The sequence below is a fragment of the Arachis duranensis genome, chromosome 10, assembly GCF_000817695.3.
Source record: "Arachis duranensis cultivar V14167 chromosome 10, aradu.V14167.gnm2.J7QH, whole genome shotgun sequence".
NCBI classification, from domain to species: Eukaryota; Viridiplantae; Streptophyta; class Magnoliopsida; order Fabales; family Fabaceae; genus Arachis; species Arachis duranensis.
Window position 1 is genome coordinate 81,142,327 of NC_029781.3, and position 112,540 is coordinate 81,254,866.

At 35.9% G+C, this 112,540-nt stretch overlaps 9 protein-coding genes, 1 non-coding gene and 1 pseudogene across 16 annotated transcripts in view; 4 read left to right on the forward strand and 7 right to left on the reverse strand.

The window, feature by feature from the left end:
* Positions 1 to 4,306: 4,306 nt before the first annotated feature.
* LOC107470487 (uncharacterized) lies at positions 4,307 to 4,947 on the reverse strand (annotated as a pseudogene).
* A 2,685-nt stretch (positions 4,948 to 7,632) lies between these two features.
* On the forward strand, positions 7,633 to 12,573 carry LOC107470486 (uncharacterized). 3 transcript variants are annotated; one of them, XM_052255630.1, is made up of 8 exons: positions 7,633 to 7,954; positions 9,517 to 9,635; positions 9,724 to 10,068; positions 10,300 to 10,346; positions 10,430 to 10,453; positions 10,723 to 10,785; positions 10,912 to 11,044; positions 12,154 to 12,573. In XM_052255630.1, exons 2-8 carry the CDS (start codon positions 9,557 to 9,559, stop codon positions 12,168 to 12,170), a joined length of 708 nt encoding a protein of 235 aa, XP_052111590.1. In that variant the 5' UTR covers positions 7,633 to 7,954; positions 9,517 to 9,556; the 3' UTR covers positions 12,171 to 12,573. The 3 variants fall into 3 exon arrangements, with proteins under 3 accessions (XP_052111590.1, XP_052111591.1, XP_015945368.1); XM_052255631.1 differs by having other exon boundaries at positions 9,527 to 9,635; XM_016089882.3 differs by lacking the exon at positions 10,430 to 10,453 and having other exon boundaries at positions 7,635 to 7,954.
* Positions 12,574 to 24,529: 11,956 nt separating this feature from the next.
* On the reverse strand, positions 24,530 to 30,816 carry LOC107470492 (mediator of RNA polymerase II transcription subunit 21). The gene is made up of 5 exons (XM_052255039.1): positions 30,648 to 30,816; positions 25,732 to 26,148; positions 25,550 to 25,627; positions 25,351 to 25,402; positions 24,530 to 24,940 (listed from the first exon to the last, which is right to left on the reverse strand). The coding sequence occupies exons 2-5, from the start codon at positions 25,936 to 25,938 to the stop codon at positions 24,864 to 24,866; spliced, it is 414 nt and encodes a 137-aa protein (XP_052110999.1). The 5' UTR covers positions 25,939 to 26,148; positions 30,648 to 30,816; the 3' UTR covers positions 24,530 to 24,863.
* A 582-nt stretch (positions 30,817 to 31,398) lies between these two features.
* LOC107470503 (uncharacterized) lies at positions 31,399 to 33,624 on the forward strand. 2 transcript variants are annotated; one of them, XM_016089905.3, is made up of 6 exons: positions 31,399 to 31,801; positions 31,972 to 32,142; positions 32,259 to 32,493; positions 32,636 to 32,858; positions 33,019 to 33,163; positions 33,340 to 33,624. In XM_016089905.3, the coding sequence occupies exons 1-5, from the start codon at positions 31,433 to 31,435 to the stop codon at positions 33,125 to 33,127; spliced, it is 1,107 nt and encodes a 368-aa protein (XP_015945391.1). In that variant the 5' UTR covers positions 31,399 to 31,432; the 3' UTR covers positions 33,128 to 33,163; positions 33,340 to 33,624. The 2 variants fall into 2 exon arrangements, with proteins under 2 accessions (XP_015945391.1, XP_020988895.1); XM_021133236.2 differs by lacking the exons at positions 33,019 to 33,163; positions 33,340 to 33,624 and adding an exon at positions 33,164 to 33,302.
* Positions 33,625 to 34,145: 521 nt separating this feature from the next.
* LOC107470500 (FHA domain-containing protein PS1-like) lies at positions 34,146 to 37,219 on the reverse strand. The gene is made up of 5 exons (XM_021133235.2): positions 36,938 to 37,219; positions 35,139 to 36,752; positions 34,910 to 35,042; positions 34,460 to 34,812; positions 34,146 to 34,370 (listed from the first exon to the last, which is right to left on the reverse strand). The coding sequence occupies exons 1-5, from the start codon at positions 37,094 to 37,096 to the stop codon at positions 34,146 to 34,148; spliced, it is 2,484 nt and encodes an 827-aa protein (XP_020988894.1). The 5' UTR covers positions 37,097 to 37,219.
* Positions 37,220 to 38,252: 1,033 nt separating this feature from the next.
* On the reverse strand, positions 38,253 to 60,227 carry LOC107470509 (uncharacterized). Of its 3 annotated transcripts, XM_052255195.1 has the most exons (5): positions 59,733 to 60,227; positions 39,889 to 40,067; positions 39,381 to 39,486; positions 38,695 to 38,843; positions 38,253 to 38,603 (listed from the first exon to the last, which is right to left on the reverse strand). In XM_052255195.1, exons 2-5 carry the CDS (start codon positions 40,027 to 40,029, stop codon positions 38,508 to 38,510), a joined length of 492 nt encoding a protein of 163 aa, XP_052111155.1. In that variant the 5' UTR covers positions 40,030 to 40,067; positions 59,733 to 60,227; the 3' UTR covers positions 38,253 to 38,507. The 3 variants fall into 3 exon arrangements, with proteins under 3 accessions (XP_052111155.1, XP_015945399.1, XP_015945398.1); XM_016089913.3 differs by lacking the exon at positions 59,733 to 60,227 and having other exon boundaries at positions 38,253 to 38,565; positions 39,889 to 40,204; XM_016089912.3 differs by lacking the exon at positions 59,733 to 60,227 and having other exon boundaries at positions 39,889 to 40,198.
* A 2,560-nt stretch (positions 60,228 to 62,787) lies between these two features.
* Positions 62,788 to 64,581, forward strand: LOC107470445 (uncharacterized). Its single transcript, XM_016089845.1, has 3 exons — positions 62,788 to 62,921; positions 63,144 to 63,719; positions 63,768 to 64,581. The coding sequence occupies exons 1-3, from the start codon at positions 62,788 to 62,790 to the stop codon at positions 64,579 to 64,581; spliced, it is 1,524 nt and encodes a 507-aa protein (XP_015945331.1).
* A 26,316-nt stretch (positions 64,582 to 90,897) lies between these two features.
* On the forward strand, positions 90,898 to 93,816 carry LOC107470479 (NAC domain-containing protein 82). 2 transcript variants are annotated; one of them, XM_016089876.3, is made up of 5 exons: positions 90,898 to 91,052; positions 91,208 to 91,734; positions 91,814 to 92,091; positions 92,627 to 93,007; positions 93,309 to 93,816. In XM_016089876.3, exons 2-5 carry the CDS (start codon positions 91,578 to 91,580, stop codon positions 93,594 to 93,596), a joined length of 1,104 nt encoding a protein of 367 aa, XP_015945362.1. In that variant the 5' UTR covers positions 90,898 to 91,052; positions 91,208 to 91,577; the 3' UTR covers positions 93,597 to 93,816. The 2 variants fall into 2 exon arrangements, with proteins under 2 accessions (XP_015945362.1, XP_020989295.1); XM_021133636.2 differs by having other exon boundaries at positions 90,971 to 91,734.
* Positions 93,817 to 98,629: 4,813 nt separating this feature from the next.
* LOC107470491 (BTB/POZ domain-containing protein At2g13690) lies at positions 98,630 to 101,205 on the reverse strand. The gene is made up of 2 exons (XM_016089888.3): positions 100,197 to 101,205; positions 98,630 to 99,912 (listed from the first exon to the last, which is right to left on the reverse strand). The coding sequence occupies exons 1-2, from the start codon at positions 100,839 to 100,841 to the stop codon at positions 98,971 to 98,973; spliced, it is 1,587 nt and encodes a 528-aa protein (XP_015945374.1). The 5' UTR covers positions 100,842 to 101,205; the 3' UTR covers positions 98,630 to 98,970.
* An 811-nt stretch (positions 101,206 to 102,016) lies between these two features.
* Positions 102,017 to 112,540, reverse strand: part of LOC107470444 (callose synthase 5-like) — an 11,799-nt gene continuing 1,275 nt past the window's right edge. Inside the window, 35 exon segments of the mRNA XM_052254932.1 lie at positions 102,017 to 102,688; positions 102,907 to 103,092; positions 103,182 to 103,232; positions 103,360 to 104,154; positions 104,242 to 104,471; positions 104,577 to 104,689; positions 104,809 to 104,892; positions 104,985 to 105,100; positions 105,173 to 105,292; positions 105,376 to 105,487; positions 105,589 to 105,778; positions 106,133 to 106,201; positions 106,295 to 106,420; positions 106,507 to 106,616; positions 106,723 to 106,874; positions 106,989 to 107,106; positions 107,214 to 107,308; positions 107,433 to 107,556; positions 107,830 to 107,990; positions 108,091 to 108,348; positions 108,431 to 108,553; positions 108,797 to 108,963; positions 109,142 to 109,223; positions 109,354 to 109,414; positions 109,500 to 109,552; positions 109,720 to 110,063; positions 110,259 to 110,373; positions 110,466 to 110,591; positions 110,700 to 110,775; positions 110,890 to 111,104; positions 111,232 to 111,361; positions 111,465 to 111,556; positions 111,689 to 111,910; positions 111,992 to 112,199; positions 112,300 to 112,421. Coding sequence (XP_052110892.1) covers positions 102,458 to 102,688; positions 102,907 to 103,092; positions 103,182 to 103,232; positions 103,360 to 104,154; positions 104,242 to 104,471; positions 104,577 to 104,689; positions 104,809 to 104,892; positions 104,985 to 105,100; positions 105,173 to 105,292; positions 105,376 to 105,487; positions 105,589 to 105,778; positions 106,133 to 106,201; positions 106,295 to 106,420; positions 106,507 to 106,616; positions 106,723 to 106,874; positions 106,989 to 107,106; positions 107,214 to 107,308; positions 107,433 to 107,556; positions 107,830 to 107,990; positions 108,091 to 108,348; positions 108,431 to 108,553; positions 108,797 to 108,963; positions 109,142 to 109,223; positions 109,354 to 109,414; positions 109,500 to 109,552; positions 109,720 to 110,063; positions 110,259 to 110,373; positions 110,466 to 110,591; positions 110,700 to 110,775; positions 110,890 to 111,104; positions 111,232 to 111,361; positions 111,465 to 111,556; positions 111,689 to 111,910; positions 111,992 to 112,199; positions 112,300 to 112,421 — 5,577 coding nt within the window. The 3' untranslated portion in view covers positions 102,017 to 102,457.
* Positions 106,124 to 106,204, reverse strand: LOC127739617 (small nucleolar RNA J33). Its single transcript, XR_008005115.1, has one exon. It is a non-coding gene; the product is annotated as a small nucleolar RNA J33 (small nucleolar RNA).

Below are 112,540 nucleotides of genomic sequence, written 5' to 3' on the forward strand. Positions count from 1 at the left end.
TTTATATATTTCAAATAGTATTATAAAATTATATCAATATCTTCTAATAAAAAAAATACTGTTAGTCGAAAATATTATATTTTGAAGAAATATCTGAATTTAAGATTTAGTAAGTTTGTATCTTAAAAAGTAAAAGTCTATTAAAAAAATCTATGGCTGAGAATATGAAGTAGGAGCTAATCCGTGGATTTAGTCAAGGATACTGACTGATATGTTCGAATCCAAGAGTTCAAGTGTCAAAGATTATTTTCAGCAGTTATTTATACTAGGCAAAAAGAGCGAAAACAGTTGTTTAAAGATTAAAAGGAATATGAAAGTTACATCTCAATCTAATTGATTGGAAATACTTATAAATATGAGAAGATTCGGAGGAATGAGAGTTAAAATCTTTTCAACAAACACTCAAGCACATTCACATTTTAGAGACTTTTTGAGTCTACCTCGAATTACTTTTTTATAGGGTTCCTTCCATTCTTTTTACTCTCTATATTTTCTGTCATCTTTAATTCTTTTACAAATTTACTTTTTAAAGTAACATTTAATTTTTTTTGGTAAATTTAGTGTTTCAATACTTTATTTTTAATTTCAAAAGTCCTTTAATTTGATCGAAAGCATTTTACTACTTTCATTTAAATTTAATGTAATTAATTTCAGTCAATTTATTTTTGAAATTGCTTAGGTTGTCTTTTAGATTTTTTTTTATTTTGCTCAATCGAAAGGTCCTTTGATGCACTTTTAAAAAATTAGTATTCACACAAAAAAGTAGGTTTCACTCTCAAACCATTAAATATCAAATTACTCTTAATTTATTAAAAATTGATAAAACAAATACATTCTAAAATTTTAAATTAAATTAAGTAAAGACAATACATTAAACAAGACCTGTGACTAGCCCAGCCATAATTTTTGTTACTCATAATTATCTATTAAATTACATTATTAATAACATTTTATAACTTGAAATTGTTATAGGTATATAAAAAGTTTAGTAACAAAAAATTTTTAGTTATAATTAGTCAAAAATTTTTATAATTTATTTTATTTATATAACTTAATAATATTTTAATTTTCTATTTCACTTTCTTATCACTCTACTTATTATATTCTTATTAGCCCCACTTATTAATGATATTAATTATAATATCATATCTCTAACTATTTAGACATTTTTGTAATCACTATTTAATATTTCCTTTTATAATTTGAATGTTATAATGTCATATGATTCTCTCTCTCATACGTAATAAATAGACACCAATAGAATGACATATTTGGAGAGAAGTTCAAATCTTAGATTTAAGAATACAATAATCACTAATAATAATTAAAACGGTAATAATATTAATTAAATTATTTTAATTGTAATTGATTTTTATTTTTTTAATTTATTTATTATTATGGCAAATGTTGACAAATGTGAAAGCTTTGTTTAATAGGTTTTTCATTGTTAATTTGGATCATGAAGGTTGTTTGTTCCCTCCAACTAAAAATGACAACTTTATTTCAATTACAAGCACAATTGGAATAGGACAAGGAAATTTACAAGAAAGAGTCGAAGAATAATTTGAATAACAGACAAACTCACCCGATGAGATTATTGTCCATCAATCAATTTTCGAGAATATGAAAGACTACACTAACTTTGATGAGGTATGGTAATAAACTGATTTAATTTTTTGTTTATGTGCATCTATAATTATATTGTCCTAACTAAATTCATACACATAGCATTCATAAGCTCATATACATAACATCCATAATTACATACAACTAACATCTAAATTTTAAATTCATGTTTATTAGATATTACATTCATACACATATTATTTTTTAGTTATTGCATAAGTAACTATCAAATTAACACAGATGTTTTTAAATTTTTTCATCGTTGAATTTGAAAAAATGTCAAATTCTTAAATTAATTTATTCAATTGATAAATACACTCATAACATCCATAAATTCATACGCATAACATCGATATTTCATATTAATAACATCCATAATTTTGTACTCATAATATTCATATTTTCATACATATGATGTATGTCTATAATTAACAAATTTTTATAATTAATATTACCAAATTTTAAACTATGTATCTTATTGTATTTTTCAAATTATCTCATATGTGCATTAATAGGTCATGATTTTACTTATTTTAATATTCATATGTTTGCTTATTTATTGATTTTAATATGACGAGTTAATAATTATTTTTAAAAATTTATTTTTTAATTTTTTTATATCTTATCTTTTGTTTTTTATTTTCTAATAGTTTATATGTAAAATATGAGTTATACAGTAGAAGTTGTTAAAATTTTTAAATTTAACCTCCATAATTTTTGCAGGAAAATTGCATTTTAATGAGTAATAATGTGAGTGAGGAATTTTAGGGATTTAATTTGGAAGAAACTGAAATTGATTTTGGAAAGAACATTAATGACTCCAAGCACGAAAAAAAATGATAGGTGATAAAGAGAGTAAGTGATAAAAAGATGTATATCACTTGCTTATCAAGAAAATGAAAATTTTTATATTGTAATTAATTTTTGGCTACCTAGCATTCCTCATTTAAAAAAAGTTTTTACAAATTTAAACACCTACAAAATTAGATGATTTGACAAACTTTGTATTAATACCTTTGCTAATAGGTTTAACTTAAAATGTGATATAGAATTATTTTTTTTTGGTGACTATGTGATATAAAATTATAGATAATAAATTTTGGAAGTTATATAAATTTTCAAATAATATTGATTTTATCATTTATTACAAAAATACAAATTCGTTTTGCTTGTGGTATTTTCATAATTAAGTTCAATGCTTCATAATATAAAAAAATTACAATATAATACAAATTCTAAATTTTAGTCGCTCATCATCTTCATATAATCATATTAATAAAAAAAATTATACTATACATAAGAAAAAAATTAAGTTGTGCATTGTTCAAAATTCATTAATTATATATCAAATTATATCAACAAAAAAATTAAAAAATAAAACGAGTAAAACTGGTGCAATAGTCAATTAAGTAAAAGCTATAAAAACCAATATTTAACTGTCTTTTTTTGTCTTTAGCTCTCTAACTAAAGGGATATTTTTGTCATTAAGAGATAAGACAAAATCATATCCACTACCTGATCGTACATGGAAATTTCATGTTCCATAAAAGTAAAGGGAACAAGTGATAATTTTCCAAACTTTTGATATTCAGAAACTTGTTTGTTAAAACAGAAACCTAACCCTGTTGCTTTAATTCGAGTCATTGAGTGGCAAAAGAACCAGTACTTCGTTCAAGAGAAAAATAGATAAGAGTTAACTAATTTGTTTTTAAATTTTATTAGAAACAAACCTGTTGGAAACCAAAATCATTGGGTACTAATTTGGATATTATTACAATCATATCTCTATAATTAAAAAAGAAAAGAAAAAAACAACTATAGTGAGAGGTTAACATGTAAAGACAACAAAAGCAGACAAGCAAATTGAGTAAGAAAAAGAAAATACAAAATAATTACATTTCTTCAGGCTATAACAATGTCTCATTCCTTCTATTTCCATGCACCGTACAAATATAAGAAGGAAAAGTTGAGGGGGCTGCAACTTTGTTAAATTCTGACTAGCATGTAACTAGCAAAGAAAAGTGAGCCATTAGATGAAATTCCACACTAATCTCATACCATTAAAATCATCATTAATGGTTATTTGATGGCTACAAATCACAAAAGTTGCTGACCCCTAGCATTTCTCATATAAGAAACCTACACAGATTAAGAACATTGTTTGCTTAATTATACAACTATCTACTTTTAATATAACAACCTTTCTCTGTCCATGCATCCAATTAAAGTGAAAACCAACTATGTAAAAGCACTTAATATAAATCCTCAACTGTGGGTGGAAATTGGCATTAGTTGATACGATTTTGGAGGTAAAGTGTTTAAATTTGATGCATATAGTATACAAAATAGGATTAAAACAAAATGTAGAGCCCATGGACAAGCCTTGGTCCAATAAGCAGGTAAAGTGTCCTGTTTCCGGCTATCATGTTCATACAATAATGAAAGGAATGATAGGGGGATAGGATTTATCATAATAATAATAAACAAAAAATGAATAATGGAAATTACATTATTGTGCTTATTTTCCTTCCTCTACCAAAACAAGAAGATTATAGTGCCACTTTAAAAGCCTAAAACTTCATCTAATTGGCTTGGCTAAAAGAGATTAGAACAGAACCAATAGGAACATATGTGACGTGAATTCTCTCCATAATTTATATTTACATTGCATTTGGAGAGGCATAGCTCTCTAGTGATAAGGATTAATCCCCTCACCAAAGACTAATAAAAGCCTTTCTAATTTTATACATGAATAAATGATCAATTTTATACCTGATTGACATAAATCACCACAGGAAAAGGATAATTATCTTACTCTCCTTCTTGGTTTCTTTTGATAGTTGTTAACAGAGAAGAGCTTCTTCAAGACCTTCACAATCACTACCATGCTAGGCCTATTGATATTCTTAGTTGCTGGAACTAGTGCATCATTATTATTATTATTGTTATTATTGGCAAATCTTGAGGAAGCTGAGTAGCACATCTGCATTCAACAACTTCTCTTGAAGATGTAGCAGAAGAAACAGTTGTTGAAGAACACATCAACTCCTCATTGAAATCCTTCCACAACAAGTCCATTTTCTCCTCTTCATCATCATCATCCAACAAAGTTCGTTGTTGAATTCTGGTCTCAACTGATGAGAAGCTCTTCCTTTGAACCTTGGATATCAGTTTTGCTCCAAAGAAATCACCATCTTCTTCTCCTTTGTTTCTTTGGTATGGATTAGGAGATGGTGCCGATGACAGATTCCACAAAAGAGGTGAAATGGCATGTGCATGAGTGTCACTGATTCTAGGGAAATTGAATTCATCTGTATCCATGGCTTGGATAATCAGAATTCTAAAAGATTGAAAAGAAATTACGGTGGTTTTTGGTTAGGTTTGTGAAGGTGGGCCTTGAAGTTGTTTAGGGAGGGGTTTTAGTTCAACTGGTGCAAAAACCAAAGCAAGAATGATAAGTGTGCTTTCTCTCTCTATGATCTTGTTTAGTAACTCTCTCATTACACAAGTCTTTCAAGCAAGTTTATGGCCATTCATAAGTAGGTCAGGGCCATAGATGTCTAAACATAACAAGAGGCAACCACTCATTTCCTTTGGTTAAATTTGTTGAAAAAATAATTGATACACACTATATCTATAAAGAAAGTGAAGTAAGAATGAATAAAAGATGTATTTTCCCATATTTATGTCTAATTCAAAGAGAATTTGAGTAAATTCACCAAATACTAGATGTGCACAGGACCTTGAAAGTGCATTCAACTCATGCATGTACCTTAACTTGCTTTGTTTGTTGGTTGGTTGGTTGGCAGAGTATGCATACACAATGAGAGTAACAGTGGCAGGGAATGTATATAGCTTTGGGGCCATCCTGCTTGACCTGTTGACTGGAAAGGTGACAGAAGGAACCGAATTGGTGAAGTGGGTTTTGCATAATTTGGTGAACAAAGACTACATTCTTGATTCCAATGTTAGCAAAACATCTCAAGCTGTGAGAAACCAGATGCTAGCAATTCTGCAGATTGCTCTTGTTTGTGTTAGTACATCTTCAGAAGCAAGACCAAAGACGAAGAGTGTGCTAAGAATGCTTCTGAATGCTAGATAGATGAAGCCATCATATTATTTGTTCTGCAAGGTTGCAATGAAATAAATCTCCTTAGGGAACTTTTCTTTTCCAGTATAGAATTTAAAGATGAAAGATAGAATACCTGATAGCACAGATTTTGCTTAGTATGCCATTTTTGTACAGTGAAATCATATTAGATCATACATACCAGTATTGATATCATTTCGTTCAAGGTGTTGGATTCTAGATCCTCCAATTTCATAGAAAAATTTTAAGAAGGATCTAAACTTTATCATGGATTTTATATACCTAACAATACTATAATAGCAATGTTATTTTTTATTAGTGTTTTGCTCAAGCTCCAAATTATTCGATGTTATATTGGGTTTTCTTGCCTGCCTTGAATTTTTCAAAGGAAAATAAAAATGGTCCTTAAATCTATATATATTAATATAGTATACTAATTTGGTATAATTACATAACACTTCACAGAAAATGACATAATCTTAAGATTTTTGATAGAAAAATGATAAACAATTAGAAATATTTTCCTATGATAATAAATGTTGATTGGCACTTAGTTTTCTTTTTCTTTTTCTCCCTTAAAAAAAAACAAGTATTAATGTGTGTTTGGTAAAATTTATTCATAAGGTGTTTGTATTTAATTTTCAATTAAGAAAAATGTGGAACAACTCTATACTACGTTTTTGTTAGGCAAAACTTTTTATATGTCTCATATTAATAGAAGTAAGCAATTCCATAAGTCTGATTGTTAGAGAGAATTATTGCCTTTCAATCTTGATTAGTCAGTTAATGTAACTATTTTACCAACTTATTTAAAGGTTTTAATAACTGGTACAGAAAGAAGACGATTGAGAGGAGAGAGAGGGAAGATCGGTATAATTTTGTAACACGTCTCATAACAAGTTTCTATAATAATATTAACATTACCAACTTCTAACACAGCATAGTTAAATGTCAATTTGATAGAGTGGCTACAACACCCTCGTCGACATGAAGAATCTAATAACTTAACAAAAGCTTCTAAAAAGTTAGACTGCAGGACTATGATTCATGTCAAACTAGAGATAAAGTTATGGCTACCAAAGTGCCAATCTCCCCTGTCAATAGAATCATTCCAGTTTCTTCATTTAGATTTTTTCAAATTCAAACAGTTATGATGTTCGTTTAAACAAATCTTGAACTTGATTTAATTCCTTCTCTGAAATCAAGAAGCAGGCAAGAATGTTAGCTAACAACCTTGATCAAATTATAGAGCTATGCAAGTTTACCGAATAAATAAAAGAACAAGGAGAAAAAAATGCTAAAGTAGCTTGAAACCAGTTCATTATTCAAAATCGTTGCACTTGGAGAATCTTATGTTATATAAATTGCACACATGGCTAACCATTCAAAACATCTTATTAGATAATAGATACTTCAATTCAAGATTAAACAGTTTTTCTAAATATGAGTATGACCAAAATGTTGCTGTTCAATAAGGCCTCTAGTTAACAACTTTACTAGCTAGAGATCTCTCCTAATCATATCTTAGTAATCAACATTAATTTACATTTTAGTACGATCTGAATAGAAAATAAGCAGAAAACTCGGATGAAAAGATTGAAATTGGAGATAACCTGCAGCTTCGAGTTCCTTCTGTAGTTCTTGGCATCATTCTCGGCCTGTAATGTGACGCACAAAAAACACCGTTTGAAGTTATACGGCGCCGTTTTGATTTTTTTTTAAGAAAGAAAAAAAAACCTGGCGTTGCCTTTACTCCCTCACGGCCTCACGGCCTCACCCCGGAAAAAGATGCTCTCCAATTTTTTTAACAATTGATAGAATCCAGTGTGATCTATCACTTTTGATTTTATGAGTGGAACCAAAAATAAATAAAAAAGAGCGCAATAAATAATTAGATTGAACACTTGATACCATCCAATTTTTTTTTCATTGGAGAGGATCCACTCCTGCCTCACCCCCTTCCCCCAACACCCCCTACCAATTCGTGAATCACTCTGAAGTCTGAAGTGAACTCTGAAGCAAAGTTAAATCCCCAAATCAAAACCCTAGGTTCTCCCTACAACGTTTCTGCCGCAGTGCTGCCGCCGTCCGTGCTGTCAGCGCCGTCCGTGGCCAAGCCCTCTCTTGTAGCTCGGCGTCTTCCTTCCCCCTGTCCTCCGTCCGTCCTCCGTTCTCTGTTTTAGGGGTTTGGAGCAGCTCGCCGTGCGCCGCTCGTCGTCGTCCGTGTCTCCGTCGAAGGTTAGTGTCACTGCTTTCACTTCTTCAGTTCTTGTTCGTGTCTCCTTCTTCTCTCCCCAGAGCCTGCCTCTGTTTACTGATTTTTAAAGGGAAATTGTGAAATTGCTAATTTTTGCTGATTTTATGCTGCTGCTCTTTCTTTACTTCCTGAAATTTTTGTTGAAAATTTCTTGCTGCTGCTAAGAATGAAAATCAAATCATTATTAAAATTTTTGTTTAGGGATTACTTGTTGCTGTTTTGTAATGTTTGTTAAAATTTCAGGTTTAGTGTGATTAGGGATTACTTGCTGCTGTTGAAAGTTCAGTATGATTAGGGATTACTTGTTGCTGTACTTGCTGTGCTGTTGAAATTTCAGGTTCAGTGCGACTAGGAATTACTTGTTGCTGTTTTGTAATGTTTGTTGAAATTTCAGGTTTAGTGTGATTAGGGATTACTTGCTGCTGTTGAAATTTAAGGTTTAGTGTGATTAGGGATTACTTGTTGCTGCATTGTAATGTAATAATGTTTGTTGCTGAATGATAATTTGTACTGCTGCTGTTTTTAATTTTGTTTATGATTTGTTAATTTCAGTTATGAATGATAGTATTAATCAAAAAGTAATTGCTGATAATAATGCATCTGTGAATAATAACTTACCTACCAATCCTCCTATTTTGGTTTTGTTACTTTCAAATTCGCTCCAATCCATTTACAGGTTCATAAACACGGATGAAGTTGCTTTTGTTAATAACTTCTATGTTTTTTTTGCTTTTCTGGATTTAATTGATATATAGCTTTAATTCGGTCACTATTTTTCTTGCTGATCTTCTAATAGTTTGGTATTGCTTTTACAATTGCTGCTTTTACACTTGCTGTTGCTGCATAGTTCCTAGTTCCTGTGCATATGTTCTTTCTGCTATTATTATTATTATTATTGCTTACCGTATCTGTTTAGTAGTACCTTTTATGTTTTTCTCGTTTTCAATTTGTTATAAATTTCTTTTGTACTCCATAATGTAATATATACCAAGGGAGTCTTCATGTCGGCTTAATATTTAGGTATTTTTTTTTATTATTTAACTTTTGAGTTTGTATTTTGATAAGATCATGTGAATTTGGTTGATGATATTTTATGTAGTGTTTTAAATTTTGAATATATTTTAAGATTTATATTAGACTATAATTATATTTTAGGATGTTTATTTATAATTTATTTATTATTCTATTCATAAATGATTTTCCCGGTTGAATTTCCGGTTGGCCAATAAACCAGTGAACCAGTAACTAGAACGGTTTGATGACCGGTCCGGTTCTCAGAACCTTGCATGAAATAAAACAGCGCCGTTTGGGAAATTTTTGAAAACCGGCTGAGTCCTTGTTTGGTTCGACTGACCAGCTCCCGGTCGGTTTGGCGGTTCATCGGCGGTTTTCAAATTTGGCGGTTATAGTTTTTAACCGAGCCGCAAACCTCGTTGGTTCACAGTTCGACCGGACAGTTCGAACCGGTTTTCAGAACCTTGGTTTTTTGGCTTTTTCAAGTTTGTAGATTTGTAGCCCTTTTTTCTTACTATATTATTTTTAGTATATTAAAGGCAAAATTTCCAAGGCGTAGAGCGAAGAAAATGGTCAAACAATCAACTCAATTGAAGGAACTTAAAACCCAAACGCAGCAACCTCAATTCAAGGAGCTTGAAATCGAAGGTACAGCAAAATCAAATAACAAATTTCTTGATCAGCATAAAGTTTTCACTATTTATTTTCATTAAAACTCTACCTGTGTTTGTGGCAGTGGAGCGTCAAATCAGTGCAATTAGGGTGGTTCGTGATGTTGAGATCGAGAGATTGTTGATGGAACTTCGTTTGGTTCGGTCGTGTTTCAGTGAGGAACAGCTCCGGAAGCCAATGCTGCAGGTCTTCGAAGAAACCTTACCGAATCTCTCAATTGTGAAAGATGGTGGGAATGGGAAATTCGATGTGAAGTGGAAAGAGAGAGGGAGCAGAATGTCCACGACCTGTGGTGGTGTAGGAAGAGATTTGCACGCTTCTCTGTTCCAGATGCTTTCAATTGCTTTTCCTTCGGAATGTCCTTCTTCGGTTCCTCAGTTTGGTGGTTTTGAATACTCTAGCAATACTGGTAGTGTTTAGTTTTCTCTTTCGATTTAACTCATTTCATATCTGAATTAAAGTTTCTTAAATTGAATTAAAAAAAATGGAAATGTGTGTTACGAAACATACTATTGTTCTATGCCCCTTAAATTGTTTGAGTTCCTTCAATTTTGAATGATTTTACTATAGATATTATAGTTCTTATACATTTTGGCATAGATTGTAGTTGATACCTGTTAGTTTACTTCTTTGTTGGCAGGGAGAACAGGATTTGTTGGTGATGAAAATCTTCATTTTAAGGACTTTGTATGTTCTCTATCTTCTCTGTGCACTTTGATTAATTGTATTTTGTAACATCCTTAGCTGGCTTGTTTGGGTCACTTATGCAGGACTTGATGCGACATAAAATTGGGGTAGCTGTGTAGGAGCAGCATTAATATAGCACTTCCATTCTCATTTCCATCATGTGCTGAAGCATCCATGAATTGATTTGAATGAGAAATGTTGCTACTCATTTAGGATCGTTCCATGTACAGATGGAAGAGAACTTACCTCGATTACTAGTTTCTTTGCATACGCTGCTAAATCTATTATGACTAACTTAAACAGCTTGCAAATAACAACTAATTAGTGATTGCAATGTATTGTGATAATATGAATTGATTGAATGTCTGTTACATAGGTTTTTGAGGAGCCATGTGAAGCTCAGACTCTCACAAGTCAAGAAGGTCTTCAGACTCCCAATGTCCGTATTTTCTCCCTTTATTTTTTACCTTCTGTTTTTTATGGATGACTTTATGAACTCTAGTATTCATTGCTGAGGCTATTTTTTAAACAGCTGTGATTAATTTGGCTTTGTTGCCTTTTGTAGGTGAGTAGTCAGCGCTTGTCTGTTGGGATGACACCCAAAACCCTTAGACTGCCGAAACCTGGCGAGATGCTTCTCTCTGTCCATGGATCACCTCTTGGTGTTTACAAGGAAAATAACATGGAAGCTATATATGGTATGAAGCAAATGTTCTATTTGAAACTATTGCTATATCTTGTTCATTTAGTTTCCTTGTTGCATGAAGAGAAGGCGACAACTCCTTTAGTTTAACATCTGCATACTTTCCCAAAAATAAACTGGAAAGATAACAAATAAGCTCCAAAAGATTTAAAAAGTGAGAAAACTAACCGGATATTAGTTATATTTTTTCATAAAATACTTTAGATATTAGATTTCAATGCGATTTTTTGTAAGCATTATTAGAAAAATGAGACTTTGTCATAGTTAAAATTTGGTGATTTGTCAAGGAATTTTTTCGATGTTTTTTGTGAATGATTGAATTTAAAATAAAATGCACAAGTTGTTTGCTAAATACAAAATTCCTTTATCATTTATGTAAAAACAATATGATATTTTTGTTAATTTTGTCACGTTTTTAAATCTTCTGAGACTTATTTGTCATTCGTAGAAATCTTATTTGGTTATTTTTCATAGCGATATGAGTTTTTTGGTGCAATTTCGGTAGTTTACCTTGTTCCTAATAGCATGTGAGCTATTTTTAGCTCAATTTGTTAGTTACTTTATAAGCTAAGCTCTTGAGCCCGTGAGCTACTGAGCTTGAGCTAAAAATTTGAGCTCATTTATTAAATGAGTCAAACTTAACTTTGCTATATTCCATGAGCAGGGTTATATATTCATTTATCGGTTCACATAGATATGTAGATGCCTGAGACCTTGGCATAATATCACCTATATCATTATATATTATTAATAATAATATATAATATCTCAATTATTTGCATAATGTGTCTTGTAGATTAAATATGTTGAAAATAAGTATGTGCTTATAGCCAACAGCTTAATTAATATCTAAGGGTTAATGTTCAAAATGGTCTTTGAAATTTTACTCGTGCATCAAGATTCCATAATAAGATTAAGCTCAATAATAAATCAGTCAAACCATGAGTTGAGCTAAATATTATCAAGCTGAGTTTGAGCATTGTCAATTTTGAGGTCGACTTTGCGTATTTTCAACCCTTGATTTTGTTTTTGTTCTTTCGCACTGAATGAAAATCCTGGAATCTTCCAGAATACTCTAGTTATGATATCTATTATTATCTGCAGAGTCAGAAGAAGGTTAAATGCCTGCTAAAGCTATTATGCGCACTGACAGTACCATCCTCTTCATCTCCTTAGAGGATGGCCATGTAAATTTGGTGGCCCCTAGTTCATCATTTTTCATTTAATGTTCTACAGTTTTAGATGAATGCCATTGACCATTCTACAAAGTTGCTTATACCATATAGTTTCAAATTCAGTGTTGGTTTATACTTGGGGAAGCATAATTGTTAGATTATTACATATTTACATTGAGGTTCAGTTATTTAGTCAGTAATGAGAATTATTCTCCTAAATATGTATGTTAGGATTGGTTTCATTCTGTTAAGAGTAGTACAAACTACTTAAAATGAGTATGTAAGTGATAGCTATGATTGATTGTATTGGTCAACCTCATTTTAAATTTATGCTTAGATTTTTCTCCCAGCCTACGCAATTTGTCTGAGACTCCGTGCATTTCATTGGTTATTGACATTTGTTAACCCTTCGTGTTATAAATTTTAATAATTTGAATTGTGTATTCTTTTTGCTAATAGATGTTTTATATTGTTATGAAAACCATCATGTAGTATTTAATCTGAAAGTAATAGCAGAAGCAATAGAATAATAGCAAGCGGCATACAATCCCATAAAAAAGAAAAGAAAAAGGTAGACGTAAGTTGATTGTGCAATAAATCTTTCTCCTTTTTCACCCTATCGACGTTTGCCATGTAGCATTTGGATTAAGTCCAAAGTAGCCATGTAGCATTTGGATTAAGTCCAAAGTAGTTTTTGAGATGAAAAAGTTTTTGAGATTTTAATTACATTATAAATATCTTTAAGATTAAAAAAATTGTATTATTATCATTTCAACAAATATTTATCGTCAAAACTAAAATAACGTCGTTTTGTCTAATCCAACAAGTAAAGATATGTGTTAAGTTACTCGACAGAGATATGTGTTAAGTTACTCAAGGTATGATGGGGCGGATGTTACAATACTCTTCTTATGTTTGGAGTTTTGAAACTCTTTTATATTATCAATATTGTAATGTATGTTGGCACAATTTTCTAATAGATATTCTATTAATAGAGCTTTTATTATATATTGAAAACTTCATCAAATAATTAATGTCAACAATAATTATATATTGAAAACTTCATCAAATAATTAATGTCAACAATATTTTTTTTAAAAATTAATATTTAAAAATTAACACTAATTAAAAAAAACGTTGCTTATAAATTATTTTTATAAATTAATAATTTAATCTCCCATCTTTACTTATTAAGCAACATTTTTTAATTATTGTTTTATTAGTGTTAATTTTTTTATTGAAATAAAATAAAAAATTTATTGTTCCATAACAATTTTTTTATTTTTATCTTTTAAAATTTATTTTGTTTTAAAATTTCATAAACTCATTACAGTCATATTAGTATATTTTTATTTTTATTAATTTAATTTTATTCACATAATTTAAAATTTTAAATTATAAAATATTTAAATTAAAATTTAAATAAATATAATTTAATTAGTAACTTAATTTAATTTAATAAAAATAAATGTATTCATATTATTATATTTATATGATTAATTATATTTATTCGATTTAAAAAAATAACTATTTAAAATCGTTAATTATAAATTAAAAAATTAATATATTCGTATTATTTTTAATACGATTATGTTTACAATACTCTCTAATAGTTTGGTAAATCAACCGTGTATAAAGTTTTTAATTATTTAATGAATCAATACTCTATATATTTTTATTTTTAAATTAGTTTTTTGCAGTTAAAATTTCCATTATTTTCTTTATATTTATTTTAATATCTAAATATTAAAATCCTTTATATTTATTTTACCCCATGGCTCTCTTCCTCAAATCTCGCTTCTAACCAAATTTATCACTACCGTTCACTATCGTAATCGGTGTCTCGTTTAACGTTACATCTCCTTCATTATTTTTTATTATTCTATTTATTTAAAATTTTACTTTCTAACTCATTTAGTAATCTAATTCTAAAAGAACATCTTAATATTTAAACTTAATACTAAATAATATATTTGATTCTATTAATTAAATTTAAATTCACATTTTCGTGTTGTTTCTTTTATTTACCAAAGATAAAAAATTCAAATTCAAATTTTTATTTTTTAATTTAATAAAACAACTTTAACTATTTAAAGAGTATTTTTATCATTTAAAATTATATGAAAAGTACATTTTAGTCTTTTAAAATCAAATTTAAATTTTAACATTATAAATTTATTAAAGAGTAAAGTACTATTTTTGTCGCCAACATTTGGGATAAGTCTCAAAGTTATCCCTAATGTTTTTTTTTGTGAGAAAGGGGGGTCAAAGACCCCAAACAGAACAAATAAAAAATAACTAGACCAGTCCTCTAAAGAGGGGAACAGCAGCTATATCAGTGACAAGAATGTGTGCAATCTCAGCAGGGACCGAATCAAAAGTATGCAATCCAAATGGGAGGTGTTGTCCTTTCTTTGCTAAATGATCAGCAGCAAAGTTTGCTTCCCTGGGAACATGACTCCAATACACTTGAAGAATTCGATTAGCATGGATCTTAATCTCTTCAACAAGGGAAGAGCACGGATGGCCCGCAAGACATCCATGAGAGATAAATTTCAGAGCAGCAGCCGAATCAGATTCTACGATAACAATAGACTGAGTAAGATTAGAGGCAATTTTAAGACCATAGATTATACCCCAAAGCTCAGCATGCATAATTGAGCAACTTCCAAGGTTACAAGAGAAGCCTTTCACGAAGCCTCCAAGATGGTTCCTAACAATTCCACCACACGCTGCATTATTTATATGCGCAAAAAGAGAGCCATCAACATTTAGTTTCACAACACCTTCGCTAGGGGGAGTCCAGCATATTAGACGATCATGCTTGGCACTATAGGTGCTTAACTGAGTCGTATTCCTTGTGAATCGGCTGAACTCATCACTTCGGGTTCGAATTTGAGCTAGGACTGAAGGTGCAGGACTGTCTTTACCTTCGAAAATTAGCTTGTTGCGGAAGAACCAGATTGAGGATGTAGCGACACCAAAAATGCATTGCCAGTTGTTGTGTGCGGAAAGGTTAGCTTTAATCCAATCATGCAAGCTTGAATTAAAGAAACCTTGTTTCCACATTGGGGGTAAAAGGGCATTCCAGATGCTAGATGCAAAAGCACAATCTCTTAGTACATGAAGTGTGGTTTCACTGTGACTGCTACATCTTGGACAGAGAGGGGAGTTTGATAAGTGACAACGATGTCTCTCCGCGTTAGTTAGGATTGCATTATTAGCAAATAACCACAGGAAATACCTGATACGTTCGGGTCCTCTCCAACGCCAAACAAGATCGAATATGTCATTGAGAGGAGGCTGATTAGTACAAAGGGCTTGGTATGACAGTTTGAGGTTGAAAGAACCATCCGATGACAGGTTCCATGCCACTTGGTCCGGCATTTTCCAAGGGGAAGGCGGGTAGATGGTCACAATCTTCTTTACAACATCCTCCAGAAGCCAACCATTTAGCTTGTTCACATCCCAGTTTCCTGAAACATCAAGGAAGTCCATAAGAGAACTAGATGTATCAAAAGGAGAGTTATTTACCTGTGTAACATATTGTTCCAGCTTGCCCAAGTTAGGGACCCAATTATGCTTCCAAAAACTGATTTCAGTGCCATCTCCTATCCTCCAAATATGGTTTTGCATGATATCGGGCCATGCCTTACAAACTCCCTTCCAAATGTTAGAGCTCTTTGGTTTTCTATCCACGATAGGAATAATATCGTTCCCGGCTTTATACTTAGAACGAAGCACTCTAGCCCATAAGGAGTTTCTCTTCTCCACCAGGCCTCATCCAGCTTTCATCAGGAATGCATGGTTCATCAAACTTGCATGCCTAATGCCAAGTCCATCCGCTTTTTTAGGAAGGCAGACTCTGTGCCAATCTATAAGATGAATTTTCTTTGATTGTTTTGTATCACCCCAAAGACAGCTCCTGCATTTACGGTCAATGGCATTACAAGTAGACACAGGTAATAGTGCAGTTTGCATAGTATAAAGAGGAATAGAAGAAAGGACAGATTTCACCAGAGTTGTCCTCCCAGCTAACGACAAGGAAGAGGCTTTCCAAGAGTTGAGTCTGGAGTTAAGCTTGTTGATAATATCGTCATAAGTGCGCTTAGATACTTTGGAATGCAAGAGAGGAACTCCTAGGTACTTCCCAAGGTTATCCGTCCTTGCAAACTGGAGGGTTTCACTGATCTCAGTTCTGACTTGGTTACCCACATTCTTGGAAAAATAGACCCGAGTCTTCTCATTATTAACTTTCTGCCCCGAACTATCACAGAACGCCTTGAGACATCTCTTGATGATGTCAACTTGTTGGAGATTGGCTTCAGCAAAAAGAATAAGATCGTCCGCAAAGCACAAATGGGAAAGACTAGGACCATTTCTATTTAGTTTGATAGGTTTCCAGAAGCCATGGTCAACTGCAGCACTGATAAGCTGTGAGAGACGCTCCATGCACAAAACAAAAATGTATGGTGAAATAGGGTCTCCTTGACGGATGCCTCTGGACGGCTTAAATTCATCCAATTCCTCCCCGTTCCACAGGATTCGCATCCTAGCCGTAGAAATGCATGACATGATAAGGTTGGTAACCTGATCAGGGAACCCAATATCTTCAAGAGTCTCTTGCACAAAACTCCACTTCACTCTATCATATGCCTTTTCTAAATCAATTTTAATAGCCATCCAACTTTTCGGTCCTTTCTTAGTTCTCATAGAATGTATGACTTCCTGAGCAATAATAATGTTGTCAGAGCTATGCCTACCCGGGACAAAACTGCATTGCGTAGGCTTCACCAGCTTTCCCATAAGATTTCTAATCCGATTCGCCAAGACTTTGGTAACAACTTTATATGAGACGTTACACAAACTTATCGGTCTCATCTGCTTGAGGCTTATGATAGGTTCCACTTTAGGAATAAGGGTGATAAGAGTCTCGTTAATCTCATGAATTCTCTGAGGTTCTGCGTAGATGCACTGAATAAGGTTGCAAAGATCAGGCCCAACTCTATCCCACTGATTCTGATAGAAAACTGCTTGTAAACCATCTCTTCCAGGAGCTTTGAAGCTCCCCATAGCAAAAACAGCCTCTTTTATCTCCTGAACAGAGATACTTCCCCCTATTATGTTATGGTCAGCCATACTTAAACAGGGAAAAGCATTATTAAGAACAAAGGGAACAGCAGGTAGAGAGTCTGTATAGAGGTCTGAGTAAAAAGAGAGAGCCATACTTTCGAGTACATTTTTATCAGTAACTAGATTACTTCTAGAGTCTTGCAAAGAGTGGATTTTATTTTTTCGTCTCCTCACCATAGTTGAACCATGAAAATACCTGGTATTCCTATCACCAAACTCGACCCATTTGCATCTTGATTTCTGGTACCAAAGAATTTCTTCTTGTGTCAACACTTCCTCGTATTCCTTCCAAAGCTGCACTTGAAGATCCTCAAGGAAAGAGTTGCTGCCCTGCATTAAGCTATTTGTGATTCCCTGAAGTCTCCGCAGGATTCTGCTTTTACGTTTCCAAATGTCACCAAAAACATTATAGTTCCAGTTCTTCAGGGAGTTCTTGAAATTTGCCAGGCCTTCTGACCAAGAACTCTCCATACGCCAAGATTGATGAATCAGATTATTGAAATCAGGATGCGAAAGCCAAGCCGCAAGAAACCTAAACGGCCTTCTTCCTCTATTCAGATTTGGACGCATAGCAAGGTTGAGACATAAAGGGGAGTGATCCGACTTGAGAAGAGGAAGGTGTTTGACATGTGCCTCAGGAAAGGTAAGTTGCCAATTAAGATTACTCAGACCTCTATCTAATCTTTTCACAAGATTGCCTCTCTTCCAAGTGAAAGGCCAGCCAATAAAGCCTAAGTCAATAAGGCCACAATCAGACACACATTCTTGAAAATCACTGCAAGCACCCGAATTCACTCTATTAGATCCTCCTTGCCTTTCGTGATCATGGAGTAAGGCATTGAAGTCTCCCAAGAGGCACCAAGGGAAATGAATGTTCTCAGCTAAGGATCAAATTTTGCTCCACAGCGCTCTCCTATTAACCCGTTGCGGACTCCCATAACAAGCAGAAAGCAACCAAAAATCAGAGTTGTTGCTAGAGACTTTAAGGTGAACTAATTGATTATTATGTTCCAAAACACAAACATTCTAGATACTATCATCCCAAAGACACCATATGCCCCCAGAGTGACCAGTGGCTTCCACAACGAAGGACCCATTCAATCCAATCTTATCTCTGATGTTCTTCCCTTTAATACCGCTCACATGAGTTTCGAGCAAAATAATGAAACTAGCAGAGTATTCTTTAGACATATCTCGAATAAGAGAGTGGAACGACTTACTCCTCGCTCCCCGACAGTTCCAACAGATAATATTCATTAAGGATAAAAATAAAAGAGGAGTCACAGAGGACCAAACTCACAGCTGGGGAGATATCCCCTGCACCCGAATAACATTGCCTAAGGAAGAATTCCCATCTTTAGTCAAAATAGATTCCTTATCAACACTAGCACTCACTGCCATGTTTGAAGATGACGCCACCCCGGTCTCTGGGTCAGGGCTTCAATAAAGGGGTGAAATTTTGGGTTTGAGTAAGAAATCTATTTTTTACCACATGTGCTTCAAGCAAAGATGGACTCCTTCTAGATATCTCAAAAGCCTCTCTCTGTTCATCTTGAAGATGCCTCATGTGTTCTAGCATCACCATCTCCATGGCCGCCATCTCTTGTTTCTTCTCTGCATGAGTCACCGTTTCGGGAAGCCCCTCTTTAGGAAATTCCACAATGTTTCCCTTCTTTGGTTCTTTTGATTTAGGTGGGTCTTGATCCATGGATTTGGACTTCAGTTTGTTTCCTTTCTCAGTGGGCCTAGGCCCAATTGCCACATGATTTTGTTTTCTAATTCCTTGTGGATTTTTGCTAGCTCCCTGTTTAAGAACTTTCTTATATATGGGTTGGGATTTTTCAAAAGAATTTTGGGCCTTAGCTACATGGAGCCCATCTTGTGATAAAGGAGTTTGCCTATCCATAGTTTCTTGAATTTTATGCATGTTTGTGCCACCAGGTTCCTCTTCATAGAGGATATTATAGCGAGAGCCACTCCCCTCCTCATGATTAACATGATCCACACCAATATCATCACCGCCAGATATTCCGCCTTTAACATTTGAATGGACCGTTCCTCCTTTTCCGTACGTGATTGGTGGTTTTTTCTTCCTGATTTGCCGCCGCACCAACATCCAAGGGCCAAAATCTGGTGAGCTTTGATTTGCCCAAGCTTCATGTTGCCTTCCGGATTCCACGGACTTGCCTATTTGGCCACTAGTATCTCCACTTTCCTTATTAGTTCCCTGTTGATCCCCGGTGCACTCCGATCCCCGGTGCTCAGCGGACTCCACCACTGTTTCATTACACTGGTCCATTCTATGCCCATATCGACCGCACGAAAAGCAAATTTGGTAAAGTCCTTCGTATTCAATATTCAATTCACTACCAAGCACCGAGATACGTGGAACAAGTTTCTTAGCAAGATCGATTTCCACACATATCCGAGCAAATCTTCCTCTTGAGTGGATGGAAGTATTACGATCAATTTTAAGCATATGGCCAATAGCCGATCCTACTCGCAATAAAAAACGGTGATTGTAGAGTTCAATTGGCAGATTTGGAATACGAACCCAAACCGCAATCTTCCTAACATGGTGCTCTGACTTCAGGAAGAAAGGTCTCCAGCGTTGCACAATGAGATAGTGTCCGGCAATCATCCAAGGTCCCTCCAAAAGCGCGTGTGAGTAGTTTTCCTCATCTGAAAAATGAACAAGAAAATAGTCACGATCCATATCGATAACATGTATCGTACCTTTCTTTACCCAATCTCTTTTGAGACGTTGCTCTAGGAATGCCAATCCCACACGCTTGCCTAAGACTTTTATGATAAGAGCATTCCGCCACGGTTTACACCAGTCCTTGAACTCTTCCTTCGATACCGGAATGGTGGGGCACGGATCAAAAGGCCTGTCTTCCAGATCGTCCTTATCGGTATCCTTATACCAACGATCTTCCGGATCTGGAGACTCTTCATCAATGTCATCCATATTCATGCTTTCATCTTCAGGAACCATGCCTGGCGATTTAAGAAGAGAATCCTTATAAGTGGCTTTTGGTTTATTCTCGATATCGGCCTGATCTTGCACAACGATATCCATGCAGTCACTGGATTGATTCAAGTCAACTTCTTCACGCGTTTTGACTTTTTTAGTGCTTCGCTCTTTCATATCTTCTTTCTGGGAGAAAACCCTAGCAGAGCCTCCTTTCATATCTTTTTTAGTAGATATACTCCTAAATCCTAAATTTAAAATGGTGTTCCCTAATGTTTAAATCGTCTTATTTAAGTATCTAACATTTTAAAACAAAGTGGGAGACAAAAAATTAAAACAAGAATGAAACTCTAATTTAATTTATACAAAGGATAAAATTGGAATTAATTAATTGAAATGAGGATATTTTAGGTATAAAATGTTATTAAAATTTCAGTCTCCATCTTTAAAAATTTTAGTCCGCTGTGTCCCTACTTTTTGGAGGTACTGAAATACTGAAATTTTAGGGATAGAGACAGAAATTTTAGTACCAGTCTTTGAACCAACAAATATGACTAAGAGACAGAAACTCAGTATCATGTTTGTTAGTTCAGAGACTCAGTATCATGTTTGAAACTCCTTTATATTATCAATATTGTAATGTTTGGAGTTTTGAAACTCCCCTCAGGTATGATGTGTAATTCGATAGAGATATGTGTTAAGTTACTCAAGGTATGATGTGTAATTCGACAGAGAGGGATAGGAAGCACATGGTACAATTTTTTTAATCTTGGAGATTTTTATAGTGCAATTAAAATTTCGGTGATTTTTTTCGGTGCAAGCGGTCAATTTTAATTATCACTTTAGAGTTTAACTGAGTTTATGTCGTAATATTTTCTCTTATGTTGCAAATAGTTGGTGTTTTTTATCTTGAAGCAGTTGGTATTTAATCCATGGCCTGACTATTGGCACACTCTTCGCTCAAAGATAAAGTCTCTATATTATATTTAGTGGGAAGTATATAAGAATGAATTATATGTCAATATCCTATTTAGTTGAAGATAAATATAAAAATTGAAATAAACAAAATTACTAAAATATCTTTACTAATAAAAAAATTAAAATTAGAATAAAATTCCCATTAGGTCATCCCACACATTGGAAACAAAAGAAACAAAGAGACAGTAGAGACTGAACGGAAAGATATGGAAGAAGAGGAAGGAAAGAGAGGAGGAGAGGGAGAGACATGGAAGAAGAGGAAGGAAAGAGAGGAGGAGAGGGAGAGACGAAACCGATGGTAGGGGTGTTCGTGCAGTTTGGACCGGTTTTTCAGTATAGAATTTACAGATGAAAAATAGAATACCTGATAGCACATATTTTGCTTAGTATATCATTTTTGTACAGTGAAATCATATTAGATCATACATACAAGTGTTGATATCATTTAGTTCAAGGTGTTGGATTTTAGATCCTCCAATTTCATAGGAAAATTTTAAGAAGGATCTAAATTTTATCATGGATTTTATATATCTAACAATATTATAATAGCAATCTTATTTTTTATTAGAGCACCTACAATGGTGAGTTCCTCTTTTACTTTTTTCTGACACATAGAAACTCTAACCATTGGAGGAAAGAAGAAATGAGTTCTTGCACGGGTCTCAAGGTGAGGGAGTCCCTCTAAATATGGACTCAAATTAATCAATAATAATTTGCCATTTGACAAGTTATTTTGGCAGCAACATAGACAATTAAAAGAGGACTTAATTGAACACATATGGCAATTTCACAATACTTGTCGTTAACTATAGAGCTTAATTATGTTTTTCTTTGTATTAAGTAATTTTACAAATTAGTATAATCCCGAATTATATATTGTGTATTATTGTTATATATGAATTTATTTAATATTAATATCTTTTAATAGTGAATTATTTTTAAATTTATAAATTTAAATAATATTATTAAAAAAATCAATTACATTAATTTTAAGTATTTTAATTAATTAATTAAGTGGGACCAACTAAAGTTAGTTCCTCCTAATGGAAAAGAAAGAGATGCTTTGAGTTCCTATTTACCGTTTATGATGCAAAAGCTGATATGGAGTTATTTTTTATCACAAGTGGACTATAGATAGGGACTGAGATGAATTCCCTACTGAAGATGGTCTTAGTGTTTTGCTCAAGCTTCAAATTATTAGATGTCATATTGGGTTTTTTGCCTCTCTTGGATTTTTCAAAGGAAAACGAAGATGGTCGTTAAATATATATATACTATCGTATACTAATTTGGTATAACTACATAAGACTTCACAGAAAAGGACTTAATCTTAATATTTTTGATAGAAAAATGATAAACAATTAAAAATATTTTCCTGAATTCCTGTAATAATAAATGTTGATTGGCACATAGTTTTCTTTTTCTGTTTTTTCCTTAAAAAAATCAAGTATTAATGTGTGTTTGGTAAAATTTATTAATAAGGCATTTGTATTTAATTTTTAATTAAGGAAAATATGAAACAATTCCATACTAAATTTTTGTTAAGCAAAACTTTGGGTAAATCACAGATATAAATCGAGTGGAGGCATATATTACATAATTTTATCAAATTCAAAAACGTTACAAAGATCTACAGAAGGATAATTTTATGTAGTTCGAATGATACTCATTCGAATTACACAAACCAAGAGTAATTCAAAAAATCAAATTCGAATTACAAGTGATCAACATAAATAGAATTGGATCCATTCGAATTATGGATGCATGAATTCCAAAGGTAATTCGAATCACCTTGATTCGAACAACATACACGTTTTGTGATATAATTTGTAATATTTTTCTACTTATTCTTTTATTAAAAAATTAATAATTTATTAAAAAAATTTATAATTTAAAAATTAAAAAATTTTATTAAAAAAATTAATAATTTAAAAATTAAAAAATATATTATATTCCATGCATTAAAAAAAGCTAACAAAATATTTAATCATGAGACTTTTCCAAAATATTTGAGTTATCAATTCGAATTCCATAAAATATTCTTCTACCCATTCTTAATAGCTCATGAATATGTTTTAATAAATTTATTTAAATTACACAACAAAAAAATATTTTATTCTATGCAAAATAATTTAAAAAAATGGCTTAAAAGATGCTAGGAGTACTATAAAAGTTTGTAATGTTTTAGTGACTTAGGTAAATACATGCATATATTCAAATTTTAAATAAAATACTCTACATAGTCAATAATAATTTAGAAATTAAAAAAAAATATATTTTTATCATGTATTTACTTAAGTCACTGGAATATTACAAATTTTTATAGTACTCCTAACATCTTTTAAGCAATTTCTTATAAATTATTTTGTATGGAATAAAATATATTTTTTAATTATTTTGCATGGAATAAAATATTTTCTTTAATTTTTAAATTATTATTGACTATATAGAGTATTTTATTCAAAATTTGAGTACATCTATGTATTTACCTAAGTCACTAGAATATTACAAATTTTTATAGTACTCCTAACATCTTTTAAGCAATTTTTTTAAATTATTTTGCATAGAATAAAATATTTTTTCGTGGTATAATTTAAATAAATTTATAAAAAAAGTTTTATTAAAAAATATTCATAAACTATCAAAAATGGACAGAATAGTATTGTATGGAATTCGAATTGATAGCTCATTAATATTTTAAAGAAGTTTCGTAATTAAATATTGTTAGGCTTTTTCTAATGCATGGAATAAAATATTTTTTAATTTTTAAATTATTAATATTTTTTAATAATTTTTTTAAATAAATTATTAATTTTTTAATAAAAAATGGGCAGAAGAGTATTGTAAATTATATCAAAAGATGTGTTTAGTTCAAATCAAGGTGATTCGAATTACCCATGTAATTCATACATACATAATTCGAATTGGTCAAATTCGATTTATATTGATCACTTGTAATTCGAATGTGATGGATTCGAATTACTCTTGGTTTGTGTAATTCGAATGAATCTCATTCAAACTACATGAAATTGTCCTTCTGATGAATTCTTGTAGCGTTTTTGAATTTGGTAGAATTATGTAATATATGCCTCCATTTGGTTTATATCTGTCATTTACTCCAAAACTTTTTATGTGTCTCATATTAATAGAAGTAAGCAACTCCATAGGTCTGATTGTTAGAGAGAATTATTGCCTTTTAATTTTGATTAGTCAGATAATGTAACTATTTTACCAACTTATTTAAGGGTTTTAATAACTAGTAGAGGGAGAGGATGATTGAGAGGAGAGAGAGAGAGGGGAGATCGGTATAATTTTGTAACACGTCTCATAAGAAATCCCTATAATAATATTAACATTACCAACCTCTAACACAGCATAATTAAATGTCAATTTGATAGAGTGGCTACAACAGCCTTGTCGACATGAAGAATCTAATAGCTTAACAAAGGCTTCTAAAAAGTTATACTGCAGACTATGATTCATGTCAAACTGGAGATAAAGTTGTGGCTACCAAAGTGCCAATCTCCCCTGTCAATAGAACCATTCCAGTTTCTTCATTCAGGTTTCTTCAAATTCAAACAGTTATCTGACGCTCGTTTAAACAAATCCTGAACTTGATTTAATTCCTTCTCTAAAATCAAGAAGCAGGCAAGAATGTTAGCTAACAACCTTGATCAAATTATAGAGCAATGTAAGTTTACCGAATAAACAAAAGAACAAGGAAAAAAAATGCTAAAGTAGCTTGAAACCAGTTCATTATTCAAAATCGTTGCACTTGTAGAATCTTATGTTATATAAACAGCACACATGGCTAACCATTCAAAACATCTTATTAGATACTTCTATTCAAGATTAAACAGTTCTTCTAAATATGAGTATGACCAAAATGTTGCTGTTCAATAAGGCCTCTAGTTAACAACTTTACTAGCTAGAGATCTCTCCTAATCATATCTTAGTAATCAACATTAATTTACATTTTAGTACGATCTGAATAGAAAATAAGCAGAAAACTCGGATGAAAAGATTGAAATTGGAGATAACCTGCAGCTTCGAGTTGCTTCTGTAGTTCTTGGCCTATAGCATCATTCTCAGCCTGTAATGTGAAGTACAAATATAAGCAGAATCCCAATGTAAGAACTGATTCCCTCTTCAGATGAGGCTTTACATTATTAAGAACAGCAAAAACCCTAAAATAATAATTAAAAAAAAAGATGAGACTAAAAAGCAGTTAGGTTGACACCTGTAGGTCAGCAATCCTTTTAATCTGCGCTTCTTCACCTCCCTCGGATATTGGAAGTGCCGCAACTAATGCATCAAACTGCAGAAAAGATACCAAAAACGTTTCAAGATTATAAGGAAGATTAGGGCAGCAAAGAAAACAAGAAGTAAGGAACCCTGTGCTTTAGCTAAAATGGTGCATACCTGTTTAGCAGCCTTCACCAAACCAGCACTCATCAGCTTGGGCTGTTCAGAGAAGTTTGAGCCATCCTCCGTAGGATGAGGAGGTGGTTCAGGATAATGTGGTGAGAGCCGATTAGGAGGAGCATCCCTTTGCAAGGTCCCAATGGTATTGAAAGCAAGATGTGCAATCAAATTAACTTGTTCTTGTAATTGAGAAATTATATCCATTAAAACTGAAAATTCCTGGAGCAAAAGTTGAGACCTGGCAGAATCGAGCAGAGACAACCACCCACGCTGCAGTGCAAGCAGCAACAACCACGCACAGCTCGATCACTCACTGGCGGAGGAGGGAGATGAGACGCAAGCACAAGACGCAGAGGATACAGCGAGAGGCACGGCGACGGCGGCGAGCGTGCGGTGGCGGTGAATCGAGGTGAGCTGAGAGTAAGTGAGTGAGAGAGAGAGATGGGAGTGGGGTGGGTAGCTTCAGAACTAGGTTTTTTTTTTGTTAAAAATTAAAAACGTCAAACGACGTCGTTTAGGAGCGGGGATTTAAAAAAATCCGAACCGTTTTTTTGTAAGGTTCTGAGAACCAAACCCGATTATGGAACCGTTTTAACTACTAATTTATTAATTTATTAGTTCAACCCATAGTTGTCAAAATCAAACCGGTAATCAAACCGATCAGATTACTGAATCACTGAGTCACTGGTTCAACCGGCAAATCACTGGTTGAACCGGTGACTCTGTTTTTATATTAAAATAACTATTATTTTTAAATTTCAACAATTTATTAATTAGTTTATATCTATTATATTATTATATACTATAAGTATTTATTAAAAAATAATATTAATAGATAGATTTAATTACTTTGCAGGTCCCTATAGTTTTACCAAATTTTCAATTAAGTCCCTATACTTTTTTTCTTTTCAATTAGGTCCCTATACATCATTTTTTTTTCAATTTAGTCCTTGTTAACGTTAAACGTAAAAAAAATATTAGTAAATTGTGAAATTATCTGTATACCCTTAGGGACCTAATTGAAAAGAAAAAAAGTATAAGGACCTAATTGAAAATTCAATAAAACTATAAATATTCAATGAAAGATATTCCTATAATCCTTATTCAATGATTCTACAACATGAAAGATATTCCTATAATCCCTTTTATTTTGTCATTATCATTTTTTTGCTTATTTATATACAAATTGTACCAAAAATAATTTCTTTTTATTTTTTTGACTTTCAAAATACCTTATCTTAAGAACATACAAAAAAAAGTAATGAATAAAATGAAACAGAAATAGTAGTAAAAAGTATATATAAAATTCAATTTCCATCATTCAAGTATTTATTATGATCATGTAACATTTTACATTTGTGTAGATTCATGAAATATAGTTTATGTCTTTATCATATCATGGTATACTATAGAAAACCACAAGGCTATGTAATTTGAAATCTAAAAATGAAAACCATAAAAAGCATAGTTTCAGTATAATACATAAAATCTGGAAATCAATTCTTGTGTTGCAGCCTCCCACTCTCTGAACCGGCATAAGGATCAACAATAACATTAATAACAACCGGTTCTGAAAGAGTAGACTTGAAGCAATGTCTGAATTGAAACCAATGTCACTATCACAAGGCTTTCTGCAGCAAAACCAGGGAACAGAGAAGCTAAGAACTCCAAAGGGTTCAAATTAGTATCATCCACGATTGCATTCTCAGCAAAGATGTCAGTTAAGAATCCATGTCCTGAGTTGTCATCATAAGTAAGCCCCTCTTGACCACTGCTAACAAGCTTGTTGGCACTCCCAATTGGCCTATCCCAAGGATTCGCTGAAGTGTTCAAAGTGCTTCCTGAAGATGGATCCTTTGGTTTTTTTGTTTAGTAAGCAATCAGTTATCATTATAAACTGCACCAACCATCTTTGACTATAGGATTTTGATTTTATTTTCACCATTTATGAACAAGAACATCAATTTTATATGAATCTGTGTCTTAACTTATAAGAGCTGCAAATTTTCGTTCACATCAAGAACACACCAAAGTAAAAAGAGCACCATGGAAAACTAATAGTTTCCCTTGATGGAGTCTAGCAAATATCATATAAATTTGAACATCTTTTAAGTCTGAACTTCTTGGTGCATGTTTAAATCAATACAGCACCACTTAAAAAGCGAGGAATAGCCTTAAACACCAATTGGTCCAAGCAAGCTAGAAAGTAAAGCAAAAGCAACCCACAAAATCAAACAGAAAGAAGGCAAATTCTTTTGCTTTATTTGGTTTCCACTTACATTTCAACATTAACAAAATATAACAACATTAAACATCCCCCTGCGGGAGAACCCTTTTTTTCAGAGTCACTTAGGATTACTAACAACTCTGCTAATTAGAGTTCAATGAATAGAACCATGAATAAAAACCACATGAGCCTATCCAACTGCAAGTGGATCAGATCACAAAATATTTTCTAGCCCCCAAGGAACATAAAATGAACAATTTTTAATTAATTAAAGGATAATTAAAGCTCATAACAAAATAAAAGGGGGCATTTAAAGCTAATCCAGCTCCATTGTCTAGGATGACGATAGTTAGAATCTAACTTGGGTTTAAGATGGGAAGGATTTGCCATGAAAACGAAGAAATTGTTAATTGGAAAAAAATATGGGATTTTGGCAGATCGACTTCAGGCAGCAAGGCGAGGTACGGCGAGGGAACGCGACAGAAGTGACACACCACCAGTGGGAAGCAGAGTAGAGCAGACGCACGACTAGCGCAGAGCAGTGTAACGCAGACCAAGGACGACAGACGATGACGACGATGGACGCTCACGCCGCCAAGGACGACGACGACGACGCCGCCGCAGATGGAGGACGACACCAACGAATGGATCAGAGGAGAAACGCAGTGACTTCACAGAGAACAAGCGCTGACTAGGGTTCTTTGTTTTTGGATAAAATGACAAGGGTGTTTTTGGTATTTTAAAAAAATAGAAGTGGGTTTAATTAGCTATTATAACTTAATTAGGAGAATATTCGATTTTTGAAAAGAATATTCTGTTATTTTAAACGGTTTTGTCACGGTAGGGACTAAATTGAAAAAAAATTAACATCTAAGGACCCAATTGAAAAGAAAAAAAGTATAAGAACCTAATTGAAAATTTGGTGAAACTATAGGGACCTGCAGAGTAATTAAACTTGATAGATATTATATAATTTATAAAAAAATAAATGAGTTTATAATTATTATTAAATAAAAATATAATTAATTTAAGAATAAATGAATTTATAACTAAATTTAAAATAAATTGGATAGAAATAAATTATTTGATAAAAGATATGTATATATATTATAATTTGCATATATATCAATAAAAACCATCCCAGCCTTGTGGTTGTTAATAGGGTTATTCTTCCAAGAGGGGAGGGGTTCAACCCCTTATGTTACATTTTGTTAAAATTTAATTTCTAACCGGTTCAGTTGGACTGAACTTTACCGGGTTTGACCGGTTTTCACCGGTTCGTACCGGGTTTAACCGGTTCACGGTGGTTCTAAACCTTATACGGTCCAAACAACGGACCGGACCAGTAAAGGATCTAGTTCACCGGTTTTTCAATTGAACCGACCAGTCCGGTTCGGTTCTGCCAACACTGGTTCAACCCATTTGACTGTGATTCAACCAAAAAAATCGTTTTATAATAAAATAATAAATAAAAATATAAATAAACATACTAAAATATAATTATAGTTTAATATAAATTTTAAAATATCATCCAAATTAAAAGTATTACATAAACCATAATGTTATAATCTCATTCAAATACAAACTCAAAAGTCAAATAACAAAAAAACAACCAAACATAAAATGCCAACATCTAAATTTGTCAACAACCAAACATAAACTGCCATATTTTGTAAACATGGAGCAGAACTACCAAACAACCTCCACCATTTATCTACAAGGTACAATCCTATAACGATGCTATTAGTTATCAAATTAAGAAAATGAAAGCATAAAATATGTGTATAGACATGGCTGCAATCACACTCCCCCACCATTCATATATGTTTGTGCATGTTTTCTGACATGATTGTAAATAGATTGAGAGGCAAGCAGTATGCAACTATTTGGGTTCTAAAATGGTATTTTATCTCCAATAAATAAATATTGATGCTGAATTATGTTCAAACTCAGTTCAACTTTTACTTTAGTCCTTAGCTCCTTATTCCTTTAGTTCAATTTTTTAGTACTTCTACCAAATATATAAAAAAGCAAAAGAAAAAAAAGGGAAGAAAGAAGGATGCATAATCATTCATTTTTATTTTTAATAATTGCAAATATTTTAATTTTAAACAAAAATAAGTGTACAGAATAATTTTAGTTTTGGGTGGCAAGTGGTAACCATTGATTTTGGGTTTGAGTTTCAAATCTTCTGGCAAATTATTATGACCTTCACAACTGATAATTGTTCTGAACAACAATGTCCTTTTCAAGTGCTGGTTATTGGCAAACACATGAACTATCAATAGAGAAAAAACTGGGTTTAGTGAAAGTGACATTTCAACCATTTACCAGTGCTTCAAATTATTATGAGTTATGATTTGCCATGTAGAGAGATCCCATCATCCTTCCATCTATTAATTATTATTAATTAATTATTAATAAATAATAATAATAAATACAGTTATTAAAAGTTTTAGCTTCTAGTTCTTTACTCTTCCCTGCATTCCCAAACCATCAATAGCAATAAGCATTTAAGAACCATAAGATAAAAAATATCAGACATAGATAATTTAGACACAGTGATACACAATAAACAAAATCAACAGCAGCAAGGTTGGAATAAAAAATATCAGAATCAAATCACAGATTAACTGATTAACTAACAAACTAAAACCGCAATTACAGTTACAAAAATAAAAAATACCTTCGAGGGAAGAGCTGTGCGATGGAACAGAGCTGACGCTGCTGAAGGACCGGAGCGCGGTGGAACAGAGCTGGCACCGCGGGACAGCAGCTGCGCGATGGAGACACAAGGCGCGGCGGGACAGTGGCTGTGCGATGGAGGCACGAGGCGCGGCTGGGCAGTGGCTGTGCGATGGTAGTGGGGAAAGCCGCTTCCAGAAGTTGCGACGGCGGCGATAACAGGGCGGTGGCTGGACGGAAGTGAAGGAGTGAGGAAGGAGCTCAAGATGAGAGGAAGGAGGAGTGAGTGAGGGGAGTGGATCCTCTCCAGTGAGAAAAAACTGGATGGTATCCAGTGTTCAATCTAACCATTCATTGCACTCTCTCTCTTATTTATTTCTGGTTCCACTCATAGAATCAAAGGTGATAGATCACAATGAATTCTATCGATTGTTAAAAAAACTGGAGAGGATCTTTTTCCGTGAGTGAGTGAGGTCGTGAGGCAGTGAGGGTGGTGCAGTTTAGTTAGGGTTTCTTTGAAGCATGAAACAAAACAGCGCCGTTTGGGGAATTTTTGAAAACCGGGCGGGTGCCTGTTCGGTTCGACTGACCAGCTCCTGGCCGGTTCGGCGGTTCATCATCGGTTTTTAAATTTGACGGTTATAGTTTTTTATCGAATCGCAAACCTCGTCGGTTCATGGTTCGACCGGACGGTTCGAACCGGTTTTAAAAACCTTGGATTTTTGGCTTTTTCAACTATACATCTAACTGTAGAAACATTGGGGACTGGGGAGAGAGTGGGAAGAAATGGTTACTACTACTATGTTGTCTGTCCCGAACATGAGAACACTGGAAACAAGGTTGGGGGCAGGGTCTTACCTTGGTCAACCTTGTTTTTGGTGCAGCTGCAACTTCAATCCCACAGTTTCATTGTCAGTAGTATCATGTAAAATTCAAAAGCCTGCCACAGGACTTACTACCAAGAAAACGAAGCTTAATTCTTCAGACTCATTGAATCAAACAGTTGGTGGGCACAACAAGGAGAAGAAGAAAAGAGTGTTCTTTTTAGATGTTAATCCACTCTGTTACGAAGGAAGCAAACCTAGCTTGCACTCTTTTCTTCGATGGCTCTCTCTTTTCCTCTCCCAAGTCAGCCATACTGACCCTGTCATTGCTGTAAGACTCTGTAACATTCTTTCTGCCTTAAATTTTGGTTCTGCTGTTGCCCCCATGAATTGAATTGATTATGGTTTGTTTCAATATTTGTATATAAGGTTAAAACTACTTGATAAATTTCGTTAATCCAATTGTGATAACCCTTTGAGATTTATCTCATGATTAAGCAGGTTGTTGACGGAGAAAGAGGTAGTGAGCATCGTAGACAATTACTACCTTCTTATAAAGCACAGAGAACAAAGTTCATGAGACACTTATCATCTTCACAGAGACTTTCAAAAGGCTATGTTGGCAAGTCCTATCAAGTTATCAGCGATGTTCTTCGAAAATGCAATGTGCCTGTGAGTTTTTATTCTCATGAAAATATGCTTTGTGTCTATATATGCCTTAATATTTGATTATTTACTTTACTTTGATTCAATCACATTATTCATTAGTGCAAGATGAAAGCATGCAGATTATAAAAGTCGATGGCCATGAAGCCGATGATGTTGTCGCTACACTTGCAGGACAAGTTCTTGATAAAGGATTTCGAGTGGTGATAGCCTCCCCTGATAAGGATTTCAAACAGCTTATCTCTGAAGATGTGCAAATAGTTATGCCATTGCCGGAGTTAAGAAGGTGGTCTTTCTACACCCTGAAGCACTACAAAGATCAGTATAATTGTGACCCCCAATCTGATCTGAGTCTTAGTAAGTACAACATACACCTAGCCATCGTTTGATATGTTTGACGTATATATTCATTGACAATATGTGAAGTTCTTGTAACTGGTGATAAATCTTAATGTCATTATGTCTAGTATTGTTATTAATGTGTGCTCTCGCTTTGTAGGATGTATTGTAGGTGATGAAGTAGATGGTGTTCCTGGTATCCAACATGTGGTCCCTAGTTTTGGTCGAAAGACTGCTGTAAAACTTATTAAGAAGCATGGATCATTGGAAAATTTATTAGGTGCAGCTGCAATAAGGACTGTGGGCAAACCATATGCACAAGATGCCCTTACAAAGTATGCCGATTACTTACGCCGAAACTATCAAGTTCTTGCCTTGAAAAGGTGCCACTGCTGTTTCCTTCTAAATCTTTTGTTCACATCGGAATGTTGCTTTCTTGGTTTGAATGATAAGGATAATTCTTGCAAATGCAACCTCTCCTCCTATCTTCAAACATCCTCACTTTCTTCCTTTTTGACAACTAAAGATCACGTTTTGTGACAGAGATGTAAATGTTCAACTTTTGGAAGAGTGGTTAGTTGACAGAAACACAAACAATGATAAAATTGCACTATCCACCTTTTTGAAATATTTGGAAGGAAGTAAAGAGTGACTCACAATGACTGACTCAACGGTTGAATCCTTACAGGTATGTGCTTCAGAATATCTACCTTCAGATTCATATTTTTCCTTACTCTGGGCCAAAGAATTGGTTTATGGTAGTATTAATATTATTCACTTTTGCACTAGTAGATATAACATAACAAAATTACTGAGACATATAAGGTTTTACTAATAATTGAATGTGACACCTATGTTTTGCAGAAGAATTGGCAGGCCAAAAATTTTATGTTACATAGTTAGAGGGACTCCAATCTATGCAAATGAGATCAAAGCTGTGTAGGCTAGCAAAGGACCAGCTAAACCTGAGTAGAGAAAGATTGAGTCACATTGTCTCGCACAAGATTGATCCACTGTCACCATATCAATGAACAATATTCAAGTAATAGGGAAGAATTTGAGGCTATTATTTAGGCAACACTAAACAATAAAATGATTCATTGAAGAGTCGAGACATTTCAATTTTCAGTGGGTATTCATGTTTCTCAATTTACTTGTGAAATTGCTAACTTTGTATTTGCATTTTGTTGACAAAGATTTTCGCGAAGATCCTTTTATTTGCTATAAAGCATAAAGAATTTCATTAGCAGCAAGATACTTTTCGAAGCAATGACACCAATGTGTTCAAACACTTCACTTACCCTGTGCTTGGAAGATCAATTTTTCTAATGAGAAATTTGGAGGATAAAGAAATGTATCTACCATGAATTGATTTGTGATTAATAACAATAACAATAGATCTGTACCTTAAAAACAAATAACTTGATTGGTGTTTAAAAAAGTAAAATAAAATCACAAGACATTCGACCTGAATCGACTCATTCGAATTTGATTACCAAAACTACATAATTACTATAATATTTGTAATATATAATTAAAAATCATTATTTTATCTTTGTAAAATCCGATCTAAGAAAATTAATATGTCCCCTCATTTGGTAGACAGAGTCAATATATATGACACTAAATTTTATTCTCGAATTAACCCTGTGGCAGGATTTGAATCGTAGTCATTTTCCATACTGAGAATTGTGAAGCAGAATGAGCTTCAATCCACTTGCAGCACCCTTTGATGACTTCCTCACCGGCAGACGACAGTACTTCTCCCTCAAAACATGATCATCCTGACAAGACCAAGTCTGCCCTCGAGGAGAGCTGTTGGTCCATAGGAACCTCTCTGAGAATGGATTCACCAGGCTTGCGCGAAATTCCTGCGCTGGTTCACAGAGCAACCCCTGCAGTAACAATCATAGAGAATTTCATCCAAGACAGTTTGGAAAATGAAGACAACCACGATTGCAAATATGAAAAGTGTCTACTATACCTCTGCCATGCTTTTGATCTTCAAAGTGACATCCTCACTAAGCAGGACAAGTTGTCCATCATTTTTCCTTCTTTTATATGCAAGAGCAAAGTCAAGGATTTGATCTTCCGCTGTCGGTGAAGCTATTTCCAAAATCGCAGCAGGAAAAGTCCAACTCTCTTCATTAAACTGAGTTCGAGGAGAAGCAGGTGGGGTAGGAGCAATCAACCTTTCTTCTTCCATTGAGCTTTGGACATGAATCCACCATCTTGTCTTCACCATACAGTCCTCAATCCATTCTAGTGCCAAGGAAGCCTCTGAGTTTCTTTTAAAAATCGAGTACTGTCTCTTCTTACTGTCCAGCTCCCTTATGACTGAATATTACAGAACGACAACCAGATTTATGAGGATTGAAAAACAGCAAAATTTGAAGCAGTTAGTGAGGCAAAAATCTTGACAAAAATATATTACCTGATCTTGGGACGATTAATTGAGTTCCCTTGAGACCTTGTAAAAGCTGTAGAGTATTCCTTGATTCCTTGTTCATAAGAGTTGCAGTGTCCACAACCATATCCCAGCTCCTCTTTTGGTCCCAGCAAATATCCTGTTCATGCAACAGATGTGTAAGCATTCACTAAAATAATTTTCTTTAATCAATCATAATAAGCATAAATGGATTATTTTCCTTATGTCTACTTACCGAATGGTTGATGTGCATGTCAAACATTCGTCCATCCTTACTAACATCAATGCCTTTTGCAGCAGAAACAGGACGGGTGGTCCCTCCTGCATCTATTAGAAGTTGGAAGGGCACCCTTGCCACTCTGTTATCCAGTGTCATAGTATCTGTTGCCAGCTCAATATGATTGCCAAAAGGTTTTCTTCGTGACTTCGGTTCTTGGGCTAGTTTTGGAGTTGCGTTCTCTTTCTTTGAAGCAGCCATTATCTTTCTATTTGAACTTTTTGAGCACTGTGCCATCTCAAGACTGCCAAAAGGCCTTCTTCGTGATTTGTGCTCTGGGACTACTTTTGGAGCTTCATTCTCTTTGTGTGAAGAGGGAATTATATTTTCATCTGGATAGATGTTGGCACTAAATAGGCTCTCTGAATTTTGTGAACATTGAGCTTTGAAACATTTAGTTTCTTCGAGAATACTCTTCTTTGCCAGATGATGCAGTCTAAGAGTATTTGGGCTGAGATTTTCCTGATCTGGAGCAAATAATTCTTCTTTCACCCCATCCAAAACAGAGAAAAGATCCTTCTGCGACCTTTGAGACTTGGAAGGCTTAACTTCTTCAAGCATGCCCATCTTTTTGGAGCAGAGCAATTGAAGGGTATTTGGACTGAAATTTTCCTTATCTGGAGTGAAGACTTCCTCATCATCGTCTTCTTCCTCATCAGCACTAGCCTTGCTCCTAGATGCACTCTTGCTGGTTTGAATTTGGGGAGCATTGGCAGCTTTACCCCTTCTTGACCAAATATTACTATTTGTTGATTTTTTAGCCATTGCTTCTTTGCAACTTCCAAAGGTTTCCATATTATATTGGAGGGTCTTGTTATTCCTAATACTCAGAACAGTTTCTGAAGCCATTGATGAGGAGCAGATACCAGCAGTGTATTTGTTTCCAATATCTTCACCACATGGATCTTGTTTCTCTCCATCAGGTAGTGAATCCACACCAACTTGTTCAACTTCGATGTGTTTACAATTCTTATAAGGAATTACTTCCTCAACTGACCTGCATGTGTCATCGTAACTGCACACTCCTCCTCCAGCAGATAAAATGTCAGTAACCTTTCCAGTATCTTTGGCTGTACACTCATACTCAGATTCTGTATGTACTATAGCCTCGGCTACATATTCTTCCTCAAAAGATGCAGGATCAGTATTAAAAAGCAAGCAGGACCACTGATTTTCACAGGACGACAATTGAGAAGGAATTTTGCCAGGTGGAGTGTAGAATCCCTGCATCTCAGTTCCCTGGCCAACAACTTTCACAGCTTTGATACATGTACTCTCTGACCAATAATCTGTCCACGTCTCATCACATTTGGCAGCTGATTCCAAATCAGGTGGTGAATGAACCTCGATTATAGAGTCAGAGAGTTTATTTTCAACAGCAGAGCTTGGAAGTCCAATCATTTCATCTCTGCATTGACTCTCCATTTCTTCCAACACGGGGGATGCGGCTAGAATCTCATTTTCTTTGGTAACTCCGAAATTCTCATCAAGGAATAAAGAGGAGATACACTTGAGAATTGAATCCACTGACTGAATTTCTTCCTCTTCAACAGGAATACAATTCTTCAACATCTACAAAAATGCAGCAACATAAACTTCCAACAAGGATAAAAAAGACAAAGCAAGCCTTATTCCATAACACAAAGCAATGTTTACAAGGCTCAAAACAAGAGTGTGACACATGATATAATAAAAATTGCTAACAAAACCATAAAGAAATAAGCATACAGCAAGCAGAATATCACAAATAATTCTACCTGTTTTCTCTCCTCTTCCTCTTGTTGTTCTTCCTCTGGAACCGCCTCAAGCTGGGACAGAAATAGGTTTTCCATATCATAGGCACGGTTAATGGGAATCCAATGTAGACGATAAACCCTGCTGGAAACCCCGATCTTGAGCGTGTCACCTGCCTTCATCTCGACGCTAGCTCCAGCTTCCACCTTCTTCCCAGAAATCCATGTCCCGTGAACTGCAAATAAAACGGAAAAGAGAGACCTGCCATCAAGCTTCTTCCAACGGATAAAAAGAAAAACAAAAAGACGAGATTAAGGAGTACCGGAAGATAAATCTTGAACGAAGAGAGATTGAGAGGAGGGTTTGGAGCGGATTTGGAGGTGGAATCGGCTGATGCTGGGGTGAGTGAGCATGAGGTCGCAATCAGGGTGGCGACCAACCATCAGAACATCTTCGTGAGAGCTTCTTGAGGCTGACGGTGACGGGGGCTTGTTGACAATGAAGATGTTCTTCAGGATCGTGTTGTTCTTCAGCACTGTGAAAACTGGGATCTTTACCTCCTCTTCTTCTTCAGCTTTTGATTTGGAAGCCATTCCTTCTTCTTTGACGGAAAATTTTCTCAGCAAGAGGAAAGGGAAAATGGGAGTAGACAAGAATGGGGAATAGAGGGTTTTTTAATTTGATTTTTTAAATTACTCGACCGTTGAAGCTTCAAACGGCTATTGGCCAAATGCACGCGTTACAAAATGATGATATAGATAGACTGCAATTATTAGGCTATGGGAGATTGCGGATTTTAAAATTGTTCCTATATTTCAATAACAATTTCATTATTCTTTCGAGCATAACCAAATGCAATTATGCACATAAAAGGATTGAGCCGGTTGCTTGTGTATCAGTATTATACTATCGCGAGTTGCTTGACTGTACAATTTAAACATGAAGATTCAAAAGTATCACCTTCTCAACTAGCTATGATCCCATAAGTATTAGGGAACCGCTAATCTTATTTACGTTTTTTCTCAACTAGCTCTTTACACGTTGCATTATCCTGTGCATTTCCTTGCATTGTTTCATGATTTATACAGAACGAATTTTCACTCAAAAAACTAAATAAAAATTCTCATGAATGCTTCGTATGAACACCGTTGCCGTCAAAATGTTCTTATACACCAACACACCGTTACAAATTTACATACAGCATTTGCCCTACTCTTTGATATTCCAAAAATTTTAAGAGCCAACCAATAGTCAAATTCCAGACGAAGTTTACATGGCACCAGTATTGAAGAAAAATAAGTTAACTGCTCTCAACAAGGAAACAAAAAAATAAATAAATAAAGGAAATGGTTCTCATCCTTAATTATCCATGGTTATGATGAACACGAGCTAAAAGGGGTAAAATTATACCCCCACTTCCCCTTTGAATAGTGTAGTAAGTATACATGAAAAGAAGGTATATAACAATGAGCACTAAATAAGAAAAACAACAACAAAAGAACCATCTCTACGACCATGTAATCTGATCTCCTCACTGAGACGAAATTCCTTAAGAGTTTAATCCGGAAGGAAAAAAAAGGATAGTATGAACAACTATTCCTCCTTATTACGAGCAATGCTTGCACGATGTCTTAGTTCAGCTCTTTTCCACCTAACAATCAAGTAACACAAGGAGAAAAGTGTGTTGATCTGCCAGAGACAAGATACTTCAAGTTAATAATGTATTGAATAAGAAGAGAGGACTATCATTTAAATGAGTTACATGATGGAAAATACTAACCAGAATTATCATAGCAATGACAAGAAGGGGCCCCGACCAAAGAACTGAGATAAATAGTCCATTTGGATCAAAATAGTTTTGACTAGAGAAGCTTTTCGAGTTCATCCTCAGAACAGTGTTAAGCCTCTCAGCGAGATATACACCAGCCACTGCATTAGAACATTCTCTCAGTAAGAAAAGATACATAAAGACGAGAAATTCAAGAATATCTTCAAGACTGCCATTCAACCACACAAAGAGATGTGTCAATGAATATAATAGAGATGTTTAAATGGTATTACAAATCGCGGAGAAATTCATTGATATCTTCAAGATTTAGTGACTTCCAATGATTCACCTACTTAACAACTTGTTACAAAATTGTCATACTCCCAAGTCCTAAACACATTGCTGCATTCTAGCTACATTCATTTAGTAAATCAAAAAAATCAAAACGATATTTCATATCAGCATCATTCACCAGTGGTTACTAGTTAAGATCATCCTAAACAAATATATCTAGTTCCGTAGGCCCTCTTCCTTATGTGACAAGTTTAGAAATGTTCACAATGATCAAATCAAATGCGACAAGAGAGAAAAAGGATTCGCACACATGAAATAAAAAATCAAAATCAAAATGAAAACAGGAATCTGAAAATTTCACATAAATATTGCATATTATGAAAAGTAACAGATCATATTCATACATGTGAGAAGAAACAAACACATCTGGAAGTTAGTTTTCCTCCTGGTGATGATAGTCACAAGAAGCAACACTATGTGGAACCCAACCAAACCAATCAACCATGGTTCCTGAAACACAACCAACTAACCGTCTTAACTAACTGAATAGAAATAATAACAGAATTAACAAATCCATATTTCACATTATTACCTGACCCCTTATGTGATTTTAGCTAGAGTATGGCTAGCAATTAATAACATATTGTTAGATGATTATTGGAATGATTAGTTAAGCTATTCTTGTAATGAACTTGTTAGTCATAGCCAATATAAATAGCGAGGCAACTAACAGAATCAGTTTCAGATTGCCAATTTCATTTCATTCCTTTTTTTTCATCTTTCTTACTGTGTTTTCTAAAAACATCTCTCTTCTCTCTTCCTCTTACAATTTCCCACATTCTTAACACACATTATTAATTAATCAACACGCAGATCCACACAGATTTGGAATTCAATTGTGAATTAACTTACCTTCCAATCAATGGCATGGAAGAAGCCGATGAAGTTATCGTAGGCGGGGCGGAGGCCGGCACGAAGCTCGGAAGACAGCTTCTGGACGAGATCCGCCATGAGATCCATGTGCTCCTCCACTGCAGATTTCACCTCCTCCATTCTAACTAACTTCAAAGCTATTTGTGAAATCGATGAATCTGCATTATAATTTGGAACTATAACAATTAGAATCAACGACAGCAACAACCGCAACTGAAGCTAGACTCTTCTCGTGAATCTTCGTCAAACCCCCCAACCTTCTCAGGCTTCTCATTGAGGGCCCGTAGCTGGGCTGGGCCCAATATAAATTTCGGTAACCGAAACAAGACCAAAAGAAAGCATGCTTTATCATGGACTCAAACCAACTTGGGTTAGTCGAGTGGTCAGCTCACTCGTTCGTAAGTAAGTTTTGGAAGTTCGAATATGCCTTATGCATGCAACAATTTATTGACCTGCAACGGATTTTTAAATGAAACTCAAATCCACGACGAATTAGTCATAAACCTGTTGGGGGATACCATTTGAGTAAACAAGAAAAAAAAAAAAGACTCCAAACAAGAGATGTTAATGAAGTCTGTGTCTTACCATGACTTTTTTAACAAAAGATGAATTATATAATATATAATATATAATATAATAACGCTACTTCTAAAATATTTTATTTCACAGTGCATAATACAGTTGTTGTCTTGTTGAGATATGCTTGAAAATTTTCTAATATCATTATTTTCTGTGTTGCACATTTAAAAGTATAACAAGTGGGTTCATGGCTCCAGACAATTTTAAAATTTTTATATATTATATGATGATGTATTTAATTTTAAAATTGAGTTGTTAGTTTAATAACTAATTATAAAAACTTTTTATTTCATGATTTGAGTTTAAATTCCAATTATTATATTTTGAATATTAATAGTGTATTATATTTTTTTGACTAAATATTTTGATCTAATCCATTTTCATTGTGCTTTTATTTTTTATTTTTTTANAAAATATCAAAATAATTTATCTGTATTATTCATATTACATTCTTTATAATAATAAAAGACAAAAATTAAAATTTTAATTATTATGAATAATATTAAATATAAAATTATTATTTTTTAATAAAACTTTCTATTTCAATATAACACTTATTAATAATTTTTTATTAAAAATAATAATAAAAAATAATATCATCAATTATATAATACAATATTTAATTATACAAATATTTAATTTTCGGTCCCCTCTTTAAAAGATTTCTTGATCCACTCTGGTTCCACGAAATTATAGTGATTCAAACCCACTTAATATAGTAACATGTATTTGGTATCGAATGATATCCAATGTCCATTGTACAATACGTATATACACAAGTAGATGAGGTCAATTCTAATTTCTAAAGGTATCTTTGACTCTATTTGGAAGAAAATTCTATTTTAATATTGGCAAACAAAAAGAATTAACTAGCATGTTGCACGATCAAAATAATTAATTTCTGTTGTGAAATAAATAAATAAATAAATAAATAAAATAAAAATAATAAAATAAAATATAAATAAAAAATACTATTATTTATATTTATCAATATTATTATACTATTATAAAGATAATATATTAATATTATATTAGTAGTAAGAGAAAAGTAAATAAGTGCTTAATAACAAGAAAGAAAAAGAGAAAATATTTTAGTTTTTTATTATTGTTGTACGTAACATTCATAGGATTACTTCTCTATATATAGGTATATGAAGTTCTTCATTCAGCATTGAAAACAAAAACCAACCGCCTACACTAATGGGCATTCAATTTAACTTTATCACAACACTCCCCTTGAATGCCCATTTAGAAATATTGCCTCATTAAAATCTTATTAAAGAAAAACCTTGTGGGAAAAACCTTAGTGAAGGAAAAATAGTACAATATCCTTTGTGATGGGAACTGTCTCATTAAAAACCTTGTCAAGAAAAACCCAATGGAAAAAAAAGCTTGACCAAGGGAAAAAGAGTAGTCTCCCCTCTTGCCGACATCATTTAATGTCTCGAAATTGGCGCATCCCAATCTCATGTACCAATCTTTCAAAGGAGGATTTTGGGAGTGACTTTGTAAATAAATCTGCCAGATTGTCACTTGAGCAGATCTGTTGGACATCAATTGTCCCTTGATTTTGAAGATCATGAGTAAAGAAGAATTTGGGAGAAATATGCTTTGTTCTATCACCTTTGATGTATCCACCCTTAAGTTGAGCAATGCATGCTGTATTATCTTCAAACAGGACAGTTGGAGCTATCTTATGATCAATCAGTCCATATGATGACAGAATATATTGAATCAGACTCCTCAGCAAAAAACACTTGCGACTAGCTTCATGAATCGCCAGTATTTCAGCATGATTAGAGGATGTTTGCAGCAATCGTTTGTTTCCTGGACCTCCAAGATATAGCTGTACCACCATATGTGAATATGTATCCTGTTTGAGATCTCCTTTTATGTGAATCAAACAAGTATCCGGCATCTGCATAGCCAACTAGTTGTGACTTGGATCCATAGGGATAAAACAATCCCATATCAACCGTTCCATGAAGATATCGAAAGATTTGCTTGATTCCACTCCAATGTCTTCTGGTTGGAGAGGATCTATACCTTTTTAGTAAATTCACAGCAAATGATATATCGGGTCTTGTATTATTAGCAAGATACATTAGCGCTCTAATGGCACTAAGATATGGTACTTCAGGACCAAGGATATCTTCATTTTCTTCTTTAGGACGGAATTGATCCTTCTCCACATCCAAAAATCTTACGATCATTGGGGTACTCAAGGGATGTGACTTATCCATATAAAATCTCTTCAAGATCTTTTCTGTGTATGTTGTTTGATGAATAAAGATCCATTTTTTATATGCTCGATCTGCAGGTCGAGACAAAATTTAGTCCTTCCAAGATCTTTCATCTCAAACTCTTCTTTTAGAGTTTTTATTATTGTTGGAATCTCTTCAGGAGTCCCAATGATATTTAAATCATCAACGTACACAATAATAATAATGAATCCAGATGTAGTTTTCTTTATGAAAACACATGGACAGATATCATCATTCTTGAATCCATTTTTGGCCAGATACTCAGTAAGACGATTATACCACATTCGTCCAGATTGCTTCAGACCATATAAAGATCTTTGCAATTTGACTAAGTATAACCCTTGCGAATATTCATTGGATGGTTTAGATATCTTTAGTCCTTCAGGGACTTTCATATAGATATCCTGATCTAATGAGCCGTATAAGTAGGCTGTTACCATATCCATTAAATGCATATGTAGTTTATGATATGCAGATAAACTGACCAAATAACGCAATGTTATCGCATTCACTACAGGGGAATACGTTTCTTCATAATCTATACCGGGCCTTTGTGAAAAATCTTGTGCCACAAGTCGGGCTTTATAGCGCACAACTTCATTTTTCTCATTTTGTTTTCTCACAAATACCCATCGGTATCCAACAGGTTTTACATCTTCAGGTGTACGGACTACAGGTCCAAAAACTTCACATTTTGCAAGTGAGTCTAATTCAGCCTTCATGGCTGCTTCTCATTTTGGCCAATCATTTCTTTGTCGACATTCTTTGACTGATCTTGGCTCAAAATCCTTACTTTCATGCATGATATTTAATGTCACATTATATGCAAATATTTCATTGACAATTATCTTATTTCGGTCCCATTTCTCTCCCGTAAAGACATAATTTATCGAGATCTCATCATTTTCACTATTTTCAGGTACCTGAACGTCTTCTGGCGTTAAAACTATATCAGAATTTTGGACAACTGCAGGTGTCTTTACTATGTCTTTTTCAATAGGAATAATATTTACCTCTTTTCTCTTTCGAGAAATTTTGTCTTTGGAACCGACAGACCTGCCACGCTTCTGGCGTGTATTTGCTTCGGTGGCAATTTGTCCAACTGGGACATCAATTCGTATTGGGGCATTTTTCGTTGGTATATAAGATTTGGTTATCCTATTTGTATCGGAAAATGCATCAGGCAATTCATTTGCTATTCTTTGCAAATGTATAATCTTTTGAACTTCGAGTTCACATTGCCCCGATCGAGGATCTAAATGCATCAAGGATGATGCATTCCAATTAAGTTCCTTTTCAGGAAGCTTATTCTCTCCCCTAATGTTGGAAATTTTGATTCATCAAAATGACAATCTGCAAATTGGGCTTTAAATACATCTCTAGTTTGTATATCAAAATACCTCACTATAGAGGGAGAATCATATCCAACATATATTTCCAATTTTCTTTGAGGTCCCATTTTAGTGCGATTAGGTGGTGCAATAGGAACATATATCGCACACCCAAATATTCTTAAATGGGAAACATTTGGCTGCTGGCCAAAGACTAATTGCATAGAAGAGAACTTATGGTAACTCGTTGGCCTCAAACGAATAAGTGCTGCGGTATGTAAAATAGCATGCCCCCAAACCGAGGTTGGGAGATTTGTTCTCATAAGCAAGGGTCTAGCAATTAATTGGAGGCGTTTAATAAGTGATTCTGCTAACCCATTTTGTGTGTGAACATAAGCTACTGGATGTTCAACACTTATTCCATTAGCCATACAATAAGAATAAAAAGCTTGGGAAGTAAATTCACCAGCATTATCAAGACGAATTGCTTTGATTGGATTTTCTGGAAATTGTGCTTTTAATCGAATAATTTGAGCTAGTAATCTCGCAAACGCCAGGTTGCGAGAAGATAATAAGCACACATGTGACCATCTCGAAGATGCGTCTATTAGGACCATGAAATATCTAAAAGATCCACATGGTAGATGAAAAGGTCCACATATATCACCTTGAATCCTTTCTAGAAATTCAGAGGACTCAAATCCAACATTTACTGGTGATGACCTTAAAATTAACTTTCCCTGAGAACATGCAGCACAACAAAATTCACTAGTTTTAAGAATCTTCTGGTTCTTTAGTGAATGTCCATGAGAGTTTTCAATAATTCTCCTCATCATGGTTGTTCCTGGATGACCCAATCGGTCGTGCCAAGTTATGCATTCATTTGGACTAGTAAACTTCTGGTTTAAAGTGGCATGTGATTCAATTGCACTAATTTTGGTATAATATAACCCGGATGAAAGTGAGGGCAATTTTTCTAATATAACCTTTTTATTTGAATCATGAGTTGTGATACATAAGTACTCATGACTTCCCTCATTCATAGTCTCAATATGATATCCATTTCGGCGAATATCTTTAAAGCTCAACAAGTTTCTTCGAGACTTAGTAGACAACAGTGCATTATTTATTATGAATTTTGTCCCTCTGGGAAACAAAATTATAGCTCTTCCGGAGCCTTCAATCACATTGCCTGAGCCAATTATAGTATTAACACATTCTTCTTTTGGCACAAGATGGGTAAAATATATATCACTTTTGAGAATAGTGTGCGAACTTGCATTATCCGCAAGGCATACATCTTCATTACATATCCTTGCCATTCTCTTCAAAGACAAATAATAATAAAATGAGTAGCATGTACAGTTAAATTAAATACTTGATCAGAATTATTTTTCTAAGAAACACTATACAGAACAATAATATCATATACTAAAATTTTATTTTAAAACATGACACATTTAATGATTTCAAAATTCATAAACATTAATATTTCATTGTTTATATACATCATATTTGAAACTTAAATACATAGAAAATAAAATTTAACAATAAGTTCTTTACATTATTTATTTACATGAATGCTTAACAATCTCACACATTAAACTATTCCATCATTGATCAAATGACCAATATTTCCTTCAGGATCCTCAAAGAAATCAGATACATCATAATGAGTGGTGGAATTTTCAGCATTATTTGAAACGAAATTCGATTCTTTTCCCTTGTACTCCTTTTTCAAGGATGCCTAGTAAAGATCGACTAGGTGCCTTGGGGTACGGCAAGTACGTGGCCAATGGCCCTTTCAACCACAACGGAAACACTTATCCTCTGTTGATTTATTCTGCCTGATATTTCTTTCTTTATCTCACTTTTGGTGAAATCCTCTCTTTTGAATATAATTCATTTTTCTCCCATAATTTTTCTTGTTATTAAAACCTTGCCATTTACCTCTTCTGGGGTAATTTGCCGCATTTACTTCAGGAAATGGGGTAGCACCAGCTGGGCGCGCTTCATGATTTTTCAGTAGCAATTCATTGTTGCGTTCAGCAACAAGAAGGAAAAAAATTAACTCAGAATATTTTTTAAATCCTTTTTTCTCGATACTGCTGCTGCAGGAGCACATTCGAGGCATGGAAGGTTGAGAAAGTTTTCTCCAACATGTCATGATCAGTTTTATCTTTTTCCCACATAATTTCATTCGTGAGGTGTAACGTTAGGATTTTTGCTAGTAAAAAATTTTGTAAAAATATAGTCGCGTTGTGAGTATAGATTCTAAACCAACAGAAAATTCCTTCGTACAAACGTTTTGATTGTCGCAAGTAACAAAACCCAATAAATTTATAAACTGAAGTATTCAAACCTCGGGTCGTCCTCTCAAGGAATTGCAGGGATGTATGATTTATTATTGGTTATGGAAAAACAGTGTTTGGGTTTGAAAAAGATTTTTAGCAAGAGAAATAGATTGCAAGAATTAATAAATTAATAACTAGTAAAACTCTTGGCAAGGTATGAAAACTGGAAGTCCTATCCCAGTTATCCTTATCAATTGTCATGAGAATTGGATTTTTCTCCCACTTAGTTAACCTTTACTAAAGCAAAGGAAAGTCAAGTGGACTAATTAGTTTGATCCTCAAGTCCTAGTCAATCCATGTGGGAAGACTAGCTTTAGAGTGATCTAGATCAATTAAAATCTGCCAATTTCAACCACTATTGAGTTTGACAACTCAAAAGTTACCAATTAATCAACCAAAGCCAAAAGGGAATAAAATCTACTTGAATAAAAATAATTTGGATAGAGCCCAAACATCAATAACATATAAATCTGAAATACCTCAATTTATATTAAATAAAGATGTCAATTCTAACATGGACAATATTCATGAGCCAATTGGGCGACATAAATCAAACACAAATAAAAGTATCAGAGTAAATAAAAGTAGAAGAGAAACATAAATTATTGAACCTAGTATGAAGAAACAATCCTAATCCTAATAGAAATCCTAATCCTAAATCCTAAGAGAGAGGAGAGAACCTCTCTTTCTAAAAACTACATCTAAAACCTAAAATTGAATTATGATCTGATATGAATTGATTTCCTGAGTCTCTGCATGTTCCCGAACTTTAATCTGTGTTTCTGGGCCGAAAACTAGGTTGAAACGCGGCCCAAAATATGTGTCAGCGACTTCTGTAATTCTGCAGATCGCGCTCGTCACGCGTCCATGTCGTCCACGCGTTCACGTCACTCAGCATTTCTCGTACCACGCGTACGTGTCGTCCACGCTTTCGCGTCGTTCATGCAGCTTCCAGTCCGCGCGGTCGCGTCAGGCATGCGAGCGCGTCACGGTAATTCCTTCTATTTCACGTGGTCGCGTGAGCCATGCCACCGCGAGACTTCTCGCTAGTCATCTCCTCAATTCCTTGTGTTCCTTCTATTTTTGCATGTTTCCTCTTCATTCCTTACGCCATTCCTGCCCTATGAAACCTGAAACACTTAACATACAGATCACAGCATCGAATGATACGAAGGAAGATAAAAATATACAACAAAAATGTCCTTAGAAAGCAAGTTATTAATCATATGATATTTTTAGGAAGGAATTGTAAATATATGCAAATCATATGAATAAGTGGGTGAAAAGTTTGATAAAATCACTCAATAAAACACAATATAAACCATAAAATAGTGGTTTATCAACCTCCCCACACTTAAACATTAGCATGTCCTCATGCTAAACTCAAGGAGACCAAATAAATGAATAGGGAAAGGCAAGATTCATGCAATGCAACCTATGAATGTGAATGCAACTACATGCAAAAAATGATTCTACTTACTTGGTGAAAAAGTAAATAAATCCTTCAAGAATAAATATGAGCTGGATTTCACTAATTCAAATCACAAAATAAAGTACATATAACTTGCAAGAAGAAGATTGCTCATGAAAGCAGGGAACATAGAATTAAGCACTGAACCCTCCTAGTAGTGTATATGCACTCTAATCTCTCAAGTGTCTAGGGTCAATCACTCTATTCTTCTCTAATCATGCTTTCTAAAACTTTGTTCTTCATCTAACCAATCAACAAATATTTAATGTATACATACAAACATCATGAGGTCTTTTTCAAGGTTGTAATGGGACCAAGGCAAGGGTGAGGATATATGTATGGCTAAGTGAGTTATAAATTGAATCTTTGAGTAACCTGAGCTATCACCTAACATACATACATTCTATATAACTTCTAAAATCATGCCTAGCTACCCATAATTCTCACTTTTGTATCACATACTCATGCATCAACTTTTCTTTTAATTTGTGTCACATATGCATTGATCTTAACATTGGGGTAATTTTGTCCTCTTTATTTATTTATTTATATTATATATATATATATTTTTTCTTTTTTTCTTTTTTCTTTTTTTTTCTTTTTTTTATAGAGACATAAAAACTAAAATAACATATCAATGCATATGAAATTTTTAATTTTCTGTTTTACATGAGTAGATACCCAAACTTCCCAATATTCAGAATTAGAAACATGTTACATTCCCTTATTAACCCATGTTTCCACAGTTTTTCCACACTTAGTTGATGCACAACCTCTATCTTAACCTAACCAAAGATTCAATTGGGATATTTAATTTGTTTTTTTACTTAAGGCTAGTGATGTGGTTATAAAACAGAAGGGGATTAAAAAGCTCAAAGTGGCTAACAAGGGTGACATAAAAAGGCAGGCTTTTTGGGATAAGTGAGCTAAAACAAGTAATGGCCTCAATCATATGCAGTCATGTAAATACACTAAATATTGGACATATAGATTGGAACAAAATAAAGATTACAATCATAGACAAGAAAATACACAAGAATAAAATATTTATGGTTAAATAATGTAGCCATGTAAATAAGCTCAAATTCTAACATGGTGTGTGTTCTTTAGCTCAAAAACCATGTTCCAATTTACAATCTTCAAACAAATTTAACACATAGAAAATTTTAATTTTTAATTTAAATTAGTGAAATATTATAAAATAAAGTCTTGAAAAGAAATTTATTACTTCAACCAAGTGGTGGTAAAATATGCACAAAATCTAACTATAATGCAATCAAACATGCAAATGCAAGAACTAACTACAGAGAAGTTTAAACATTGGTGTTGAGTCAGAAAATAACTAACCCATGGAGATCGGTATCGACCTCCCCACACTTAAAGATTGCACCGTCCTCGGTGCATGCTAAGATGTATAAGTGGACGGGTGCTCTAACTGATGCCTTTCGCTATAGATTGTGCAAATTGACTTGTTTGTCTCCCCATTTAGAAGCTTTCACTTTCCCTTCATCGGTGGCCATCCTGAAAGAAGAGAAAAAGAAGGAAAGTAACCCAGAAGTAGAGATAAGAACATAAATGAAATATGGATGTTAATGCCAAATAATAAAGGTCTCAATTACATGGTAGCTACAACATACAAGGAAGAAAATAGTGGAAGCAAATGACATATCAAGAGTGCAAAAATTGTAACAATGGGAAAGAGAGTAGGTAAAGAGAGATAATATAAATTCATGTCAATGCAAAAGTAATACAAGTATAAAAGATAGGCATTGATTTAATTAATATTACCTAACAAGAATAAAACAAGTCACTAAGCACCCAAAATAAATAAAGAGAAGATGCAACAGTTAAATAAGAAAAATTTAACACCAAAGAAAAAATAATGAATTTAGAAAGGAAAATAAAAATGTACACAAAATTAAGATGCAATGAATGAAATATCCAAATAAATAAAATGAAAGATAAGAAGAATGAAAAGGGAAAGAATAGAAGAAAGAAGTAAGGAAGAAAGAAGGGAGAAAAAATTAGGATTGGGGAAGAAAAGATAAGATATTTTGGCAATTTAGGGTAAGCTGTGCGGCGCAATCGACGCGGACGCGCGACTTGCGCTTAAATTATTCGACGCGGTCGCGTTGGTCACGCGGACGCATGACGCATTTTATGCTACTGGCGCGAGGGCAGCCTCGCGCTCGCACAACTCTGTTCAGAATTCATTATTGCCAAATTCCAGAGCGACACGGTCGCGTGGTCGACGCGATCGCGTGAGTGGCCATTATAGGGATATGACGCGGACGCGTCAGCCATGCATCCGCGTGGTAAGGCTTGCGCGTTCAGCACCAATCCAGCACCACTCCAGCACAACTTTCGGTCGTGCACCTTTTTTTACGTCAAATTTCAGGTCACGCGTTCGCGTGGATGATGCGGATGCGTGGAAGGCATTTTTCCCACATGACGCAGACGCGTCAGCGACGCGGTCGCGTGGGATGATTTGTGCCAAAGGCACGCCTCCAGCCACACTCCTGCGTGACTCTCTATTCGATTTATTTTCTTCCTAATGCACCTGCGACGCGGACGCGTCGACGACGCCGTCGCGTCGCGTGTGTGTTCTCCTTTTTTTTTGATGCAATATGTAGAATGCAATGAATGTTATGCAAAATTTTAGGTTCAATCAAAACTCAAACAAACAAAATAGACTAGAATTAAAACTGAAAGAGGAATGATAATACCATGGTGGGTTGTCTCCCACCTAGCACTTTTAGTTAAAGTCCTTAAGTTGGACATTCTGGTGAGCTCCTTGTTATGGTGGCTTGTGCTTGTATTCATCCAAGAATCTCCACCAGTATTTGGAATTCTCACAGCCTCCGGGATCCCAAACTAGGCGCAGAAAGCCTTCAAGTAAGTTAAAACAAGTGACAAGGCCCCAAGAGTGTTGATTGCCATAATAAATTCCGGGGTCCCAAACCTTGCTTTTGCACCCATCTTCTTGTTGATCCTTAGTGTTCCAACCGGGTGGCAGGCAATCTGAATTCTCACTGAAGCGGCCAAACAACTTCCTAGACCCATTCAGTTGAGTTTTACACCAACCTTTGCATTTAAATTTTGAGCATACAACCATGTTGAACCTTGCAGGACAACTCTTACCACTAACCATCTTCCTTTTACTCTTGATGCCACAGAGAACTCAGAGAACTCTAAGTTGACCATCCGTCTCTAGTAGCCCATATTCAAGTGGAATTAGAAAGCTAAGGGATATGAATTTTACCCACTTGAATGTTGTGAATGATGATGGCAACTTAGGGGGAGGAGTTTCTAATGAACTTGCAAGCTCTACTCCTTTGTGTTCTTCTTTGACAACTACCACCTCTTTGCAAGCTTCTTCAATTTTAACCTCTTCCTTTTGGTAGCTTTCTTCCACTTTAATCTTTTCTTCATTGCTTACCAAGAGCATGGGAGGTTGTGCTTTTTCTTCTTGAATCTCCATCTCTTGATAAACCTCTTCCAAGTCTTCAACCATGATATGCCTTGGAGGTTGTACACCCTCCTCAACATCAATTTCAAACGTCTTGGAATGAGGTTCTATAACTTGAGTTTCCTATGGAAGTTCTGCATCTCCTAAGTCTTCAACCACTTCTTCCTCTACAACTATTATGGCATCCTCCACTTGTTCCAATGCAAAGTCATGCTCTTTATTGTCCATTGGAGTCTCTAGTGTCTCCTTCATGCTACGTTCTTCATTAGATTCTCCACATGAAGCCATGGGGGTTCCTTGAGTGTCCGAACATTTGGAAGGTAATTGTTTTATTGCTTGCTCGAATTGATGAAGGGTTGCATGAAATTGATCTACTGTTTCCTGGAAATAATCCCTTGACTCTTGTTTCTCATTGATGATTACCTTTCCATGACAACTCCCTTCAATTACTCCTTCACCTTCAAGGGTCTCTTCTACCTTCACCTTTAGTGCCTCCTCTAACTCCTTATGAAGTATGAATTCGCGAAGACGATCCTCTCTCTCTTGTTCCATATCAATCGTATCGTTGGGATCATGTTGCTCTTGGATTGATGGATGTGGGTGCTCTTCCATGGATGGTGGTGATGGGATGGAGGGATCATTCTGTGGTTGAAAAGGAAGTGCACTAGAGCTTGAGAGTTGATTCTTGAAGGTATTTGGTGGTCCGATTTAGGCGGCGAGAGCTTGTATAGTAGAGTTTAGATCGACAAATGCTTTCTCCATGGAGGTTTGAGGTGGATAGGAGGGTTCATTTGTTGGGAGAAAGGGTTCATGGTAGGAAGGTGGTTCATCTTGATAATGATAAGGAGATGGTGTATATTTAGGTGGTGGTTCTGTGTATGGTTCATTTGGTGGTTGGTGTAGTGAATAAGGATTGGGGTCATATAGAGGTGAATGGTGGAAAGGGGCTTGTGAGTGTGGTGGTTTAAAGCTATGTTGAGGAGGTGGTTTATTGGCATATGATGGGGGCTTGTTGGTAACTGCAAGGGGGTCCACCATATCTATCAGCTTGGTATGCATTATAGAATGGTCTTTGTCCATGATATCTTGGAAGGTGTTGTCGCCTAAAGGGTTGATCAGCTCCTCTTGGCTCCGTCCATCTTCGATTGCTTTGACCTTGATGCATATTCCTGTTATAACTTTCTCTTCCTGCAACATAGTCATAACCAGACTCGCAGCCAAAGGGGTGAGAGTTCATAGTAGTAGAAGAAAATAAAAACAAAAACTAACAAAAAGAAAATATTTTGAAAAAGATATAATTTTTGAAAAAGGATAAGATAAGATAAAAAATTTTAAAATCTGAAATTTTTTTTTGAAAAAATATTTACAATAACCAATAATAAGACACACGTTTGCAATTTCTCGGCAACGGCGCGTTTTTGACGTTAGAATTTTTGCTAGTAAAGAATTTTGTAAAAATATAATCGTGTTGTGAGTATAGATTCTAAACCAACAGAGAATCCCTTCGTACAAACGTTTTGGTTGTCACAAGTAACAAAACCCAATAAATTTATAAACCGAAGTATTTAAACCTCGGGTCGTCTTCTCAAGGAATTGCAGAGAAGTATGATTTATTATTGGTTATGGAAAAACAGTGTTTGGGTTTGAAAAAGATTTTTAGCAAGAGAAATAGATTGAAAGAATTAATAAATTAATAATTAGTAAAACTCTTGGCAATGTATGAAAACTAGAAGTCCTATCCCAGTTATCCTTATCAATTGTGATGAGAATTGAATTTTTTTCCCACTTAATTAACCTTTACTAAAGCAAAGGAAAGTCAAGTGGACTAATTAGTTTGATCATCAAGTCCTAGTCAATCCCTATGGGAAAACTAGCTTTAGAGCGATCTAGATCAATTAGAATCTGCCAATTTCAACCACTGTTGAGTTTGATAACTCAAGAGTTACCAATTAATCAACCAAAGCCAAAAGGGAATAAAATCTACTTGAATGAAAATAATTTGGATAGAGCCCAAGCATCAATAACATATAAATCTGAAATACCTCAATTTATATTAAATAAAGATGTCAATTCTAACATGGACAATATTCATAAGCCAATTGGGCGACATAAATCAAACACAAATAAAAGTATCAGAGTAAATAAAAGTAGAAGAGAAACATAAATTATTGAACCTGGTACGAAGAAACAATCCTAATCCTAATAGAAATCCTAATCCTAAATCCTAAGAGAGATGAGAGAACCTCTCTTTCTAAAAACTACATCTAAAACCTAAAATTGAATTATGATCTGATATGAATTGATTTCCTGAGTCTCTGCATGTTCCCGAACTTTAATCTGTGTTTCTGGGCCGAAAACTGGGTTGAAACGCGGCCTGAAATCTGTGCCAGCGACTTCTGTAATTCTGCAGATCGCGCTCGTCACGCGTCCGTGTCGTCTACGCGTTCGCGTCATTCAGCATTTCTCGTACCACGCGTGCGCGTCGTCCACGCTTTCGCGTCGTTTGTGCAGCTTCCAGTCCGCGCGGTCGCGTCAGGTACGCGAGCGCGTCACGGTAATTCCTTCTATTTCGCGCGGTCGCGTGAGCCATGCGACCGTGAGACTTCTCGCTGGTCATCTCCTCAATTCCTTGTGTTCCTTCCATTTTTGCATGCTTCCTCTTCATTCCTTACGTCATTCCTGCCCTATGAAGCCTGAAACACTTAACATACAGATCACGGCATCGAATGGTACGAAGGAAGATAAAAATATACAACAAAAAAGTCCTTAGGAAGCAAGTTATTAATCATAGGATATTTTTAGGAAGGAATTGTAAATACATGTAAATCATATGAATAAGTGGGTGAAAAGCTTGATAAAACCACTCAATAAAACACAATATAAACCATAAAATAGTGGTTTATCAAGATGATTCGAAACATTGCAGAATTATATTCATTTATAGATTTAAAATCTTGTAGACGCAAGTGCGTCCATTCATATCGAGCTTGAGGAAGTATCACCGTTTTCTAATGATTATACATTTCTTCAAGGTCTTTCCAAATATCTGCAGGATCTTTTAACGTGAGATATTCATTTTTCAATCTTTCGTCAAAATGACGACGAAGAAAAATCATGGCTTTGACTTTATCCTTCTGGGATGCATTATTTTCAGCCTTAATGATATTTCCAAGATCCATTGAATCAAGATGAATTTCAGCATCTAATATCCATGATAAATAATTATTTCCAGATATATCAAGCGCATTGAATTCAAGATGAGAGAGTTTCGACATAATGAAAATTTGTTACCTGAGTCTTCTTAAAAATTTGATCAGAGTCTCGTGCTAATAACGTGTTGTGAAATAAATAAATAAATAAGATAAATAAGGAAGATGTAATAAAATAAAGTATAAATAGAAAAATACTATTATCTGTATTTACCAATACTATTATACTACTATAAAGATAATATATTAATATTATATTAGTAGTAAGAGAAAAGTAAATAAGTGCTTAATAGTAAGAAAGAAAGAGGGGAATATTTTAGTTTTTTATTATTGCTGTACGTAACACTCATATGATTACTTCTCTATATATAAGCATATGAAATTCTTCATTCAGCATTGAAAACAAAAACCAACCGCCCACATTATTGGGTATTCAATTAACCTTATCAGAACAATTCTCATGCTACTATAGTTATAAAAACTGGACCGGACCGATTGGAAAACTGGTGAATTGGTCATTTGGCCGGTTCGATTAAGCAATCTGACCGCATAAGGTAAAGAACTAGAGAGAATCAGGTTAAACCATCCGATTTTGATAAAAACCTACAAACCGGTGGTTTTGTGTAACCCGGTCGGTTCGAAACTTTTTTTTCCCTTACCAAAATGACAACTTTTTGGTCGTTTACAAAAAAAAAATGGCTACCCATCCCCAGGAGCTCGAAGACCGTCTCTCTTCCTCACCTCATCACATCATAGTCTCTCAGTCTCTCACAATCTCACTCTAGAACTGACGATTGCCGGCCGTCTCCTCTGCTTCGTCGCCGGTTTTGGTGCGTCGATGTCGCGTCTGTGGTTCCCGGCGTCGTCCCATCTTTGGCTCGCAAGCAACCTGTCTCGTTGTGTCTCATTGTTCTGCATCTTTCGTCGTTGTCGTCGTCACGTCCTCTCCATCGCTGCTGCCTCCCCTTCGCCTAAGTTTGCTTTTGTGCGTTCGTGAAGTGAAAATGAAACCCATTATCTCTGTTTCTTTTTTTTAGTTATTCAGTTGGATTTTAATTTGATTAAAGGAGTGAGTAACTAATTAATGATGTTAAATTGTTAATTATAAATCTATTTATATTATATTGCTAATTATAACTTGTTGAATTTGTTGATAAATGCAAAGTCCCGCCAATTTCAGAAGGGTGATGAGCACTAAAAATATTATTGTATAACTTCAAGAGGTTATTCCAAATAACACTGGAAACACATAACTAACTACAGTAAAGCTATTTGTTCATAAGTGCAAGAAAAAAGTGTCAGCAAATAAGTCATATTTCTTTTTTGTCTTTAATATGTGTCTCGACAAAAATAATAGCGAGTCAAAAACCAAAGACAAGATAGAAAGTTTTTCGGTGGACAGAAAATTAGTCAAATTTTATTCCAGAATAAAAACATTTTGTATGATTTTGTATCTATCTCCTACTCCAAATTGATTTTTGTGTTTTCCAGTGTCTTTCGTATTTCTATCCTGAGAGAGAGTTATTAAATGTGGCATATGTATGCCTCATTGAATTATTCAATAACATCACCAAAGAATGGACATTGAAATGAGCTTAGACAGATAGTGCAAATAATCACAACATTAGAAAACAATGGCATAAGAAGGAAGCTAAACTTTAATGCTGCCATCTTTAAAAAACAATCAAGTATAGAAGGCAGAGCACAAAGTTAGATATTATTGTGTTAAATTAAGATACTATTCTAATAGTACTAACTAATTTCATATCTATCTTTATATTAGTTATCTTTAGAATTTGAGACTTGGTTATTCTTAAAATAGCGAAGATATGTATTTTAAATTTTTTAAATTTTTTACTATTTTTTATTTTTTATTTACGTCGCACCGGTTTTACCATTTTAACTAGTGATTTATCGGTTAAATCAGTGAACTAGTAAACCAGTAACCTAACCAGTTTGATCACCGATTCGGTTCTTACAACTATCGATTCGGTTCTTACAACTATGCATGTTACTATCTTTTTAAGAATTTTGATCCATTCGCTGCCCACTATTTCATTCCATATCTTTTCTTGTCTCGGCTTTTCATTTCTTTTGTCCTCATCCTCACATACCTTCCATTTCCCCCACAATTTAAAATTTGAATCAACAAAATTTTCATATAAAAAACATATAAAACAACACTTGCGCTGTCTTTTCATTAGTATCTTATCACTTAGTAAAACGACACCCAAGTAGCTAGCTAGGGATCTTAATTCCTTTCTCAGCTAAATATATGAAATCAAAAGAGAGAATTATTAGGGTTCTTCAGACTGAAATGCACAATATAATATATGGTAAGCATTGTATAGATAAACCTTCCACTAGATACACGGGACTGAGAAACAAAGTGACATACGTAAATCAAATTTCTATGTTTTGTTTTTCTTAGTAGTTTCTTGAATACTCTTGTTCTTCTTAATGTTGTTCTTAAGAAACTTCTAATCCTTCACAAGATTTTATTATTACTTTAGACATAATATTTGCCTTTCTCCAATTTGATTCCTTATATCAAATAACTTATTTGTCTTACCAAAACATTTTTTGCAGAATCAAAGCATAAATTAAGATAGAACGCTTATATGAGCTATCTTCAAACTAAAAATAGTTAATTTTATGAGTGATATTTCTTGTTGTTCCTAGAGTTCTTGGCTCTAACATCGTGATTTATTCTGTTACTTAATTTCTTAACCTTAATTCTTTTACTAATTCTTCTTTCCTTCCTGTATTCATAACTTTTCGGAGTTTTTTTATTAATCTTTCCTCTTATCCTAATCAAAAGTTATAGATTACATATAAACACGAAAAATCATAAATACAAACAAGCACACAAAGAACATAGCAAATAGCAAACACAAAGAATGAACAATAAACAAATACAAGCAAATGTGCAAACAATATGATGCATGCATGTTCCTAGTGCAGGGCATGAGCTCATACATCGGTTAGCTACCCACACCCAATGTTACCCGGGACGAATCCCGGATATAGTTTCTCCACTGAATCAGTCAGCACAGGTACCACATGAGTGTCCCCATGTTAGTCAAATACCAAAGCTACACAGATTTACCTGTGTCAGTCAGGCTAAAATTATAATCATAATATTGCTATAGCAAATGTGCATTCAGTGAGAAACGGGATACCATATGGCCGAACCCATATCAATCAAATACCACTCTGCTTTAAAGTGGGCGTCCCCACCTAGCAACTCTGCCTAACTAGTACATTTTTTTTAGCTGGGTCTCTGCCCAGTCCGAACATTTTTGCGGACGGGGTTTCTCTGCCCAGTCAATATGTTTCTTTGACTGAGGCATAAGGCATCTTGGGAATAGCTCTTTTAACTCTGTATCTTTTTTTCTGTAAGGGATCACTACTTTTAATATTTTCTCAAACATTTAAACTTTCTTATACTTTTTTCTCATCTTTCACTATAAAATGTCCCCGACGTTCCAATTTCTTTTTTATACTAAAAACTATCAAATTTCTTTTTTATACTAAACTATCAAACGACCTCCGAATCCAGCAAACTTTATATTCACGCGTACGTATCAAACTAAAGTTTCTAAAGAATTAAGAATCACATTTTTCTGGATGGTCTAGCTCTACTTATTGAAGAGAAATCGAGACCCATGTACCGATTTTTCCGAACATCACAACATCACCTTGTATCTTCGCAAGGTGGATATATGTCGTGAAATACTAGCGTAACTCAATTTACTAATGGACGTGTTCCAGGGACTCTAAGGGTCAGTTTAGTTTTGGTTTTGGGTGTTTGTATTAAGAATTGAATTTTTTTATAAATATTCAAAATTCGACTGCCCTGTTTGGTAACTTCTTCAAAAAAATAGCAAATAGTAGTAGACTTTGAAAAATTAGAAATAAAAACTCTCAACTTTGGTATGGTTATACTAGACTCTCCTAATTTTTATTTGGTTCAAGTTTCAAAGCATTCTCATTTCGAAAACGAAAGTTATGCATATTCTATTTTTGAGAGGGTTTTGTTTAGTTAACCAGTGAACCGGTTAATTTCTAAAGTGCATAATTAATTTTTTATAATTGCTATGGCTCTGAAATTTGAACTGAATGAACTAGACATCATAGGCTTCTATTTGATTTTGGTCTCACCTCAACAGCCCTTTTGGATTAGAAGTTATACATCTAGGAAGTCACTGCTCTAAATATGGAAATTCTGTTTAGCCAACAGTGTGCAGTAATTTTGTAAAATCTATAACTCCCAATGTATAAGTGTATAACTAAAAAAATTATTAGCTTTTGAGGAAATAAAATTAGACACCCTAAAGTTTTACCCCCAAGTAGTTGCACACCAAATCAAGTTCTGGATCAATACCGGTAGCTCACACAAGTGGCTGGTATAACTAAACGAGTTACAGGATTGCATGTCAATCAAACAGTGAACTTGTCATTTTGTAAATTACATAATTAAGTATATAAAAATGGTTTTATCCTAAAATTTGGTCACATTGTTCTTGACATGTCAATCTCTCAAATGTATTTAGTCGTATCTTAAAATTCATGAGAATTTAAAAGTTACATAGGTTAGAAGTTGCTGCTGCAATAGCTTTAAAACAGGTTTTTCAGCAGAAACCATTTACTTTCAATAATTTTTATCTTCCAACCTTCTCATTAACAAATTCTGAAATTTTTAGGGAAGGTTCTGAACTCATCAAGGATTTCTAAGATAATTATTTCCTTTATTTTGGATGGCTAGATTTTGCCCATAAATTCAAGCAAGTTGCTGCCTAATTTGGTAACAGATTCTACAACTATTGGCTTAGGTTTTAACTAAGCAATTCCGTTAGCTAAGCTTCTAATCCTCTTCTAATCATGATTCTATACTTCTTAAACTTTCATAGACTTGTTCATCTTAACCTTACATACCGAAGAGCTCAGCTCTTGTTCATTTCATCATTCATTCATTAGATAATCATTCAAGAGCAATATAGTGCAATAATTCATCATAATAGCACTATAGTCCTAATCATTATATTTAATCAGCAGCAAATACATCAAGCAACCATTTATTTCATCATCAAATATCATCAATCACATAATCACAAACATGCAATTAAACTAGCCCAACCCCTACCTCGTTGGAGTTCACTCTTGGTTACACTTGGTTCAAACTCTCTCTTCCTTTCTCGGTTAGTTTTCCTCCAAGCTCTGGCCAGTCCCTTCTTGGCTTGTGATTCAGCTGTTCTAACAGAGTTCTAATGGAGCAAGAGGAATGATCAGAGTTTTCGAATTGGAAGGAGAAGAAGGTAACGTTGGTGTGGCTCCTTCTCTGTTTTGGTCAGTCACCATTCTTTGCTATCACTCTCCTTCCTCTATTGATGGTGCAACGAAGAATCAAGAAGAAGACAAAGAACTCCTCCTCACTTCCTCTCGGCCAGCTCCCTCTCTCATGTGATGACCCAGAAGAAGCAGTGTGCATATAAATAGGAAAAGGTGGTATGAGTGCTGCGTTGGTTTCTTCTTCAGGGAACACCTAATCAGAGGCCATCATTGTAGGAGGTAAGCAAGAGGTGTAACTGGGGTTGAGTATTCCTCTTTAGTTCGTTCATCAGACGAAGAAGGAAGATGATTAGGGCTTTTATCATGGTTAAAGGGGTTCTTGATATGTGTATACTTTTGATCCTGGTTTGATTGAACCGAAGAAAGCGGTTTAATGTGTGTTGGTTCAAGATTGATGAGAATAATATTGATGAGAAGAAAGCGGTTTCATCCTGTTGAGAGAATAAGATTGATGAGGTGTGATGATAAAATGTGGAAGACAGAAAATTGTGGCTTTATACTAAAGAAAAATCAGTTTGATTATGAAAGAATAGAGTTGATTTGGTTTGGTTTAAGATTGGCTAAATTTTTCAGTTTTTTATTTTTCTCTAGGTAATATTACAAGAGACTTCATGAATTTTGATTGAAGATAATTCCTTGATGTTATGGCCTAATTGCCAAAAAAAAAATACAGTTTAATGATTAAACTGTAAAATTATCGGTCTTTAAACCGTATCAATTTAAACAACCGGCAATTAAGGAATTAGTAGCAGAGAGTATCTTGGCTCCAAATCATATCTAGAATACTTTACCAAGGCTAAATCAATCAAGAAAAACTAGTAGTAAAGTTTCTATAGATGTATTTAACTCGACGGTCAAATTCATCGTTATCAGTACGGTTGTTGCCTTAGGACATGTTTTTATCTCTCACAGCATATTTATTCTTTTCACTTATCTAATATAAATCCGCCTTATAATATATGATAAGGTGATTCTTGGATATTTATCGAATTCTCATCACAGAATTTCTGAGAATAAATTTTGTGGAGAAACGAGGTGTTACAACCAGCGCCTAAGAAAAAGAGGACGGGAGAATCTAGCAGCAGCAATGATGATGCGAAAAAATGATGAACAACGCCGAAGAAGGAGGGGGTTGCCAACGTTGGAGGGGACTTCCGGAGAGGAGTGGGCTGCTGAAGAGATGAGAGGGGTAGAGAGAGAGTGGGAGGCAAGAGGGTTAGAGAGAGAGAGAGAGAGAGAGAGAGAGATTCAAATGAGGAGGTAGATGGTTCGCGGTTCGAATTTAGGGTACAATTATCGTTGGATTTACATGCAGATAAATCTGACGGTAACATGTTGCGGGTTACCAAAACACAGCGTTCCACTAAGTGGGTTTACCATCGGACTTTCCTGCCGATAAACCTGACCCTAAATGTCGTGCATATTTTTTCCGTTTTCTATCCAATTATTACCAGTGAATTTACCGTCGAAAACGAAAATCCGCCGATAATATTTTAACATGACGAATTTGATGCCTAAACTGTCGTCAAAGATGCCGCTACTCTACAATGCTAAATTCGACGATAATAAACATTTTTCTTGTAGTGTTAGCTACATATCATTTCAGCAAAGAGAGGACTAAAAAATCAAACACAATTTTGTTAGACAGTTAATTTTTTCCACCAACAAAATAGTGAATAAACAAAACTTCAGAGTTTGAATTATTATCGTAATATATATATAAGAAAACAAAATTATAGGTGAAAATAAGTTAGAGTGATTTATCCTACAGTTTAGTCTAATCTAACCTATCTTGAATAAAGGGCAATTTTCTTAAATAAATAAAATGGGCAGCAAAATTACCTGATTATACATTTTGGTAAAGGAAGACGCAATTGCATTTTTTCACAAATCTATAAAAATCGCTACTGCCAGCAGCAGATTAGCGTATAATGTAAACTACTACTGCCAGCTGTGTTTTACGTGCACAATAGTTTAAACAGAAATCGCTATAGGAAACAGCGATTTCTGTGGAGCACGATTTGACCATAAACCGCTATAGGCAGTAGCGGTTTATGTGGAGGGTGCCTCGAGGCTGGTTGCCTATAAATACCCCTCCAAGGTAGTATTGAGGTGAGAAGAGTATCATTTCTCACAAATGGATGGGGAGGAGTGTTTTGTGGCTTTGGTGCATTGCTCTGGGAAAATTAAAAAAAAAAAGTAAAAGGCACGGGGTTAAATTTATAGATAGGGAACCCCTTAGTGTTTTTATTCGGCTGTTGAGTACGTTGGCAGAGATAAAACAAAGCATATTATAGAAGCTTGGTGTGTGCGGGACAAAGTGGATTAAAAAATTGTTCTACAAGATTCCCATTGCCGATGTGTCTGCTGGTGTGAAGTATGAGACGTTTGTGATAGGGTCCAATGAAGGCTTGCAGGTCTTGTTTCACTGTCGGCGGAGTTTTCCGGAGGTTAGAATACCCGAGTTGTTTGTGAAGTTGGAAGATGGCGTCGACAGCCCTGGGGCATTTGTGCCAAATCCTCAGTCGAAGACGATGGGTGGTGTCTCCACGTCAATGCCGGTGGTCGCACCTTCCGGTCCGATATACAATCCTCCATGTGTTGCGATTGGTACTGCTAGTGTGCCTGATGGTGTCCCCGATTTTGACTATAAGGTTGGACCAGATCGTGTTGAAAATGCCATGCGAGACGATGATTCAGCGGATGAGCCGGTCGACATTGTTGGGGATAGTGAGGATGATATTCCGAGCAACACACATACACCCCAAGGAGCATCGGGTTCTGGCACACTGCAATATCCTCCACACTTGTCAGCGTTGAACTTGGAAGCCATTGGCGAATAGCGAGAGATGGAGGAGACGTTTGTGGGTCAGGGTCTGCATGATGTAGCTGGTCTGACGGAATTTCGTCTTGGCCAATCTTTCCAGAGTAAGGAGGAAGCTGTGCTGAGTGTGAAAGATTACAGCATCCGACGTGGAGTTGAGTAAAGGGTGATGGAATCGGACCATCTCAAATACCAAGGGAAGTGCAAGGAGTTTGGAAAAGGGTGCACGTGGATGATTCGTATCGCACTGCGGCAACGGAAGAGCACGTGGGAAGTTAAGAGGTAGAATGGACCGCACACATGTTTGGCCACATCCATATCGAGCAACCACAGACAACTTGATTATCATGTCGTCTGTGCGAGGATCTTTCCGTTGGTCAGAGCGGATGCGTCGATTACGATTAAAGTGTTGCAGGAAGCAACTGAGTCCACCTATGGTTTCAGGCTTAGTTATAGGAAGGTTTGGATGGCGAAGCAGAAGGCAGTAGCACAGATCTACGGGGACTGGGAGGTGTCTTATGGCGAGCTTCCCCGTTGGATCCTTGGGGTGAGGTCCACCATGGATGGTACGATAGCTCTTCTAAAGACCTCTCCGGTTAGAGTGGGTGATCAGGTTGATGAATCGACTGTCTACTTTCACCGTCTTTTCTGGACATTTCCTCCCTGTATTGAGGCATTTCGACACTGTAAACCTCTAGTCAGCATCGATGGTACTCACTTGTATGGTAAGTACGGAGGCACCTTGTTATTAGTAATTGCTCAAGACGGAAACTCGAACATCCTGCTTATTGCTTTTGCACTTGTGGAGGAAGAAAATACAGAGTCTTGGTCATACTTTCTGACCAACCTTAGAAGACATGTGACGCCACAAATGGGCATTCTGGTGATTTTTTACAAGCACGACGACATCAAGGCGGCACTAGAGACACCTGATAGTGGATGGCAACCTCTTCATGCGTAACGGGCATTTTGTATTTGGCATGTTGTAGCCAATTTTTATCTCAGCTTCAAGGGGCAGGATGCTAGGAGGTGGCTGGTGAATGCTGCTTATGCTAAGACAGAGGCCGAGTTTGAGTATTGGTTTGACATCATGAGAACAAAGAATTCAGCTATGTGTGATTGGGCAAATAGGATGGAGTATGAGAGGTGGACACAACACAAGGATGGAGGCAGGCGATACGGTCACATGACGACCAACATATCTAAGTGTGTCAATTCTGTTTTGAAGGGAACCAAGAATCTACCAGTGATGTCGTTGGTCAAGTCGACGTACTTAAGGCTTGCAGAGCTGTTTGTTGTTCGGGGTCAGTCAGAAGAGGCACAACTGGGGGGCAGACACCGATTTTCCCAGGCACTTGTTAAAGCCATTGAGCAGAACTTGAAGGATTCAAGGTGTTTCACAGTGACACTATTTGATAAGCATAAGTCCGAGTATACTATCGCGGAGACTACACCTACGGGTAAGTTTTCATTGGGAACTTACCGAGTTTCGCTTAGAGATCGTACGTGCGACTGTGGCAATTTTCAGGCCCTGCACTACCCCTATTGCCATGCAATCGCATGCTGTGATCAGTCACGACTGGATTGGGTCACATTCGTTGATGAAGTTTACAGCATGGCTGAGGTTTTTAAGGTGTATCAGATGGCCTTTGCACCTTGTATTCCAAAGGGGCTTTGGCCGCCATATGACGGACCGACTGTCATCCCTGACCCTAACATGAGACGTGCTAGAGAGAGTCAACCACGGTCCACACAGATCCACAACAACATGGAAGAAGGTGACCCCAACAGGCCAAAACGATGTGGCCTTTGTAGGTAGCTAGCCCACACTCGTAGGAGTTGCCCTCAACGAGGATCGACAGTTGGGTGATGAACGGAAATTGTCGGTTGGTAAACAATTTCACAAATGAAATCTCGTTGCAAGTATAGTTCTAAACCAACAAACAATTCCTCAATCAAAAAATTTGTTTGTCACAAGTACAAACCCCAATAAAAATAAACCGAAGTATTTAAACTTCGGGTTGTCTCTCAAGGAATTGCAGGGAAGTGTTCTTATTATTGGCTATGAAGGAATGTTTTAGGGTTTTTGTAATAAGAGACAAGAAATATAAATAGCAAAAGAAATAAACTAATCAACTAAGAAAGCTCTTGGCAAGGAATGAGAATTGAAAGTCCTATCCTTATTATCATCATCAATTGGGACAAGAATTGTCCATTGCTCCACTTAGTTAACCTCTAACTATGAAGGAAAGTCAAGTGGATATCAACTTGAGACCACAAGTCCTAGTCAAATCATAATGAAAGACTAGCTTTAGTGGCATTCAAGTCAACTAGCAATTTTCAATTATCAATCAACAAAAGAGTTTGATAACTCAAGAGTCACCAATTACTCAACACAAGCCAAGAGAAGGAAAATCTACTCTAACATCCTTCCAAGCATTTTATCAAACACTTGGAAGGCATAAAAGGTAAGTAAGATAAAATTTCAAGAAATATAAATCTACAACTACCAATTGCAAGGAAATAACAATAACAAAGCAAATCAACAATAAAAGAAATCAAACATAAATTGCCTTAAAGGAAAATAGAAGAAGAAAGAGTGCATCAACAACAAAGTAAACAAATAAAAAGAATAAGATATTAAACTAGGAAAGCAAAGGTAAAGAAACAAGAAATTAGAAAGAAAATGTAAATCAAAGCATGAATTAAACCTAGATCTAAGAAATTCTAATCTACATCTAACCTAATTTTAGAGAGAAGAGAGAGCTTCTCTCTCTAGAATTCTAACTAAAGCATGATCCAAAACTCTACTATGTGCACACCCCCCTTTGTCCAAGCTTGAATTTCGCATGAAATACTCTTAGAAATGAGTTGGATTTGGGCCTCGGCAGCTCAGAAATTGCCCCAGCATTTTCACTTTAATGAGATCACGTGCAAGCATCGACGCGTACGCGTGGGTCACGCGTATGCGTCGCTGGCCATTTTTCTATCCACGCGTGCGCGTCTATCACGCGTGCGCGTTGGCAGGTACACTCCAAATCCTTGATTTTCCATGAGTTCTCCATCTTGCATGCTTTTCTCTTCACTCCTTTGATCCATTCCTATCCTTTTTATCCTGAATTCACTAACAAACACATCAAGGCATCTAGTGGAATCAAAGGTGAATCAAAATTAGCAAATTAAAGCCTAAAAAGCATATTTTCACACTTAAGCACAAATTAGGATAAAATCATGAAACCATGCCATTTCATTGAATAAATGTGAGAAAGATGATAAAATTCCCCAAAATAAGCACAAGATAAACCCTAAAAATGGGGTTTATCAACCTCCACACACTTAAACCAAGCATGTCCTCATGCTAGAATTAACAAAGAAACAAAAGGTATCAACATTTATTCAATGCAAACTAACTATATGCAATCTATCTACATGAATGCAACTACTTGGTCAAGATAAATCAACTTCCAAGAATACATATATAAGAATGAGAGCTAAAGCCATAGCACTCAAATCAAACCCACAATTGAATTAAGTTATTGAAAGATTTTACAAACTTGTAAGAAAAGATGATCATCGGTAGAAACATGTAATTGAGAAATCGAACCCTCACCGGACGTGTATCCGCTCTAGCCGCTCAAGTGTGTAGGGTTGATTCACTCAATTCTCGCACACCTTTATAGGTCATTGTGTCGTGCGTCACGATACGATTGTAAGGAGATTGATCGGCCACTTGGTTTGTTATTTGCTTAAGTGTGGGAGTGTATGCCTTGACTGAAGCCCATTCCCCGACACCAGCTTACGTCGGCTGAAATACCGGTGGCACACAGGTAACTGTCATTATTTTATTGGAATTTGACTTGTATGTTATTTATGGTCTACTGGCAAGATGTAATTCAAACTATGAGAATAATGTTCTCTGTTGTAGATGAAGTTATCATTCACGGACCCGAAAATGGATGTCTATGACTCAGGCGAACATTAGGCACATGATCGACTTTATGGAAGAGATGAGTATGGATTTTGAGGTTTTCTGTTATAATTTATGGCATTATTAATAATCTAATGCCCCTTGGAATATTTTGCCATTTTTTTGGAGGTCGTATGTCGGCATCATCATTCCTGCCGAACTACACGCACACCTTGAGGTCTGTGACACGGTAGGGCCATTGGTGTCATTCGAGTGTGTATTGGCTTCCTGCGGACCGAGTGGTTCGCAATACGGATATACACAATCCCCCTCTGGTAATACAAGCCATACCAGTTAACACGCATTGTTATACTCTTTGGGGAGTATAGCACCATGACTGGCGCATGATTCATGATGAATGGATACAACAATAGGGTAAACGCCGCAACAGTCGTCTGAGAGATTAGGGCCTGCAACCAAATGTTGGCTTCACCCTGTCTGCCGATTACCGAAGTGGGTATATTGGATCATACGGGATGTACCTGAGACTGTCAGATGTCAATCCTCAGCATCTACCCCAGCAGCCACCCCAATATCCACTGCAGCAGCCATTCCAGCATCCACCCCAATAGGCCAGCACAACCTTATGCAGTATTTCAGCCATTTTACTATCATCTCCCATAACTATCTCAGCACAACAGATTGAATCATGGGCAGTCTAGCCATCGCAGCACACATCATAAACATCAGTCTCATCACAGCCAGCACAAAAATCATGGATTCGAGTTGGCAGACATTTCCCCATTCTCACCACAGACATTTGGGGACTACGATATCATCCGTCGATTTCTTGACAACGGTGGTCCTGTTCTTGATGATGCTTACATCCCAACCATCCCATCACAGTAGTCCTCGTAATCTCACCGGGCATCGGTTGACGGTTCGTCTCATCGATACCATCCATCGGCCACAACTGATAGTTGAGCCAGTGTATGCATTGAGTCACATATACGGATTGATCGGTGTTGTATGAATACATCACAGCAGGCTCCGATCGATCTGGACTTGAGCAAGCCGACACAGGAGCATGTTGGCGAGTATATCCCCAATCTTTCCGCCCCGACATGTGGTTCAGGTCCAGTAGAGAGATAGGCAGAGGCAGGTGGTCCAGTCCAGTGGAGGAACATACAGATGGAGGTGGGTTCAGTTCGACGACAGAAAGACAGGCAGTTGATCGGGATTATCAGTACAACCTACAGACAGATGTCCGTCCACCAACCAGGTTTACACCGTCAAGTGTTAAAGGGATAGTGAACAAGGCAATGGGATTTTTCAAGAAGAAGCCGTAAGCTGTTAGTTATTTATTTTGTTGTTGTATTTGTTTTATTAGTTTTTAGTTTAGTCAAACTATATTTACTTCATCGTTGTATTTCTTGTTTTAGTTTAGGCCTTTAGGTTTTCCTCAAAGTTTGTTTATTTCATCGTTGTATTTCTTGTTTTAATTTTTAGTTAGTTGAACTTTGTTTAACTTCCCATTAGTTAAAATTTGTTTATTTTCATTGTTCTATTTGTTGTATTAACTTTCAGTTTGAGTCAAACTCATGATTTAATGCATTAACTTAAATACATTAACTTAAAATTACATAGATATTGAAATTCCTAATTGAACTACATTAACCAAAAATAACTACATTGAAATGCAGCATTGAAACAAAACCATACGAGCCACCACTGCCACCAACCCTACTTGGTCCAGCACTTTGAGAACATCTACTCTGACTATGACCCTGTCTCCCGCAAAGATGGCATACCCGGGGACCGCGCATTTCCCGTGAATCTATTTCATTCAGATAGTGAGTCGATTTGGGACAACCTTTTGACTTTCGTCTCAAGATAGGATTCTCGACCATCGTCAGTCTTAGGTAATCAGGCCAAGTCTCCGTGTCGGCCAACAGGATAAACTCAACTATGTAGACCTTCTGAATCTCTGACATCTTGTATACATTGCTGACATACAGTTGCCAGTCCAGTCGCTGGTTAGCACAACACGCAATAACATGGCGACATAGAAGTCACTCCACCTGAGAAAGCCCACAGTTGCATGATGCGTGAGGATCTTATACCCTTTTTCTAGTAATTTTTATATTGTTTTGAGTTAGATTTTATTTACTTTTACTTGATTTCAGTGCAAAAATTACCTTTAGATGCTACTTTGAAAATTTTTTTATGGTTTTAGGTGAAATTCGGAGCAGTTTGGAGGAGCCTGGGGCAAGAAAAGAAAATGCTGGCAGCAGCCTCCCTGGGCACTGAACGCCCACCTGGCATTTGGCACCAGTAGGGGGTACAGGCCAGCAACGTTATACTCCTCCCCTGGCGTCTCACGCCCATTCCTGAAGTTAAACGCCAGCTGCAACCCGTTTTACACCTCTTTGGGCCTCCAAGTGGATTTAGCACTTATTAATTTTATTTTATTTTCTTTTTATAATTTCTATTTACAAATAATATCTTTTAGGTCTAGCATTTATTATTAGATTAGTATTTAAAGGAAAAGACCACTTAGGTTTAGGATCTTCTTCCTTTCGCACTTTTCAGAACCCTGTTTTTTCTATAAGTTATGAGCAACTAAACCTCCTGGTTAAGGTTAGGAGCTCTGTTTATTTCTATGGATTAGAACTATTATTCTTCTACTTTAATTAATGTTTTGATTCTATACTAAGAATTGTTTTCATTCTTAATCTCATGAATTGGGTGGAAAGAGAGTATGACCTTTTTCTACTTGAGTTCTTGTGATTCTCGAGAGAGTTATCTCGCTTGAACTACAGCTTGAAAACAAATTCCTCTTAAATTATTAATTACATGAACTAAATGGGACATGTGACATAAAATCCTATTAGCTTTGGGTAATTATGATTTTTATGGTGTTAAACTAGTTTTCTGAACTTAACCCTCTAATCAGAATTGAGTGGCCACGAGGGTGGTGCTTGATGAGGATTAGAGGAGATTAAATCGCTAAGAGATTAGGGTTTAATCACTTTTGGTTTTCCATAGAATGAAACATTCATTGTTAAAATAGTTAGTAAGACATTTTAATCCAGAAAAAGTAAACATCTCCAAAACCTTAATTAATTTCTCATCATCATTTTACAGCAAACCCTTTAATTGCTTTCTTTATTTTCTTGTTCACTTGTTTATGCGTTTACAACAACACAACTCTTTTTACTATTTGCCTGACTAAGTCCAACAAGACGACCATTGCTTGCTCAGTCCGACAATACTCGTGGAATCGACCCTCACTTACCTGAGGTATTACTTGGATGACCTGGTGCACTTGCCGGTTAAGTTGTGCGAGTTCTAATTTTGCGCACCAAATTTTTGACGCCATTGCTGGGGAGAGAATACAAGTCCATCTGCACAATCTTTGGAGAAAAGCATCAGTTGGAACAACCCGTCCACCTGCACATCTTAGCATGCACCGAGGACGGTGCAATCTTTAAGTATGGGGAGGTCGATACCGATCTCCATGGGTTAGTTATTTCCTATTTCAACACTAATGTTTTATTTTATTTGATAGTTCATTGTTGCATTTGTATATTTGTTTTATTTCTGCATATTTTACCACTTGGTTAAAGTAATAATTTCTTTTGCAAGAAACATTTTATAGCATTTCACTAATTTGAATAAAATTTTTTGTTACACTTGTTTGAAGTTGTATTTGGAACATGGTTTTTGAGTCAAAGAACACACAACCTGTGATTAGAACACACAACCCGTGAGATTTTGAGCTTATTTACATGGTTATATTATTTAACCATAAATTTTTATTCTTGTGTGTTTCCTTCTCTATAATTGCAATCTCTGCTTTGTTCCATTCTATATGTCCAATATTTAGTGCATTTACATGTTTGCATATGATTGAGGCCATTATTTGATTTTAGCTCACTTATCCCAAATAATCCTACCCTTTACATCACCCTTGTTAGCCACCTTGAGCCTTTTAACCCATTTCTGTTCTATAACCACATCACTAGCCTTAAGCAGAAAAACAAAAGTAAAAATCCCAAATTGAATCTTTGGTTAGCTTAAGATAGAGATTATGTATCAACTAAGTGTGGGGAAACTGTGGGAACATGGGTTAATACGGGAATGTATCATGTTTCTAATTTATTTGAATATTGGGAATTTGGGAACCTACTCATGAAAGCAATGCACATAGGACAAAATTAAAACTAATGCATGAGCATGTAACATCAAAAGTGGGAAAAATATGGGAGAATAGGTAAATAAGCTTTGCTTTACAAAGTATGTATGTTAGGTGAGATCTTAAACTAATCAAGAATTCACTTACTTAGCTCACTTAGCCTTATATATATATCCCTACCTTTACCTCAGCCCCATTACAACCCTAAAAAGACCTCATGATGTTTGCATTAGTATACTAAATATCTGTTGATTGATTAGATGAAGAACAAAGTTTTAGAAAGCATGACTAGGGAAGAGTAGAGTGATTACCCTATACACTAGAGAGATTAGAGTGATATACACTACCAGTGAGGGTTCAGTGCTTAATTCTATGTTCCCTGCTTTCATGAGCTATCTTCTTACAAGTTTACTTGTTTTCACTGTATGATTTAAATTAGTGAAATCTGATTTATGTTTGTCTTGGAGAACTTATTTATTTTTAACCAAGTAGGTAGAAACATTTTGCATTTAGTTGCATTCATAGGTTGCATATCATACATTCTATCATTCCTCTTCATCTCTTTATAGTTTCTCTTGAACTTAGCATGAGGACATGCTATTGTTTAAGTGTGGGGAGGTCGATAAACCACTATTTTATGGTTTATCTTATGCTCAATTGAGTGGTTTTTATCAACTCCTTACTCACTTATTCATACAATTCGCATGTTTTATATTTTTCTTCTTGATTTTGTGCTATGATTGAAAACATGCTTTTTTGATCTTATATTTGCTTATTATTAATCCTCTCTTATTACCATTAGATGCCTTGATATGTGTGTTAAGTGTTTTCAGATATTATAGGGCAGGAATGGCTTGGAGGATGGAAAGGAAACATGAAAAAGTGGAAGGAATACAAGAAGTTGAAGAAGTTGTTAATCTGTCCAGCCTGACCTCTTCGCACTCAAACGGCTATAACTTTAGCTACAAAGGTCCAAATGTTGCGGTTCTAGTTGCGTTGGAAAGCTAACGTCTGGGGCTTCGATTTTATATATAATTTGTCATAGCTGCCTCGAAGTTAGGTGACGCGAACGCGTGAATGACACGCCCGAGTCGCATCTGCGAACTGTAATCCGTGCGGACGCGTGGATGACGCCTCCGCGTCACTTGGCCGCGACCTGTACAGACCAGAAAGCACTGGAAGTGACTTTCGAGCTGTTTCTGACCCAGTTTTTGGCCCAGAGAATACAGATTAGAGGCTATAAAGTGGGAGAATGCATCCATTCATGATCATGCTTTGATAATTCACTTTTCATAGTTTTAGATGTAGTTTTTAGTGAGAGAGGCTCTCTCCTCTCTCTTAGGATTAGGATTAGAATTCATCTTAAAAGACTTAGGAATATTTTCATCTTCTTCATTTACAGGTTCAATGTTTCTTTTATTTATTTTCCACTTTTATTTATCATTTTGGTTGATTATCTGATGTTGCCAATTTGGCTTATGGATTTCTATGTTTAGATTGATTTTCTATTTAATATAATTTGAGGTATTTCAGACTTATGGTTGTTTTCTCTAATTTATGTTATTGATGCTGGTGCTCTATCCAAATTATTTTCATTCAAGTAGATTTTATTCCCTTTTGGCTTTGGTTGATTAATTGGTAACTCTTGAGTTATCAAACTCATTGTTGACTGAAAATTGGAGTTCTTCAAGAATTAATTCGAGATCCAATAACTCTAACTTTTCCTAAGGAAAGACTGGGACTTGAGGATTCGAATTAATTCATCCACTTAACTTACCTTCATAGTTAGAGGTTAACATAGTGGGAGAAAAATTCAATTCTCATCACAATTGATAAGGATAACTGGGATAGGACTTCCAAATTCTCATACCTTGCCAAGAGTTTGATTTACAGTTATTTATTTATTTTACTTGTCATTTATCATACTCGTTCATCACTCTCAAAACCCTCCAATTTTACCTTTTTCATAGCCAGTAATAAGAACATACCTCCCTGCAATTCCTTGAGAAGACAACACAATGTTTAAATACTTCGGTTATCAATTTATTTAGGAGTTTGCTACTTGTGACAACCAAACGTTTGTACAAAGAGATTTCTGTTGGTTTAGAATCTATACTTACAACGCGACTTTATAAAATTCTTTACTAGCAAAAATCCTAACGTCACTTAGATTAGGTATTTTTTGTTCTGTTCATTTGCTTTTTCTTTTAATTTTTTATTTTTGCTTTTATTCTTCTTTTAAATTTTTTATTTTTATCTTTTCCTTTATTTTCGAATTTTGTTTTAGTTATTTTATTTTCATTTAATTTCAGATTTTAAGTTTGGTGTCTTTTTAGGGTTTTTTCTATCTTTTTGAATTTTGAAAATTAAAAAAAAATCCTTTTTCTTCTTGTTTTAAAAATTTTTTAGGTTAAATCTTGCATTCTTATTTTCGAATTTTCTTGTTAATTTCCTCATTTGTTTTAATTTTCTCTTTTTACATAGGATATCTGACAGGGAGTTCTCTATACTCTGACATAGAGACTCCCACTTTTTCTTTGTTTTTTGTTGTTTATGAGCAGGAATAGAGACAAAGAACCCCTTCTCGAGTTTGATTCTGAACCTAAAAGAACCTTGAGGCGGCGTTTACAACATGCTAAAGGTTACAAAGCCAAAGAAAATCTCAAGAAAACTTTTGAGAAGGAGGCTGAAGAGACCACTATGGCAGCTAATAGAGGGAATCCGAACACTGAAGAGCAAGCAAGGAAGGTTCTTGCCTCATACACTGCACCCACAGCTGACTTCTATGGGCGCAGCATATCTGTACCTACCATTGGTGCCAACAATTTTGAGCGTAAACTTCAACTAGTTACTCTGGTGTAGCAGAATTGTCAGTTTCATGGACTTCCGCAGAAAGATCCAGATGAACTCTGAAGTTTACAAGCTCATGCTCTTTCCTTTTATTGTAAGGGATAGAGCAAAGCAGTGGCTTGATTCTCAACCCAAAGAGAACTTGGACTCATAAGACAAGGTGGTCATTGGATTTCTGACCAAGTTCTTTTCACCCCAGAAGTTGAGTAAGCTTAGAGTGGACATCCAGATCTTCAGACAAAAAGAGTGAGAGTCCCTCTATGAGGCACAAGAGAGATACAAGCAGATGATCAGAAGATGCCCCGCAGACATGGTTTAGATTGGACAAAGTTGTAGATATCTTATGATGGCCCCTCTAAAATGGCCAAGATATCATTGGATCACTCTACAAGTGGTTCTCTACACATGAAGAAGACGCTTGAGGAGGCAGATGAGTTTATTGAGATGGTTGCAAACAACCGGTACATATACACTTCCCAGAGGAACCCTGTGAACATTGGGACCACTCAAAAGAAAGGAGTTATGGAGGTGGACACACTGGATGCTATTTTGGCTTAAAACAAGCTCATGTCCCAGCAGATAAAAATGATCTCTTAGCACTTAACCAGGATACAGGTTTCAGCCGTCAACACTCAAGATGCATCCTATGGCATGACAGGGAACCACACTCAAGGGGACGTTTATGACATTGCTCAACCCACCATGGAGGAAGTAAATTACATGGAAAATTCTTAATAATGATCCCTATGCAAATACTTTCAATCAGGGATGGAGGAATCACCCTAACTTTGGGTGGAGGGAGCAGCAAAAGCCTCAACAGGGCTTCAACAATAACCAGAATAGAACCAATCAAAATAGGTACAACAATAGGCAGTTCCAACCCTCTCAGTAGTAGATGGAGATGTCCAAACACAGCCTCTCTGACTTAGCCACAATAGTTTTCGACCTTTCTAAGATCACTCACAGCTTTATGCAAGAGACTAGGTCTTCAATTCGAAACTTGAAAATACAAGTGGGTCAGTTGATTAGCAGGATATCTGAGAGACCTCCCAACACTCTTCCAAGCAAAACAAAGGTAAATCCAAGAGAAGAGTGTAAAGCCCTCACCATGGGCAAAGAGGTCGTGCCTAAAGAGGAAGATGTTGCTGAGGATTTGAAGGAGAAAAAGGCTCAACAGGAGACGGGCAGTGCACTAGTACATGCCCCAGTAGTGATAAAAGAGCATGAAGTATGACACTTTCTGAAGTGCAAAAGGAGACCAATGATGAGCAGCTTGTTCAATTCTTGGCAGTCTTTAAGAAGTTACAGATCAATATTCCTTTTGCTGAAGTGTTGGAGAAGAAGCCTTTCTATATGGCCTGTCTGAAAAATGTATTCTCTGAAAAGAAGGCCTTGAGGGGAGATAAAACTGTGGTGCTAATTAAGGAGTGCAGTGACTAGTGCAAAAGAAGCTACCTCAGAAATCACCAGATCCCGGAAGCTTCCTAATTTCCTGCACTATAGGAATCATCACATTTGAGAAGACACTATGCAACCTTGGATCAAGCATAAATTTGATGTGTCTCTTTGTGATGAAGAAGCTGGAGATCCAAGAGGCGCAACCCACAAGGATCTCACTGGAGATGGCGGACAAGTCCCTGAAGCAGGCATATGAATTGGTGGAGAATGTTCTAGTAAAGGTTGAAAACCTTTACCTCCCTGTAGACTTCGTGATACTTGATACTGGGGAGGAAAATGATGACTCCATCATCCTATGAAGGCCATTCCTAGCTACTGGAAGAGCCTTGATTGATGTAGAGAGAGGAGAGTTAGTCTTGAGGATGCATGAGGACCATTTGCTATTCAAAATTCCTAAGCCTCAACCTCTCTCTGACAAAGATGGTACTGGCATATAGAGCTCAGTGCTCAAGTCTTCTAATTCAGTGGAAAGCCATACAAAGCCCCATGACATCAAACCTAAATTTGGTGTTGGACATTCACCACCCACCATTGAAGGAGGAGGCCCCAAGAAGAAAGTACCCAAAGGTTGGAGGAACAAGAATATTCATACTAAAGACTTCTCACCTTGCATGAGAGTAGTCTTCACAAGAAGTCCGATCATCCCATACACGGTGAACAGAATTCTGTCTCTAGAGCATGTTGAACTAATTCATGAGAGCACAGGGAGGAAGTTTACAATGAGGGGTGAAGATCTGAGCCCCTATAACCCTCCGTAAAGGAGCTGTCTGTCAAGCTAATGACAGTAAAGAAGCGCTTGTTGGGAGGTAACCCAACCATACTTATCCTATAGTTTACTTTTACTTTATTTTATTCTATTTTAGTTTATTTGAGTTAATTTTATATTAATTTATTTTATATTAATTTTTATAGTTTTTCTCATTTTTCTAATGTTTGTAATCATGTATAGAACTTAAAATAGGAACAGGAAAGTGTAGAAGGCAAAATAGCACACCCTAGAGAAGACCCCATGGTGGCGCCAAACTCCAGGCTGGCATTCAGCGCCCAGGGGGGCAAAAGGTTGGACGTTTAACGTCCATGAGGGAGCATTTCAAGCCAATTTTTGGTCCCCTAGGGCGTTTAACGCCCATTCTTGGCGTTAAATGCTAGTAAAAAAAATGGAGATCCCTCTGGTAGCACCAAATGCCAGCCCAATGTTCAGTGTAAGAACCGGACTTTTCATGAATAAAATCATTTAAATGCCCAAATTTAATTCTGGAAGGTTAGGATGAGAATTTAGGAATTTAAATACAATTTTTGGACTCAGTGGACTTTTCTGAGTCAGGAAATGTGTTTTCTGCGAAAAAATTGTAAAAAACCACGAATCGATAGTCGAACCGGTTGAACCAGTTCAAGTCTGCCCGGTACAGCACGAGAAAAAGTGAAAACAGTAAAAAACCTTAGAAAAAATTAGAAATGGAAAATCGGGCGTCAGTGTTAAAGGTTGGCGGGCAAAAAATGCTAACGGGTTGGACCGGGTCCAAGTTAGGCCCAAACCTAACACTATATAAATCCATTAAGTGGCCATTTCAGCCACTTAAACACCACACCAGCAGTAGTGGTGCGGAGTTTATAACCCACACTTACTAACCGGCAAGTGTACCGGGTCGTATCAAGTAATACCTTACGTGAGTAAGGGTCGACCCCACGAGGATTGATGGATCAAACAACAATGATTGATTGATTGGCTTAGTTAGGCAAGCAGAAAAGGGTTTTGAGATATTCAAAAGATTTAAATTCGAACTCAGAGTATAAAAAGGATAGACAAATAAATAAATTGGGAATAAAATATAGAGAAAATAGTTAAGGTTTCAGAGTTATCTATTTTTCCGGATTAACTTTTCTTACTAACTATTTTAATTATGTAGGATTTAATTTATGGCAAACTATATGTGACTAGACCCTAATTCCTTAGACCTTCCTAGTCTCCTCTAAAATTCATTAACTGCCAATTCCTTGGTCAATTAATTCCAATTAGAGGGTAAAAATCAATTTTCAGTTTTCATGCCACAAAAACTCTAATTACCCAAAAATAAGGGGATTATATGTCACGTATCCCCTTAAAGCCAAATAATTAAAATTTAGGAGAATATGTTTTCAAGCTATTGTTCAAGTATAGAGCTTTTCCAAGATATACAAGAACTCAAATAGAAAGAGGGTCATACTTCCGTTCCACCCAAATTCATAATATAAAAAATGAAAACAATTCTTAAATATAAATCCAAAACATAAATTAAAATAGAAAAAGTAATAAAATCAATCCATACAAATAGACAGAGCTCCTAACCTTAACAATGGAGGATTAGTGGCTCATGGTTCAGAGTAGAAAATAAATAAGGGTTCAGGTAACAAAATGTATTCCCAATGATGGGATCCAATCCCCCAATGGAGTCTCCTAATAGAAGAGAAGTCTACCCTTTTTATAACTAATCCTCATTAATTTTAAAATCTAATTATCTAAAAATAAAAATAATATCTTTTCCTAAAAGATAAGATTTGAATTTAAATTTGAATTAATTAACAGATCTTCAGTTGATGGGTGGGGACCACTTGCTTTGTCCATTCTGCATCTTCTAATATGTATTTTCTGGGCTAGAAAGTGGGTCAAAACAACCCAGAATTTGCCTCCAGCGTTTTTCTGTATTTTCTGCACGTGGCGCATGTCACGCGGACGCGTCAGGCACGCGATCGCGTCGATGATCTTTTCTGCGAGTCACGCGGACGCGTCATTTGTGCAAATTCCAGTCCACGCATTCGCGTCAAGCACGCGATCGCGTCATTGCAATTTCTCCATTCCGCGCGGTCGCGTGAGCCATGCGTCCACGTCGGTCTTCACTGGTCATCTCTTTGGTTTCTTCTTTTTCTCTGCAGAAACTTCATCAAATCCCTCCGAATGCTACCTAAAATAAATAAAATTGCACAAAACTCAAAATAGCATCCATAGTGGCTAAAATATAATTAATTCTAAATTGAACTCAACAATTTAGATGCAAATTCACTAGGAAAAGATAGATAAGATGCTCACGCATCACAACACCAAACTTAAACTGTTGCTTGTCCTCAAGCAACCAAAATTAATATAGGCTTAGGATGTGAATTTGCATGAGAATGAGAGTTCGATTAAGCTCATGTCTCTTTTTATAGTGGGGTTTATAACTGTAATCTTGAATAGTTTTGGCATCTCACTCTCCTTTGAATCAAGAATGTTGTTGTCATTCGGAATTAGAATCCGGATAATATTATGTATTCTCTGATCTTTTCATTTCAGTTTAATCCTTGAACACAACAAAATTTATTTTAATTTATTTTCTTTGATGCTTTGCACCTTGAGCCTAGCCGTGACTTTAAATGTTTTGTCTCAAGAGTTACTTGACACAAAAACACCACAAGCACTTAACTGGGGAACTCCCTTTGAGTTCTAATTTTTCTTTTAATTACTCCCAGACAATGGTGCTCAAAGCCTTTGGCATACTCTGTTAAATGCAATTAATCTCGACTCTAAGTATTCTGTCTCAAGGATTACTTGACACAGTCACACCACAAGCATATGACTAGAGAAACAACTCTTTGAACTTTTAATCATGTCCGACCTCCCTAGTCATTGATGCTCAGAGCTTTGGACCTTGCTTTTATTATTATTTATTTATTTATATAATGATTTTTTTCTTTTGCTGTTTCTTTTGCTTCAAGGATTAAATTTTTGTTTATTTCAGAGAAGTCATAATAATTCTCTAAATTCTTGTTCCTTATACATCAACATCCCTTGATTCAAATTCAAAAATAAACTGTTCATATCATGCATTCAAAAATCATAGAAAATACCACCGCATTTAACTAAATAAGACTATTCTTAGAATTAAACTCAATTTCTCATGCAATACATCACTTCTTTTTCTTTTCTTTTTAGATCAAGTTCAGTGAGTGGTACATGGAACATCTTTTCAGCATTAAAGCAATTAAAAGAAAACTAATCCTATGATTCTAACTAATAAAAGATCATGCAACAAACAAAGAAAAATAGCAGAAAGCCAGAACATAACATAGAAAAAAAAGAGAGGGGAGGAATAAAAATGAAAGGAACTCAACCACCTTAGTTATCCTGGCGGTCGCTTTATTCTTTAGGTTGTGCTCTTCCGTGAAGATGATTTGCCTCCCTTTTGTGCCAGAAAACCAATAAGCGCAGCGTCCAACAACACCAAACTTAAAGGTTTGCTTGTCCTCAAGCAAATAAGAGCTGAAAATAGAAGAGATAAATATTATGATGAGAGAAAAATAAAAGGATAAAAGAATAAGAAAGAATTAGGATTGGGAGAGAGAGAAAGAAATCTGGGCGGCGCAAGCGACGTGGACGCGTGGGGCACGCGTTCGCGTGGGGCAAGCGTTCGCGTGATTGCGCTTCAATTAGGTTGACGCGGTCAGGCACGCGATCGCGTCGATGATCTTTTCTGCGAGTCACGCGGACGCGTCATTTGTGCAAATTCCAGTCCACGCGTTCGCGTCAAGCACACAATCGCGTCATTGCAATTTCTCCATTTCGTGCGGTCGCGTGAGCCATGCGTCCGCGTCAGTCTTCACTGGTCATCTCTTTGGTTTCTTCTTTTTCTCTGCAGAAACTTTATCAAATCCCTCCGAATGCTACCTAAAATAAATAAAATTGCACAAAACTCAAAATAGCATCCATAGTGGCTAAAATATAATTAATTCTAAATTAAACTCAACAATTTAGATGCAAATTCACTAGGAAAAGATATATAAGATGCTCACGCATCAAGTAGCAGCGTGAATAGAAGAGAGGAGAGGTGAGGGTTTCATTCACTATTCATCTTCTCCTTCTTTCTCTTATAACTTGAGCTACGGTGCTCTGATTTGCGTGTCGTCTGCGGCTACGCGTTCCTTGTGAAGAGCTCTACAAAATCCATATAAGAAACTGTTAAGGAAAGCTCGAATTCTTCTCAGGTTCTCTCTTCAAAATTTTGGGTTTATTAGGGCTTTGGGTTAAATGAGTTTTGTGATTTTGGATGTTTAGGTTTATTCTAATCCTTGCTTAGCATTGAATTTTTGCTACCAAATCTGTTGGAAAAGGTAAGAGCCACTAAACCCTTGTAATTTTATGTTTAAGTGGAACCCTAGGTTGATTTGTGATGGTTTATGCATATATAGCTTGATTATTGTGAGTTTAGAGCTTGTTGGTGTTTGTTGGAGCAAGATTGGTGTTTGGATTTTGGTGGAAAGTTCATTTGGTTCATATTGGGAATCGGCCAATGTATGATTTTGGTTTTCTCTATGTAGTATATAATATTCGTTGACACTTAGGCTAGTGACCCATAGGATAGGATTGGATTTGAATGGTTGATGAATTGTTGGATGTTATTGTATGATGATGTTTGATGAAATGATGAATTTTGAGTTGATAATGATGATTAATAGTGATATGATGAGGATGAATGATTTGTGAAGTTGAGTAGTGGATTATGTTGATAAATGTGATGTTGGTGTTGATTGATTGGTATTATGGTTGGAAAATTATTGAAGTTTGATATATGAGATATAGTAATGTTGATGTTGTGAATGATGGACAATAAAGGAAAAATATGGTAAGTTGGTGTTAAATGTCATAGAGTGTTGATTTTAATGAGTGTTGGAGTTTGGAATGGTTTGGGTTGGTTTAGTTGGGTTTTATAAAGGAATTGAGGAAATTATGATTTTGGGTAAAAGTTGAATTTTGGTGAACTTTGTCCGATCATAACTCTTGCCTCGGTTTTCAAAATTGATTGAAACTTGTCTAAAATTGGAGATCTTAGAAAACCCTTTAAATCGATCTAAAGTTTGTAAAATTTGGAATCTTGTAGAGGAAGTTATGATCATTCAAAGTTGGTGTTGAAAATTTGAAATTCTGCAAAGTTACAGAATTCTGAGTTTTCTGGTAGGTGCGCACGCACAGACCTGTGCGTCCGCACACGCAGAGGCAAGCAGTCTGCTTGCAGTGCTGGCATAGCTTGAGCGCGCATACACCAAGGGAAAATTGCGGTCTGTGTGCACGCACACGTTGGGAAGGCCAGTCTGTTAGGGGCGCTGGCACAGGTTGTGCGAGTGAACAGACCTTTTTAAGTTTTGACACCTGTGCGTCGCACACTTTTAAAAATATCCTGGGCATGCGCATGCACACCTCTGTGCAGACGCACACACCCTATTTTTTTAAATTTTGCTTTGTTTTCAACTATTTCACCTTCCCGGCGAGGTTGTAAGCTCCTATAACACCTTTTTAAGACCTTTGGGCATATTTTTAGATACTCAACATGGGAAATGGTTTAAGGGTTTTAGACGCTATTATTTGGAAATGTTAGCAAACAGAATAGTAAGTTTCTAGTGTATTGAGGAAGGCTTGATGATGTGTGATGAATGAAGTGATGGATCCATCTTGCACTAAAAATGTTTTTGAAAACCATTGTACTACTTTTCATTAAGATTAAGATACGCTATGTGCAGGGGCCGAGGTTGGATCCCGCCTGTCGAGGTAGCGGCGGCGTTGTAAGGGCGGTGGTTCATCCAGCTTGAGCTTAGATGTGAGGTCGGAGGCAATAGATCCCTCTCGCATCCCTTTGGATCATCAAAGCGTACAGGCGCAAAACCCTGGATAGTGATCCAAGCACTATATCTCGGGGGCACCCACACCATGATTTCGAAGGGCAACATCTCCATGAAGATGTGTCGGGTTAGCAGTTGAACCGACAATGTGATATCACAGCCAGTAGGGCATGCATTCATCATGTGCATTTTTTATCTGTTTGTATGCTTTGTCGACTTGATATTGATTTCCTATCTGTATAACATGTCTATTTGTTATTTGAATTAATTTCTATATATGCCTTTACATGTGATTTACTTGTATTATATATACTTGTGTTTTCTACTGGGATTGAGGAGGTTTGGAAGGCATCGGCGATGGGATCGCATGGAGGTTAGGTTGGTGAAGGCTGTGGGACAGGAGTGTTTAGCTAGATTAGAAATTCCTTATGATAGATTACCCTTTATGGTGCAATGGTTTAAGTTTTGTTAAGGAAGTACATATTATGCTTATTTATCTTATAATGCTTTAAGCTTGAATCTTGTGATAGATATGGAGTCTAGGATTGCCTTTGGCGTCCCGGGGTCTTATATCCTACATCACTGGGAACTATTACCATATTGAGAACCTCCGGTTCTCATACCATATTTCTGTTGTGTTTTTCAGATGCTATATAAGTCTCTCACTTTTGTATTTTGTTTAGCCTAGAGGCTTGTATTTGAGAGAACAAAACTTGTATAAGCTATTTTTTTACTGTCTGGTTTCATATATGGTCTGTATCTGGCTAGTCGGATTAAACTCCGCGAGTCATGGCTAGCGTCTTGTGATATTATACTATTATACTATGGTGTTGTGTTATTCTATACCTGTTCCTCATGCTTTAAGTCAGTAGTTTCCTTAGTACGTTTTGCACTTTTGAAATCCTTATTTTGAGCTATATTCTTCGTCAGGCTTCTAGATATTACTAATTCCTTCTATATAATATATGTAAAAGCTTAGAACTGTCGTAACCTTTGATTAACCTTTGCTTTACGACACGAGGTAAGGCTTAGGCTAATTAGGGTGTTACATTTAGCGCCCAGGGGGGGAGGCAGCATGCAGAATTTGAATTTCAAACTTCTTTGGCCAATGGATAAACACCAACCACCAACTACTTTACCACTTACTCACTCTTATCCATTCTCTCTCCTCTCTCACCCTCTTTTCCATCCACATTCATCCATCCCATCATCCATCACTTCCCTTGATTCTCTCAACCCACCTCCCACTCCACCCAATCCCCTCTCATCAATCCCATCCATCTCTCTTTCCAACCACCCACATTCAAATTCAAATTTTTCCACCCTTCCTGATAAACCACTATTTTATGGTCTATCTTATGTTTAGTTGAGTGGTTTCATCAAGTCTTTATCTACTTATTCATATATTTTGCATGACTTTACAATCCCTTCCCAGTTTTGTTCTATGGTTGGAAACTTGCTTCCTAAAGATATTTAATTTGTGTATTTTAATTCTCCCTTATACCATTCGATGCCGTGATCCGTGATGTTAAGTGTTTCAGGCTTTATAGGGCAGGAATGACTTAGAGAATGGAGAGAAAGCTTGCAAAAATGGAAGGAACACAAGAAACCAAGGAGATAACCAGCGAGCACCGACGCGGACGCGTGGAGCACGCGTGCACGCGATATAAAGAAATTTGCAGTGACGTGTGCGCGTGCCTGACGCGTACGCGTGGATTAGAATTCACACAAGGACGCATGCGCATGCCTCACGTGTACGCGTGATACACCAAGACGACCAGTGACGCGCACGCGTGACTGACGCGTACGCATGACATGCGCGATCTGCAGAAATAACAGAAAACGCTGGGGGCGATTTTGGGCCGAGTTTTGACCCAGTTTTCGGCCCAGAAACACAGAATAGAGCCAGGGAACATGCAGAGACGCAACACACAATCTCATTAGCATAGTTTTAGGATTTTAGATCTGAATCAAGAGAAAATCACTCTTCCTCTAGGTTTTCTTTACATTCATAGTTTATTAGTTTTATGCTTTTGCTTTGGATTTTGGATATTGAAGAGTCATTACCTCCGTTGAAGTTACTATTCTAGTTTGTTTCCTTATTCCCTTAATCCTTTAGTTGTTTATTAATCCTGTTTAGATAATTATGTTGCATTTTGGATTTATTAATACATTTTATTTCTTTTCCCTTTAATCAATTTTCAATCCTTATTCTATTTAATTTATCATGTCTTCTTCTATGATTTCTGTGAGCGTTTTATTCATGTCAATGGAGTAAATCCCCAACTTGACATGGGGGTTAATTAAAAGGAGACACTTGAGTTGGAAGGCTTAAGTGATGGTTAAACTGGAAGTTGTTGGCTAGTTCTGTATTTACTAACGCTATACCTTCCCAAGAGAGAGGACTAGGATTTGCGAATAAGAGTTAGCTCAATCACTTGACTTTCCTTTATTTAGTAAGGGTTAACTAAATGAAAACAACAACCTTTTTGATACTATACTTAAGAGATCCCAACAAGGATAGAAGTTCCAATTAATCATTCTCCCAGTCAAGGCTTTTTATTTTGAATAATATAAATTCCTTTTTATTTTCTTTGCACTAATTTACAATTATTTCATTTCTGCCATTCAACTTTCAAAATCTCTCGGAAAACTTTTGATCAATAAAATAGCATTCTCTCTGCAACTCGTTGGGAGACGACCTGGGATTCATACTCCCAGTATTTTATTTCTAAATTTTCTGACAACTCTTTTAAATTGATACGCGGAATCTTCATTCGTTAAGAGCTATACTTGCAACGCTGCTTTCTCTATAAACTCTTAATCGGTGAATTTCTGCCACGTCACTTCCCCTACCATAACCGAAAACCCCTCCCACCCCCATAAATAACCCTCACTTCTTCCACTTCCACTACACCTCCACTACTCTTCCCCTCTTACTCTTCACCATATACATTCTCTTTCTTCATTTTACCCCTTTCTTCACCCCAAAGGTCGAAGCCTATACCCCATCTCCTCTATCTCCTTCTCTATTTTCTTTTTCTTTTCTTATTTTATATTCCTATTTTGCTCGGGGATGAGCAACGCTTTTAAGTTTGGTGTTGGGTGCTTCGCTTTTTGCTTCTTCATTCTTACCTCCATGGCACAAAAAATCGGAGAGTCCTCAAGGAAAAGAAAGGAGAAATCCCCCACTTCTGAGCCATGAGATTTCATATAATTCTTTTCTAAGTCCCATTAAGACCATTTTTATGATGTGGTGAGGAGGAAGAAGGTGACTCCCGAGGTCCCCTTCAAGCTGAAGGATGATGAATACCCGAAAATCCTATACCAGATTCTGAGATGGGGTTGGAAAGTTCTGACCAACCCCGTGACCGAGGTTGAAGTGTTGATAGTGTGGGAATTCTATGCCAATGCCTGGGTAACGAGCAAGCATGATAGATGCATGAATCCAGAGACGAAGAATTGGCGTACCATGGTCAGAGGAAACATCATGGATTTTAGCCCTGAGAGCATGAGGGTGGCGCTACAATTGCCAGAGCCACGAGAAGACCCTCACTTATACATTCACAGGGACAACACTGACTAGTGGTTGGATCAAGTTCTTGCTGACATCCGCGTACCTGAAGCTCAGTGGAGAAGGGATGCTCAAGGTCCGCCTTACCAACTGGGTAGGCTTGACCTTAGGCTAGTAGCTAGACAATGGTTGGAGTTCATTCAACGTTCTATCATCCCTACGAGTAACTGCTCTAGGGTTACAGTCGAGCAAGCAGTGATGATTCACTACATTATGCTCAGCAATGAGGTGGAGGTACATGAGGTGATCCCTCAAGAGTTTTATAGAGTAGCTGACTAGCCCTTCACCACTGCAAGGCTGGCATTCCCTCATCTCATTTACCACTTATATGCAGCAGTTGGAGCTCACATAGAGAGAGATATCCTGATCAACGAGGAGAGGCCGATCACTAAAAAGGGTATGGATCATGCTAAGGAGCCCGTGCAAGGACCGCAGCAGGAACCAGTTCCACCGCCTCCACAGGATCTTTTGGAGATGCCTTAGGGTATGTACTTCCCTCCCCGTGACTACTAGGATCAATTAACCACATCTTTTGGGGAGCTGACATCATCAGTTGATCAGCTGAGACTGGAGCATCAGGACCAATCTGCTCTCCTCCATCAGATGATGGAAGATCAAAGGAGAATGATGGAGGAGCAGAGAAGGCAAGGGCATGATATTGAGGAGCTTAAACGCTCCAGAAGATTCTTCGAAGGGACCAGCAGCCACCATCACTGAGGTAGTTTAGTTTCACTCTCCCTATTTTTATTTACCTTTGTTTTTCTAGTGTTTCAGTGTATTACCTGCTTTCTATTCTAGTTTGCATGATCACCCTTAGGATTTTTTTGCTTTCTCATTTAGTAGTTTTTTTTTTGAAAATTTTTCAAGGTGTCTTATGTATTACGCATCAATCTTAAAAGAAAAAAGGTAGTGAAATGCATGAGATCTTGAGTTATATTATGAGTTATTCTAGTTGCATTGATGTGGCGGCCTTATCTCTATTTTTGAATGTATGAATTAACTGTGCATGTTTGATATTTGAGTTGAGTATATTAGTTCTTGAGGAACAGGAATTCAGAGAAATATTATTGATTCTCTGAAACAAGAAAAAAGATTGATTCTTGAAGCAAAAGAAATAGCAAAGAGTTAAAAAGAAAGAAAAATCAAAAGAAAAGGTCCAAGACTTTGAGCATCAATGGTTAGGAGGGTCAAAACTGATCTCAAGCTCAAAAGAGTGGTTTTTCCTAACCATATGCTTGTGGTATGAAAGTGCTAAGTAACCTTTGAGACTGAACACTTAAAGTCGTGACCCAATACTGTTACAGAGTATGCTTAAGGCTCTAAGCACCACTGTCTGGGAGAAAAAGAAAGGAAAAATTCGAACCCAAGAGGTTCCCCAGTTAAGTGCTTGTGGTGTTTATATATCAAGTTAAGCTTGAAAATAAAATACTTAGAGTCATGGCTAGACTCAAAGGAGCAAAGCACTAAATAAAAGAAAAGTTGTGTTCAAGAATCAACTAAAGTCTAAAGAAGAGAATCAATAATACCATCCGAGTTCTAGTTTTGAAGGACATCAATGTTTTCGAGCTTCAAGGGATAGTGAGATGCCAAAGCTATTCAGAAATAGAGTGTCATTGGCTCTATTCAGTAATTAGACCTGAGCTTAAATGACAACTCTACTCTTGTGTGTTTTCTCTTTCTTGGTCCTATATTGGTTTTGGTTGCTTGAGGACAAGCAACAATTTAAGTTTGGTGTTGTGATGCGTGAGCATCTTATACCCTTTTTCTAGTTAATTTTATATTGTTTTAAATTAGATTTTATTTACTTTTACTTGATTTTTTAGTCCAAAAATCACCTTCGGATGATAATTTGAGTTTTTTTATGGTTTTAGGTGAAATTCAGAGTAGTTTGGAGGAGCCTGAAGCAAGAAAGAAAAATGTTGGCAGCACCCTTCTTGGGTGCTGAAAGCCCACCTGGCGTTTGGCGCCAACAGGGGGCACAGGCCAGCAATGTTATACTCCTTCCCTGGCATCTCACACCCATTCCTAAAGTTAAACGCCAGCAGCAGCCCGTTTTACACCTCTTTGGACCTCCAAGTGGATTTAGCACTTATTAATTTTATTTTATTTTTCTTTTATAATTTCTATTTATAAATAATATCTTTTAGGTCTAGCATTTATTATTAGGTTAGTATTTAAAGGAAAAGATCACTTAGGTTTAGGATTTTCTTCCTTTTGCACTTTTCAGAACCCTGCTTTCTCTGTAAGTTATGAGCAACTAAACCTCCTGGTTAAGGTTATGAGCTCTGTTTATTTCTATAGATTATAACTATTATTCTTCTATTTTAATTAATGTTTTGATTCTATCTAAGGATTGTTTTCGTTTTTAATATCATGAATTGGGTGGAACGAGAGTATGACCCTTTTCTACTTGAGTTCTTGTGATTCTCGAAAGAGTTATGTCGCTTGAACTACAGCTTGAAAACAAATTCCTCCTAAATTGCTAATTACATGAACTAATTGGGATATGTGACATAAAATTCTGTTAGCTTTGGTAATTAGGGTTTTTGTGGCGTTAAACTAGTTTTCTGAATTTAACCCTCTAATCAGAATTGAGTGACCATGAGAGTGGCGTTTGATGAGGATTAGAGGAGATTAAATCGCTAAGAGATTAGGGTTTAATCACTTATGATTTGCCATATAATAGATCCTTCATTGTTAAAATAGTTAGTAAGACATTTTAATCTGAAAAAAGTAAACATCTCCGAAACCTTAATCAATTTCTCATCATTGTTTTACACCAAACCCTTTAATTGCTTTCTTTATTTTCTTGTTCAATTGTTTATGCGTTTACAACAACACAACTCTTTTTACTGTTTGTCTAACTAAGTTCAACAAGACGACCATTGCTTGCTCAGTCCGACAATCCTCGTGGAATCGACCCTCACTCACCTGAGGTATTACTTGATGACCCGGTGCACTTGCCGGTTACGTTGTGCGAGTTCTAATTTCGTGAACCATCGCACTTCGGTCGTGCAAGATCAACAACTAACACTTTTTCACTAGGCATTTTGCGCACCTCAAACACCTTGTTTCTTCTATCAAACCGGTGCACAATGATGTTACCTGCATGCTGCATGTTTGCCTCTATCCACTGAGTGGCAAATTTTGAGAAAGTAAATCCAGCATAAGCCTCAGTACTCTTACACGTAAATAACTCGTTCAACCGATAATATGTTTCTCGGACTAGTGCCAAGATAGGAAGATTTCGAGCACCCTTCAACACCGAATTAATGCACTTGACAAGGTTCGTCGTCATGTGACCCCATCGATGTCCCTCGTCAAATGCCAACACCCACTGAGGATGTTCGATGTTGACACACCAACGAACATATACCTCGCCTCATTCTTACAACCTCCTGTAGTTGACATTGTACTCCTCCACTATCCTTGAATACCCAATGTTGACCACAAGCTTTTGCAAGTACAGAACCTTGAATTCCCTCAAGAAGTTGCTACCAATGTGCCAAATACAAAATATCCACCATGCTCTCGGAGGTTTCCAATCACCTCCGCTACGATTTACTGCGGCCCGGATTGACTCACGATGATCGGAGATTATACCCACGCGTCTCTTCTTACAACATGTGTTCATAAATTACTGAGAAAAAAGTATCACGCATCAACAGTCTCACCCTCTACAATGGCAAAATCAATCTGTACAATGTTTTGATTCCCATCTTGCGCAATTGTAACCAAAAGACAACCTTTATATTTTCCGTATAAGTGGGTCCCGTAAACCTGAACAAGCAGCTTGCAATATTTGAAAGCTCTTATGCATGGATTGAAACTCCAGAATACCCGATGAAGTATCCTAACACCATCCAGGTCTTGACTCATGTTATACAGAGGTTGTGTTTCTATTTGGACTTGTGAACCAGGCATCTTCTGAACCATTGCGAAGAACCACAATGGTAAAGCTTGGTAAGATTATTCCCATCCACCGAAAGCCAAGCCTTCTGGTAACTAATAGTGTAGTTGAATCTTGCCTGGACTTTCGCAATTATAGATTTGACCTTTATCGATGGGCCGGATTCAACCAATGGCTTCATAGCCTCAGCAATCGTGTCCAAGTCTAACTTGGAGTGATCCCATGAGATCGTTCCCATAGAACACGTGTGCCTCCCATTGTATCTCTGAATCTTCCAACAGGCTTTTTTCTGTATCAAGCTGGCTCGGATAAGCCAGTCGCACCCACTTTCATAAGTCTTGCACTTTGCATATGTGGCTCGGATTGATAAACAACGTAATCAACTCCTCTGGAGATAGTGAAACTCCGAATTGCCGCAATGACTGATTTTCTTGAACCGTATTCCATTCTAATTCTAAACTCTCCATCCTCAGGATCAGCAACACCTATAAGAAAACAAATTTGTCACTCATCGATCCGTTAAAACAAAATCAAGTAAACATTCTACCCACTGCTCACATACCTATGTTTGCATATTCGGAAAACTCTGGTGTATGCATGGCTTTAAGATCCAAGCTACACATAAAAGGTGAAACGTCCATCGGTTGACTAACTGCGGCTGGAATCACTAAAGTTTTCGCCACTGCCTCACCTCTCCCATCGTCATCTTCATCCTCATCACCGGCTTCGTACGTAACTTCAAACTCCTCATCGCTATCATCGTTCATTCCCAAGTACACCTCAGCTCTGTCATCTTGCACATCTATGTTATATTGTACCTCATCTGCAGCAATATGCTCAAACTCAACGTATAACTTAACCTTCGGGTGTTGCACCTGAGTTTGTTGGTGAATATGAAACATCCGCTGAATACTAATTTTGTCGACGATTGGCATAACCTCAAACTGTATTAGGCCGCCAAATACGACAACTGGACTCTTATAGAGAATGTTGGTCACCCTCTTTAAAATATCAGCCTCTAGCTTTGACAGAGCCCAAACTGTAGTTCCGCAAATGTTATTTTGCACAGAACAACAAACGAAAACATATTCTCACATGCAAAACTCACATCCTCATACGTATTTCGTACGACTTCACCATTGCGATAAATCACAATATTTGTAGTGCCCTCTATCGTATCGATCATGGAGGAAAATACCTCTCTCACAATGAAGCAAAATGGTTACGAGTTTTGATTTTTATAGACAAAAGACTTAATTCGCAGACTACGTGTTGCAACGCCATCCACTAACGTCTGCCACATGTAAAACACGTTACCTACGTGTTGAAGAGATGAGCACCACATAGCAACATGTTATCTGTATGTTGCATGCAATTCTTGACACGTGTCCAATATATTAGTTGTGTGCTGAATCATGATGTTATCTACCTGTTGTATTCGTATATTTACACTACTTGTATATACACCAAAAATCTCTATTTTCAAGTAAAGCTAACCTCTAAATTCCATATCAAAATTCTTTAGCGTTTGGAAGGAATATTTGTATTTCAATTTCATGGCAATTTACCTAGGCGAATGGCGAACAATGAGACCCCTCGCACAAGAAACAGAAATTAATAAAAAAGAAAAAGGAAAAACCCCAATTAAAATCCACATATATAAACAAAACCCTGGCCGCTTCTCACTCTCTTCTTAGTCCAAAGATTCAACGATTAGGAGTGCGAAGTTTCAAGTCTGTGTTCTTCTCACTTCCCTCTTTCCTTCCCTGGTAAGCTTCCTTTCTTCCCAAAACCCCAATCTTCGCGATACAATAACACCTTCCATCTCTTCGTCGTCTTTTTTTTTTCTTCTCTGTTCTGGGTAAGCTCCGTCGAATAATTGTAATCGATGAATTTGCAATGTGGCTGTTGGTGTTGTTATTAGGGTTCCACTGTGCCGATGAATTTTGTTCTCAGAAAGGGACCGTCTTCATCCATTGTGGGTTTCCAGTTTCATTTTACCTTCATGAACCGGGGAAGGCTTCGCTGTTCTCGCAATTTCTTTCGCCACTGGACTTGACGCTTCGCACCCTCGATTCTTTTAGGGTTATTTAATTCCGTTCATCATTCTCTAGTTAAATTTCTCGTCTTTTTTATTTTTTATTTTTATTTTTATTTTTAATTGGGAGTTCCTACGAAGTTGGTTTCTTTCTTCACTGCTGGTGAAGTGGTTCTTTGTTGTTGGATTGTTTGATTCAAGGGAAGTTGTTAGATTCTGAAGGTTTTACTATTTAAGCTTTCTTTATTCTTCTGCGATGGCCGCAATGAAGTCAATTCCAGGGTACCGGTTTCATCCAACCGATGTTGAGCTGGTTCAGTACTTTCTGAAAAGGAAGGTGATGGGGAAGAGATTCCCTTGTGATGTGATTGCTGAACTTGATATATACAAATATCCGCCGTGGGATCTACCAGGTTTGCACTCTGATTTCATTTGATTTAGTAGAGTTCTGTGTTCCTCAGAGTTGTTTTTAACTTGATGATATTTTTTCAGATCATTCTTTGCTTAAAACTGGAGATTTGGAATGGTACTTCTTTTGCCCTCGAGGGAAGAAGTATTCGAGCGGAGGGAGGATGAATAGGGCCACAGAATGTGGGTACTGGAAGACTACTGGCAAAGATAGATCCGTTGAGAACAAGAAGCTTGTTGTGGGCATGATAAAGACTCTGGTGTTTCACATGGGTAAAGCACCCAAGGGAGATCGAACTGATTGGGTTTTGCATGAATACCGACTTCAAGATAAGGACCTTGCTGATAAGGGTGTTCAACAGGTAACTACTGATTACTCATTCATGAACATTAAGTGTATTTCTACTTTGGTGAGACTAAGGAAATATATGTTGAAATATATGCTGCTAATTATTGTTATCTGTTAGTGTTTGTGCTTTTCTGCCCATATGGGGATAACTAGGAATCTAGGATTGTTGTTATTTATGTTGTAATCGTCTTATGTTTCACTAGAAGCTATGCTCTTAGCTGATGAGCGTATTTTAATACACGAGGATTAGTGGATTACAGAATTCTGCTGAATTGTGCGCGTTGCAACCTCTATTGTTGGTAATGGCTTCTATGTAGATTGTCTTTTCATGTTAAGCCTGATGCCATAAACTGTTTTTTAGCAGTATATATATGCCTGGTGCTTAAGCTGTATGGTATATAATGGCTAGCTTTACTTAATATAATTTTACCGTATGTCTGACTAGTTTAGCATCTCTTCTGAGACTGTTTATGGTTTTTGCTTATTTTTGTGCTTGTTTTTCTGGTGTGTTTATTTTAATTAGTTCTAATTGTTTACGTTTTTCTCAGGATTCTTATGTGATATGTAAAGTGTTTCAAAAGGATGGTCCTGGTCCTAGGAATGGTGCACAATATGGAAGGCCGTTTAATGAGGAAGACTGGGATAAAGAGGATGAAATTGACTGTGTAGAATCTGCACCTGTTGCTGCTCTACCTGCTGCAGTTCCTATACAACCCGCTTCATGTCATAGCTCTGTTGTGAATAACGTGAATCTCTCTGTGAGTGAATGCTATGGGTTGACCTCTGTTTCGTGTTTAACAGGGCCAATGCCTTCTTGCTCAGCACATCCTTCAGCTCCAAGTAATCAAGTTGATGGTGACATTACACCAGTGCCTGGTTCCTCCATAGAAGATAACATAATGGCTCCTACTCAGAACACCACAACTGAAGTATGCAATCTATTTATTCTTATTTATGCCTGCACAATATTTTGGGGGAGTTTGACTAGATTGTTTTTCTTTTCATGCTTGTTTCAATCTAATCTATGACATCTCTTCTACAGTTTCCTTCCATCTCTTCCCCCATATTGTGGAAACATATCTAGGACCTTGGTTTTTGGAATAACTGCATCTGTCGCATCCATTATTTTTAGTTTCAAACTCATGATGCTTTATTATTATTGTTTTACTTTGTTCCATAAATGTTCTGAGCCTTCATTTCTTTTCTCTTGTTCTAATTTTGTAATTACAGAAGGTTGACAATCCTCCTGACATAAACAATGCTGAAGGAACACCTTGCTTTGATCCCAATGAGATTTTTGGGGGTCTGGGTGACCTTGATGGTTTGTTCGAAATGGGTGGAATTGGACATGGTTTTTCCTGCGGCCAAAATGGTGGATATACTGTGAATGAAATGCTTTCTGCGGGTGATGGGTTGCGTTTCCCTGATCCCCTGGACTACTTGGAGTTGGGTGACCTCGACACTCCATTGTTATGGGAGACTAATGAACAAGGAAATTGGAGCCAGGACAATAAGTGAGGCTTCAAAATTTGACGAAGCATCAACATGAAGTTGGTGGAAGAACCATTGCCGTGTGTTGCTGATCTTGATTGTCTTTCCATTCTCATTTATAAACTCTACTGAAGCATATATTCTGTAGAAACATTCCTTTCTGTAATAAGCTAACACATGATAGCAGTTGATAAATCTTTAGTGTTAGTTCTATTTACTAGGTTGGATTAATCATTAGCCTCACAAATTTTCTTCTGATATTTTCTAAGTTGTGTTTGATAGAGTGAGTTTTCAACATCTATTACGTTGAAATCTATTCATGTCTTTCGTAGTAATGTCAAATGATGGAAGTTGACGCATTTAACCCTAAACTTCTAGTATTCTCAATTTTGTTTTATTGAAGGGTTAGTTGATGAGGGAACTGTGATAGGCCTTTGCCCCTTTACTTTTCGTCGCGTTGGAAACTGGAAAGTACGTTATCTAAACCAGTATAGCTTGATCTTGCAAGGTCTTTTCGTGATTTATATAGAGATCGACTAAATTCCATTATTAGAAAGATTGTGATAACTAGTAGATTTAGAATTGAACATAAAACTAGCACTATGAATTTTTTGTACATGATTTTTAAAATTTTTAGTTTTATAGTTAGTTAAAAACAATATAATTATCATAATTAAATCCTATAGTATAATATAATGTTAATAATATAATAAAAAATAATTTTTTAAATATATATTATATATTTTGAAGTATTTGCTTAAGTAAAAATTATTGTTAAACTATATATAAAAATAAATAGTAAAGTTCTTACTTTTAATTAGTTAATTTTGATAAATAAGTTGCATTTAAACAAAATATTAACAAGTAAATATAAAATAAAAAAAGTAGAAATAATTAAAAAATAAATTTTAATATTAATTTAAGAAATTTTTACAAAAAAATAGGCAAACAGGCCAAATCATTTGGATCGGACTCAAAGGCTCAATCTATAACACTCCCAAAATTGGCTTTCTTCATCATTTTTTACTTTGAAGCTCAATCTATAACACTCCCAAAATTGGCTTTCTTCATCATTTTTCACTTTGAATAGGTTGTAGAAGAAAGAATCGTCCATAACTTTCAATCCAGAGCTCCAATTGACGTGCCGTTAATGGCCAAGTGTATGTATTAGAATTCTCTTAAATTCTATCGAACAAATTGGTAAAAAATTTGTATTTCTTGTCCAGTTCTTCCTCTCCTCAAATTCATGGGTTTTGAGTTTGAATATTCAGGAATTGAATGATTTTTATGGTTTAGGTGAACTCTAACAGTGGATAATCATTGGATTTTGTCCAATTGATTCGTGGGTAAGGTAAGAAATTGTTAAACCCTTGTGAATCATTGAATTAGTGAACTCTCTGATGATTGTAGTGATATTGTGTGAATTAGATGGTGTTTTTGTTGATTTGGAATTCAATTTGACAATTTGGAACGAAATTCGGGTGATTAAGCTTGAAGAATTGACATTTGGAAGCTTGGAGTTTGTGGAAGGAGAGGTTTTTGAGGTGTTTCGAGCTTAGGGAGGGATCGGCTAAGGTATGGTTTTGGTTTTCCGTAGTTAATGTTTAATGTCATGTGAAAACTTAGGTTAGAGGACCTTAAGATAGGAATGAATTAAATGAATTATTGATGGATTGTGATTATGGTTTATGATGTATGTATAAATGATGAATGAATTTGTATGTGTTGGATTATGACTTTGATGGGTATAAAATAATGATGATTGTTGATGTGTTGAGGATTGATGGTGAGCTTGAATGGATTTAGGGCTGCACACGGATCAGATCAGATCGGATATAGTCTAAAATTCTATCCGACCTGCACTGCACTCATCGGATCAGATCGGATACAATATCCGCATTTTTTCAGGCTAGATCCGATCCGCAAGTATGCGGATCGGATCGGATATCGAGTATATCCGCATAATTCAAAAAAACTATTTTAAGATTTTGTTTGGCTGTTTTTACAAAAAAATATCCAGAAAATTCATTTTTCACCTGTTTAAGCCTATTTACTTCTAAAATATTATCAATAAAAGTTCTCTTGAATAACAAAAAAAAAATAATAACACAAGATTTAAGTTGAATTATTCTAAGTTAAAGTATAACATAAAAAATTAAAAACAAGATATCATAAAATTCATAAAATAACACACTAAAATTCATATCACATTAGGGTTTATTTATATGAGATGTGCGGATATGCGGATTTGCGGATCGAATCTGCGGATATCACTGCCAAATCGGCAATCCGATCCTACCATAGTGCGGATCGGATAATATCCGCAAAATTCAGATCGGATGCGGATAATTACCGCGGATATGGGGATATTATCCGATTCATGTGCAATCCTAAATGGATTGGTTGAGAGATGTGAGAGTCGATTTTGCAAGCGGTTGTTATTGAAGTTGGCTATTTTTTTTAAGATTTAATATTGGAATTGGTTTGATTTTGAAATAATTTGATACTAGGAATGATTTGAATGATTGAGAGGTGCTTGATTTGGTGGTTAGGACCCTTGAAGAGTGGCAAAAGTCCAATTTATAGAGGAGATGCTGCTAAAATTTTTATGAAAATTAGAGGCTTCGTTTGAAGTGGTTATTTAGAAAGATTTGGGTTTAGGGATTTTATGATTTGATTTTTAGTTATTAAGAAAACGATTACGTTTTGAGTTTGATTTATTTAAAAAAGATTGAATTAAGTTTTGAGTATGAATTTTTGATGAATGATGATGATATTGAGACTAATTGTTGATCTTCTGTCGCAAGATGTGACCAGACACTTTAACTCCCCGAGCTCCCCTATGGACACACATATATATATATATGTATATATATATGTATATGTATATATATATGTATATATATATATATGTATGTATATATATATGTGAATTTGAGCTTGGTTTTCTGAGAGAACTCTCTTGGCGGAGGTGTGAGGGGCGACGGGAAGGGGGGGAGGAGCATTTGTTCCACCAGTGATTCGGAAGATTGGAGAAGACAGAAAGTAGAGTGTTAGGTTAATGTTAGATTCAGAACTTGGAATACCTTAGATAATTTACTTAATTTCTGGTTTAGTTGAATATTTAAACTGAAATATGAGTGTCGGAGTACTAGGAATGCTTCTGGATTTTCCGAGACCTTTTATATTAACTATGCGAGCATCTTTACCATACTGAGAACCTCCGGTTCTCATTCCATACATATTTCTGTTGTTTTTCAGATATAGGTCGAGAGGCACCTCGTTGAGCGTTTGGAGACCCTCCTTACAAGCAAAGAACTATTTTTTGGGCTGTTATATTTTGTTTTAAGCTACGTATATATGTTTATAGAATCTCCGCATGTATATTTTGTATTTTGTCTCTCGTAGAAGTTGACTTGGAGAAACAAGTGTTTATTTTGTAGTTTGAGTTATATTTAGATTGTAGAAATATATATATAGTTATATACTCTGACTGGCCTTAGTTTCGTGGGTTGAGTTCGGAGTTAATTATCTGTATTTTGGAATTTTCATCTATATAGTCATGTTTTTAACCTTCTTTCCAAATCTTTCTATCCATCTATGCTTATTTTTCGTGAGTGATATACTTTTCTGTTTGTATTTCGTATGACTTCTCTTTCAAGACTCTTAGTTATAAATTCCTTCAATTATATTATATAAGTATTTTTATTTTTATTTTTAGAGGTTGTAGCGCCTCACCACCTCTGATTTATGTCTTAGGCGTAAAGCTCTGTATGGTAGGATGTTACAGTACATCACCTAGGGTGTACATGGCTCGGGTAAAGCCGGGTTTGTCTTGACTCGAATTCGACCTTAAATAATAATCGGGTCTATTTTTGAGACCTTTACCAGTCCTAAACCCGGTGAAAACATACTACTTTTCGAGTGACACTAGAACCAGGTCTAAATCGGTGAAGTTCGGGTTTTGATAAACTTTATGTCAAAAAATTATAATACACTTATTTATAAAGAAGAAAAAAATATACTTGTTACCAAAAAGTTGATATCCATATTTGAATTTGAATTTGTTTATAAATTCTAATTTCGTGATTTTTTGATCTATTTTTTAATTCAATTAAGTGTGATTAAAAATAAAAAATAAGCTTATAATCAATATAATATAATATTAAAATTAATTTAAAATATATATACCTTTTTTAATCTTCTTAAAGTGCACAATGAGTTGAGTGAAACCAGTTTCGCATTGATCCAGACCCGACTCTAAATAATAATCGAACCTATTATTGAGACTCTTATTCGACCTTTAACTCAATAAAATCACATTAAATTAACCCCTAAAGTATTCGAGTATGACCGGACCGACCGGACCTTCAAGCTAGACCAGGTACACCCCTGACATCACTTACACTAAGTTACAAAATATAAAATTATTATACATCAAATTAATTTAAATATGTTTTCAGTAATTTCTCTTAACATCATTGAATATGAAACGACTTCACTTATAATTCTATTTCAAATAAAGATTTATAAAAATTTAATTATTTGACATATAAGTTGTTGATTCATAAAATAAAATATAAAAACAAAATAATATATTATAATAGAATGAAAGACAAATAAACAATAAAACAATTTTTTTGCTTAAAAAATAATCAAATAATGATATTAAATTTATTATTAATTAAGAGAAAATACTAGTATAAATTATAAGACAAAGAAAGATAATAAAAGAAAGTGAAAAATCTATAAAAAATAAAATTCGAAAAATTATAACAAAAAAAATATCAATAGAATAATATAATTCAGAGCGTTTGTAGAAAAAAAAAAAGAGTATTTCCTTTATATATATTAATTGCTATGGTGTTTAAAGTCTAGTGTTTAATTTACTAAAAAAGCTTAAAAGTCCATATTTAATTTAAAAATATAAAAACAAATAATTTTAAAATATTTGATACCTACCTTAAAAATAAATTCCACAATTTCGGCACCAAAATAAAATCACAAGAAAATTAGCATATAAGACAGATAAAAATAGATGTTCATCACTTTGTACAAAGTTAAACAAACGAGAATAGCATGACCATGGCAACAGATGTGCTACAAGAATAGACCTTTCTAAGGTACAGCAACGAGTTTTCTTTTTTTATGAGGATTTCTTGGAGGCCTCATTAGGACCTAGGCCATTAAGAAAATATTAATAAATTAAATTAAAAATAATACAAAAACTTCCTAGAAAATTCGATACTATTTAGGCATCAATCAACTAATACAATGATCATCTTCATATGGAGTTCATCTACTTTATTCAGTGTACATAGCTTAGAATTTCTCACCTAATTGCAACTCTTTACAGAGTAGACAGAAGTAAACATCACAAGCATCAGTATTCTTTTTTTCTTTACCTTGATTCAATTTCATGAGTCTCAGAGCCCCTTAAAAATGATCTGCGCCACCATATCTGGAATGCCTTACTTAGATTTGGACACTCAGTACCATGCTTTGAGAAATACCGAAACCATTCCATAAACAGCATGTGTTGTTGCTTGAGAGGCAAAGTAAGAAGTGCCTGACCCACTGCCTCTTCCAATGCCTTCATATCAAGCCCCTTTTTGCATCTCTGCAGCCACCCAAAGTCCAACAGCATTGGTTTGAACCACGCCTGAAGAAGCCCCCACCTAGCTTCCAACCGACATTGTAGTTTTCTGGTGCCGATGGCGACAAACAATGTTGCCGACACTCGACTCAGTTCGTATCTTACCATGGGAGAGGCATCATCATGCAATTTAAGTAGCTGCTGCTGATTGGCCCATATATCAACAAAGTCTTCCGCCATTTGCCCATCAAACATGATTTCCAGCAACCAGTTGATGTTATCAACCTGTCTTGCAACACGTTCGATCAAAGGCTTGTTCATATCTTTCATCGGCAATGATTGTTCATGACGGTTGTCATCGGGTTTCCCCTCAAATAGGCTAACTAGAGAAGCGAGACACGAGTGGCAAACAGAATATAGATCCTCCTTGCTGAGGTCAGCATGGTTCTTCTCATAGACTGAGCTTTTACTTAGTAAACCCTTTACTAGTGACTTAAGTTCGTTCCTTGCATTGGCATCTGCAGAACCGGTGATAGACCAAACGAGTTGCATTGCTACATTTGGCTGTGAATCTGCTGAATCATTCAAGTAGAATCTACCTAGGATGTCCCTGGTTGTCGTATCATCGAACTTGAATCTCGTGAACAAGCTCCTCAATTTCTCTTCTTCCTCTTCAGTCCAAGGAACAGCCTCAAGGTACTTCAAACAGGATAATACACCCCTTGTGAACTTGATGCCAGCAGCCACCTATAAACACAATCATAACAACCATGTAAGACAAATGCAGTTATTCAAACACAACCAAGATTGTTTCCTTAGAAAAATCAAAATGTTTAAATGCAAGTTCCAATTCTCCATTTTTCTTCCTTTTAATTTCATGCCACACAATACTAAACCAGCTTATTCCCAAAACACTCAAAAAACCATACCTACCATATACTAGCTGCAAATTAAATCATCAACAAAACATACACAGAAATGAAGATAAAATATTTTACTAAAGGAAAAGAAAGTAACAACTACTCAGGTACCTCCAAAACGTCGATGGATCGAAAAACACCAATCTTAGCGAGCCTTTTGGTAACATCATCCTCGAACATGAGCTCAATGGTTTCTCTGAACAACCCCAAGTTATCAACCTCAGGAACCTCAATCCTGCACATTTTGCTGCTACAGCCACTACCATTTGAAGTTGAACCTGAACCCTTCTTGTAATCACTTATCAAACCAGCAAAAACCTCGGAATTCGCGTACAGAACCACCGAATTCAGCTCCAAAACCATGCACCCACCATCCTTCCCTCTCAAACACATCCTCACGTCAAAAATACCGTCTTTAGTTCCTCCGCTGCCAGAACCCTCCTCTTCCACCACCGCAGGAGGCAGCGGAGGCGGTGTCGGTGCCCGGAAGCTCCGAGATCGCAACTTGGGCTCGGAATCGAATACTCTGCCGGGGGACAAGATCCTCCGAGGGTCGATCCGACCCGCCATTCTGGACCCGGATTTGGTGCTCTGGGGCGAGCTTGGGACCGAAAGATTCGGTTTTGAGAAGGTTTCAGACTTCCCCTGACGCGGTTTCGAGTAATGGGTTGAAGAATAGAAGTTGTCGGGGCTCGACGGCGGAACGGCAAAGGAGCAGCACCATGTTCGCCGGCGCCGGCGATACGAACGTTCCATCGAAATGGGGTTTCAAAAAACCGATAAAGGTCGAAAATTGAAGAGTTGTGACTGAATGGGTAAAGTGGGTGCTCTGTTTTTTATGTTTGGAGCTGAAGAGTGAGGAGCAGGAGCATCATATCATGGTCATGCTCTGTTAAATGTTATAGTTGTTATTTTCTTTCCTTGGAACGGGTGTTATTTACTTACTTTCTTGGGAATTGTGTTTTTTATTTTATGGGTTTTGTTTGGTTGTTTTTGTGTTCCGGTGAAGAAATTGAGGAAATAGTGCTTAGCATCTGCAAGCTGTGACCTTTTAATTAATCTGGTTTAGTGGTGTGTTTTAGGCTTAGGGGGTTTTGTGATTCTGTTTGTATGAGTTGTAATGTTAGTTTGGAATTTAAGGAGGAAAAGAAAAAAGCGACCGAAGTGAGGGACAGATGATGATGAATGATGAAAAGTAGTACTACTCTATTACTGAGGTGGCCCCATCAATAGCATCGTTTTGGGGAATTGTTTTGTTATATTATATAAATATAAATAAAAAAAAATCAATTAATGTATTTATGCTTTTTTGCCTTGTTTGTTGCTTGTTGGTCAGGGATGGCATAATCTCCTTTCGGACTCCAATCCAATCATTCATTCCATTAAAGGGATAGATAAGATTTTGCTTTTCTTTACGTTCAATGTTTTATTTTCTTCTGTTTAGTTGCTTCACCCCTATTGTCTGTTTGTTACGCACAGACCCGCAAAGTTAAATGATGCGAATGCGATGATGAGATTCTTGCGGTGCTTCTTCAGCAAGTGTTTTTAACTTTTTATTCAATTTTAACTTAACTAATAATTCTACTTTTTAATTTATTATTGAGTATCGTACTGTATGAAAGCTATTGGTTTACTTTAAACAAATAATATATATTTTTTTTTTTTGGGTTTGCTAATTGACTCTTTTGAACAATATAAGTTATATAAAGCCTGTTTGTGTTTTCCTCCCCCTTTTACGGGTAAAGGTTCAATCCAACTATATTTGCAAAAACAGGTTAATTGATACATGGTTTGCTTGCAGTAATAATAGAGTTATGATATAAAAAAATTTATAAGTAATTTTCAACGTATTATTTACCACTAATTAATTATATGCTATTATTCAATAAAAAAATTGCTATAAGCTAATATTATCATGAAGATTTGGTCAACAAACTTTTGGAGAATTCTCATTTTTCATTGAGTTACAAACACCCCACAAATAAAACTTGCCCTTCTGACTCTAAAAGCTGAAAAGTCAGAATTAGGAATATTAGAGTACAGAATCAATAGGGTACATACAAAAGTTCACATTCAATTCTTCCTTTCCTAAAATTAAAAAGAATAACAAGAATGAAGAATTGAAGATGAAATTTTATGATACTTTAGAATCAAGATATAATTCTTTTGCAATAAAATAATTTATGAACAAAATGCTGGCTGAACTCCCCCTCCAAAAACCATGACTCAACTGGCCATTTCTACAATACAATAATCTAACCGCAGCATGTGCTCTTTGATCATGTAAATTTGTTTTGATTTCCCAATTTGCATGTACTCTTATCTCATATTCTGTCAGCAACAATTTGCCACAAAGGTGTTTGGATGATTCTTTACTTATTCTTCTTACCGCCAGATAAAATACGCTGGATTTGAAGCCCTCTACTGAAAGCTTGGTTGAATAGAAGCCTAGTTTGAAATTCTGATACAAAAGGGAACCATGCCAATACAGCAACAGGTGCAAAGATAATAACTCCCATCAGATATTCGTAGCCTTTTGCTAAAGCTTTGACAGAACTCCACATTCTTATGGCCTTCACAATAGGCCTGCATGCTTGTGCTATCTGCACATGTTAAGATGCATTCTAAGTACATGGATCATAAGGGAACGAAAAATGGTTTAGACTTTGTATTCTATACCAAGCATATTCACATTTTCACTCTAAGAATGTATTTGGTATCTCATGACAAAAATACAGAGACATTAAGATAATGGGGACAAAGACAAGACAGAAACATTGTAAGAGGGTTGTATCTAGTTGCGTGAGTTCTAAAAGAGTACCTGTACAAGAGCCCAGCCTGTTGGAAAAAAGGCTAAGAGGCTGGCAAATATGTCAGTAACGGTGAGACCTAGCAAGACAAACATTAAGGTAAAGGCGACAACGGTTCCAACAAATAGGAAGAATTTGAGAAGACGGAACATCAATTGGAAGTCTGCGCTAAACTTCTTGCTTCCCAAGGACACAATCTGCAGTTTCCATGCCACCAGTAAATGATATCAGTATTAAGATAAAGGAAAGAAAAACGCTGCTAATCTTTCAAAATGATGATACTGACCTTCAAGGTGATCATGATAGCTACTATGACAAGCCAGGACAGACCGTAAACCTGCAAGGAAAATTGCATATGAACAAGTTAACATATTTCAGGCACTACCAATTACCAGAGTGAAGTATACTATTTTGTGCCAGTACATGCATGAAAATGCAAAATAAAAGGTACTTAGAATAATTACCACAATGCTCTTGTCGCCTCTTGATATATGGAGCTGATACACAATGCCATATTGATAGACAAAGAAACGCAGGGCTAGGAAACACTCCCAAAACCTTCCCATGAACCCAGTGTATTGCAAATGCTCTTGTTCCTCATCCCACCATGATTCCCAGCTTTTATTTCCAGGAACACCAATGCCACCTCGGCTACTTATCCATTTCTTCCAGTCATCCCAGTCTTCAACTATCTTCTGCCACTCAAATCCAGATGGATTAAAAAGGAAAGGAGCAAACAGCCAAGAACAAACCAAGAACCACATTGACCATGAAAGGAAAGCGTAAGCTCCACCAATTGCTGCCGAACCATAAGCCCTGTAAACTATGAGCAATATTAAAAGCTCAATCCCTTTCACAAAGTGACTCCTAGAGTACAGCCTGTAATTCTCAGCAAACTTCTCGTGGCGAACAACGAAGCCACGACCAGTTGCTCTGTACTTTGCACCTCCGTGAAGAAGAGTGCGTCCGTAGTAGTGCAACTTGGTTCCAAGAGAGAAAGTGAAGAAAACGGGTGCTAGCTGCAACTGCATTATTATCATCTCTCCCATAGCGGATCTGAAACCTCTCTCAAGTCCTATTTCCATGATCATGGGCAAAGTCATTAATAGCCCTATTTGAACAAGGGATTGTGAAGCCATTATTGCCCTCAGTGCCTCATCTCCCCTTCTATTTGCCAACTTAACTATTGCAGCCTCAAGTCCACTCAGTGACAGGTAAAGTTTGCCATACAAGAATGCATAAACAGTGAGGGCCACAACCTGTGAATGAATACAAGAAATAATTTAATGTCATATGCATACGGGACCAAAAAAATTTTTCTTTCTTCTGGATGAAATGACCATTACCATTGAGCTGAAGTAAAATCCAATAGATGTGAAATAGAATGATAGCATGCGGAAAAAGTCGAAACGATGCCCCAGCCTGTAGACATCCCTGCTAAGTGTCTGTTCTCCATTACCACAGGCCACCTTTGCTTCAAAGAGTGAGATTTGATTGAGACCAACATCTCTACCCTTTCCAACTTGGATGTATTCATGATGAGTAATGTTTCCACGCCTTAGTGTGGAGTTGAATCCTGTTTTCAGGTAAAAGACATGCACGTGATGCAGCATAGAGGAAGGAATATAAAAGTAAAAAAATACTATATATAGTGCTAAGAAACATGTTACAAGAATTTTACCAGCAAAAATGTCTTCACTAAGATTTATTACACGAGAAGCCTTGCTGATACCTCCACGGGTGATATGGAAAATTCTATCAAAAACATCAGGATGACCATAGTGGAACCGAACCCTGCAATTGGACAAGGAAAATGGAAAGAAAAGAAACATTTATTTGAGGGTCTACATATTTTGCATTCATTTCCCTTTTAAAGTAAATTATTGTCTCATGTTTGGATGAGTTCTACTTACTTTAGGGGTCTTGCAAGAACTCTTTGGCCAATAGTGACAAAACTTGTTTCTTGATTTGACATAAACCAAGCCAAGGAAGAAACACTGCACACAAGAGACAAAATTTTATATAATATAGAAATTATAACTTGATGCAGTGGTCACCAACAGTAAACATGGAAAATAATTCTTCGTACCTGCCAGTGAAGATATGCTCACGAACACCTAGTATAGTAGGTCGACGAACGCCATGATCCTCATTAAATTCTTCTAGAAGGTTACGCATTTTCAAAGCTTCTTCCAAGTAATTATCCTAGAAAGAATATGTCCAGTGTGAATTTTATTATATAGCTTCAAAGGTTACATAATATAATGCTATATATACCTGGTTCATGTCAATTGTCTGAAGAGCTTCCCCTCTAGTGAAAATGATAGCATGATTTTGATTTTCAGGTTTTCCTTCTCCTATCTTGGGTGGACCTGGCAATTTTATTCTATATATTTCCTGTATAATACAAACATAAGTCCTAATGAAGTTAACCAAGCATAAGTAAATTACTAAAGGTATTATTATATAAGAGAATTTACCTGGTCATGGTTGTCCACAGCTTTGACTAGCACAGAATAATAAACCTTCTGTACTTTTCCGGCTTCTCTTTCTTCAACTTCATCAATATAAGCCACACGAAGGGAAGGATTGCTACAAAAATTAAGAACCGTATGTAATTTTCTTAAATTAAGTGAAATGAAAATTCCAAATGGACTAACTTCGAATTTATCAGTTGGAGAACAATGACATACTTAACCATCAAATTCAATATGTCTGTTGCCCGGCGGTCTCCGCTGCGCTTCTGATTACCATAGATCTGACACGTGGCGACATATGTGAATTTCATGTCAGCAACAGCTTCGATACTGGCATACAGAGATCTCTTACTCTTCTTATCTTCCTCGGATGGAACAGTAACAGCCTTATAGCCATTCAGTATCTCTGTCCACAAGTAGCAAAAAACTTAAACAATCATCTTGGCACATAACTAACTGCCTTGCCAATAATATTGTTGAAGACTGGTATCTTAATAATAACAAGAAATATTTTGATGCAGAAGTTTATATTTGCTGTCATATATAGTATAGTTTTGTATAAATAAATGTTACTAATGTCTAGTCTTTTCAAATGTATGGGCAATACTTCTTTATGGGGTTAAAACTTGGTCAATAGTTGAGGACTGCTAAACAAAGCTTTTTGTCTCTACAAAAATGTACGAAAATGTGGATGAAAGATGGCTGTAGTGTTTAACTCTATTCATGGCTATATAAAAATTAAAAGAGTATCCATTCTTACCCCTTTCATTAGCCATATCAAGAAAAGCTTGGAGCTTAAGAGCTCGCCTGTAGTACATCATTCCCCTAACTGCATTAATTTATAGGAACAAGAAGAAAAATTATTAGTTGATCAAACCTTGCATATGGGAAGGAAAAGGGAGGGACACCATTGTATATATACCTGTCCGGCAAAGAGTTTGTCCTCTTAACGAGGCCCAGTGACGTAATTGCAACACATTCTCCTCTTTCTCCCAGACCTCGCTATCTTTCTTGCAATCAAGTCGCTCCATGAAGTTGTTCCATTCATCTATAAATACACTTCTTAGGCAATCTTTCCTCTTTAGAAAAAAAACAATGAAATCAAACTAATTGTATAGAGTAAGCTATTCCTACCAGGGTAGATCTTTTGCAGGTAATATATGATTGACACACCATCCTCATTTTCAACCTCAAGGTCATTCTTGGAATAGACAGTCTCTTCACTATAGTATGGAGTCATGACACTACAAAGAAAAACCAAAATGTTCTTTAATACATACGAAGGCACTGTACAACTTCAGAAATACAACAGCGCCATGGGCTGTTGCACAAGAAATAAGCATCACAAACCTGAATGAGAGCATTTTGCGAACCCTTGGAGCACGCGGCATATCCATGAACAATGAATTGGTGAAGAATGTAATCCTTCTGCGTGCCTCAAGGTTTGTTGGGACCTCCATAGCAGACTCCTTCACTGTCAAAAGTAAATGCAGGCGTCTAATCTGAAACAACAACGGTTCGTGACTCATGAGTTATAGAAGCATCTCTTAGTCAAAATATAACCTATGAGAGAGTAATTTTCCTCTGATTTTATGATAGCATCACTAATTAATTACCTGTTCCTCCCATTGTGCTGTAAGCACAGGAGGGAAGTACACGGCCGGTCTTGCATCAGTACCAGCAAAAAGTTGCCTTCCAGTGTCCTTGCTACTATGATTAAGTTCTGCTAACTCACTGATGAAAATCACACCATGCAAAAGCAAGCATTGTTACTTTTTAGTGAAAGTGGTGCAAGTATAACTACATTCCAAGTTTAGAGTAGCAATTAAGTGTCAACCAACCTAATGTCATTCACCATCATATCACGGGTAAATACTTCTAAAATATCTTGCAATAAGACTACCACTGTTCCTCGCTTCGAAGGATCTGCATCTTTCTGTAACCATAAAGGAATGTGTAAGTTTCCAAAAAATATAGCTACAGAGATGAAACTATTTAAGAATTAAGACTAAAATAAAGTGAAGATACTAAAATGATTGGTTTTCCTATGAATGACTTACCAAAATTTCAACAAGCTCAACAAATTTCTTACAAAGGTTGGGCAAAAATGCCATTCGGAAATTTGTAAGAAGGGTATTCTTGGAGATGCTGTTCTCAACTTCCTTGAAGATCACGGAGATTGTCCTGTGTCATCATAATGAATTCAGATGTACTTTCAAAAATTTGATGCTTATGAAATTTCTATAGCTTCAATTCTAGGTTAATCAAGAATAACAACAAAAGAAGCTTATGTCAAATTTTGAATTAATGTGGTTCAACCTAAAATTTGATCAAGCAAGTAATTCCTAAAATAACGTGGGGGATATCATATCTGATATCATGAAACGTAAACATAAATGGCCAAAGGTCAACTAATAAATAACCAAAAAGGTCAATAGATAAGATTCAAAAAGTTACCTTTTCTCAAGGTCACCAACCACCAAAGTATTTAGAACATTCTTAAAAGCTTCATAGCATTCAATGACAGCACATTTCATATATTCATCATGACAAATGCGCTTCCAAAGATCAGAGTCCTTTCCATGAAATTGAGCTGCCATATCTAGTGCTACAGCAATCTACAAAGGTATAACATCGAATTAATTAGAGGAAATAGTAACACATAAACCTTCCCAAAAAATGTAAATGAATAATAAATTAAAAGAAAATCCCACTGACCTTGCTTGCAAGCAAAAATGGTGGCCATTGAATTATTTTCAAGCTAGGGTCTAATGAGTAAGGAACCATCAAAAGATCCATCTCCCTGCAGTGATGTGAACTGAGAGGTTAGACCCCAATAAGTGATTTTGCAAATAGCTAGAGTTTGGTTCTAAGGGCTTGCCTATCACTTATGATATCTTCCTCACGGAAACTACAGATAATTTCATTCCATAATTGAGCAAATTTAGCAGCTTCAACCCTTCTACTGGGAGTAACCTGTAAAAGAATGGAAACATAAGTGAACATAAATGATTACATTAGTTTCATGTAGTTAGTTGCCAATGAAAATGATAGAAACCTCAGCAAAACGCTTTGACAAAGAGAATCTCCTCTTCTGGTTTTTGTCAGTAGGGACCAAGAATGCGTTAAATGCGCCGGGCAATGACTGAAACCGTGATCTTAGCATGGTCAAAGTTCGAATCTGCAGAAAATGGAAATGGAAATTTGAGTTTTTTACACCTTGAAGACCTTTAAATTTGAATAATAAGCATGTATAATCATGATTCAGTACTTCATGCACCAAAATGGATAATACAAATTTCTTGATAAAATAAGTTGAATCTTTTGTATGCACAAAAATGAAGAAAATAAATAAAGTAGTTTAATATGAAATTCTTTCCACATCTAGGAAGCTAGCTAGAAATAAAGTTAAAGTGATAATTACCTCTCCTAAACGATCAAAGGCTCCAACAACACCACCAGACAAAGTTGAGAAAATGGCATACCAAATTTGAGTGTCCATGAAATAGACCTGTATATTCATAAATGTGAACTGAGATGTTGCCATGACGTGAATAATGAGAATAATGATTTATCTTCTTAATTGATTTTCTTAAACATCCTCCTAATTATTAAATAAAAAAAGAATTGGTTATTCTCTAAAACTTTAAGACATCAATTTTTATGAGTTTTAAATATTTCATTAACGTAACCAGAAATGTATTAGACTAGACCAATAGATCTCAGATGAACTAATTATAGCAGAAACATTAAAAAGAAGAAAGTATACCATTAGGGAAAAACTCATGCCAAGCATAATCAACATGGCGAATCCTCATTATCTCCTTAGTTGGCTCCACTAGAGGTTTAATCTGAAGTGGCAAAAGTCACATAGTTTAAAAGAGCGAGAATGAATTAGCGAACATAAAAGGTGAGTACACCGCTACTCTTAAAAAATAATAATAATAATAAAAAAATCACATGTAAATCTATAAAAATTACCTGGATGAAATAGCTAAATGCCACTTTGGAAGCCAAAAGAAGCAGCCAAAAGAATGTGTACCTAAAAATCAAAACCAAAATTAGTTCAATGGTGAGATAAATTTCTAGTGGAAAACTGGAATAAGATGGTGTCCTGAAAAGCTCACCTAAAGAGAGAAAATTGACTCTCATGCATTCCTCTTCCAACATAGATTCTTGGCTGCACAGGTTGAAGAATCACTCAGAAAATAATTAATGCAGGCGCTATACCCAAAGATTACAAATTGTTCAATAAAATGTTCATATAATTATTTTTAGGCCACACATATAATAGTCCCTTGTAATCTTCATATTTTTTAAAAGTGAATGAAAATAGTAGTTTCCTACCTGAGCCCACCACATGAAGAATCTTACAATACGCCAGTCTGAGTTTTCAATCCAACGCCTGAGCATTGGGAAGAAGAAGAGAAATACTGTCAATGCATTGGGAAGCAAGTACACTGCAACTGCCAATAAATACAATTGTGGAAGGCCCTTTGTATCACCCAAGAACGAAAGTATCTTCGTGATAAACTCTGGGACATTATTATTATTCTCGAAGGAACCAATATACAACAGTGGAAGAACTATGACCCAAAGTATGCTAACAATTATTTTCAGTAAAAGCCGTAGTACATTAGTGAATCTCCAACGATGATACCCAGGAAAGTTCAGAACCAAGTCCAAGATACCTAAGACAAAACAAATGAAGCAAGGAGGAACATTTGATGTGAGATGATAGATATATGACATATATTTGCATGGAAAATAATAGTAGCTTTGTTCAAGTAAGACTTCTTGCTAATTAATTAATTAATTAATTAATTAATTCTTCTGATAGTTTCATGTGAAGTTTAATTAATTTGCATGAAGGTAGCGCTTCATACCTTGTAGTAAGCGTAGTATGGCTGCTGTGATGAATATACTAGAGAGTTTGAATAAGAGTGGTTTTTGAAAGAGTTCGTTCAATTGAGTATTGTTCCACGAAATAATAATCATAACCTGTAACAAGAATAAGAACCAAGTGTTTTAGGCCTTACGAGAAAAATATCTACTTTGTAATAAGCTCATTTCCGTTCTCTATATATACATACCTGCAACGCCATTATATAGAATGTCCAGAGACGATCAAAACTGCGAAAGATGTGCCAGAATGAACGGCTCTCAACAAAATTTGATTTGCCCGTTTTCCCAGCTTTCTTACGAGCACCGTGTCTTCCCTGATATATAAATATGCATGGAATTTCAATATTAGAATTGAACCAAAACTACGTATTTTACATTTGCTTCCATATTAATATATGGAAATTAATATCAATGAGATATACCTGTGACACAAATGTGGACTTGAAAAAATCACCATCATCACGCATGGGCCATCCAAGCGAAAAACAATCAGGTGACCTGAATGTATGTATATAGAATAATGCAATTATCCCAAAGTTAAAGCCAAAAAAGAAAAGAAAAGAAACTATTAACTACAAAGTGAAATAAGAAAAATAAAGCTAAATGTGCTACCAGAAATACTCATTTAGATCATCATAGTTGCACCATGATGAGTGGGGTGCAGTTCCATTTTTACCCCGCTGTGCTTCATTTTCAATAACTCGGTATATGGGAGTTACAACTTTGCGAAGGAATGACTCATCCTCACCACCATAGGAAGGTTTGATATTTTCACCAGTGACAATGCTAACATTTCCGGCCAATAGACCGTTAAGTTCATAGGCCATCTGATATTATAGTTGGATTCTGTTAGTACTTTGTAGAACATTACTGTAGCTTCTAAAATTATTTGAAAACTCAGACAGTAGTAGTGTAAAGACTGAAGAGAAAAAAAATATAAAAATGTGTACTCACATTGTGAAATATATAGCATAGGCACTCTGGCATGAAACGAAGATTGGAAGCTTCACCCCATATGAGAAGATATAACCCCATATATAGCAGCTTTCTCTGCTGTATCTCTTGCTGACCTTGCTGGGGGAGTCTGTGTCAAATAACAAGACAAGAACATTTTTATGCAAAGTTAATTTTGTCGGGAAAAAAACGAAAAAAGAAAAACAGATCTGTTATATTTATATGTATGTTACCGTAAACTATGTTTTCTTCCTAAAAACTTGCACCAATTCTTGTAATTCTTAAAGAGTTCATTCATCTTTTCGTCAACAGCCCGGTCATCCAACTGTAATAATTGTTCAACAAAAACAAAAGTGTGTGTCAACCTGATGTAAGTGAAAATAGAGTATAATAAATAATAACCAAGTTTAATTAGTTGTTATTTATTTGTTATTCAAATAAAGGAGAGGGTAGGTGCCTTGTTGAGAGGCTCAGGTTTTGGATTGAGCCTTATATGAGAGTTAGCAAGAAGCAGAATCAAGTGCTCTCTTTGGTTCCTGACATTGTCCTTCTGGAAGCCAAACATGGCTCTAAGCCAATCAAGCAAGTCCAAATCCCCACTTCTCTGCCTGTGTTGCTCGAACGTACTTGGCCAGTTCAACCCCCGGGTGTTCCACAGAGCAGAAACTGCTGCCTTAATCTACCAACACCACCAAGGAACAAATCAGCACAACATTTACAAATAAACAAAACATCAAACACATGGTGCGCATATGGATACCTCTTCCAGCTGCATAATTTGCTGAGAAGCCCCAGCAGAATCCAATGGAAGAATGTTGAAAGGGGCATAAATCTCCGTCTTTTCTTGGACATCTCTAGCTGCTGCAATAATCTCAGGAGCAACTTCTTCAACTTTCTCAGTCTTGTTAACTGCACAAAGCACTTCAAAGAGTACCCCTGCAGTTTGGTATGCTTTACCAAGCTGTGCTCTGCAACAACAAAGAGTTTAATTTTCAGTTCAAAGGAGACCAACCAGTTAGTTTAGTGAAAAGGTTAATAACATATAATAAATTAAGGGTGTGCATGGACCTGTCAGCTTGTTCTCCTTGGTCAAGAGCTCTAACATAGTGCTCATAGTATTGTTGATAATAGGCCTGGATTTCCCTTGCATCTGTCTTCTTAACTCGGGAGGCAAGACTTGTCGCATTGTCCTACACACATGCATGCGCATATTTTCACTTCCATACAAATATAACGAGAAACTCAACCATTTTTAATATTTTGTCATTATTTAACTAACATAATTATTAAATTATTTTTAATAGATAAA

Excerpts from the sequence above, each read along its gene's own strand:
- LOC107470503 (XM_021133236.2), top strand. The coding sequence starts at position 31,433 with ATGGTTACTACTACTATGTTGTCTGTCCCGAACATGAGAACACTGGAA. Across the intron at positions 31,802-31,971 it reads ATACTGACCCTGTCATTGCT|GTTGTTGACGGAGAAAGAGG; the intron begins GTAAGACTCTGT and ends ATGATTAAGCAG. Across the intron at positions 32,859-33,163 it reads CAAGTTCTTGCCTTGAAAAG|GTATGTGCTTCAGAATATCT; the intron begins GTGCCACTGCTG and ends GAATCCTTACAG.
- LOC107470479 (XM_016089876.3), top strand. The coding sequence starts at position 91,578 with ATGGCCGCAATGAAGTCAATTCCAGGGTACCGGTTTCATCCAACCGAT. Across the intron at positions 91,735-91,813 it reads TCCGCCGTGGGATCTACCAG|ATCATTCTTTGCTTAAAACT; the intron begins GTTTGCACTCTG and ends ATATTTTTTCAG. Across the intron at positions 92,092-92,626 it reads CTGATAAGGGTGTTCAACAG|GATTCTTATGTGATATGTAA; the intron begins GTAACTACTGAT and ends CGTTTTTCTCAG.
- LOC107470445 (XM_016089845.1), top strand. The coding sequence starts at position 62,788 with ATGGAGGAGACGTTTGTGGGTCAGGGTCTGCATGATGTAGCTGGTCTG. Across the intron at positions 62,922-63,143 it reads AGCATCCGACGTGGAGTTGA|AGCGGATGCGTCGATTACGA; the intron begins GTAAAGGGTGAT and ends TCCGTTGGTCAG. Across the intron at positions 63,720-63,767 it reads GGATGGCAACCTCTTCATGC|CTTCAAGGGGCAGGATGCTA; the intron begins GTAACGGGCATT and ends TTTTTATCTCAG.
- LOC107470492 (XM_052255039.1), bottom strand. The coding sequence starts at position 25,938 with ATGGATATAATTTCTCAATTACAAGAACAAGTTAATTTGATTGCACAT. Across the intron at positions 25,628-25,731 it reads TGGTGAAGGCTGCTAAACAG|TTTGATGCATTAGTTGCGGC; the intron begins GTATGCACCATT and ends TCTTTTCTGCAG. Across the intron at positions 24,941-25,350 it reads GAAGCAACTCGAAGCTGCAG|AGAAGGAATTAAATCAAGTT; the intron begins GTTATCTCCAAT and ends TCTTGATTTTAG.
- LOC107470491 (XM_016089888.3), bottom strand. The coding sequence starts at position 100,841 with ATGGAACGTTCGTATCGCCGGCGCCGGCGAACATGGTGCTGCTCCTTT. Across the intron at positions 99,913-100,196 it reads GATCCATCGACGTTTTGGAG|GTGGCTGCTGGCATCAAGTT; the intron begins GTACCTGAGTAG and ends TTGTGTTTATAG.
- LOC107470486 (XM_052255630.1), top strand. The coding sequence starts at position 9,557 with ATGGTCAAACAATCAACTCAATTGAAGGAACTTAAAACCCAAACGCAG. Across the intron at positions 9,636-9,723 it reads CAAGGAGCTTGAAATCGAAG|TGGAGCGTCAAATCAGTGCA; the intron begins GTACAGCAAAAT and ends TGTTTGTGGCAG. Across the intron at positions 10,786-10,911 it reads AAGGTCTTCAGACTCCCAAT|GTGAGTAGTCAGCGCTTGTC; the intron begins GTCCGTATTTTC and ends TGCCTTTTGTAG.
- LOC107470509 (XM_052255195.1), bottom strand. The coding sequence starts at position 40,029 with ATGGAGGAGGTGAAATCTGCAGTGGAGGAGCACATGGATCTCATGGCG. Across the intron at positions 39,487-39,888 it reads TCCATGCCATTGATTGGAAG|GAACCATGGTTGATTGGTTT; the intron begins GTAAGTTAATTC and ends GTTGTGTTTCAG. Across the intron at positions 38,844-39,380 it reads GTGTTTGTTTCTTCTCACAT|TGGCTGGTGTATATCTCGCT; the intron begins GTATGAATATGA and ends GTTCTAATGCAG.
- LOC107470500 (XM_021133235.2), bottom strand. The coding sequence starts at position 37,096 with ATGAAGGCAGGTGACACGCTCAAGATCGGGGTTTCCAGCAGGGTTTAT. Across the intron at positions 35,043-35,138 it reads ACATGCACATCAACCATTCG|GATATTTGCTGGGACCAAAA; the intron begins GTAAGTAGACAT and ends TTGCATGAACAG. Across the intron at positions 34,813-34,909 it reads ATTAATCGTCCCAAGATCAG|TCATAAGGGAGCTGGACAGT; the intron begins GTAATATATTTT and ends TGTAATATTCAG.